The sequence below is a fragment of the Cynocephalus volans genome, chromosome 9 (assembly GCF_027409185.1).
Source record: "Cynocephalus volans isolate mCynVol1 chromosome 9, mCynVol1.pri, whole genome shotgun sequence".
Lineage (NCBI taxonomy): Eukaryota > Metazoa > Chordata > Mammalia > Dermoptera > Cynocephalidae > Cynocephalus > Cynocephalus volans.
Window position 1 is genome coordinate 106775259 of NC_084468.1, and position 144179 is coordinate 106919437.

At 38.0% G+C, this 144179-nt stretch overlaps 1 protein-coding gene and 2 non-coding genes across 4 annotated transcripts; all 3 read right to left on the reverse strand.

Annotated features, from left to right (window-relative positions):
* Positions 1 to 8222: 8222 nt before the first annotated feature.
* On the reverse strand, positions 8223 to 73290 carry TRPC3 (transient receptor potential cation channel subfamily C member 3). 2 transcript variants are annotated; one of them, XM_063108495.1, is made up of 12 exons: positions 73076 to 73290; positions 53821 to 54592; positions 47324 to 47512; positions 39520 to 39684; positions 36621 to 36837; positions 35001 to 35234; positions 32662 to 32926; positions 29450 to 29645; positions 27890 to 28099; positions 24552 to 24635; positions 11399 to 11474; positions 8223 to 8365 (listed from the first exon to the last, which is right to left on the reverse strand). In XM_063108495.1, exons 1-12 carry the CDS (start codon positions 73288 to 73290, stop codon positions 8223 to 8225), a joined length of 2766 nt encoding a protein of 921 aa, XP_062964565.1. The 2 variants fall into 2 exon arrangements, with proteins under 2 accessions (XP_062964565.1, XP_062964566.1); XM_063108496.1 differs by lacking the exon at positions 24552 to 24635.
* On the reverse strand, positions 25610 to 25683 carry TRNAI-GAU (transfer RNA isoleucine (anticodon GAU)). The gene has a single exon. It is a non-coding gene; the product is annotated as a tRNA-Ile (tRNA).
* On the reverse strand, positions 55722 to 55842 carry LOC134386710 (small nucleolar RNA SNORA38). The gene has a single exon (XR_010024534.1). It is a non-coding gene; the product is annotated as a small nucleolar RNA SNORA38 (small nucleolar RNA).
* Positions 73291 to 144179: the final 70889 nt, after the last annotated feature.

Here is a 144179-nt window from a genome sequence, read left to right on the forward strand (position 1 = left end):
TTCCTTTCTTGAATTCATAAGAAAATATATGCAAAATATTCAAGTCTGAATAATCATAATTTGTCTGTCAGTAGTGACTTCAGATAGAAAGTGTTCCATGGAAAAAGCAGTGAGTCCACCGAGCAGCTCAATCACACAACTGCTTTTCCTTGATACAACTAATGTACTTCAAAAGTGTTTTATGCATGCTTCCCATGTCATCACACAGAATTTTTTTTTAAATGTACTCGAAAGTTGAGATTTAAAATTAACATTTTTTGCTGCTTCATAAAGGACATCATTATATGAAATATTTTTTGTTTTTTGCTAGTGTGTGACATGTAGAATATGGTGTCTACTAGTACAGTTTGGAGCCACAGCTTTCATTCATGCTTAAGCACCAACAGTATCAAACACCATTGATTTTGTACCATCAGTGCAAATATCAACACAGTGAAAAAGGCAAATAACATCTTAGTGTTATGAAAATAGTTTCAAAATTGCAGACTGCTTTGAAAAGGCCTCAGGGACCCCAGAGGTCCACAGACTACTGCTGGCCCATAGTGACCCAGGATCTGATATTCCCTGACTCACTTTCATCAGTTCATCCTAGTGCACACAGCAGTCTACCTGTGGAGATACAGATGAGTAAGATATAGCCTCTTTCCTGATTTTTGTTGTCTTCGAATGATTGCGAAACAAGAAGAATTAAACTCCTGAGAAGAGATGGTTTTTAGAAAGAGAAATCATTTCCTGAAAAGGTATCTGAGAAGGTTTTGCCTAGGTCCCAGTATGTTCCAGACAATTCTTTCTCTGGGGTAAAATAACTATATTAAAATAGACAACAATACATAAAGATGGGTTAGCTAATTAGCAATTAGGGGAAAATATATATCAATTTAGACTCAAGAAAATATAGATAAATTTTATAAGTAAAATGAAAAATAAAGCCATACGGGAGACAGGAAAAAATAGAATTGTATAGAATTTTATAGAATTTAGGAAGTTGGAAAGCGTATTATTAGTTTGCTAGGGCTGCCATAACAAAATACCACAAGCTGGGTGACTTAAGCAATAGAAATTTATTTTCTCATAGTCCTGGAGGTTAAAAGTTGGAGATAAAGGTGTTAGCAGGGAATGAAAAAAATCTTCTGAGGTCTCCCTTCTTTTTGTAGATGGCCGTCTTCGTGTGTCTTCACATGTTCTTCCCTCCAAGTCTGTCAATGTCTTATCTTTTCTTCTTTTAAAGACACCAGCCACATTAGATTATGGCCCACACTAATGACCTCATTTTAACTTAATTACCTTTTTTATGACTATCTCCAACTACAGTCACATGCTGAGATACTGGGGGTTAGAACTTCAGTAATATATGAATTTTGAGAGGACACAATTCAGCCCATAACAGAAAGGAACTGTCTGATCTCAAAAGAAACAAAAGCAAAAAGGGGAGGAAAAAATTAAAGACTAAACACTTCAATGTGTCACAAAAATTTTTAAATGTAAGCAAAAATTTGGGAAAATATATGCAAAGTGTTAAATCTTTATAAATAGTTCATAAGCCTGGCTGGGTAGCTCAGCTGGTTAGGGCCTTGTGCTAAGACCACCAAGGCCTGGGGTTCGATCCCTGTACCAGTCAACCACCAAAAAAAAAAAAGAAAAAAAATAGTTCATAATAATGAAAAAAGTAATACTATGACTCCAATAACTAAATGTAAAAAACATAAACACATGAACAGTTCACAAAGAAGGCGACTACTGAACAAATATATGGAAATCTATTACTTTCACTTGTAATCAATAATATAAGGGTAGTTCAAAAAGTTTGTGGAAAAAGAGAATTAAAAATAATATAAATCTTTCCATGAGCTTTTGAAGTACCCTCATATTAAAGCAATATAACTTTTTTTTATCTTGCCTTTTAAATTAGAAAAACAATATTTAAATGATAACACTATATGCTACAGAGGAGGCATATGCTCATCAACTGTGATGTTTTAAAGCAGTAATAAAACCCTTTCCAAAAGCAACTTAGCAATATGTAACAAACGTATAAATGTGTGACTGTATTTTTACTGCACAACCTCAATTCTGGATATTTAGTCTAGAAACACAATACAAAGTAGGTAAGAAGTAATAATTGAGGCATTATTTAAAACAGGGACCTAACGGTCCATTAACAGAGAAATGGTGCATACATCCATTTTGTGAACTATTATGCAGCTATTGAAAGTAAAATAATGAAGACTATAACAATGCAAAAAGCATTCAGGATAATAATAAAAACAGCATATAAAATTGTATGTATATTTCACTAAGAAATACGTCAAATAAATTTAATTGGTGGTAAACAGAAGGATTATGGACTTTCCCCTCCTATTTTTTGTGCTTTTCTATAAAATATTTACATTATTTTAAATAAAATTTTGCATTTAAAAAATAAAATTTTTATAAGATAAAAATTAATAACTATGAGATTATATGAATTCTCTGTTTAACTCTGCATAGTTTTCAGAGTAGGAACCTGGATAAAGAGATATCTAAGGTGGTAGGCACCAAATCTTCCCACTATTTATTTTCTTGTTTCCCTTCTCAGGTCCTGGCAGTGCACATTAACAACTTTTGAGGAAAATGGTACTCGTATCATTATTATTATGTTTTTGATTTATAGCAAGCAAACCAAAATAATGAAAACCTGATGAAGTGGACAGAAATGATCTTTTAAAAAGTGACCTTCGGGGGCCAAGCCCGTGGCGCACTTGGTAGAGTGCTGCGCTGGCAGCGTGGCGACGCTCCCCCCGCGGGTTCGGATCCTGTATAGGACTGACCGGTGCACTCACTGGCTGAGTGCCGGTCACGAAAAAACGACAAAAAAATAAAAATAAAAATAAAAAAATAAAAAATAAAAAATAAAAAGTGACCTTTGGGGGCCGACCCCGTGGCACACTCGGGAGAGTGCGGCGCTGGGAGCACAGCAGTGCTCCCGCTATGGGTTCGGATAAGGATGGCCGGCGCGCTCACTGGCTGAGCGCAGTGCGTCCGGTCACAAAAATGCCAAAAAAAAGACCTTTGGGGAATATGAAGAATATTCCAGGGCTAGATCAAATCTTAGAAGCCATTAATACGTTTTCTCTTTTGGATTCACAAACCTCTTTCATAGTACTGTATAATCTTTCAAAGCCCTTGGGAATTTTAGTAATTATCTCATTTTTTTATTGTGCATGATAGGTAGACAATTTTAAAGATAAGGTATTTTGCATTGCTATATTTAAGGTAGCATTATAACATTCATCTTTATATAATCTTTATAATATTTATAATAAAAAATATACTGGCAATGTTTATTTTCCATTTGACAAGTGATGCCCACTGTTTATTTTGCATTAAATTAATTGTGGGGGAAAAAAGTAATACCTGGGTGATCCTGCCACTAAAAAGAATTTTTAAAGTAAGAGTTTACTTTGAAGATCAAAATTATTTTAAAACATTGAAATTGAGGCCATGATAAAGCATCAAAAATAGATATAATATGATATTTGGAATTCTTTCATTTTGCTTCTAAAAAAGTCAAGTGATCTATTATTTTTAGTATTGTTGGAGTGAGCAGGACTGAAGCCATATTGAGACCTAAAACTGCATGGGATATAGGCAAATTTTTAAAGACACAGGTTTTTTTTGGCATGCATCTCTCTGAATTCCCTCTTTTCCCATGGTTATTTGATATTTTGAGCGTTGGTTATGGGGCAAGATGACATTACTTACACGAATGTAAAGTTGTTTTCCAGCCAGCCTGAAGCTGCAGACTTGCACGTACTACCCAGGCACTGAGATAACAGCAAAGATGGGAGCAGAAACCAGAGAGATTCTTGGCGAGACCTTGCACCTGAGACCTTGCATGAAGCCCTCGCTGCTCATGTCCCCCTCTCTCCTGCTTTTCATTTTCCCGCATTCCATTCCCTCAGCCCCCCTTTTAAAAACCCTTCAGTAAATCTGAGTCTTTGAGATGGCTTTAATCTGGCCATGCTCCTTCAGGTTTACTGGAGAGATGGGTAAGCCCAGCACTTCTCTTCAGGTCACCGGTATTCCTGAATAAAAGCTGACTTCCATTTTGACTTTTGTTTGTTTGTTTCTTGTCTAGGGACAGGCAGCCAGGCCTGTGCCCTGTATCAGTACCATGTTTTGTTTCTAAATGATCAGCAAATGTTTCAAACTACAAATAATTAGAATGGTGGGAGTTTTTATTCACAATAAAGGAAATGCCCAGTCAGATAAAATTGCCACTGTATTTTTTCTTTTTAAATATGTTTAAAGGTACTAGAGACATCTGGGTGGCTCCCCCCAAAAAATCAACAGAAGATGTTTGCTTCTAGATGAGATAAAGATTGTCTTCAGACAAATTTGCAGAATTATCATGCACCTCATTAATTTATAACCTTATCGACATAAAGCAGCCATTATAAATTATATGACTCATGACTAAAAATAAAAGCAATTTAAACTGATTAGAGGTTGAAGGTTAAAACCATCCACACAGTTAGTGGTTGTCGGTTGAGTGTCTGAGTCATGAGTATACACATTAGTTTCCACTCCCATGTGGTACAAATTTGGAAACTCTCAAACTCTTGTTTTAAAAGGAAAAAAATATATAGAAACCCATTTCGGGCTGATTTTTTAAAAAAGGAAAGACACAGAGAGATCATTATTACCTTGGATGATGACATCACCCCTCTGAAACACCTCTATGATTCCCAGGGACCAGGAACCCCAGTGCGGTATAACCAAGTTTGACTGAACTAGTTATGAAGACCAGAGAAGTTAAGTGATTTGTCGTAGTCCACACAATGACATTTACCTTCTCATTTACAAAGCTGCTTACATATGGCTTATGCATTTGAAATACAGACATATTCGACATGACCGGATAAAGTAGTCATCCTAAATTGTACTAAATTTGTTTTTACTAATCACAATGTATGTCATTTCTAAGTTTTTATAGTGCATAGAACCCTTTGAAGACATTGGATACCATTCTTCATAGTTCCCTATTTTATTTCAAGTCTATGAACCCAAGATTCTCAACAGATGTGAATTCCATAAAGTCATGGGTGCTCAGTAAACTTTAGCACAGCAGACACTTAACAAAGTACTAAACATTTAAAATAATAAGCCTAAGATGCAGTTTGAGTGTTGTCTTCTTTCCTTTATCTTATCTGTAACTGAGAAAAGAACTAAGAAGAGCAAAGAGATTTTTTAAAAAGTGAGAGATGTCACAAGGAAAGAAAAATCCTGGGGCTTTGACAATCTTTAATTAATTGTAAGTACCTGAATAGACAAGTTATTTTTGATCCTGTTAAAATGCTCCCACCAACTTCTTAAGTTTTGCTTTTCCAAATGTGCCTGTTAACAGTGAGTAAGGCAAGTACTTGCTGACCCAGAGCTAACTTTAACCTCAAGAGAAGAACTAATTCTGACAGCAATCCCCTTAACTAATCCTCACCTTGCCTGTATGCTACTGCATTAATACCTCATGTCTTAGGATGGGGTTCCTAGAAGCAAAACACAACAAGATTTGGATTCACTGAGGGAATGCTCTCAGGAGAAAGGGACCAAGGGAAATAGGAAAATGCAGAGGAAGAGGCTAAACAAAAATTTGATCTCAGCTTGGGTCTGGCTTCAGCCTAACTCCTGCAGGAGCTCTGGAGCATGAACTGCACCAAAAGTTTAGGCCCACCTTGAAACAAGAGGCCAACCTCTTTGCCTCCACCCCAGTCAGTCATTGGCCATGGAAGGGGGAGGCATAGCATCCAGGGCGAGGCTGCCTCCTTTTGGCTGAGGGCAATTCTCTGGAGAAGTGATTAGCTGGGAACTGTTCAGGAGTATCTGGGAGGTGGGTGCACTGGCCCTGTAGAGGGGATGTGGGCAGGACGTGTATAACATCAACAGCATCCACTACCCCTTGTCTTCACTTGCCTTCTTGACTAACACCTCAAAACTATGAAGAAGGAAAAGGATGACATATTAAAACTATAACAGTTTTACCCAAGTGTAGTAAATAGAGGAAAAACAACCTGTTAAGGATGCTACAGTTGTGAGAGTCATGGACCAAAAATAAAAATTAAAAAATGTATACACATGGTATGGACACCATAGCTTTATTTTCATACCTCTCTGGTCACTGTATTCCAAGGATCCTAGGCTGAATGTTCTTAGCTCGATCTGCCACTTTTTCATTCAGCATTTTTCTAAACCCAATTAGGAAAATGACTAAATATTTTGTTCCCTGGCCACAATCAAAAATTTCCACACTTAGAATGCTGGACAATACTATAAAACTGAAAGTATCATTTATTATAGAAATGCCCTATCTTTATTATATGGAGTATATAAAGTATTTTGTAAAATATAAAGTAACATATAACAATGGAAAAATTCAATATTTTATTCAGTTTTGAGGCATGACATAAAACACATAAAATTTTTTAAATGTTTAAGACAAATACTATTAGCATAGCACAAAAGGTAATTAAATATTCTACAATGGTAGCAAAAAATGTATAAAGATATTTTCTTAATTTAACTCCCAAAAAGTAGAAATTAAGAAGTAATCTTTAAAGAGCTTTATGTAGTTCTATTTAATGTTCATCTTTGTCTTAATGTCTAGAAAGCCTTTCTGTGTGATAGCAATGATTTTAAAGCATCATGTATTTAATTGTTTTTTAAGACTGATAAATCTCTTTGAGCTATGATAACAATGCATATGCTTGTAAGACTTGGTGAGAATGGACTGAAGATGCTCAGGATGCTAAATATAATTCTCTGAGAGATTTAAACCTAACTGGTTAAAAAATACTTTGAGTATTTTAGAATCTATGAAGAGAGCAGGGAACTTACTGGCCTGTATCTCCTTTCCTATTCAAGTCATGAGGTGTTGCATGAGATATCACCAGTATTCAGCTCAGTTGTGTAATAAATCAAATACAGATACATCACAATCTATTTTGTGTAGAAAGAGGAAATGAAATCCGTGATAGGAAAAAAAAAAATGTCAGTCATTATAAGAAATGATGGTAAGAGATTTCTCAAAAGGAAATGAAGGGTTGACCGGTTAGCTCAGTTGGTTAGAGCACGGTATTATAACTCCAAGGTCAAGGGTTTGGATCACTGTACAGACCAGCTGCCAAAAAGGGAAATAAAACACACCAGGTGTTGTTAGCCATGTCTTTTCAGACAGTGATTGCTCTTTCCTGTTTCTCCAGAACTCAGAATGGACCTAATGGGCAAGACATGAAGTCAGTTCTTGATATTTTATTTAGTATTAAAGCATCAAGGCAGAAATTATAAGGTTATAACAAAATAGCAAAACCCCCAACTTTAAAAATACTCACCACACCACTGACTAATTTCACATTACTGAAAAGCAACAAACAAAATTCTAAGACACAAAGCAAACAATATATGTTTTAGAAAAATTTTTAATGTTTTCTTTTGAACAATTCTATGAAACTTAAATATGTAATGCAACTACATTTTCTATTAACCCATTTTGCTGTTTTCTTTTGAACAATTCTATGAAAATTAAATATGTAATGTAATTACATTTTCTATTAACCCATTTTCGTCAATTCTTCACTCAGGGCTCAATGGTTCTAGGATTATCAGTGATGCCTAAAATTCTAAGCAAATATCACTAAGTCATAGCTGGTTGTAAAATTTCTTCATTTCTATTAAAAAAAATCTCTTCAGTGCTTGGACAAGGGAAGGACTTGTATGCTACATCATGATGACCTTTTATTTTTATTCGTATTTTGTTGGCAGTTCAGTTAAGTTGGTTTCAACATTTATTGAGCACCTACTATATGCCAGGCACTGTACTAGATGTTGGAGGCACAAAGATGAGTAATACATGGTTCCTGTCCCCAAAGAGTTTACAATCTCTTGAAGACAAACAGGTAATGCAAAGACATAGAGTTTACTCTAAAACGAACAAAATATGTCAATAATGTAGTAATATTCGGCCTTTAACTACAATGGTATGTCGTTGTTTGTAATGTCAAGGCAGACAATTAAAATGCATGTTCATGTGATAGAACAGTAAAATCATTAAGACCTAACTTTTAAAGATTCACATGATAAAGGTAGTTAATACTAAAAATTTACACCATAGTTTTTCAAGTATTTCATACTTAGAAATATTATTGCCCACATTTGTGCTATAGTCAAAGCCATAATTCCAGGTTGCTGTATCATTCACATCTCAGCACGCTGGGATTCAGCTTCTCACTGAGTTTATGAATTAGAATGGCCAATTCCTCAGTTGCTTGGCTCTTGTCCTCCAAAAGTTCATAACGAAGGCTGGAGATATCTTGCTTGATTTCTTTTAATTCACCTATAATATTTGTATTAGAAATATACAAAATTGGTAATTTGCTCTTTGGATTTAGAAAAGAACAAAGAGTGAAATTCAAACAATAATGAATACATTTTGCTTCATCAAGTCTCCAATGTAGTAGTTCAAATTTTTTTCTTTAAAATATTTTAGAAATATGTTTTTAAAAATATACTGACCTTTGAAAAAAGCTATAAAATAGTCCAGCTATGTTGTTAATAGCAAAACTCAGCTTAAAGGATTGTTCTTTGGCTCACTCAACTTTTAACACAGGGTGATCTCTACAGCCAGGATGTCTACTTTCTGTTTACAGGGAGTCTCTTTGTTTCCCTCAAGCATAGGGTTGACACCTAGATGGAACGTCTCCCATTGCTAGGATCAAAGGAAATCCTAGCAAACCTAAACTTTATTAAAAATGAAGAAATATATTTAATAGGCAAATACATAGAAGAAGTAAATGTTCAAATTTGAAGTAAGGAAAGGAAAGGAAAAAGAGTAGGGGTGTTTATTAGGGAAGACAGTGGTAATGAACATGGAGTCAAAGAACAAACAAATTAGTTTGGCACAGAGAATTGATGCATACGGAAGTAACAAGCAATGTTCAAATTGACATTTAGATGTGATACCATTGGCAATGTGTAAATTCCATACTCTCTAAAAGGAGAGTTTGGGCTCTTAAAACACAACGGCTCTCACAGTTCAGCTTGGTGGTATTTTGAGTGTATGTATGTAGATTGCAATTAAAAACTGGATTCTTGCTGTGGATTGAATGTCCCCCCAAAACTCATTGAAAACAATCTCCATGGTAGCAGTGTTAAAAGGGTGGGAAATCTTCTTATGGCAATTGAAATGTGAGGCCTTTACGAAGTGATTAGATTGTAGGGACTGTACACTTTTGAATGGATTAATCCATTGATGGTTTAATGGGTGGTCACGGGCATCGTTCTGACAGGTTTAAAAGGAGAGCAAGTGAGGAGGTTAGTTAGCTCTCTTGCTCAGCCTATTCGCCATGTGATATACCCTGAGTTGCTGTGGAGAGTTCCCACAGAGAAGAATGCCCTCATCAGATGTGTTTCCTGGACCAAGGACTTCTCAGCCTCTGAAACTGTAAGAAATAAATTCTATTTCTTTATAAATTACTTGGTTTCAGGTATTCTGTTATAAGCAACAGAAATGGTCTAATACAATTCTCTTGCAAGTGGCTGTAATACATAGATAAGCCACTGACCTTGAAAAGTGAACACTGGGGCAGGAATTTACCTTGATTCTAAGAAATGATTTTTCAAATCATTGGTACTTTGACTTAGCTTTTTATAATAGAATGGTGTGTAAAACACACCTTTGATGATATTTTCCTGGTATCTTTATGATGCTTTAAGGTATAATTTCTACATTCTTCTATTATATATATATATATATATAAAAGTCAGAACTTTTTTTTCTGAAGGAATTCTAACTCTTCCTCAAGAATACACACAAATCGGGCCGAGCCCGTGGCGCACTTGGTAGAGTGCGGCGCTGGGAGCGCAGCGACGCTCCCGCCGCGGGTTCGGATCCTATATAGGACTGGCCGGTGCACTCACTCACTGGCTGAGTGCCGGTCACGAAAAAGGACAAAAAAAAAAAAAATACACACAAATCATTTGTGGATTCCTTTTGTGGCAAAAAAAAAAAAAAGTGCTTCCTTTGGCATATGGCACTATAGAGGGAATACATGGATCTAATTTGAAATCACAAGTCCAGTCTTTAGTGGGAGGAATGAATGCTCACTCCATTCAGTCCCGTAATGGACCCACTTTTACCTCCCTCTTGCCATATCCTTCTTTCTTGTTCTTGTGTCATGGTGAGACTATACACTAACTGTGGTATTTAGTCTGCCAATATAGGAAACACAAATTATTCAACCTCTTTGGATGTCAGTTTCCTCATTTGTTAAATGAGGAGGTTATTAAGCTATACGATCTACTTTCTTAGTCAAGAGTTTTGTTCAAAACTCCAAATGCTCATTTTCCTCTTTTGTGCAAAGGCTTGGAAAATACTCATTTTTAACGCTGTTGTGGCTGTCCAATTCCTCCCACTTCACTTTCATTTTCTTTTCTCTGGTACAACGGATCAGATTTCTGCTTTCTAAACTACAACCTCACTCCAATCCTATCTCCCTAAGACTGTTTCTAGGTCACCACAACTGAAGTTTTGCTAGTTCACAATCACATATTCTTAGATTTCTTTACTATATAGGAATACCATTGGATTGACTCAGATTTGCAAGGGATTCCTTTTATTAACCAAGTAATGGCTTCAAAGCCCATCAACAATTTTACAAAGCTTAGCCTTTTCTTCTCTTATCAGTGTAGATAGATCTAGTGGCATCTCACTGGAATTGGAAGATACAGTTTCCATTTTTAGGGCATCTTGTTTCTCTCAGGTTGATTTCTTTCCAACTCTGGGCTTGTGCTTTGGTCTACCCTCAGCTTTTGATGAAAAATTTTTAAAGTCCAGACAGATATTCTGCCTAGGATATGCCTTGAAAAGTTCTGCTTAAGTAAGCACTCGAGGAGAAAAGTAAAATTCAGAAGAGAAACACCAGATGAAAAAAATGGTTTAGAGATTTGTTTCTGGACAACAAAATAGATGTTTTTCTGAAGATGTGGATTCTGTCTGACTCAACTGTTCTTTTACCTGCATCACTGGAAAAACGTTGTTAACATGATGTGAACTCACTAAAAATAGAACTGACAGTACTGTTTACCCTACGTAAGAAGGATTTTAAAACTCCTAGAAAGATGGCAGTCCTTACATCTGAGAATTAGTTAGGGTACTCTGAGTAGAGATAAATTGCCTCTGATCAACCTTTTTAATAACTGTTTCTTTAAAAACATGGAGTTTTAGAAATGTAACACAAGATCTTCCTGTTAGTCATGGAGGAACCCAAACTGTAACCTGGGGTTGAATTTTCAAAGTATGCTTCAATATGAAGTTTTCCAAGTTCATAGTTAGTTAGAAAAGGATATTCCTCAAATTGGAGATGCTTACCTTCATTAACTTCATCATTTTCTTTGTCTACTTGTGCTTTCAAAACATACCGTTTTATAAGTCTTTTCATTATCTGCTGTTGGGCAAAAAGAAATGATTAGATCACCAATAATACACATAAGTACCCTGGATCCTATTCTCCAAAAAGCCATACATACCTGTAAAGCAAACAACTCAGGGAAGAAGAATTTTATATAACTATTTACAGGAGAATTACCAGGTTTCAGAACTTAACATTTTTTCACCTTCCACTGAGATTTATTGCATAATCCACAAATAATGCTTTTCTTTGCCTTTTTTTTTTTTTTTTTTTTTGGCCTCAGGAGTGGAAGAAGCTTTAAAAAAAGGTTAAGATGGAAGATTTCAATTCATGGTTTTTCTTTCAGCTAATGGTTTCTCTGTAAGGTGCCTTGACACTGCATTATCACCGAGAAACAATACCTTATTTCTCACTATTAAAAAAAAAAACAAACCTATGAATATATGCTCAATACAGAGAATTTGGAAAATACAGAGAAGAAAAAATGAAATGAACAAAAACATTGATAACCCCACCATCCAAAGATAATCACTGTTGTTATTTTGGTGTATGTCCTTTAAAATCTTTTCTTTAAATTTTATATTTACACTAATTGCCACATGTATTACATTATATGTTTTCTAAATACTATATATTCTGTTATATTGCATGCTTTCCTCTCATAGCAATATAGATTGTGACTATTTTTTTATTGCACTGATGAAATAATTCAAAAACTTTATTGACCTAATTAGAATATGCCAGATGAGAAACAATATTGCACAGAAAGTTGTACAGAATTTTTTACATAGAAAACTTAACATCTGTACCATATACATTTATCCATTTGAAAAAATTTTCTACATCCACTGTTAGATTGTGACTATTTTTAAATCTAAATAAATGGTGAGGGCTGCTAGTTAGCTCAGTTGGTTAGAGCACAGCGCTGATAAAACCAAGGTCAAGGGTTTGGATCCCCATAATAGCCAGCTAGCCAACACCCCAAAAAATACTGTTACGGGATACTTGTTTATCTATATGAAAAAAATTAAATTGGAGCCTTACTTCATATCGTGAACACAAAAACTAATTCCACATGCATCTCAAATGTGAAAGACAAACATTTTGAATCCTTTAAATGAAAGTATATGAAAATATGTTTATAAATTCAGGGTAGAGCTGAATTTTTAAAAAACAAGGTAAAAATTCTAATTGCAAAAGAAAAGATTGATAAATTCAACTTCATTACAATTTAAAACTTCTGTTTATAAAGATACAATAAGGAAAGTTAAAAGGCAATATACAAACTGGGAGAATATATTGGTAATACTTATAAGTGACAAATAATTTGGATTCAAATATATAAATAACTTTAATTCAATAAGAAAAACTCAACCCAATAAAAAAAATTGGCAAAAGACAAACAGGTATTTCACAGAAAAGGAAATGTGAATGGTCAACAAACCTATAAAACAAGCTCAGACTCCTTTCATGGGGAAATACAAATTATGACTAAAAGGAGGCACAATTTTACATTTTATAAAAGTAAAATTAATAAATCTGATAATGCCAAATGTTTAAAGGTTATGGCTCAGTGGGGACTTTATACTTTACTGGCATGAGCGTAAATAGACAACTTTGAAAACAATTTGGTATTATCTCTTAAGGTTGAACATTTGCATATCCTTTCACCCAGAAAGTCCATTCCTTGGTATACAGCCTAGGGAAACTTTGCACATTTGGACCAAGAGACATGACAACAATGTTTACAGCAACCCTGTCTGAAATAGCAAAAAACTGGAAACAATCTAAACAAACATCAACAGGAGAATAGACAAATAAATTGTGGTATGTTACACTATGTAACGTTACGGTTTTCATTAATGAAATTAATGAACCATAGGCACACATAACAATGTGGATGAATCTTAGAAGCATAATGTTGAATGAAAATTTTCAGCTGCAGAAGACTTCATGAAGTATGAAACTATTCTTATAAAACTTAATAACAAGTAAGTCTATTTAATATATTTTTAGAAATCTCTATATGTAATAAACTTATACGTAAACTTATATGTAATAAACGCTTCATAATAAATTATGTGTTAGACATATTCTTGTGCATGTACCAGATATCACATTTAAAAGTTAATAAAGGAAAGAAAAAAAAAGGCCTGAACTAAAATGCAGACAGAGTGAGAATGGAAAATATATCTCTATTTTAAGGAAGTAGAAATTATGAACCTAAGTGACCCACTAGATGGCAAGGTCAAGTAAAAGGAAGGAATCTAGGATAATTCAAAATGTCTGTTTCAGAGAATAACAACAGATCAAGAGAGAGCCCATGCTATTGAAAAAGAAAAGCCCATTTTACCAGTCACAATAAAATGTAAAACCTGTGGAATAGTGTGGAATCTAGACCCCAGGAGCAACCCATAGCTGGATGAATCTTAAACTGGACTCATTCATTCATTCAGCAAATGTTTATTGAGTACCAGTTCTGTGCCAGGTACTGTAGAAGGTGCTAGGGATACAACAGTGAACACAATCCCTAGTCCACTGAAACTTCACGTCTATATGGAACAATCCACTATGATGGGAAAATACATCAGGGATCTTATTAAGTTTAGGGGACAATGAAGGTAGATTCCTGCAGAAAGAAAATACAAAGTTGCATATCAGTTACATGTAGCCGGAAAATTGGAGGAAAAGAAAAAACAAGTAGTGTTGGAACAATGGACTACCCCTATGGGAAAGTTAAAATTAGATCTCTGCCTTATACCATATACAAAAAAAGAGATAGCCAAATGGATTAGAGATCTAAATATGGGCTGGTTAGCTTAGTTGGTTACAGCATGGCTATAACATCAAGGCCAAGGGTTCAGATCCCAGTGCTGGCCAGCCGCACGCGCACGCGCACGCGCACGCGCACACACACACACAAAGATCTAAATATGGAAAGCAATTTTTTTTAAAGAAAAAGGGAAATATTTTTGGAAAAGATATTTCCATGCCATAAGGAAAACATTTATACAATAAAGAATACCAGTGAAATATAACCTTAAGTCAGATGGAATTTTTCTTGTTGTTCTGGAATTATTTATAAGCCCCAAACTGATGACAAAGCATGCTAAGTACCCTATGGTCTAAGAACAAGTGGCCATTAGCAGTTGGGGCCAGCTACCTCCCCTCACCGCTTACTGAGAATCACCAGACCAGTACCGAATTTACCACCCACTTCCTCTTCACCCTCTTCCCAAGGAAAAGGACTGAGACATGAAAGGGATCATGGGTCTTTTGCAGAGAGAGATTATTCTCTCCCTCCCCTGTGTGAAAGGGAAGAAATGCTTCCCTCTCCCCTGAATTTAAGGGAAGGAGGGAATTCAAGGCAATCACCCATAAAGATTAGGATTGCCTAAAAGAAAAGGAGTTTGACATCTTGTTTCCAACTGAGTGTCTACTCTGGCAGACTTGCTGACCTGCTCCTGGCAGTTAAGTTAGGGAGGAAAAAGAACTCAGAGTTAAGAGAGGAGCCGCCATTGGGTCAATCTGTACTCCCATTATTTGACAACAGATAGGAATTTCCACTGCGTTGGGTGGAAGGCAGTAATACAAATTAGTGGGAAAGAAGTGTCTATTCAGTGAATGGGTCTAGGACAAAGGGTTGTGATAATAGAAAAGTTTAAAATTAGATCCATGCAACAAGTCAGAGCCAGATCTCTACATCAGAAAACTGTGCTTAATTTTTTCCTAAAAATTAAGATGAGGCAGAATGTATTTGTAGTTAAGAATCTCTGAACTCGAATACGGGCTTTTATTTACTGGCTGAGTGAACTTAAGGTACTCAAACTCTCTAAGCTTCCATTTCCTCATCTATATAATGGAGGTAGTAAGATTCAGCCCATAAATTCTTGTGCAGATTAAATAATCAAATGCATGTACTAGCATAGTTCCTGCTTTAAAAGGTTTACTGTTACTATTATTTAATAAAGTTTGGAGATTAAGATATTTCTAACCACACTTCGTTGCATAATACCCCTAAAATATTTATATAATGTTATTTGAAACCATGCTTAGAAAAAGTCTATGTAAACTCACATTTACTGCCAGAAAGGAAAATTATAGGAAAATAGAATATTTTAAAAATTCATATAGAGTTCAGGTTCCCTAGAAACATCCTGAACAAAGCTACTTATATTAAATTCCCTCATTGAAGGGAAAATAAGAAGACATATTCATCAATATTTTATCTTTGATCTGCAGGGAAAATTATGGTTGCAGGCTTAAAATTTTCCCCTTCAAAATCTGATGTGTGTTAAGATTGCCAAATATCCCACAAAAAATTTCTTCTTAATATTTACAGCTTAAATATACTCATTCACCATTACACCAAGCTTAAGCCTCTCTATAAGCAAGATGACACTTGATGTTGGACTGAAGTCAGTTTCCCTACACATGACACTACCTGTTTAATAGTCTATCGCTTTGCTTGTGTTGAAAAGATAATTCACGTGAATTCCAAAATGATCTGCAGCTCTGAGAAGGGGGCAAAGATTAGCCATTTCCTACTATTGGGAAGCTTGTCTGGTGAATCCAAGCCAATATTGTGTAACAATTGACGAAGACTCTCTCTCCTTGAGGTCTCTTTTCTCCTATTGCAATAGTTCCAGAATAAAATCTGTTTTTACCACTAATGTCCAGCTCTGGTTTTCTTTAACACAATTAAGAATGTGAGCTGCAAGGACAAATCATCTGGATTTGAGTTGTGACTCCATCATTTACAAGCTATGGAAACTTGGAGCCTTAATCTGTATAATGGAAATGTTAGAATGTAGCATGTAAGAGAGAGAGTACATGTAAATTACATGTGCTCAATTAATGTAACTATTATTCTCTCATTATCATCTATGCTTCCATAAAGCAAATCCTGATTAATCTATCTTAATAATGGTACCGTAGGCAAGGACCATGAAACTCATGTAACAAGTAGAAGTACCATTTTAAATACTATCTTTAAATTTCCAACTGATTCTTTAATCAAAGCTGGTACTATAAAGTTAAACTAACCAATAACAGATTCATATTTTTTTCCTCTTGGTCAAATTGCTAACTAACACAATAGAACTCTACAGATAACTTCCACATTCCACAAACCTCCAGGGATTATCCAGAATTCTTTTTACGAACCTGTGAGTCACTCTTTAAGAAAGACATTGTGGCTCTGTAGAGCAGCCTATGGATTTTCTCTGTGTAGAGTATGGGAGCCTGGAGAGAGGTTCTAAAACTGGAATTGAGTGGTAGCCAGGTAAAGACCCTAGGTGGTAGCTACCTCAAGCATTTCTTTTTGCAAATAAGCCCAAGCTCATTGTCAACCCTCCATTAAGACTGGGAGAAGGAATAAGGTATGGGTAGTTGCATATCTGGTGGGTGGTTGGATATCTTTCTTTCCAAAAGGAGTCAAGGCTTTTCTTTCATTTGCTTATTTTTTATTGATTCAAATTCAATTAACAATTGATAAGCACTCTATAAGGTATTTTTACATTTATTCTCTCATTTCATTCTACAGAGAGGTCAAATTTTACAGTCATTGGTAGGTTCTGTACTATGAATTTTAGCAATCTAAAAAGTGTGAGTGAAGATAATGAAACTGATTTGGACACATATAAAGAACTCAGAAAGAGAGTAAAATTTTAGAGATAGAAAAGACCTTGGAAGTCATACTACTCATTGTGGGACTCCCTGACAGACTACCACTACACAGCCTCTGTATAAATACATCTGTGATTCAGAGTCTGCTACTTTTTTCAGACAGCTGGTGTAATCCATGTTTGGACAACTTGAGCTGTTAGAAAACTTCTCTGTATTCTAACCACTGGTCAAAGTTCTGCTCTTTGGGGCAACAGAGAATAAATTTACTTCTTCTCCTACTTCATTGACTTTCAAATATCCCCTCTTCTGGGTTCCCCTGGGTTTTATTTATTTATTTATCTTTCATGTTATTTCTATTTATTTCTATTTCATATAGAGGCATGCCTATACCACATAGCATTTTGCAGTGTTGTGTGATGTTTGCCTACTTTTTTACTTTCCTTTCCTTCCTCCTTACCTCAACACTGCCTTCCTACATCAGTGGAGAGATCCTTGAAGTCATGGACTGTACCTTTGTATCCTTATAACCTAAGACCATGCATAATAGGGGTTGTCCTGAATGTGCCAGGAAGCTCATTGTGAATGGAGCTCAATGTGAATGTTTCATTTTGCCCCCTTTAAAGAAAAATTGCCATGTGCTTCTATTAAAACCAAACCTGCAAAGATAGGCTTCATGGACTGGACCAGAGACCAATACATGGGCCAAAGATGTTCCAACACTATCTGAGCCAAAGGTATTCCCAAGCCAAATTCAGCTGTTAAAGCACAGCTGCCACAAGAGACACCAGAGAGAATAAGATACAACCTACAGCCCAGCTTCTGTAGATCTTACAATAAATTCCTATTTCTTAATATACCTTAAGCATATCTGTGTGCTTTTAACTTGACGTAACCAAACCAACACAGATACTCAATAAAATATTGTTAAAATTAGCAGAATTTAATCATAGTCATCCTTCTGAGTCTTTAACATTCTTGAGAAAAATCATCTGCAGTTTTTAAGATAATTCTTCACACACATAAAAAATTACCTCAGCATGCTATTAATAATTAATTTTAATTTTTTAAGTACTGCTATTGATCAAAGCATTTCTGAAACTCTTCCTCTGTTGACCCTTGAGGCATATTTGAATTTCTGTCTTTGAATAAATTGGCTTGGAGAGGATACCCTCATTTGGAAGTAAACCTTATAAGATGATGGCCCTACTAGTGATGGCCAAGTGTTTTTTGAAGGTGAATGACCATTTTTGAAAAAATGTAAAGTCATGGCACTGAGCCTTGTTAATATGAATTCAGTAACTATTTGCTGAGTTCAATAACTAGAAAATAATGAATCATTTTTTGTGTGTGTCTTATAAACCAATTATAAAAGTAATTCTTTAATGATATCCTTAAAATGTTCTGAGTTATGACAGCACATTAGAATTAGTGTATCTCAAGAGTTACCACTTTGAAGGAAAAATCCCCATTTAGCAGACTAAGTGCTGGAATTTTTTGAAGATGGGTCTTATCTATTGTAATCACACTGCATGAGACAAAACCCATAACAACTAAATAACTGCTGTGATCACTTATTTCTATGGACTGAATAGTTTTGTCTACCCCACATTTATGTGTTGAAATCTAACCCCCAATCTAATGGTATTAGGAGGTGATTAGGTCATGAGGGTAGAGCCCTCATAAACGTGATTAGTCCTTTTACAAAAAAGACCCCAGAGAGCTTTTTTTTGCCTCTTTCCCACCATGTGAAGACACAGTGAGAAGACAGCTGTCTATGAACCAGGAAGCAGGCCCCACTAGACACTAAATCTGGCAGTGTCTTGATCCCAGCCTCCAGAACTAGGTGAAATAAACATTTGTTGTATGGCCACCCAGTCTATGGTATTGATGTTATAGCAGCTACTTTAGTCAATTTCATATTGCTATAATACCATACCACAGACTGAGTAACTTATATTTTTATAATTTGTTAGCTTACAGTTCTGGAGACTGGGAAGTCCAACATCAAGGTGCTGCCATCTGGTGAGGGCCTGCATGCTGCATCTTCTCATGGTGGAAGGTGGAAAAAGAAGGGCAGCAAGACAGAGAGAAAATGGGGGCTGGAACTTACCCTTTTATTAGGAGCCCACTCCCTTAATAACTAGCCTACTCCCACAATAACAGCATTAATCCATTCATGAGGGCAGAGCCTTCATGATCTAATCACAGCTTAAAGGTCCCACCTCTTAATGCTGTTAAAAAGTCAATTAAATTTCAGCATGAGTTTTGGAGGGGAATGCAAACTATAGCAGCAGCCAAATGGAGTAAGACTCTCATGGAGTTAATAATAAAGAGATTTTATCTAAGTATAATCAAGGTATTTATATGAAGTTTAATTGATGTGTGTGTATAGCTCATCGATACTTTTTTCTGAGTTTCTCTTTTTCTACTGTCACTATTTGGGAGCCACAGCAGATCCCATCACAGGCAAAGGAATTCTTCTTAGAAAACATAAAATGTGTAGGATTCTGGAGTCTGTAGACATTTAGCAAGGATCATCTCATTCAGAAGCATAACAACTTTCAGCCAATAAGAAGGTTGAATTTGGGCCGAGTCCGTGGCGCACTCGGGAGAGTGCGGCGCTGGGAGTGCAGCGACGCTCCCCCCAAGGGTTCGGATCCTATATAGGACTGGCCGGTGCACTCACTGGCTGAGTGCCGTCAGGAAAAAAGACAAAAAAAAAAAAAAAAAAAAAAGAAGGTTGAATTTGACAGTAAAGTTAGAAATGTCTACATTTCTTCTAAATCACTCAAAAGCAAAAAGGAGAATGAGACAAAAACACAAACTCCTTCTTTATGAAAGTTAGAGGCATCATTAACGCTTTTTTAGAAAGGTTATATGAGAAGATCAAATGACAGTGTGTAGGAAAATGACAAGCGTAGATATTCATGGCTGGAGACATCCCTTACCTGTTTGGTTCAAAGTCTACAGAAGCTTGAAATGCAGGATTGAAGGAGAAAACATAAAGAAAAGCCATATTTTCCTCTGTCAGTGAAGTGGGAGGGAGAGTCTGCCTTGTGAATAGCCCTGCAGTGCTACTCACTCACAAGGAAAAATGAAAAATAAATGAACTCACATACACTATCCTGTGCTTAAAAATTCCTATTAGCCTGGAATGTGGCTCTAGCATCCTCAAACCAAGAAGAACGTTACTTCATTTCAAAACTGAGGGATAATCAATAGGCAATATACACAGGATCTATATTAAGATAGTACCAAAAAAAGGATAAAACAAATATCAAATAAAGCACACTCATCAGAAAAATGTTTTTTAAAAAAACAGATAAAAACATGGGATACCATTATTTAAAGATAATGCCATCTTTAAAAAATTTGAAGCAATCACGTCTTTGAAATAAGAGTACAAAGAGGTCAAGAGAAATATGGTGAGCCAAAAGAAGGAAATGATATATAAGCTGGCAAATCTCAAGAAGAGGAAGGAAAAAATCATCACAGAAATGAAGAATAAATTAGAAACAGCACAAATGAGGATAGACAGGAAAAAAATACAGCATGAGAAAGAAGGAGCCAAATGCAGAAATAAACGAAAAATTCAAAAAAGAAAAAAAGAGAAAAAAGTGGTAGCTATAGAAGATAGCTAAAGAAAATTCAGCAGACAATTTTAAGATAAACTTGAAGGAAATTATTCAGAAATAAAGGAAGACCGATTGTACAGACTGAAAGACCATGGTGTATACTAGGAAAAATCCATCTTATATCCACCTACAGAACAATCAATAGCAAGTTACTGGATTTAAGAAAATCGGATACATTCAAACCCAAACCTCAGGTCAACTATACGAGGCAAACTATTAGGCTGGCCTCAAACTCTTCCAAATCAACATTCCATTCTAGGAGTCAGTAAAGCAATGTCTACAAATACATATTTTTTTAAGAAAGTATCACCTAGTCGATATAAATATATAGAAAACAGAAGCTAGTTTAGAACATAAAACAACTCAGTAACATAGTCCCTATAAGCTCTTCTTGAAGAAACTATGAGAAGATGAACTTAAGCTGAAAAAGAGATTAATGGAAAATTATGGCAAAAAGACTGATGCTGAGTATTGATTCTGTGTAACTGTAGGACTGCAACTAAAGCAAACGTGTGCTATAATCCTGACAAGGTAGTGAAAGGGATCAGAATAAGCCACTCCAAAATATGTCACTTTTACATAAAGATTATTTTGAGCCGAAGGCAATGAAGAAGTAGCAAAGACAGAAAGAGCTCTCTGCTCCGTTCTCTCTTAATAAAAGCAGGACATATTCCCTTTGTGAAGGTCTTACCTCTCCTCTCTCCCATTCCAGGAGGAGGAAGAGAAACCATTATCCCTGGGAACAGAAAGTTGGCACCAAGATGTGTCTGCATAAACAAACCTTACTCAAATAACCCTTATCTTCCGTTAGTTTCTCCCATATATTTATTAACCCTAGGAACCCACACTCTTTGTCTTGTCACTTCTTCACAAATTTATTGCACTTTGTTAAGACAATATATAAATTCCAATCATCCCATTTGAGTTACTCATCACTAAGTTCTCTCACACAGACGTGCATTACCTGTGTAAATAAACTGTTTCTCCTGTTAATCTGTCTTTTGTCAGTTTAGTTCACAGGCCCCAGTACTGAACTAAGAGAGTAAAGGATTTTTCCCTCTCCCCTACAGTTCTAATGATTTACCCGGCAGGAACTAGGAGGGAAAGGGGGAAAATGGTGAAACATAAAATAAGCATGTTGATTTTTTCATAGTTCAGATATGGTGTGTCAAAGTGGAAACATAAAATAAGAAGTTGAAACATAAATCAATTAACAAAGAAGTAAGTATGTTTAAAAGCATAAAGATAAGCACCAAGACAAATAATATAATCTACTTCAGCAGAGCCTGCCAATTCCCTTTCCCAGTTTTTTAGCTTAGCACACAACCACTTGAAAATAGGACTTTATTTGCCAGCCTCCATTGCAGATAGTCAGTTTGTACAACTTTACAGAAGTTCCTTTTAGGAACAACCTTTCTTCCCTATCATTTCTAACTGTATTTTGGAATGCAGACATAACAGCCAGAGCTCCAGCAGCTTTCTTGAACCATGAGATAATGTTCAACTGAAAGACATTCATAACATAGTAATATGATAGAAAAGGCCTGGGTCTCTGACATTGTTAGGTACCATACTAAGAGCTCCTGACTTCTTGAACATGAAGTAGAAATACATTTCTATCTTCTTTTAGCCACTTTCTTTTAACCACTCAGTGACTGGTATTTGACAGTTTTGTGTGAGTTGCGTAAATTAATCCTAGTAAATATGAACAGTATAAAGACTAAAATGACACTGAGTACACAAAAGAAGACCTGAACAAATGGAAAATTATCATGTTCTTAAAAAGAAAAACAGAACATCATAAAGATACCAATTTTCCTTAAGTTAACATGATCACAATAAAAATACTGAAAGGATATTTTGTACACTTAATCCTTGATCTTAGCCAAAAGGCTAAGAAGTGATCAAAAAGGATATTTTGTAAACTAGACAAGCTGATTCTAAAATTCAAATAGAAAATGAAAGAAGAAAGAACAGCTAGTAAAATTCTGTAAAATAAGAAACCTGTAGTAAGGACATGCGTGTGCGTGTGTGTGTGTGCATTTTGTTTCTTTGATTTTGTTTTAAACTACAATAATTAAAATAATGTTGTTCTATAGCATGAATAGACAGATCAATGGAACAGAAGGAAATCCATGAATTAAATCTAAATAGATATAGAAATTTAATAACGATAAAGGTGGTATTTCTAATAAATAGAAAAGATAAATTATTCAACATACCTAGCTGTGTAATCTGGAAAAAAAATAAATTTGGATCTCCAACCCACATATTGCACTAAAATATATTCTTTATAGGTCAAATGCTCTCATATAAAAACTGAAAGTACTAAAGAAATATGGGTAAAAAAAATTATTAAGTAATCTCATATGGGAGAAGATATTTCCAAATAGTACACAAAACCTGAGTCCATAAAAGATCTGTAAAGTTGACTACACAAAAATAAAAAAAGTTCTAGATGGGAAAAAAACACCCGTTAAGTATTAAAAAGACACACAACAAACTGTGAAAAAAAATTCTCAACTCATATTACAGACAAAGGCTGATGTTCTTAAAATGTAAAGAATTCTTCCTAACTGATAACAAAAAGCCCATAAAGAAAAGCAACTATATATTGAGTCATAAATATACAGAACATTGAACATAAAAGGTCAATTTTATTATGATAAAGAAATGCAAAGTAAAACCATTTTCATTTATCTGGTTAAGATAAAAACCTTTGGTGACACACTGTTGGTAAACTAGGGAGAAAATGGGAACTCATACACTTATTTTAAGAACATAAATTGATACAAGTTCCATAGAAATCATTTTGATAATAGCTAAAAGATTTAAATGCACATATACTTTAACCAGACAATTCTATATATTTGCATGTTTGAAATGTCAGGTATACAAGGTTACTTACTGCCATATTTGCTTGTAATAGCTACATATTGGCAAAATCCTCTATTTCCATCAATAGAATATTGATTAAAGTCCAACTATATAGTGGAATATAATGTAACCACTAAAAGTAAGACTGACAATCAGTGTGCCAAACAATTTTGCAGAATTTCCTGCCTCCAAGAAAACTGTATGAAGAGGACTACACCCATTAATTGATATCACCAACACATTATAAATTCCTTGACCCTCAGTCTTGTGACCTTACACACACCAGAAATCTAAGGATTTGATGATCAAAACTATCAGCCAGGGCCGAGCCCGTGGCGCACTTGGTAGAGTGCTGCGCTGGGAGCGCGGCAACGCTCCCGCCGCGGGTTCGGATCCTATATAGGACTGACCAGTGCACTCACTGGCTGAGTGCCGGTCACGAAAAAACGACCAAAAAAAAAAAAAAAAACTATCAGCCAGTTGAAAAATAAAGGACTTTAACCTCTTCTGAGTTGGAGAATAGTGTTCAAATGTGATGTCCAATATCAAAATGCAAAAGATATTTTAAAGTAATACTGATGAAACAGTACAGCCTAACAATCCATTTGGAAAATAGATCCCCTGAAAGAAAAACCTGGAGAAATGTATCAGGTTTCCATACTGTGACAGCATTATTTATTCTAATATGCCATATCTCCCACTGTTTTCTCCAGCTCAAGGTTCTTTGGAAATTGTAGCAACACTGCTTTCAATATTGCTTAAGGAACTCTTCTTCAGCTAAAAAAGAGGACTTGGACTCTGATTCTAAAGTCCCCTCCAATTAACATATAATTTTCTCATTTTTTCTCTTCTGTACTATCCTGATAGTATATCTGAAGAATATCATTCTACTCACTATGCACATCCACACCCCCACACAAAGACATATATGGGATCACATACAGATAAAGAAGTATGTCTGATGAATGCTTACCTGATAACGTGTTGGCTGATTGAGAATGCTGTTAAAACTGTGTGATTCAAAAACTCTTGAGTTAGATTGAGTGAAGAGGTTTAACTAGGAAAAAATACAATTAACCTAGTAAATTAGAATACATTCATTTGGAATAAAAAATATAATCCACTTTATTCTCCTTGATAACATTTCTGGAGTCAACATTCCTGAGGAACATTTTTGTGGAAGCTGAGTTTTATAATTGACTTAATATATTTCCTAATTTCTATTATAATTCTGTATTTCTATTCCCTAGAAATTAACGTGAGCAACATACTCACACTTATCAAAATGTTGGCAAGAGGTCCTGTAATAGAACTGTTTAATTGAAAACATATTTTAAAAAGTTGGCTCATGCCAAACATAATTTTTCCTGGGAAACTTGTATACTTCATCAAGATGTGCTTATGGCATTTATTTAGAAGGCAAAGTTCCATACAGGCAGTTCAGCCTGCTCCTGAACCTAAGTTCCTCTCCTAGACTTGAACAGAAACAAGTTATAGGTTCAGATGGTACCAGGTGATATTTTGTAGCTCTAAAATATTAGTCAAAATAATACATCTCTCTGAGCATCTTGGCCTTGTACTAAGCCAGGTTCACAACTTTGGAGAGCATTTGGCTAAAGAATTTTGGTTTTCTTCTCTTTTCTCTCTTTTTAAGGCTCAGCTTTCGAGTGGGCAGGAACAGAAAGCAAGAGGAGCACACAGGTACTGTCTCCTCTTCCTGTATATGAGCAAGCTGCCACCCATCAAGTGTGATTCAAAGGCAGGGCCCCCTATCCAAAAACATGTATTCCCCCACCACCTGACTGCCCACCATTATAACTGAAGAAGGTGTGGGGTGCTAGGGAAAAAGGCAGTGGCACTGACAAACAAGGACTCTCCTAACTCCGTTCTCTTATAATTGTGCCAGAAGAAAACAAAGTAAATTCTCCTACTTGCCACTGGAGGTCAGTATCTGACTATTGACTGAGATTAGCTGAATTGGTTAGCAGGAAAGATTTCTCTCTTTTTTTATTATTATTTTTTTTGGCTGGCTGGCCGGTGCAGGAATCGAACCCTGGACCTTGGTGTTATCAGCACCACACTCTAACCAACTGAGCTAACTGGCCAGCCAGCAGGAAAAATTCTTGAAGCTCTTTCCTCTCTTCTAAACAAGAAAAACAGAAAAATATAATTTCTCTAGATTTTACTAAATTCTATGTATGGTGGGTAACCATGAATAGGAACAAGATTAAAGAGATTTAAACAGCTCTATGTACAATATTAAAAACAGAATCAAAATGGCAGTTTTAAACCAGATATGGAAGGACTGGGACGCCAAGGAGCATGCCTCCTGAGAGATCAGCACTCGACTTTCCCCTATTTCTAGCATCTTCTCTGAGAAAAAGCTATTCTTTCCTATCAATTGGTGATCAATAGAGGCAGGAGACGACACCCTATATGAAACACTCTAAATGGACACCCTAAGTGGAATGTTCCCTAACATTCCTGCCAGCAAACTGCATTTTCTTTAGAGGGGTCTACAAAGCCACAAGCCACTTGAATGTGCTCTTCTCAACCTAATTTTTAGTATCTCTCTATCTACTTTATGACAATACAAGGAATAAAGTCAGTGAAACCTGTTGCCTACAGAAAGAAAACTTCAAGGTGTGTTCTGTAAAATATGAGAGCTATTAGCTCTCACACTTGAGAGACTTTCTTTTTAATAATAAAGCCTCAGTTAATAAATCCCCAGAAGAACAAAGCTCCTTCAAAACAAAGTCAATTCAGCAATAGAAGGAGCTGCCCAGGATGACAGAGACTGGCCCCTTTATGAGACCAGCTACCCCACAGCTGTAGGTACAGCCGGTGGGGAAGAGGAGGAGCAGTCATAAGAGGCAGCCAGGTGCAGTAGAGCCGGGCATCTGATACTAGAAAACTTAATTCCACTCCTACTCCACACTGGCTAGCTCATTCAAGCTTGCATAAGTGAGTTATCAGAATAGCTTCAGTGGTCTTATCTATAAAATGGGAATAATGATAATACCTACCTCAGAGCGTTGCATGAGGTTCAAATGTACAGCAAAGCACTTTGTAAACTGTGAATGAGGAAGGGCACTGATATTTGTTGAGGCTAGAACTTTGTACATTTCATATAATCCTAACAATAACCCTACAAAGATTTTTCTCTTTCATATGAGACAATTAAGGCTCAGAGTGGAGAAGTTATTCTCCATGTTACTTGCTCATAAGTCTTAAGTGCCAGAATTCAAATCCAGGACTAAGCCCGAGGCTCTCTTCCATGCATTACACTGCTTCTCACTGTATACATATGAGATATTTTTTTTAAATCATGGGATATCACAGCCAACCACTGCTTTGTAACCTAATAACCTTAAAAGCCCACATCCAGGTCAAACAAACAAAAAGATTTCAAAGGCCTCTTTCTTAAAGAATAAAATTCTAAGGTATTGCAAATGTTGGAAACTCACATCTATCTTAAAAAGCAAGAAATTAAATTGCACTAATCCTGTCTTTTTCCCAACTTCAATTGAGAAAAAAATCTACCTCTGCTCAGAAGGCCTATACGTTACGGAAATAACATTGACATCTTGTGGGTTTCTAGAGTAGTACAGCTACAGAGCATTTTCACAATTGTAGGCAAAAATTATATTTTAACCCCACACACTTGCTCCCATCTTCCCTGTTCCCTATTATTTAAGGTTTGCCCATATCCTCTGTCTTCTATACCAATTCCATCTCTGAAATTAAGTTCGTGATAATAAGGTGCCATTGTGAAACTTATCTTCTCTGTTAGCATTAAAGTATGACTCAACTGAGACAGCTCAAGGGAAAACCATTCTTGCATATTTATAAAAGGGATATTTATGGTTATTTGAAGCCTGTATCTATTCTACGATACTTAAGGAAAAAAGATTATTTAGCCCAATAAAGTGTTTCTTCAAAAAAAGAACAATATGGTGGTGTTAATTTAAGGTTAAAACTATTTAATTTCAGAATAACAGTTGAGAAGCATGAAACACACAAAAGGTGTTTTCTAACAATAATGTTTCTGTTTTTATTAATGAGTTAAAAATATTTTATTTGCTTTTGATCTGGTAGTTTACTTGAGGTTCTGATCAAAAGCAGGGCATAGACTAAGTGACTTCTTGAAACATTATGAAGATACTAAGCATTAGTCTATGAAAGAATATGTAATGGACAGTTACTTTCAACATCTTCTAAGTTCACACATAAAAATCACTGAACAAACATCAAAAGACAAGGAGAAAAAAAACATTTATTTAAAAGTCTTGGTGAGTTTTCGATACCTACCCTGGACTTTGAGTTACCCATTCCCATTTCTATATCCTTCTGAAGCCTTCTTCTTCTGCATTTGGAAAAGTTAATGATCCACATGATGAAATAAACAAATGATTTTGGACTAGGAACTAGACTGAAGGGGGGAGGTAATGTTTTTCCATCATCAAAATAAGATAACCAAAGTTTTGAACGAGCAAACTTCCATTCTACATCACTGTCATCCTGTGTCACAAAAATAGAAAAGAAATAACTAATTTTAAAAACTAAATATTTTAGTGACTGATGCCTAGGTTCTTACATAATTAAATTATGTTTACATAATTCAGATTACGTTTTTGAAATAGATAAGTGACTTAAACACATGTATCTGCATAGTATCTCTAGAGGCCTACATAATATTCTGATTATCACTTTTATGATACTCATTTTTTAATTTTTCTCTTCCATATACTTCTGTCTGTACCCATTAAAATTTCACCAGAATTTCCTGTCAAAGAAAAAGACAAGAGAAGCAAAAAGACAAGAAAAATTCAGGGTGAAGGAAGGATGAAAAGATTAGTTCCTCCCTCGATCCCCCACCCCTTGTCAATTCTGCATGTTCAACAATAATTCCCCATTCTCTACCCACCCTCTCTCCTCACCTAGACCCATCCATGCCAGGTTGTAGACACAGCATATGATACTCCAAGGGCAAAGAAAAAAAATGGTACTCAGATGAATTGCTTTTTGGAGTTTATGTGTCTGCCACATGTCCTCAAATGTCACATAAGCCCCTTAGTAGCCTAGACCTGTCTTACATTTCCTTCTGTCTTCAGTGCTGCCCCTGGTGATGGTCATATCCATTCCAACTAATAAATGAAGGGAAGGTTCCATACATGGAGGAAGCTGGCTCACTCTGCACATAGCCTAGACAGCTGGTACCACACCTAAGTTCAATGAACACCTGGTGTTCAATGTACCAGAGTTTTGATTTCTGAAGACCCTAACTTCTGCTTCGAGAATACTAAATTAGAGTTTTTAAAACACACATAGAGAGTTCAACGGAGTTAACAAACAGAGCACTAAAAAGATACTGAACGCTAAACTGGAGGATAGAAGAAAACATATATACAAATGATGAAGAAAGGTACCAAAACAAGCCCAATCCAAAACCAAAAGTAAAGTGATCTCTAGACTACGAAAAATTCTGACTGGATAAGGAACGTCATCAATGTTTGCCAGGCATCTAATATTCTACCAAGAAAAATAGCTGGCTAGCTAATCTAGGCAAGAATAATTTCCCTATGGCCAATATTTCTAGCCCCTACTCACAAAACTTCTGAAATATACCCTGAGAGAAGGCAGAGTCATAGTAAACTCATGGGGATCCCTGCTGTGCTCCTAGAAAACACTGGAAGGTGTGTGACTACCTATCCGGGTGGAAAACAAGGGAAAGGCCCAGACTCCCTGTGCTTGGAGAAAAGCCTCTTTGTTCCAAGAGTTGGAGCTCCACCACAGGACACAGAAGCAGACGTAGCAAGCTGTCAGAATGAGAAGGCGAAGACAGACACCATGGACAGAAAACAGATTTACCTCAATTTCTTGATATGAGCTATTAATCATAGCAATTAGCATGTTGAGTAAAACGACCACCATAGTTACATTGTATATTCCATAAAGAACGTATCCAATATTTTCGATGAATTTGTGATCATATTTGAGCACAACAGAAGTCACTTCAGACAATCCAAATATTGACCAAAATAAAGTCTTGAAGCTTTCTTCTACACTGTTGAAAAAATAAAGGTGCACAGTAAGTCAATTAACACTTTTCAGTGTTAAAAAGCCAAAAGTAAAAACAGGGTCTGTACAGACGTAAAATGCCATCATCAAATGCCATCGTAATAAACTCCAAGAGTGGAATTATTTTGTTATGATATTTAATAGAAATTATTCTCCCAGGTTTTCAGGAACTGGTGATTAAATGGTACCGATGCATAGGTTTTCTGAAGTTGTCATCAAGTGAAAATTCTCTGAACTCAGCAGGAAAAAGCTGAGGTCATGTCACAATACCCTTTCCTTACTCCTAGAAGGATAGAAGTTTGGGGTTTGATTTTACAGGTGGTTTAGAAATTTAAATCAGGCGTTCTGGAGTAGGTTGGGATTAAAATTACATACCCACTTCAGAAAAAAGTATGTACTAACATGTTCTTTGCAGCATCACTTACGGCCATTAGGGAAAAATGAGACATCTATCTTCATGTGTTTATATAAAATGATACTTGAGATATACATGAAAAAGTAAGATGCAGCAAGTATGAAATATTCTATCATTTGAATAAAAAAGAGGGGTATAGAAGTACTTATTTTCTTGTTTACGCAAAAAATATCTCTGAAAGTATCCATTGCCTCTGGGAACTAGGAAGAATAAAAAAGACTGGGGACCAAGGGTGGGAAGGGAGACAGGCTTTTCACCGCAGACTCCTTTCTATTTGCATTTTTGTCATGAGAATATATTACCTACCTACAAATAACACTCAGCTGAAAACGAAGAGAATAAAGGAATAAAAAATTCCTGTTCTTTTCTACTTCCTGATCTTCTGTCACGACAATTAGCACTTAGTCCCTCACCAGACCAACTGCCTACTTTTGTCCCTTAAATGACCGTTGGCAACACACATTTGGCTGTTTTTGTCATATAACCAAGTTGTAATCACTGATCTGTGAATTGAATAAGTAATTTACATCAAACAGTTACACATGTAAAATTCCATTATAAAGAAGGGTTCAAAAATAAGTCCTTTTTCCAGAGAAAGATTTATGGAAACAGTACTTTTTTTATTTGTTGTAAAAAATTCTAAATAACAGTGAATTCTATAGATTTTTAGGTTTAAGTACTAATTTATTTATTCATTAAACAAATATTGATGGAGCACCTAATATGTTCTATAAATTTTGCTAAACCCTGGGGACAGAGGGTTGAATAGCAAGGTTTTTATTCCTATAGTTACTCTCTACTATAAAACATTTGATTGTGTGATGTTATTGTGTAAATGCTGAAAAGAGACTACGAAAAACTGTAACCTCTTTATTCATGCCATTAATTTATCCATATCACAAAATTCTCCCGCTCCTTATTCTTGCTCCTTTGCAAACCTTCACACCTCCAACTTCTCTTCAAATCTATATGGAGTGTATGTGTGGGGAGAGAGACAGTAAAGAACGGAAGGATGCTGGCAGTTCTGGGATCCTACTGTGGGCAAGAGGCTTAATATAACTCACCTTACATAATCTTCACAATGACTTTAAGCTTTATTGTGCTTATTTTAAAAATAAGTAGGAAACTGACACTGAGAAATGTTCAGTAACTTAACTAAAGACCACAGCTAGAAAATAGCAGAGATTGCATTCAAATTCACATCTGCCTGATTTTCCTTCCTTTGTCCTTCCTACTACTTCACGTTGCCAAGTCCCCAAACAAAACAATGAAGAAAATGTGATGTATAAAATGAGTTATCATAAAGGCAAAAGGAGGAAGGGGGCAAGGGTAGCACTGTATGCAGGATCTCTGTACTCTTCCCACTGGGTTGAAACAGATTGTTTTCTTCATTATAAGAAAGTGAATTTCTTTCATCTCTAAGGCCTACCCTACAATAGCTATTTAAAAAATAATTTCAGAACAATTTAGATGTCTGCAAGGGCTTGATAGTCTATTGTAGTCCACGGTGAATTTATTGAATGAATAGTTTGTTTCCAGCTGTGGCATTATTGGGAACAATAAGGACTACAATAAAGAGGGGAGGCCCCACCTCTATGACAACCAAACACCAATGGGTAAGAAACGATCTCACAATTTGGGTGTCTCCATGTTGAGTGCTATGGTTTGAATGTCCCCCGAAGCTCATGTTGGAACATAATCCCTAATGTGGTATTTGAAAGATGGGGCCTTTAAGAGGCGATTGAATCATGAGGACTAGGCCCTCATAAATTAATGTGTTAATGAGTTGTCAGGAAGTAGACTGGGGGTTTTATAAAGAGAGCAAGTGAGCACGTTAGAGTGCTCTTGCTCAGCCTCTTGCCATGTGATTCCCTGAGTTGCCGTGGGACTCCACCAAGAAAAAGGCCCTCACAAGTTGCACCCCCTGGACCTTGGACTTTCTCACCTCCCAAACTGTAAGAAATAAAACTGTTTTCTTTATACGTTACCCAGTTTCAGGTATTCTGTTATCAGTAACAGAAAACTGACTAATACACTGAGGGACCTTAAAGGGACAATGACTAAGGAAGCTCAATCAAGGAAGACTTCATGGAGGAGGTAAGTCTCCAGTGCAGAAACCTTTGGACCAAAGGAAGGAAGGAAGGAAGGAAGGAAGGAAGTAGTATTACCATTATAGCAGACTAAAACATTTAGCTATAACTTCCTCTTACTTACCTCCCTGTACTGATTAATTAGTACATTAAAATAAAAGCTGATGCTTCTTTTTTGGAAGAGTAGTACTGGCTACAAAATGATGAAACTAAATTTAATGTTATTCATAATGTAAGAGATATCCAGTATTAGAAATTTTTTTATCTATCCCATTCTCTAAAATAGCCAGTTTTGTCTAGGATTTTTCCAAATTCTGGTCCATTCTATGGTCAAATGCTCATCACAGCTATATAATAACATACAAGCACTAACTTTTTAATGTACTTTTTCTGTTCTTAAAAGCATCTTTATTACAATCATTGAAATTTTTCTTTGCTCATCTAGACTTTTTAGAATTTCTCTTCATTAGACCTTTTTAATAAGATGTTTTACTTACGTGGTAAAAGCAGCATTTACTTTAGCCCCAAGATAGTAAGAATAAAGTATGAACATGCCAATCATAAAGGCAAGAAACACCATGATAAAGAGGACCATGAACTTGAATATGTCCTTCACAGTCCTTCCAAGAGAGATCTGTAAGGGGCCAAAGCTCTCATTTGCAGGGAGGATATACGCGATCCGAGAGAAGCTGAGCACAACAGCTATGGCGTAAAGGCCTTCAGATATGATCTGAGGGTCAGAAGGGAGCCATTTATCTCTAGCTAGAAAAAAGAAAGAAAGAAATTAAAGACGGGGCTTTCTATTCATTCCCAGCTATGCAAAGTAAATACCTTAAATAGGATCTATCTTGTAGGTGGGTGGTTATCTCAGTTGAAACTACTCTAGATTTAATTAACTGTCCAGGCACTCTTTTTCATGTTAAACCAGAAACATCAATTCTACATTACTTTCAATGGAGGAAACACTATTATAAAGAAACTAAACTGACTTCACACTGAGCAGAAACAGAATAAAATACAAAAGGTGAAGAAAGGTTAAAATACTTCATTAGACACAGACCATACTCAGGATGACAAAACAACTGACTTGACTGACTTGTCCGCTCAATTAGATTTATTGACCAGTTATTTTGTCATCCTACAGACACAGCTGAAATGAAATTTCTTCTCTATACTTTGTGGGGAAAATTAATTCATCTAACATTTTATGCAAGTAAAATGTCATATTGCAAGGAGTGAGAATGTCACTCAATCACAGTGGTGCTGATGATGTGATATCTGAGCAATATGACTATTCCTAGAAAAAAGTAAAATGCCACTGAAGTGTAAAAATTGTGAATATAGATTCTGAGTGAGAACCCCTAATAACTTTTTCAAGGTCACTTGTTAAGTTTACTGCAGACCCATTTCCCTAGCAGGTCAGTAAAACACCATGTGGTTAATTTTGTGCAAACTGGGTCACTAAAAAGAACGGATGCATTGTAGACATTTGCAACAACAAAAAAAATGAACATTTACTGAATGTTTAAAACGTGTCAGACACTGCTTTCAATGACCCTATGGACTCAATGTTATTAATTACCCTCTTTTTTTATGCAGAAACCAAGACTTAGAAAGGTTAAAAACTTATCAAAAACACGAGTAGGAAGTAGGGAAGCCTGAATTCACAATTCCCCACCAGACAACAGTCATTCAATACTCATGAATATATTTAAATTAAATAGGTTATGGAAATACTTGAGATAAATATCACACAAATCCAAACTAAGCTAATTCTTTTTTTGTGTGTGTGTGGCTGGGCAGTAATAGGGATCGAACCCTGGACCTTGGTATTATCAACATCATGCTTTAACCAACTAAGCTAACTGGCCAGCCCATAAGTTAATTCTTTGATTACAAATGGTGATCATTTGCTCATTTGAAAGGGTCTCCTTGGTATATAAAAATCTTTGCTTGCTGACAGTAATTGATGTGAAATTTACATCTTATATTTTGGAGCAGGAACCCAACCTTCTTCAGTAATGTTAACATGCTGCTTGTACTCACAATGTAAGCCCTAACCATACTTATGAAAGAGTTACTCTTCACAACCAGAACACATTTGAACTCTGTGCCTGAGTTTTCTCACCTGCAAAATAAGGGTTAGGCAATAATTTCTAAAGTCTTTTCCAGATTTAAGATTTTACACTATATGAAAGTTTGCTAATTGAGGCACCTCCATTAGGCCTCAAAGGAAAGGAGGCTAACATTACTTAACATTGGTTTGAGCCAGGCAAGGAAAGAATCAGTACGCCAGCTGGGGTCTCCCTGCTCTTCATGATATGGAGAAGTTTGGCATGAACCCCGTTCTAAGCCATGTGAAAAGCACAACCTCCTTCCCAATATTTCTGTCAGTTCTCTAGAGCTTACATTCTCATGGTCACTTTAGTGTCTACTTCCACCTCCGCTGAACTTTTGTTCACTTTGCCTGCAGAGCAGCTTAACACATTTTATTGTCTTACCTCCTCCAACCCATGCTCTCAGGAACTCACCTTCCTCAGTAAGCAGTTTATCAAGCTATTTTTCCTCCTGATTCAGATGGTATCCTGACCTAAGAGTAATTATGCTGTTAGTTATAATGGTAATTTTCTCCCACCTTGCAACATTTTCTTCTTATAGATATGAAAACTGAGGCAAAGAGAAGCAAATTAACCTGAACAAGGTCATACAGCAAGGGAGAGTCTTGATATGAACCCAGTTTTGTAGAGCTCCAAAGCTCACGCTCTCTCCACTGTCCATAAACATTCAACACACCTCTCATACTAAACATCAGAGGACCCTGCAGCTCACAACTTACCATAAGTGAAATACTGTATCTCTGGTGGGAGTGTAACTTCACTGAGGTCGCTCTCTTGGACATAACTGTCCACATACTGTTGTGCTTTTGTCGCCTGAAGGAAAGCTAGGAATCTGGCCGTGAAAGCAGCAATGAAGATAGAGAGCATCCCGAAGTCGAGCACATTCCACAACTGCAAAATGTATTCTCTGGGTCCTTCCAGCCAGAGCTCCTTACACTCAGACCACATCATTCCTGTCACAACAGATATGGACGGTACAGATTAGATTTTACAGCTTAGACTGAGAAGCCATTATTTTATCCACCATCAGGCCACCTCTATAAAATGCCCCATGTGTAAAGCACCGTACTACAAATCACAAAGCACCTACTGGCTGTACAGACACCAGGGCAGAGTTAAATGGAGGAAGACGCTTCCACTAAGGGAATGAGAATTCCCACCAAGTTAGAATTTGGAGCAACACATTCTACATGCGGCACCAGAAATGTCACTACAGGGGGGGTGTGTGTGGCCCAGGCAGGGAGGAGGGAAGAAAATTGCAAGGAAGGCTCTTCAAGTCAGATAATTTTGCCCCATGAGACTTTTGAAGCGGAGAAAATGCATCCTTATAAAATCACAATGATTAATTATCAAACTACAGTGATTTACTGGAGAAATAAGTCCCTATATGAGAAACTTACTGTAGACTTAAACAAGAAGAACAGTTTCCCAATCATCCAGGGAACTCACATCATCTCCCTACTCTCTCTCCTCATTTCCACTTCACGCTGGGAAGATGAGGAATATCATTTGAAAAGATGAAACCCCTAAATAGGAGGCACTGACATTGTGAAGAAACTGAAAGCAGAAAATGCCATTCTGGGATAAGACAAAATATTCCAATTTAACAAATTGACTTATGTAAGGAGAAAATATTGTAGAATTTTTAAAAGAAATGTAATAGTCCAAAATAAAATAATTACTTGACGCAGGTTGAGGCCACAGGAGTGAATGAGGGGAGAACTAACCCGTTAATTCAGGAAATGAGAAGATACCAAGAAACACACTGGATGAAATAGAATATACAAAATCGACTGGGTTAGTAATCAATATGGGTTCCAACCTCCACTTATTAGGACAGAACAATGTAAATTTCTTTTCTCACATTACTTAAAATTTTTAGTTTAACACAGCTATTCAAAATGGATTATTGTGAGAGGAAGTAACAATCTGAAAATGAAAACTATTAAATCTCTGAAACTAAAGCAACATAAAAATTCTTTAGTCATCAGTTAATAGCTCCTCATGTTATTCCATAAATATTTCAATTAAATAACTGACCATCACAGTGAATCACATTTAAGAACTTACATTTTGTTCAATAATTGAAGTTAGATTTCTGAAACATGGTATGTTTGTAACAGGGCTCATATTCCTCATAAAAATTTTATTTCGTTTTAAGGGATACCTTTTAGCATTACCTAGATACCAAATTATTCAATTATTTTGCTATTTAGCATATCTTACAATGGTGAGACTGTCACCATATGAGCTATAATAACGTATTTTAATAGAAAATGACAATCATTTGTATGATTATTTTCTGGTAGAAATTAGGGTACTTAAAATGAAAGGCTTACCAAGAACCCAGACCATAATTAGCATTTCAGTCCATGTGAACTGGGTGGTTTTTACCCTGAAGATCTGCTTGGGATAGTCAATCACAGTGATATTTGGCAGCGTGGTGATGCCTTCGAACCTGTCTGAGGCATTGAACACAAGCAGGCCCAGGAAGATGATGAAAGAAGCTGCATGAGCCACAAACTTCATAAAAGGGCTTCGCAGAATTTTCCCCAGCTGTAATAAGACAAATGAAAAAAGAGAAAAATTTTGCTTTAGAATATCTGGCTTCCACTTATGACAATTACTATACAGGGTAAAACAAACAAACAAAAAAGATGAAATGAGAATACTTTTGAAATTCTGCTTTTGTTTCTAAAGAGCTATACACTGTGAAAACTACTCTTTTTAGGGGGATGCTTCCTCCAAACACAATTTAATGAGTCTCCAAAATTCATTGTTTCTAAGTGTCCAATTTATCTTAGGATACAGTACATTCACAGATGCGCTTCCAAAATCACAGGGCTTATACTGGTTCTTGCTCTTACTTTCACGTAAAAGACTATGAGAAGTCAAGGATTTTAAGGTCTAGAAAGAGAAAGTTCAAATTTGTACTGTGTAATTTTTATTGCTTTGTAATTGAAATGTTATGATGAGTTTATAGACTAATATAGACAATTAAAAACCCTTTGAAGATTAAAAAAAATTATTCCTACAAAGTAAATTTTAGTTCTCATTCCTAAATATTCCCAAATCAATTTATACCTTGTATAATATAAAAAAGGCAGAAAATATTAGAGTTAAGATAAATATTTCATCTGTTGATACCTTAACGAGAAGAGGGAGATACACAATAATTAAAACCTCTAAGTAGGTTAACTTAATTAAAAGTCATCTCTGAGTTTGGAAAATCGTGTAAAATAGTACAAAAGAACTTCTAAAGTTCAGTTTATAATTATTTTAAGGTGACTCTTTAAAAATCCCCCGTGATATGTCCTTAAAAGTTCCCTGCTCTAGTAGAAATGAAAAACAATTCCTCCTGTCCCAAAGGATTCCACAGCCCAAGAATTAGGTACATTTGGTAGATTTATCAAATAAGTGTCCATTCTCCATACTCAGACCCTGCTTTTTAACCCAGTCTGTGACCTTGAAAAGTACTAAGGTTCACTTTTAAAAGACTGTAACTTCAAACAAATGTTTTTGTATGTCCAGAATCTTAATTTGATATCTACAAATGACCAAAAGATGTCAAGTGTTTCTGAGCATGAATGCACACAGACAAATGTCACATTTTTCATATTAGACACAGAAAAATAAACAACGCATTTACACATTACTCTGCTGTTGTACAGCTGCAAAGAGGGCACTATGGGGTAGCTTATGCGTAGCACATAGAAATTTTTTGGAGTTGCCAAGGTTATTTCTCCTAAAGGTTGATATTTTAAAACTTTAAATAACATGAAAAGAAAGTAGCATGCCTATCTTAAAAATGAGATATATGTGGAGAATTCTTGTTATGTTCCCTTTTCGCTATAAGATAGGTCGTATCTGGAAGCTCCAGAAATGGCTCATTTCCCACACTTCCCTTCTCTGCACAGCAGAGTTCACCACACTGTTAGTTGCACTTGTACAAGGGAAGAGAAAAAAGGAGTGCACCCCAAGATTCCTACTTCAAACCAGATGTAATGTTTTAAGTGATTAAGCTACCCTAAGAGACAAACGTTTGTAAACCTGAACTTTCCAATTCATTTCCTCCAGGAAGGGAAATTATTTAGGTGGGATATGATGCTTTGCTTTATTGCATGCTCTCTCACATTATTTATAGTTTTTAGTCTTTAGTGTTTATGTATTTGAAGAATCATAAAGTAGTGTTTCATGATACATAACAAAATAACTTAATTGAGTTATCAAACTTGATCAAAAAGACAAATTTTCTGCTTTAAATTGCATGCGCAACTCAACAATGAAGTAAAATGGATGAATATTCTCACATGTATAGGGTGCTGCAGAGTAAGACTGCTGGGTGAGACTGCTGAACCGGAGTTAACAAATTTCCAGGGTCATTTGCAAGTGGCCTTGACTCATTTTGCCTGAAACTGCCTTGAGCTAAACAAAACCATATTTCAGAATATGAAAACAGGACTAAAGGATCTAAGAACAGCTCTTTCCCTCTGACAGTGCCTTTTATTAACCTAGTACAGGTTCTGTTAGCATGACTTTCCACATCTTGTTTAGGAGATCTCTTAAGCACAACTAAATTTACTCTACACTAGCAAGTTGAGAGGAGAATAAAGGTAGTGAACAAACTGATCCAAGCAAAACTAAATAAACAATCTAAAATATCCAAAACTCCAAACCCCAATTCTACATTTGTTAGAACATTCCAAAAGAACAAATGGCCAGGGAAACCCGACATGCACTTTCTTTGAGATTTTGGATAATATCATTGTTCTCAACTGTGCTGAATACGCCCAGCCTTACATTTCTTCTGACAGGTTCGGGTGAGTCCTAGTTCCCAAGGTAACTGTTTCTTGGTACTACTGCATGCAGTAGGGCTATCTATTCCCCTTTCTTTCCAAAGGCCAGCCAGTCAACGTTCTATTTGCCAAACTGTCGATAGGATCTGAATGAGTGCTAGTTCATTTAAGCAGCTTTTCCTCCTCCGTCTACCATGGGGATTTGATCTTAAACGTCTAACTATTTTATGCCTGTAAATGTGATCTACTCCACTAGCACCAAATCCTTTTTCATCCCTTATTTGAATTGAACCAGTCATTAGAAAGCAGAATCTGTGTTCTTCAGACAATTAACATTCAGGGTAAAACTGATAAAAGCCTTAAGTACAAAGATTTTTCTTCTTTCATCCCAAGGGAAAACGGTACACCAGCCACAAAGGAAATGGGTGTAGAAATCCAGTACCCTGCTGCAAGGTGCGATCCAGTAGCCGATGGCAAGGAATGGAAGGCCCAAGGCCACGACCAGCACAACCAGACACTTGATAGCTATGGTCTGTTCCCGCAGGCCAGAGAGGTTCTCATACCAGATGGTCAAAAGCTGCTGCTGACAGTTGGGGTGAGCCACAAACTGTTGGGAGAAAGAAGAGAGAGAGAGACAGAGAGGGAGAGAGAAAGGAAAGTTACCATGACCACTGTCAACAGTTCAACGACTGAATGCGCGTGCACCCTGAAGATATTAATGCATATTTTTCCAGAATACAGGTACTGCAAAGTTTGGTAATAATCTCCTTTGCCTTCCCTCCATTTTTCAAAGTTGCTTCAGGACTAATGGAAGAACTAACGTGGAAACAAGAGGGTAAAACTGGTGTTGTCCTTAATCAGTTCTTTCTGGAAGAAACCCTCCATAATTCACAAATTCCTCTGTGGAATCTATGTGACATCAGGTTCCTTTTGTGAAAATGTGTCTCATCTTTCTATCTGCCAGCTTACTTGCATTCAGTCTAAAATGGAAAAGAAAAGTTATTTGGTTTATTGTGGACTATAGCTAAAAGAGAAATATGTTATTAAGTTACATGAGCAATCCCTAAAATGCTACATGTATGAAAAATATATACCTGATGTGCCCTATGTGTATGTATGTATTATTACTGCAAATCTGAAAAAGATCTGCAGATAAATCAGTGAACCTGCAGGTATTATGCTGGATGCACACTTGCTCTGCTTCCAAGAACTGGCATCAAATGCCGCTTCCCTGTTATTTCAGGAATCTCTCCTCTTTTCTTATTGCTTCCTCTATCACAGGTCAAAAGAACACAAACATTTATCTCCAGAAGTTCTTTTATAACTGCAATTCTGATCAGGAAAAAAATGAGCAAATTATACTTATTTTTAGCCCTGCCATTTGATTTTTTTGGTTTGTTTTTGTTTTGTCATTTGATTTTACTAAGTCATCTGCCTACATCATTTAGAGGGACTGGGATTTCTTTAAGGCCCTGTCCTTATTTAGGGAGCAGAATATATTTGTAGTCATGACCATGTAAACGGCCCTATGCCAAAAGATGCCCCTGGTAGCTAGATATGCCTTTCTTTGAATGGCCAGGTGGGCTTTGTCCAAGCTTAGTAATTATTAAGAGTCATTCAAAAATCAACTATGAGTGCTAACGTATTTCTAAAAAGGAGTTTTTAGCAACACAAAAATCAAGGTATCACTGTCTTCTAAAAAACAATAAACAATAATAATGAACCTGTTAGGAAGTACCCATGAAATATTTTTGAGGAGTTTGAGAGGCGAAGTGAGCAGCTGTAGTTCCCACTGGTCAAAGGGTTCCACTTTAATTAAGTTCTACTTAATGACTAATAATTCTTAGTAATTCCAGGCAAGTCTTCAAGTTATTTGGCTATTTGCCAACAGCACGCCTGAAAGGAAATGAATGGCTTTCCCCTCATTGGTGCATAGTTTCCCATCAGCAAATTTAATTTTTTTTAAAAAGTCCCATCTCCCAGGGTGGGCAATGGAGGCACAATTTCCCCAAATTCCCACTGCTGCTCCCTGTGTGCAGCCACCCTCAGGGAAGTCCACTGGTGATCACTCTGGCACCCGTTCCTGTGCCACTGTGCAGGACAGAGATGGTAAGAATGCACTTACAAATATTAGATTTAAAATACTTAACTGATTATTGCAATAATACTAACTAGTGGTGTTTGGGGAATTTAAATACTAAAAGAAGATGCTATTTTTTCCTGTTTGATGGCACAATGTGCAACACATATTCTTATGAACTGAACATTTATGTCCCCCTCAAATTCAAATGTTGAAATCCTATCTCCCAGTGTATTAGGAGGTGATGCTTTGGGAAGGTAATTAGGTCATGAAGGTGGAGCCCTCATGAATGGGATTAGTGCCCTTATGAAAGTGACCTCAGTGAGCTCTTTTGCCCTCTTTCCACCAAGTGAGGACACAAAAAGAAGTCAGCAGTCTGCAACCCAAAAGACAGCCCTCACCAGAACCTGACCATGCTGACACGCCAATCTCAGACTTCCAGTCCAGAACTGTGGGAAAATAAATTTCTGTTCTTATAAATTACCCAGTCTCAAGTATTCTGTTATAGCAGCACAAATGGACTAAGACACTTATCTTTCTTAGGTTTTAAACTCTTGAGGACAGGAATATATATATATATATATTATATAGGTGGCTGGCTAATACAAGGATCAGAATTCATGAGCTTGGTGTTATAAGGCTGCGCTCTAACCATCTGAACTCACTGGCCAGCTGAGGATGGGAATATTAATGTTTTATGGGGTTTTTTTGTTTTGTTTTTAGGTTTTTTAAAAAGACGACCGGTAAGGGAATCTTAACCTTTGGTTTGGTGTCGTCAGCACCACGCTCAGCCAGTGAGCGCACCGGCCATCCCTATATAGGATCGGAACCCATGGCCTTGGTGTTATCAGCACCGCACTCTCCCAAGTGAGCCACAGGCCGGCCTGGAAATATTAAAGTTTTAATATGGCTCCCTTTTCCTCCTCTTCCTCCTCCTTGGGTTAATCTTTAAATTTGTAGATGTGCTTTATGGCATTAATTAAATCTGTATAAAAATTGCACAGCTTCAAAGACTTAATGGAAATCAATCCTTTCCATAAAGCATACATGTGATGATCAATCTTTGACTTGTACAGTACAGAGAAAACACTTACTATATGTTAAATAGACAAAATTGTGGTGTTTACATTTTACTTGTCTACACTTTAAAATTCAGCTTAACAGGTATATGTTCTACACTACTACCACATGGCATCTGTTGACTCTTTTTAAGCCACACAAACAGATTTCCATCTAATAATTGAAAATCCTAATACAAGTACACAAGGAACATTTAAAAAAAGAAAATAAAACCAATACAGTAACAGCAAGTGAAGGCAAAAAAGCTAATCCCTCTAGGAGATGAGTTTTGCTCTTTTCAGTGACTTCAGAATAGGGCAGTGACCTTTATCACTGTTTTACCTCCTGAATTATCTCCTTATTCTGCCACACCAGTCCTCCTAGCAAGCTGGATAAAACTATGCTGTTTCCCAACTTCAATAGACCAGCAAATTGAAGTCATTACAAAAATAGTACCTTTACTTGAGGTTTTCTGATTTAAGGGGAGAATGCTTGACACAAGAAAATCTGAATCTTTCAATGGAACAAAACTACCATAGCATTCAGAACAAACTCTTTTTTCCCTGACAAATAACTAATAGATTGTAAACCAAACCACCAATCAGAGCAGGCTATGGAAACAAGTAAATAATTCTAAACTTAAAAAAAATGCATATTACACTGTTTTTTCATCAAATCAGCCTTCACAAAAACTGTCTTCATGAGAATACTGTTGTGTAAAAACATGGAACACTCTGTTTTTGTTTTTAATGATATTTTAGAGCCATAGTTCATACAATCTAAAAGAAAATATTCTTGTGAATAAAAACTAGACAATTCAACTTCTTTTTAAGGTTCATTGAATTGTGAAATAATAAGCCAAAAACCTTGTACAGGTTTTCTGGATTTTTTACTTTACTGAGTACAAAATGCTCTGTTCTCTTGGTGCCTGAGCACAATCCAGGGTAAGAGGCTACATAGTGCAGGACTCAGGACTACACAGGCCAGAACATGCACCCCAAAGTCTCTGTAGTATATTTACCACTCTTTTATTGCATTTGTTAAGTTCTGGGCATTCCCCGCATACTTTCTGCACAGAAAATTGGATACACAATGGATAATTTTCTGCATTTATATTACTGCATGTCTTTTTTCTCAGATGATTGTTCTACAGTTAAACCTAATATCTAATTAAACTATTTTCCTGTGAAGGCAACAGGAGATCTGGGAGGAAGAACTCAGGAAATGTTCTCCTCCTCTTTCTTGAGAGCCCAGTTTTCCAGATTAAATGGTCTACCAAGTTCTAACATCTTTTGTCAAGAACTCTCTCACCATAAGCATGCATCACTATGAAGTAGGCAGAACTCTCATTATTTCTATGGGGGTTAGGAGGTTGACGTTTGGCTTCACATCACGAAGCAGGACAGAGGTACAATGAGAATTAGACCTCAAGATATTTTGGGGGGCAAACTAGTTGATCAAAATTAGTGTTTTTGCCTGAAAGTTAATCTTCTTGTATCCATTTTTAGAAGATCAAATTTCATCTTCGACTCTATTTTAATTCTCTTTTTGAAGAGTAATGTGGCTATATCTACAAATAGTAAAAGTGTTTATCGATCTTCCCACTTTATTAATTACTTAGAAATCCCTCAGAAATGATACTAGGATGAATAATCTTCAAAATCCACACCTTGATAGAAAATATGCAAGCATACAATTGCCCATTTCAGCAGCATTGAGAATTATAATTTTTTATTCTTTGATAATTTGAGAGAGGGCAAATGGTATTTGTACATTGATATACATTTACTGCTCGAGGATTTGAAAAATTTAAATGTGTTTTTTAGCTGTTTGAATTTTCTCTTCTGTGAATTACCTATTCAAAATCTTTGCTAATTTTTAAATAGGGCTCTGGATGTTTTCCTTATAAGTTTTTTTGAGCTCTTTGGATATTAACAATATCAATCCCTTGTAAATTGTAATTGAGAAAAACATTTTTCCAAGTTAACACTTCAATTTTTTTTGTTTGATTTTTTTTTTTTGATCTTTCTGATATACAGAGGTTTCAAGTTGTAAGTGGCCACTTTATTTATATGTTTGTTTTGAGATTTCTTCTACTGCTTTTATATTTGAAAGCCCTTTCCCACAAAACATTAAATTCATGGCCATCTATATCCTACTTTGGTCTTTTGGATTTTTATTTTCTGGATTAAATGCCATTGAGCTCTGTAAGGCCTGGATTGAACTCCTGCTTTGATTCCTAGGGAAGACCTGAGCTCTGGGAACTCCGTGCCCAGATAGAAGCCAACAGACTCAGAACCAGAAGTGGGAGTAGATCTTGGACAGGTAGCAGAAGAAAGACTTCCTGAGTCTCACATGGGCCTAAATGGCTTACCATTACATAAAACTGGTTTCCTTGGTGGAATGATGAGTTAATTGGAATAAATATGAGTTTATTATGTTATTGGGGTGAAAAGTCCTTAGCATATAAAGTTATTTTAAAATCCCAATGGCTTGCATATAGCTGTAAATTACCTCTATGCCACAGTGGATAGAGCTCACACATCTTTATAAGCCAAGAGGTAGTTTTGCTTAGGGACTAGAAATGAGATAGTAGAAGGAGGAAGCAGAAGAAGTGAGTGAGGGTGATATTTTTCCTCCTTGCTAGAGGGGAAATGGTTGAATGTTGAGTGAAAATGAAGGAAGCCTGAGAGAGAGAGAGAAAAAGAGAGAGAGAGAGAGAATTAATTGGGGCTTTTTTAGGTATTCCAGAAAATTATGGACATCTATTCAGTAAAGATTCCAAATCAAAGACTTTATATTCCCCTTTATAGCATAAAACAAACAAAACCAGAAATGCTTGCAAAGTACTAAATCTCCTTTCAGTTCTAAATACTTTTTTTTTTTTTTTTTTTGGTCCTGGTGGTTGACTGACAGCAAATTTATTTTAATGACACCTCATACATTGTAACTTACACAGCAATTTATTTAAAATTAATATGCAGGAAGACATTCACTCGACAAGACAGTTTGGTTAACAGAAGCACATCTGCAGATGAACTGTCTCTGCTAATATGACACTTTCAAAGCACTGATAAAAAACCAGTGACAACTGAAATCAATTCTCTCTTCTCAGGTGCCAGAAAGAAGACATACATACTGCAAGATGTGTGAATATGTCCAGTTTTCTAAAAATGGTTTACTATCAATCTTGTTCAAAATGATCTTTTTCAACAACACGGTCAAGAGTTCGGATCCCCATACTGGCCAGCCTCTACTCCCCCCCCCCCCAAAAAAAAGAACATAAAAAATAAAATTATCTTTCTCTCCCAACATAGCAAAACCTCAACCAGAAAAATGCTCTGAAAGGAGGGCATTCTAGCCAACTTAATTCTCTTGTAACTAATAATTTCCGTGAAAAGTTATTTTATGTAAATCTTTACCGAGAATCTTAACATTTGACTGTCTTGTTAAGTAGAGGGGAGATCTTCATTAATGGCTGACCAAAAGCTTGTGAGCGCTACATGTGGAAGTTCTCTACGTTGTGGCAGAGGGGTGAGTGTGTGTGTGTGTCTCCATTTTCACTAGCAGCTAGGGTGCAATCATTGGCTTAAGTTCCACCAGTCAGAGGCATATGGCAGGCCTCTGATTTGGAAGGGGCATATGACAACAGTCAGGACTCAGGGCATCCTTTCTGCGGTGCAGGAGCCAGCTATCTGCGAAGGCAGAACTGTTCTGTTTAGGCCACAGAAACTCCCTTAGCAGGTCAGTTCTGGGCCTGGCTCTGGGTGCAGTTTCTGGAAGCACAGCTTAGATAAGCTTGTTCCTTCACCACTCCTTAAGATTCCATGAGCTTCTTAACACCTTTTACTAAATTCCTTCCTGCTTAGATTGGCTGTGGTCTGCTACTAAGGACTGGAACCAGTACTATGAACATGAAATCTGTCTTTGATGACTGAGGACTGAACTCATACTGAGTATCTATTTTCATAATGCAGAAATGTTATTAGCTAATACTTATTGAGCAATCATCATGTACTATTCTGTGCTAATTATTTTATCTACACTATCTCATGTAATCCTCAAGCAACTGAATGAGTAGACACTATTATTGTCCCCACTTTACAAACAAGCAGACTGAGGCTTAGATAGTTAGGTGACTTGCCCTCGGTCACACAGGTTAACAGGTGGTAAGGTCAGAATTTAAACGCTTGCAGATTGACCTGAGTGCCTGTCCTCCTAAGCACCATGCCACACTGCAGGAAGGACAAAAGACTCAGTTGCACATAGATTGACCAGTTCATAAAACAAGATCTATTCCTGATAGCTTACTCCTTTGTGATTGATCAGCTTCTCTTAAAGTAGAAAAAAATCTCAGTTTTTACATATCTAACATATATAAACTGTTGGACTTTGGATAACTCAGCTTTTTATCATAGTAAAACATCATAACTACAATTTTCATGAATTATTTTAAAACCCCATACACGTTAACAAATAGATACACATAACAGTTTTTCTGCAGTAATCAGAGTAAAAAAAAATCATAATTTTTATTTCTGCCACATACATGACCAGCTCCTTAGCTGTGACATTTGACATGCCATTTAAGCTAGGTGAACCTCAGTTTCCTTGTAGAATAAAAACTTCATCATCTATCTTACCGATTTTATAAGTAAAATGAATATAACATAGGCTTGCTGCAAGAATTAACATGAAAATATTTGTAACAGTGCCTTACAAAAATGTATACAAGTAACAGATATTATTAATTCTATTGTAAAAAACAGTTTACAGAGTGCTTTTGCATATTTTAATCCGTTTAAATCCCACCAAAACCCTGAGATAAATAAAGGATATTATCCTCCTTTTCTATGAGGAAACTGAAATATAAAGAAGATTTATGACTTATCCAAGGTCCCACAATGGGTAAAAAGTGGAGAGGATCAGAAGCTAAACATTAACTTGCAACTTAGCATGACTCTTAATCTCTTTCACAAAGAAAGATAATTCTTCTATCAATAGCACCTATTCTTCTTGTTTAAAAAAATTTCCTGGGATGATGACATAGCTGATACTATATGTTTACTCTAATATGGTGCTGCTGGATGAGACTGAGCCCACTCACCTTTTTGACTTCGTACTTAATGGCGAGTTTTACACGACTCAGTGACGCTTTATGCCTGTGCACCTCCAGAGGCTCCGCTGATTCCAGGTCTCCATTCAGAATGGCTTCTACCTCTTCTGAGTCTCGGCAGAGATCCAGCACACCCACCACAAAGTCTTTGCATTGCATGGAGAGCTTCCGATAGTCATTCTAAAAACAAGAGAATTTGTGTTTAATACAAAGAATTTGTTCTAATTTAATGGAATGTGTTTAGGATATGTGTGAATTAGAAAAAAGTATCCCTTCCTCTGGGTAGAAAGCTGTACTCCTTCCCTGGATGCAAGACTTGTCGAGTTAGAGACAGGCTGGATTTGCCTCCACCCATCCCCTTAACTAGGTTCCCTTCTGCAACCTGCCCAACCATATGAGACAGCTCTGAAAATGGTATGCACATGATCTCACTAATATGTGGAATCTAAAGAAAGTCAAACTCATACAAGTAGAGAATGGACTGGTGGTTACCAGAGGCTGGGGAGTGGGGGTAGGGAATGCGGAGGTACTGGTCAAAGGGTTCAAATTTTCAGTTAGACAGGAGGAATAGCAAGGTGACTACAGTTATAACAATGTATTGTATATTTCTAATTTGCTAAGAGAGTAAATTTCAAATGTCTCACCACAAAAAATGATAAGTTAGTGAAGTGATGTATATGTTAATTTGCTTGATTTAATCATTCCACACTGTATACATATACCACATTACATGGTACCCGTAAGTATAAACAATTATTATTTATCAATTAAAATTTTTTAAAATTTACTCCAAAAAAAAATATGCACATAAGTCAGTGGTTTGTATTAAGCGATGCTGGCTAAATGATGATACTGAAAGACTAAAGAATGAAAAAGAGTATCTCTTTCATACAAACAACTGTTCTTTTAAAGCCAAAACAAGGACCATTTCTATAATGGAAATTTTTCTAAAATGGCAATTTGACATAGAAGATTGACTATATGTGAAAAGAATTTGTCCAGTTTACTATCCCTTGCCTTGTAGCAGGCATTATTTCTCCAAGTGTAGTCCTCAGACCAGCAGCATCAACACCTTCTGAAAATGTGTTAGAAATACAAATTCTCTGACCTGCCCCAGACATCCTGATTTAGAAACTGAGGAAGGGCCCAGTGATCCGTGTTATAATACACACTTCTGGTGATTCTGATACATGGTAAAGTTTGAGAAAGACTGGTTTATAGTGAATGTAAAGAGGTGAATAGGTACCAACCCTTACAGAGAGGGTTTTTTCCTTGTTTGTCTGAAGGACGTGTTATCATGCCCTGCAGAACTGGAAGGAGAGTAATGTCTGATTATGTGTAATTGAATTCTCAAGGGTGACAGAACATCAATACCTGAGAGAAAATTTTCCAGGCTACTGGAACTAACACCTTGCTAAAAATAATCTGTGAATCTCCCATTTCACTTGCATATTTATATATTGCCATGGACTGGTATAAGAAAGTCAGTTGGTAGCATTCCCTATTACCTTCTGAATGAAGCTCTATTTCTAGCCCATTGGTTCCAGTCCAGGTGTCAATGACTGTCCCTTGGGAAAGGGTTTCACTTTCAGAAACCCCAGTTCTACTTCTATGTCTTTCACTAAAACTCTAGCCCATTATGAAAGTTAATCAGATAATCATTTAATTTAGTACACTTGAGGAAATAGAATTCTTCATTTCAATATGTTCTGAGACACTGCATGTGTCTATGTAACTAAGTATTTCTTGGCATAACCAAGTAACACCTAGCACAGCAAAATTTCTGGGCTTCCAAAAATCATACTTTAAAATACATGAAGAACTCCGATTTTTTTCACTTAAATAATTAGTTTGATTTAATGAGCAAAACCACATCACCAAGTAAAATAAATAAGAAGAGGGAGACTGATTAAATGCTACACAGACTAGAATAGTTTCCATTTCAGATATCAGAAATTCAGGTAAAGAAGAGTTATAGTTAATCCTTTTCCCCTCATAAGGGAACAGATAAAATGAATAAAACTTCAGTCTTTGGTTTCCATTCAAGTTGGTACCCTACAACTGGTAAAATTAATAAAATGTTCAGTCTCTGGTTTCTATGCAGAGCATCAGTTAAATATCCATCTGCCTTCATTCCTAAAAGATTAATGAAATATTTTATTATAGCATCCAGAAGAAGTATTAAATCCACGCCTGTTTCCATATAAAGCTCCCCTTTTAATACAATTTTGTAGATGAAATTTCCTCATGTTATTCTTCAGTTCAGACTGTTCTGTAAGATTTGGTACAACATAGGATGGCCATTTCTCCACTCATCAGAAATAAAAGAGGCTACTTTCCATGCTTTGAAAAAAACTCAGCACCCACTTCTGCAGCAATACCTGAATAATGACTCATTACCTTTAAAAATTAAAATCTGTAAATAATCCAGTTTTAAAGAAAGGTGTGCATTTTTTTTTCACATCTACTGGAAGATCAGTCAAGAAACAAAAAATTCATAATCATACAAGTTGCAAGGATAATACGTTGTTGTCATAACAATTTAAACATTTCCTGCTGGATGCAGACTGTTGTCCAAGTGAAGAAAGTAATCAAAACCAGAGATAATAGCGAGTTCTTTTATTACAGTAATTGGCTACCATTTTTTAAACATATGCAGAGCTGCCAGGGAAAGATGGCATGCTCTAGCTAAAGACAGCCTCTCCTTAGCTGCAAAAGCAACTATCTAAAGCCTGTATTGACTATTAGTTCCACCATGAAGTCCTGCCTCATGTTACCTCACAGCTCAGACCATTTTCTAATAATTTTCTTTCAATTTAGTTTTGATTAATGGTCTTCATTGTACCACTCATCCGTTACCATGGCCCTCCACAAAGTTAGCAGGTGGACCTACTACACATGTTACTCAGCAGGAACTCGAAACCTGCTCAAGCCAGAGGAAGAACAATGAAGTTCCGTCTTCACAACCTGTCTACAGGTTTTGGTACATTCCTTTTAATGTGCATGGTTTAATCTCTATTCCAATCCCTTTTTATCCTTAAGAGGAAAATTGAAATTCAACTCTAAGCAGGCTTGGTTCTGTCAGGTCTTACCCTAATAACAAAAGAGGTAAGATGGTGTAGTGGTTAAAAGCATAGAATCTGAAACTAGACTTCCTGGGCTCAAATACTGCTTCTAGCACTTACTAGCTGTGTGACCTTGTGGAACTTACTTAACCTCTCTGATGAGAATAATCTTACCTAATATTGGTACTCTGAGGATTAAATGCTTAGAGAATGCCTGGTATACATTAAGCACTACAGAAGCGCTTCAATATTACCAAGTACATTATGTTAGATATAATACCTAGGACTGGGATCCAAGACACTCAAATCTAGGCTTAGCAGATGGGAACTTGGCTATAGCTCTTGTTTTCTCATTTGTAAAATGAGAGGTATGTACAACCAGATGATTTCTAGAGTATCTTCCTGCTATAAAATGTTTTCTTCTTTTGAATTATATTCATTTTCTTTTTCCTTACAGCTCTACTGTGATATAAGTTAAAACTGCTTTTCTACTTTAATAGAGAAAAGCAAGGAAGGCAAAAGGCTTTAAAAAAAAAATACATCACTGACTCAGTCAAAATTAGGAAGTTTCAATCTTCATTCTCACAGCATAGTAAATGACCGCTTCGCTGCTTAATAAATGACTGGCTTCCTTGCCACTGACATTTGGAGGAACAGACCTAGAGTCCATCCTCTCCAATATTCTGTTTCTCAGAATAGTTTCAGACAGCATTTGCACATCCAAAATATTTCTTAAACCTGTCACCGAGCTGTCTTCCATTAATTTATCTAAATCTATGTCCTAGAATGTTCAACTTCTTAAGGGTAATGACCTTCACATGTTTCCAGCACCAGGCCTACTATATTCATCAAAGAACTTTGAAAACTGCATGGCTGAGAATCTTCTCCGAAGCACCTAATGATGGCAATTTGAAGGGTGAGACCCTAGATATTACAGGTCATTGATAAGATAAAATAGGCATAGATATCTGAAAAGGAAAAAAAAAACTTTTTTCACTAGGGAACACATTTTTTCATTTCAAGGCTAGTACTTTGAGCTCAAAGTCCCTATGGAAACAATATAGTGAACACCATGGAACAGGGCAAATTAGGTTACCTACCTGCCTCAGAAATGAGCTTTACTTCCACTGCCCTTTCAGACTCAGAGGCTCTGGGTCACTGCCATGAAAGCACTATTTTCTCTGTCTGTCTAAAGCCCTGGCAGATGGACATGAGCAAGGGATGACAGGGCAAAGAGGTAGGCAGATAGGAAAAAATCAAGGACAGGTAAGAATAGGAAGGAAAGGCACATTCAATTAGGAGAGAAAGACTCACACTCCTTAGAGACTATAACTTCTGAAGAGCTGTCCTAATTTTGGCTCAGAGAGGGTTATGCTACCAAGTGCCTGTCATATAATCCCAGAAGAGGAAATTATCACATTTAGATGATTTTGCATATCTTTAGATATTTGACAGCTTCATGGATGTCCTCTTGAATCTAGTTGTATTTTCACCTCTTTCTGCCTCTTTACTTGTGATATGTTCCCACCTTTAAAAGATTATTGGAAGTGACTCTTTAAGTTGGAGTAAAGAAGATTCTAATTATCATCAATATGGATTTAGCCAGCTTCAGGAGAAAATTATGAATAACAAACTTTGTTACCATTGCTTCACTGAGACGACTTCTCTGGGTAGAATTGCAAACATCACCATCTTTTGCAAATTATTAAAACATAATCTTGGAAGATGTTCCCTTTTATAGAATCTCTTTTGCAGACTTTCATTATATTGAAGCAAAATCCGTAAAAACAAGGTTTGTGTGACATAAAAACAAGGTTTGTTGAAATAGTGGCAAATAAATTTAGATTATGTTTTCATTACTGCCTCAAAATAAAGAAGTGATATTTACAAATATTTTGCCTGAATGCTTTTCTACTCTCTCTAAACAGAAGTTGAAGTTTACAACTTGCTCTACCTGAGTGCTGTCAAAAAAAATAATTTCATTTTGGGTCCAAGGAAATAAATCATCCGATGTAATGAATCTCTTCAAAGAGAGTAGAGATAAGGTTATACTTATTTTCTTCTTTGCCTTTTCCCACATTTTGCAAAATTTTTTTACAATAGATATGTGTAGCTTTTATATCAGAAAAAATTTTTTTAATGGATTAACAAATAAAATTGTACTAAAGCCAGATCTTTACCAAGACAAAATGAGGATTGATGAACACCTAGGGAATTTGGTGTGAGGGGGAAACCACTTTCCCACCGTTTTCTTGCAACTCCAGGGTAAAAGTAGATTTTCCTTAGCCTGAATTATATTGCTAGTTGCATTTGTGTAAATCTCATAAGTATGAAAAGCCATATTAAGATGCGAGAGAAAGAATAAACACTCTTTCTGTGATCTGATACCACAACACTAAACTTTTTACATTAACTCAGCATTCAGAAAATAATTCAAGGAACTGGTGTCTACAATCATCTGCGTAGGTGGAAAATGGGAGACAAGAACCTGCTGAAGAGTCTAACTGATTTTTACCAGAACTAGGAAAAACCCTTTTGCCCCAGTTTTAATAGTTAGAACCATTCAGAATGCAAAGGACAATGTAGCAATTGAGTTAAAAGAAAAGTCTATCATTAATATATAATTTCTATAAAAATAATACTGCTTGACTGGAGATGATGTCCAGAAAAAATATTCACTCGTTTTTTAAAAATCCATTAAAGCAAACCATTTTTCAGTCCTTGTATTTCCAGATTGACCTGACATCTATGGCTCACCATTCTGAATATACATATTTGGAATTCAAGGAAAGGCATTTTTGTCATATTAATGAAATGACTTTAATAGTGTTTTATACCGTTCTTTTGACTTCTGATTCTAAAGGGATATACAAATGCTTGGGCCAATGAACAGTGCACTCAAAACTAATACGATTGCAGAAAGAAGGAATTGGAGCTTTCCAGGCTCCTCCACTCCACGCATGAATGTGGTCTGCAGGTGCACCCCTTCGAGGGAATGAACAAAAAAAAAACTAATTTTACTTCTGTATTGTCTACCACCATACAACTAACTACAAAACAGGAGGAAAAAATTGGAAGAAAGGTCACACAAAAACCCTTTTAACAAAAGGGGGAGAAGTCCTGTGTTTTACTTAACGCTTGTCCAGAACACAGATCGGCACCATAATTATAGCTCTCTGATTCAGAATGCACACAGCCCCAACGCGAATTTATCATGGCACCACCAAAAAGAGGGGGAAAACATATATGTATGTGTCAGCTCTGAACGACGCTCCCAATCCCTCCGACTTCAAATCCACTGGGCAAAACTGACTCTGAAGCAAATCACGGAAGAATCTGATTCGGGAGCAAACTACGGCAAGGGCCAGCAGCAGCGGGGAAGTTGGGTGAGCGCAGCGAGCAGCCGTGGAGCGCAGGGCTTACCTTGAACTCTTTCTCGATGTTGGCCAGCTTGGCCAGCTCGTTGCTGAGCTCCAGGGCGGTGAGCACCGGGTCCTCGCTGGACAAGGACAGGTAGGCCGGGCTGGCCAGCCCCTTGTAGGCATTGATCCTCGAGCGCGAGTGGCTGAAGGAGTCGTGCCTCTGCTTCTCGGTGCAGTCCCCGCACTTGCAGAAGTAGTCGTGCGGCCGCTCGATCCTGGCGCCCTTCATCAGCAGCATGTGCACCACTTCGTACTTCTGGCAGTGCGCCGCCAGAATGATGGGGGTGATGTCGGGCGAAAAGCGCGTGCCGTCCTCGTCATAGGCGTAGAAGTCGTCGTCCTGCAGCTCCTGCTCGCAAGGGCTAAGGGTCAGGCGCTTGCTGGCCGCGAAACCGGGGTGGTTGAGGATGGCCTCCACGATGCGCACGTAGCCCTTGCTGATGGCGAGCAGCAGGGCGTCGCCGATGCGGGCCAGGTTCTCCTTCTTGAGCAGCAGCTCGGTCACCTCCAGGTGCTCGTTGCCCACGGCCAGCTGCAGCGCGTTCTGGCCCATGTAGTCCACGCAGTTGACGTTGAGCGTCTTGGACTCCTCCAGCATCTTGCGCACCACGGGGATGTTGCCGTACTCGGCGGCGTCCAGGAAGCGCTCCTCCTCGGCCGTGAGGCTGGTGCCCCGGTCGTTGAACATGAAGGCAGGGCCCCGGACGGCCTGGCGCCGGCCCTTCTCCCGCATCACCGTCATGCGCCTCAGGGATGGGCTTCCCTCTATGGACCTAATCGGCAGCAAAGATAAAACAACTGCAGAGGATTAGGGATAATGCTCCCTCCCACATACCCGGGTCCCTTCTGGAGTACACAGGACCTGCCGCAGACCTATGGCCAGCGGGCGACCGGTCAGTTACCAAGGACCCGCCCGAAACTTACACCTGTACTTGATCCCCGAGAGGAACCGGTAGCCCTTCAGAACAAGAACTCCTGTTATCTAGAAATGGCATGCGGATGGAATAATAATAAAAACAGTTTCCACACACCCATGCCTCCTTTGTGACCCTGGTAAGGATGGAACTCATAGTTCCTTCTGGCAATAACCCTACTCCTGCTCTTGAAGGCTTCGGAAATAAAGGCTAGCAGGTACTTGGCACCAACCCACTGGGCTTGAAGGCTAAAGAAAGTTACGTTTTTCAAGAATTAGGCCAGAACAGTCCTCTCAAGTCATTGCATACTTTTAACTAAATTTTTAACGAATAGAATAATTGACCAAAAAACCAAAACCAAAAACCAAAAACAAACAAACAAAATCCCCAGTATTTAGGCCAGCTACCATCTTGCAGGATCTTAGTTTTATTATCTTTTTCTCTTAAGGGTATTCCACTACCCCCACTTCAAATTTACAGGATTCATCTTTTCCATGACACAAACAAGATTTAGCAATTATAAAATTCAAGTATCAACCTAGATTTATTTTACTGAAAATAACTGTGCCTTTGCAATAAGGATTGTTTAATTACCAATATTATATATTTGCTTCTTTGAACTAAAAGGATATGGTTTGATTTATGATTTAAAAATCACTATATTACTTTGTGAATAAAGAAACTGGGCACTAATTAAATATCCAGATCAATGTGCACTGAAATCCTAACACCAACCACCTTAGTAGAGATTAAGCTGCATTATAAAAGTTATATCATTAATTAATGTGTGCAGTTATTTGAGTTCACATCTTAATTTCTGTGCTGTTGGGTAAATAATTTCATTTCCTTGTACTTCCTTACCCCAGATGTAAAATGGAAATTTATAAAGTTTTCCAGATTTTCCTCATGAGCTCATGAATAAAAAGCATTAGAAATTGAGTCTCTGAAAAATGATGCTAAATAAACAATACAATCTTTTTTTTTTTTTCTATGTGAGATGGTTCATCTTAAGCCTGCAGGGAGTAAGCTGGCTCCAGACTTTCCAAGTCCATCCTTCTTTACCTCCAATTCTTACGTTTCTAAAGACTATATAATCTTAACATTGTGATTATCTGTATGATATTTAAATGTGTACAATATTTTAGTGACTATTAAAATATTGTACAAATATTGTACATAAATCTGTATCTTTACTCAGTTTCAACATTCTTGCTGATTGAAACGCTCAAGTTTTCCTTTTAAAAATCTGTGATTTTTTTTCTTTGTATGAGTTGCACCAAAAGGTACCAGATAAAGTTTTTCACATTACTGACTTTTGAATAAATAAGTGAAAGTTAAATGTGAATGGCTGGAAAAGAAAATGCTTTATTTCCATAATACATATTCTAGAAATACCTCCTACCATTGAGCAAATCGTATTCATAAAGTCAGGGGTTGAAAATTAACTAGAGAGGACACTGGCTTCCTTGGGGGCCTGGAGGTGGACAACTAAATCAGGGAGCTTCTCCAGGAGGAGGGATTGGAGGTGGTTACCAGTCCCCACTCAGTTCTCAGCTCTAAGAGCCCTAAACCAAGATAGGAACACAGAAACCATTGGCAGAAGGTTTCCCAGATGGAAACTAAGGCAAATCTGGCTGGACAAATCTGGGTCTACAGAGTGAGGAAATCAAAGAGGTCCCCAGAGAGCTTGTTAATTTGTCCAAGGGCAGAGAGTGCTGTGACTGGCACCCCATTCTAATTGCTCAACTAGTGTCAGATCAACTTTTTAAAAAATTAGATAAATATGTTTATCTTACACACACACATATTTGTAGCAATTTCTAGAAAGCAACACTAGAAGCTTTTCATTATAGTTATACACGGGGCTTGGGGGAGAGGAACCGAGCAGCCATAGGGGAAGCGAGACTTTTACTTTTCACTTATACCCTCTTGCACATTTTAAGTCATTTTAACCACAGTTTGAATTTTTTTTTTTTGGCAGCTGTCCAGTATGCAGTTTGAATATTTTTATTAAAAATAAAATTAATGTTTTAAATTTTTATTTTTTAATCCTTTAGTTGACAAAAAATTTAAAATACAGGTACTTATTGGCAACCAATACATTATAATCTCTCTGACTAATCTTTCTAATAAATGACATATGTTTGGCTGTTATTAGTAGGGTATGGATGTGTGGTGTGTGGGGTAGTGTGGGCTGTATAGTGTGTGGCATGTGTGGGAAACAAGGAGGTGCAAGACTGGGTGGGGGTGTGTGCATGGTATGTGTATTTGTTGGTATAAGAATGGATATTAGGTAGACAAGAACTGGGAAATAACATTGACTGCACTGCATAGAAAATAATTTTATTTCACGACCAAACTCTACGACAAGGATTTTAAACAAATTTTGTAGATACTATTGTGATAAGTGAAGATTATATATTGATAAGAGAGAATATATATGCACAGTATATATATATATATAAACAGAATTCCAATCTATATTCAGAGGGGCTATCTTTTGTAAAATAAACTCTTATTAAAAGTGTCACATCTTATCAGAAGGGCTTTTTAATTTAATGACTGCTACCTACGTAGAAAACCACTTATAAAAACCCCACAATTCCCCCCAAAAGAGACTGGTTTGAGAATACTAGGAAATAATTCTTTAATGAATTTTTTCTTTGTATTTCTTAGTATTTTTAAGCTTTTTCTTATTTCTTCTTTCAGAAGCTATATTTTATATTGTATATTTGAACTAAAATGTGTGACACAACACAGGTCACATGAGTCATTTTTATTTTGTCTTTAAAAGATTCTAACTGAGATAAGTGTGAAGTCAGATATCTCAATTAGAACACACTATACTGCTATTTCAAAATAAAAGAGCTGGGTTAATGCTATTTATTTTCATGGAGAATCCACAAAAGGAAGTGTCTTTTTTTTTTTTTTAACTTTCCTTACAGTACTAAAATAATTCATTAATGTGGCCTGATGGAATGGTCTGAATCAACATTCATGTCATCCACAAGGCATAAACATGGCCCCAATCTCAGCTGATCTTGACAACACATCTCATCTAGCATGAGAAATAAGGAAGGAATGAGGGCGAATGGGAGAGTGTGCTTACCTCTAGTAATGCTAACACTACAATTATTTTGCCAGTAATTTTCCTACCTTCAGATCTCCATCCAGGGGTTCAACTCATTCAGCACTGTGAGAGTACAGTCTGCAGGGACTCCTTTCTGGTAAAAGCACCGGAGTACCACTGCTTTAAACTCGGATACTCTACAAGAGCCGTGTTTAAGCCCCTTCATAGCTAATATGGAAGGCTAGTAATATCTGGCTGCTATGGACTGAATTGTGTGCCCCTTCAAACTCATACATTGAGGCCCTAACCCTTAATGTGATAGTATTTGGAGATGGGGCCTTTGGAAGTTCATGAGGTTTAAATAAACTCATGAAGGTGGAATCCTCATGATGGGATTAGTGCCCTTATAAGAAGAGACATCAGAGAGCATCCCCTGCCCTCCCGCTCAACTATTCCCCCTCCCATGTGGACACATCAAGGAGGCGACCATCTGCAAGCCAGGAAAAAGCCCTCACCAGAACCTGAGCATGCTGGCACCCTGATCTCAGACTTCTAGCCTCCAAAACTGTGAGAAAATAAATTTCTGGGTTTCACTTTGTTTTTTAACTTATGATTCCATTTAATCAATTTGTTTGCTTATTAGATATATGTCTTTAGGGTTATACCTCTTTATGTTGCCAAATTTCTGTTTTTTAAGTCACCCAATCTATGGCGTTTTGTTATGGCAGCCCAAGGTAAGACACTAATCATACATTTTAAGACAAAAAAACTTTTTTCATGCTTTTTTGGGTCTAAACACTTAAACAAATGAAAAGTTCTTTCTGAGAAATGGGTGTATCCATAGGGAACCCTTTGCTCCACTCTATTTAGAGGTAAAAATACAAGCAACAGTCCTCAGTTTTCATAACTTTGCCATCAACTCATCTGACTCCAAAAGTGTTTCTCTAAGGGTGACCTGAGGACCAACTGCCTCGAGGTCACTTGGAATGCTTGTTAAAATGCGGATTTTGGGGCCCCATGCCAGATTAACTAAATTGGAATCTCTCAGGGTGGGGCCCTGGGATGTGTACTTTTAATGAGTATCCTTTACAGTTCCTATGCACGCTAAGCCTGGGAACCTCTAGTACAAAAACAATGGAGCTATCCTGGACCAGTGACTATAGAGCATAGGCCGTTAAGCAGTTGTCACTATGGCTCTGCCAAAAATGAAGTTGAAATAACATACAGGAGCAGCACAAGCCAAGGGACAAGTAGCCATACATTAATTCAGTTTCTCTGTGCTTTATTACTATTTAAAATTTGATCTCCAGGAAGTTACTTACCTGAACCACAGTAAATAAGCAGCCTACAGAAATGCCCTCACCAGTGACCATTTAATGCCATGTCCTTGCTTTTATGAGGGAATAATTTATTTAAAAGGTTCTTTTATCTTTCCAGAAACTGCAATTAAAGAGTTAAAGAGATTGTCTATTATAGTATTCATTCTACCTTTTAGGAGGATTCAAGTGCTAAAGTAAACCTGGTATGGTATATCAAGAAGCCTCTTTCTAGAGGAGTTTTTGTTCTTTAACCTAGTAATATAAGCTATATATTTGTTCCTTTTTTTTTTTTTTTTTTTTGGCTCAGGGTATCCAGGAATTTAGCTTAGAGCTAAAAGTGTTCAACTACTATCTTATCCTAGATTTACGGCACAGTCTTTTTCCTTTTTCTAAATGATCTCTCATATAGGTTTTTAACCAATTATCCTATACTCCATGTGTTTTAAACCTATTTTAATTTACCTAAACCCTATTTTTAAACAACAGAGTATAATAAATACCTCCTCATATGTGCCACTATTACACACATTCCTGGATAGTAAGGTCATGTTTTATTTATCATTACCTGCAGTGTGTAATCCAGTGCCCCACAGAAAGTAGGTACTCAGTGAGTATCTGTTCAACTAAGTTCCCAAATCTCTTCCCTGGCGCTGTTCTCTCACCTGAACTTAGATCCCACATGTACAATTATCTGTCCCCTGGTCACTACAAAATACCCCAAATCACCTTCTCCCTTAAACCAGCTGCCCCTCTTACTTAACATTTGTATCTCAGGCTAGTTATTCAGGTTCAGAAATTTTATGGTTACCTATTACTCGCTGTCTTGATCTTGTCAGTCATAAAGTTCTGAAGCTTCTCCTTTGGGATGTTTCTTGTACTGGACTCTCCCTTCCAACTCTCATTGCCAGCATTATCCTCCAGATGTGAATCAAGTCATAGCTGTGCTATTACGAGAGCTTTCCAGCAGTGATAGCATGAGGGAAGGCAACTAAATTCTACTGAGTACCTGGTATGTTATGTGGTGTTTTCAGTGCACTATTATGTTTAATTCTCATAACAATGAAGCAAATATTATTTTCTCTGATTCATACAAAGAAAACTGAGTTCAAGGGAAATTGCCTAAGGTAACACCGATAGCAGAATGCAGAACTGGGATTCAACCTGCAGTCTGTCTGACGTCTTTCCAAGTGCCTGATGCTGCTTCTGATTCTCCTTACACTCTACCACCATCCCAGCAACTTGTTCTCCTTAAACTCTGCTTGTACCGTGATACGCTTCTCTTTTAAAAAAATAAAATTAGTAGCCCCCTACTGCTTATTTCAGAGGGGTCCAGACTCCTCTAGATGATTTTCGGGTAGGTTCACAGCCCACCCCACCCCGTCTAACCAACCTTCTTCCCTTGTTCCTCAGTTTCATTCTTCACTGCCATGTAAACATATTCTGCTTGATCCTGTACTATCAAGGAAATTTTTTGAAAATTTAAGGTGTGCTTCTCTTTTGCCTTCCTGAACACAAGATCTTTGCCTTGGTTGACTCAGGACATCTTTCTGCCTGGGGGTGTGGTGGTGCAGTATGGAGCTGCATGGGTGTGTTTAGGGGGAAGTAGAGAAGATAAATTTTTAAGGAGTGCAAAGAAAAAGATCATGGTAATATTCAGATTTTTGCAAGAAAAATGGGATTTTGCAAGCAGTATTTGGGAAAAGGGAAATTGTCTTAACGAAGTATTGACTCAATTCCTTTATTACTCTAATTAATTCTGAAGGAACCTGATCATAAAGTACTCTCGTCATGCAGACAGGCAAAGCCCTGATGCTTACTGTCTTGGGAAAAGAAGGAAATAACAGAGTGGAAGTAAAAGTCAGGATGTGGATTCAACAAGGTGAAGAAACACTGAGGGCAGGGGTTCTTGCCAGCCTCATTTTATTTGGAGATCTGGGACAGCCCAGTCTGGTTGGGTAGCGGAATAGTGCGGGCAAGTAGCTTTCTCAAGCCACCCTCAGCTCTGATGTGGTGTGGATCCTGCGATGAGAGCCAGGGAGCTGGCACCAAGGTTAGGGACAGATGCTGGTGCTGTGAGCTGGACAAAGGACGTTGCAGGGACTGGCTCTGTACCCTGTGGGAGCTGAGCTGAAACCAAGTATGCCAGTGAGCATATCTGGGTCCTAACAAAGGCAAGTCAGCCAAGATCAAGTTACTTCTGCTGACAAGCAGCACCCAAATAGACAAGGAGCATAGCCCAGAGACCAGAAGAGTCAGAGGACACCAACCATTTTCCCTCCAGGGACACATAAGCTCCCCTCCCCCAATGCCCAGATGCTACGGAGAAGCGCAAGGGAAGGGGCTGCTTCCTGAGAGCCTGAGCAATTTTATGCAAACGAGAGAGTATTTCTTTAAAAGAGCATTACTCTATAGTATCAAATTAAAATGAGGTCAGCCCCCCCCAGCATTTTTCCCGAGTGTGCTGAATGGTGGTAGACACAGAGACCATAGAGACTCTGACCCTTTTTGGATATTGTGGGGCAGGAGCGGGTAGAAACAGTGAGCAGAGGCCCCTTACACACCAGCTCAAGGCACAGGAGACACTGCCCTACCTGACTAAGTCCCGGCAATAAAGTAAGGCAAGCCTTCTTTCCTTGATAACTCTCCTAACTGCTTAATTGCTTAATTAATCTAATGCTTTATTTATTGGTTGCTTAATTCATTTGGTGAATGAGTATAAATGTCTGTGTAGTAAGCAAAAACAAAACAAGATTTTAAAAACTTTAAACCACAGATTGGACATTTAGACATTTAGTTAACTTCTCTCCTGGGCAGCAGCTGTGAGGCTCAGGAGAAAGATTTTTATTATAAGCAGATTACAGAAGCTACATGTTGCTGCTCATCCAAGTTGTTGTGAGTGATTTCTTGATTCTGCTACACACCAGCCTGTGGGATGTTCTTCATTTCCATCCCTGAATACTCGTATTTTTGCCCTTCACCAATTCAAATCTTTCTTACCTTCCGTGGTCCAACTTACATTCTACCTCTGTAAACAGCGGGTCAAGTTTCACAGGGTAAAGCTGAGGTGACATGCAAGATTCTGTTCATTCTTCAATGTGAAGTCTTGGGATCCTTTCTGAAACTATTGCTGACCACTTCAGCCTGAGCTTTTGTAATATTGCTAGTCTGCTCATAAATCTAGATAATTTTATTTCATCTCCTTAATTTTTGTCTCCTTGATTATTGTCTCCTGTGACACTCATATCCTCAAGTTTAATTGAGGATAAATGTTTCATGCTTCCTATCTTATGTTTTATAGTACTTCTTATGTCATCTCTACAGTACCTGACACAGAATAGTATATGTTCCAAGATACTTGCTGATTGATACTAATTCTGCAGGTAAAAGGACTTTGTCAGAATGGTAAGTAATTTCCTTAAGGTCACTGAGAGGTAGAGAATTCGAAGACTGGAGCTTGGAAGTCCTCTCCCAAGCTCTATCTACTTTACTATGTTGCGTCCAGGGAATAAGAAAAACGAACAATGGGTTGCAAATCAAAATATCATTATTAAAATATATGCTAAGCTTATGTGTTGGAATATTCTGAATATAAAAAGCAGCTTCTAAAATGGCTGTTTGGATTGAATCACAAGCTCCTTAGCACTCAGCAACCAATGAACATTATTAAAGAAGTCACATCAAATCCTTTATTGAAATAAGGTAAAGAATTAACCAACAACTCGATCCATGTAGCAAGCAAACAAAGTAACAACACTGTAACACCATCAATGTGAACCAAAGCAATTAGAATAACATCCAAAATGTCTTGACTGATCAGTTCGTCACCCTGAAGCAAGTGACTGTGTTAACCAGCCAGGATCCAGTCCATCATTTTGTGAAGGGCAAGGAGAGCAGAAGGAAACCCAGAAGATAAGTAGTGAGAAAAGCACAGAGGAGAAAAAATGTGTTAGACAGCAACCACCATGTTACTTCCAGTACTGGAGATGTGATAATTGGAAGTGGTAATGAGGGTGGAAGCAGCAGGCACTGACAAGGACAAGAAAGTCAGAGATAAAAAGTCAAAAAATAGAAAAACCTGTACTCCCCCTGGCAAGCAGGCACCTGTCAGTCAATGCAGCTGCCCCTGGAGACATCTGACTTCCACGCAGTATGTTTATATGTGTGTGGTAAGGAATGAGGAGGGGGAATCTGATAAACAGCCTCAATGATGTCATCAAAACACGTTCTGAAAATCTGTTCATGTATGTATTTGTGGAGGGGAAGAAATAGAGTGGGGGCCACTCTGAACTTCAGTAGCCCCAGCGTGCAAGGCTAGGAGAAGGCAGCCCAGCATGTCCACTGCCTAGAGTAGAGGTACAGGGCTGCAGGCGGTCCTGTCCCACACCACCTACTGCTGAGCCTGCATCTACCTACACATCGTACAGCTCGATGACACATTGTCACGGTGACAACCAAACCAGTAAGAGAATGTGTTCCACTTAAAAAAGAGGAAAGCACAGCTTTCATTTCTAAAGATGCCCATCTCACAAAAAAATTAAAATGTAGAGATTCCAGCACTTACAGGTCTAGGGAGATATTTGGGTCCCCACACTAATGAATTCCCTGAGTTTCTGTTGGCCTGTGTAATATTCAGAATTCTTAATATAATGTTAATAAAACTATTAGATGTATGCTAATTTTGGTATTTGCCCTAATGACCATCAGAGACAAGAAGCTGTTGTATATTTAAGGAGGGAACTCCGGCCTCCTCTCTTCATTGCTTTCCCTGTCATCCTGATGACAGCATGAGTATCTCTTCCCCAGGCTCCTGAGCAGCTAAAACACCACAGTGAAGACATTTAACAGTGTGTTGCTCCCTCTAAAAGCCCACCTGGAGCAGAAGGAAGGATCCCGAGCCAGTGCTTGCATGATTTCTTGGTAATACTTCTTAAACATAAGTGCCCAAGAAAGTATTCAAGCAAATACCTTCTAGAACTCAGCTGTTTATGCTTCCAGGAACTGTGTTTTGCCGATAACTCCATTAAACTAACTATTGTATTGTTTCGTAATTGTCTGTCTTCAGGCCTGTCTCCCCAACGATACTGTAATTTCCTTAAGAGCAGAGATTGCCTCTTTTTATCTCTACATGCCTGGCTTTTAGCACACGGCTGATGAACATCTGCTGGAGGGACGGATGCACAGAGGCACACATACTTAATTAAACCCTAAGACCGAAGACCCAGAGAACAGCCTATTTTCCCCTCGATCAAAGAATACCTACCCTTGGTCACATATGATAATGTGTAGAAGTAGTGGTGGAGGGGTATTGGAGTAATTCCTCTATAAAAAAAGAATGTCGTGAATACTTTAATGTAAATTAATAATCAGAAATTAAGTTAATGTAAACAACCATTATTCTTTCAAAGCAGATTTCTGCTTAATCATATTTAATTTTTAATTAAACCATAAAAGTACCTGATGAATTTGACATCTCTTGATTTTAATTTTACATAAAGTTATGTTTTGTCAGGATAATCTGGGGGCAAATGGAATAAGTCTTAGAATTAATAACCTTTAATAATTAATTAGGGCTGGCCAGTTAGCTCACTTGGTTACAGCATGATACTGATAACACCAAGGTAAAGGGTTCAGATCCCTGTACTGGCCAGCTGCCAATAAAGAAATAAAGAAATAAAATTAATAATTAAGCTTACTTTCTAAAATAAGCTCATTTTCACACTATTTATAAAGTAAATTTTTATTATTTCAGGAGGATTCATGACTATGAAATTAAAAGTCATATGAATTCAGTCTATAGTTGAATAAGAACAGATGACATAAACTCAATAAAATAAAAAACTTCTATTGACTCAAGAAAAGTTCATATTTGGCTATTTAAATACATTAGTCACTATCAGTTATATGTATTATTAACCTCTAATGCTGTTAGAAGCAAAGGGATCTGGTTTTCTATCATTATCATCCATATCTGAAGTCAAAAGTCTGATGTTTGTAGATGTTCACTCCCACCTCATCCCCCTGCAATCAACTTTTCAACAGAGAATCCATACACATCAGTCCTATTTGACAAAATGTATTTAGAGATGCAAAACTGGTGTATAATATTAGCACTGTCAAGCTCTTTCCTTGACAGGTCACACATTTGTGGACACTTAAATTTCATTTTTTAAAAAAGGTCTAGGACCAAATCCATATCGTCATCTATTATTAGAATAGTACAGAGAAAATAGGAGAGATCTTTTTTAATAGGGGAATTTTTTTGATTAGATAATTATAGACAAATATCCCTGACCTAGATGCTAACTTAAAGACAAAATGCTATAACGATCCTAATTATTCTCATAAAGTTACTGCTGTGCCCCTGATGCAGTAGTGTGAAGCCAGCCACATAGAACACCACTCCTGACCCTCTATCGAGGGCCAGGCTCCTATGTGTTCACCTTGCACAGGCCACTAATTCGGTTCCCCTTCAAGACTGAAGTTGTCCAGTGTTGAGTGTAGTACAGGGAGAAGTTTGAGAAGAAAGACTGCTGGCCAAGCAAAGAGCCAGGAAGTTCAAAGTATGTTTTCCTACCAAGGGCACAGAGGCTTGGTAAAGAGTTTTCTCCCTCCCATTGCATTTCCCCTGGTGTTTTATTGCCTATTGTAAAGGGTCAGGGGGCAGGAGATAAGGGTTTATGGAATATTGTAGGCAAGTGAAAAGCTCAGTGGTTAATAAAAACAGTTGAGAGAGAAGCAGAGAGACATTTGTTACCTCAGTACAGTAATGAAAAATCTCTAAAATTCTAACTCGGTCCTCAGATGATGGTCCAGTCCTGAAATGGAATCCTTTTACCTCTTTGATATCAAGAGAAGGAATCATCAGAAGTAATATTTGGCATGGGGTCCACTGTGCCCTGTGATATCTTTTTCTCCTCTTTCCCCCTATTCTTAGTCCTTCTATTTAGCTTACAAACTTCCTCAGCCATCAGTAGTCAAATTGAAATGAATTAATTGGATCTCATAAATGAAAAAATACTAATTAATAGTTTTCTGTGTTGCTCCTCCCAGGAGTGAATGAATTTTACAATTTCTTTGAGGAAGAGAGAAATGCTTACTCCGAAAAAGGCCGCAGTGTGAAGACCATCTGGAGATTTTGATGGCCTGGGGCTGCTGTGAATTAGATGTCAACCTGCAGCTTCAATTTCTTAATTTGGAAAATAAGAGACTGGACTAGATGAAATCCTTTCCAACTCAAGCCTTCTATTATTCTTCAAAATATTCACTATCGCTTAAATTTAGAAGTGTGGTACTAAGATGAGTTTAGGTGGGGGCTTCAGGTGACCTTCTTATCACACAGTGTAGGTCACTGTCCATTCCATTTGCCCAATAAGATCAGTCATGAGTAAGAATATTCTTCCTTCTGCAATCTTGAATCTGCCAAAGAATATTGTTTAAGAATTTAAGAATTAGGGCTTAAATAGACACTTAAAACACAAATGTAGGATCTTGGATTTCAAGATGGTGGAATAAGGACCTTTCTCAACCCTCTTTTTTCCAAAATTACTCCCTAAACAACAAGGAGAACGAAGAACACCACCACAAATTTTATCTTCCATGAAACCAGGAGATATTTGTAATCCTAAGCCACAATATTTAAAGATAGAAAGGAGATGTGTTAGAAATCATTTAGCAAGTCATTTGGTAGAGAGAAAGAAATTGCACCTAAAGTGCCTGTAACAGGAAGCAAGTTGATCCACCCTTTCCAATGTCAGAGAAGGCCCAGAAATTGAATGCAAAAGAAATTCCAGAAAGTAGAGATGAGGCTACAGCATGAAATGAGGGACCCGGCTGAAAGTCTGTATAAGAAGTAGGCAGAAACCCTCCCCCTAGACCCTTATACCCAACTATATGGTCAAGTGGCAACCCTCACACACCCTTGTAAGAGAGAGAGGATTTGTAGTCTCTGGAGATATAGAAATAGAAATGCTCTAGATGTGGGGATCCCAAGCCCCGGGAGGACAGTAACTAAGAAAAGGGGGACCCTGCCCAGTTCTACAATACCAACAGTCAGGTTTATTATTTCCCAATCCCTTTTCCCCAAGAAATCTTTTTTTAAAATACTGCATCTCTGAAATAAGAAAAAATGTTGTAAAAAATTAATACTCATAAGACAAGAGCTCTAACAGATTAAAAATATAATAGCTAAAATAGAAAAAAAATTCAGTGAGAAAGTTGGGAGATAAAGTCAAGAAAATAAGAAGACAAAAGACAAACATTTGAAAACAGGAAAGAAGAGATACAAAAACTAGGGGATCAGTTCACGAAGTCCAACATCCAAGTAATAGGAAGTACAGAATAAGAAAAGAATGAAAATAGTGGTTAGGAAATGATACAAGAAAACTTCCCTGAACTAAGGCATATAATCTCAGTATTGAAAGGGTTTACTTAGTGTCCAGCTGACGCAATGAAAAAAAGACCCTTACCAAGGCACATCTTCAGAATAGCACTGATGAGGAGAATTCTATAAGCTTTCTGAAGAAAAAAAATTAAAGACCACATACAAAGGAAGTCAGAGGGCTCTAGAAGGGATATCTTCAGGAAAACACACAGAGTTGGAGACTGTAGAAGATTTAACTGAAGCAGCAAGGACAAGATATGACAAATATTTACTCCAAGAAAAACAAGTAATTATAAAAGAAAAGAAATGTAGTCATACAATACTACTTGGTTAACAATAGTTACATGGTCATAATAATGAAGACCTTACATAAGATATTAACCGGAAATTGTGATAAACCATGTTGTGGAGGATATAAGGAGTAAAAGAGGTATATATGAGCAAAAAGTCTCACTGCAGACTATTGATAACACCTAAAATCTATGAATAACAAGATAACAGTATGTGAAGGAGGTGAAAGTGGAGTGAACTGGAGTGGACAGAAAGAAAAGGGAAGAGAACTGAGGAGTTTCTGGGGGCTTGCTGTGGTTCTCGTCTTTTAGTACTACCTAACTTTAAAAACTATATGTATTACTTCGATTTATATACAAATAATTTAAAAGAAACCAACAAAAGTGACAACTCTATATTGTTCATAATGAAATTGCTACTCTAAGATATAAAATATAATATAATGAAAAGTTTGAGATGCTATGCTGTTCTCGAAAATTAAACTATAGCTGTGAAGAAACCTGCCTCTTCCTTAATAATACTAATCTGACTTCAGTCCTCGAAGTCCAGACTTACGTCCCTAGACATTCAACAGTAACCTGGAGATTCCTAATTTCTGCCCCATGGGTGGGAGGGAGTTGCTACTTCCAGTCCGATGTGCAAGCCAACACATACAGCAGTGTTCTTAATCCCACAGCCAAACTAAGCCGAGGTGGGAATATTTATACAAGGGCGGGGCCACAGAGGCTAACATCCAACTAGATAATGTGGGTTGCAAAGCACTGAGTACTCATCTCTGGCTCTCCTATCATACAGAGCTGTGCAGAAGAAGATCTTTTATTGATTTGCCAGGAAACCTCTAGAAAATTACTTTACTTTGTGTACCAAGTTCCTCAATTAACGACTGATGACAATGATAAAACCTGCTTTAAAGAGGTGTGATTCAAGTCAATGAGTATGAATTACATCATTATATAACATATATATATAAAGTATTATATATATGAAGTATCATATAAACACAAATTGCTGCATTTATTAGGACTAATTTTGGACAGCACTTCCTCTCCAGAAAAACTAAACAGAATTCTCTTTTCTAGAAGTCTCCTTCTGTTAAAGACAACATTGCTGAGAAATCTAATGATTTTTTTACAGATACGTTATTACATACAAGGACTGATTCTTCTTCTTTTTTTTTTTTTTTTAAAAGATGACCATTAAGGGGATCTTAACCCTTGACTTGGTGTTGTCAGCACCACGCTCACCCAGTGAGCAACCGGCCCTCCCTACATGGGATCCGAACCCATGGCCTTGGTATTTATAGCACCACACTCTCCCGAGTGAGCCACGGGCCAGCCCAGGACTGATTCTTCTTAAAAGTACATTCTTTTAGATCCCTGTTTCAGCCAGCCAGCCACACACACACACACACACACACACACACACACACACACACAAGTAGACTCAAACTTTTCCCTTGATTTCTTGAGTTTTTGCCAACTGCATGTCAATTCTTCCCTTTTTCTTTCCTTTTCTTTTTTTTTTTTTTTGGTGCTAGTTGGTACAGGGTAGAACTCTAGACCTTGCTGTTATCAGATCACGCTCTAACCAATTTCCCTTTTCTTGAAGCTCTTCTCTCAAGGCAGCCTTATCACCATCATGCTCCTCCTCTCTTTCTGTGTCCTCTGCTTGTTACCCTTTCTCCCTGTCCTCTAAACAAAAAATTTTCCCTCAAAAAACTAGCTTAGGCTCCCTTTATTTCTCTCTTCACACTCTTTCTCTGGGTAATCTCATATACACACACAACTGTAACAATTCCCATTAAACAGCAGACTCTCAAATTCTCCTATGTTCTAAACTTGCATTTCTATCTTCCTGCTTGACACTTGTCAGTTATCTGAAAAACCTAATCCTCCTCTTTTCTCTTTTCTTTTCAACAATGACATCAACAGGCTGGCTGGTTGGCTCAGTTGGTTAGAGCACAGCCTTAGAACACCAAGGTCAAGGGTTCAGATCCCTGTACCTCCAGCCACCGAAAAAAAAAATGACATCAACAATCAAAATTACCAAATCATCTCTGATCCTGCTTTGTCTTTAAACCCCTTATAGGTAGTGAGTTGAAAATCTCATAGATTCATTTGTGTATTCTTTCTTCCACTCTTTCCCCTTTCCATCCCACTGACACTATACTATTAGATCCTAATCTCAGCCTGAAGAGATACAATGGCCTCCTAATTTGTTTCTTCACCTTCTGCCAATTGCCATCCTTTCTCAGAGTGGCTTTGATCAAATTACTGCTACTTTACAACAATCAATGACTCCCTATTGCCTCATCCTGCCATACAAGATTCTCCACATTAATGCGCCAAAGCAGCATGTCCAGCCAAATCTAACTGCTTCCCCACCCATACAGTCAACCCTCAGTACTCATGGGGGATTGGTACCAAGAACTCCCATATACGAAAACCTGTGGATGCTCAAGTCCCTGACATAAAATCGTATCACATTTGCACATAACTCAAAACTTCAACCAAATTCAACTAATATTCCCTAGATATGGCTGGCATTTTGAGGGGAGAGAGGGCTTAATTAATTTCCTACTCTGCCTCTGCCTTTTATCCTATTCATACTTCAAGGCCCATGAAGGTTTCCTTGATTTTTCCACAACCTAATATTGTCCACCTCATCTTTGCATGTGACCCTTCAAAGCTCTTTGTATGCTTTTTTTAAAAAATAGTAATTAGCTTATTCTAACTTACAGCATAATTGCTCATGCCCAGTCTCAATCCTATATCTCCCTCATAAGATTTTAAACTCCCAAGTGCAGGAAAGTTGTCATATTTGGCTTTGTGGCCTGCTGTACCTAGCCTGCACCCTGAACATATACATGCCTGAGAAATATCTTAGAATTAAAACTCATGAGAGCTGCCTTCAAATGCCTTTTTGGAGTTCATCAGATATATTTAATAACTGAAAAATTTCAAGAATGAGGTCATCTCTCTGATGACATATTACTTGGTCCTAGGTTTGCAAACAATTTGGATAAAGAAAGTGTTGATTTGAATCAATGGTTGAATCAAGAGGTCTATAAAAGATAAGATAAAATCTTGTTAGTGATACAGCAGATGACATTCTTCCTCCTAAGTCAGTCTGTTTAAAACTTGCAAACAGAATACTGGAACATGGAGCAGTGAAATGAGCAACAGGATTAGCCTGAGGAATTTTCTTGGTAAAAGTGGGATTCCATCCTCAGCATCCTGCTGAATTTTAAATTCAGCTGTGTTATTCTGCTTACTGAAAATGATCCTGGGCTTTGATATACTGGGTGTCCCTCTCTGAGTCCACCCTAGGGCTGTTGTGTTTACTATTTTGTTTGTTTCTTCGTTGTGTTCACTTTTAAACAGTGATAAGTAAATACTGTTCATTAAACAGTGGCCATATTCTACTCAAAGGGAGAATAACGAGCTAATCGCTGCTACAGATAGCAAGTTAGTCTCTAATGTTACCAAGTGACAGGCCTCAAATAAACATGAAGCGTTTACTGCTCTGTCTCCGGAAGAAATGTTTATTAATGTATAGCTCCTTAAAACGACTGGGTCTTGTTTTTTTTCGAGGGGTGGGGAGGGGAAGGGTCTTCTTAGCCTCCACAAAATAAGTACACGACATTATTCACTTGTTGAAAAATATGTAGGAGAGATGTTTTATTAGCAGTTAGGTAGCCTACATTAGAATTTGCCCCAGGGCTTTGTGTAATTGACCTCAAACTTCTGTAGGCAAAGTGGTTAATCTCTGCTCCGCCCTACTTTCTTAGATGACAGTGTTCAGGTGTCCCATTTAGTGTGGATTTAAAGTAAAAGAAAAAAGAATTTTACAAGAATCAAGAAACTGAGCTAGGTTATAAAAACTAATTTGGCAAAAGGAAAAATGAACAATGTCTGAAGACCTTAGGGAGCGGGGAAGCGAGCTGGCGACGCTTTGATTCCAAACGATACACCTTCCCTCCATTTCCGGGGCCGTTTCCACACCACGTTAATCTTCGGCAATAACTGAACCCCATCTGGATGGGTCGCTCATTGTAAATCACAAACCTCCCTTCGCGATCTACTCCCAGCCATTGATTTCTGTTTTCTGTTTCCTACAGACAAGTCCAGCCCTGCCAGGCGTCGGCTCTGAGCCAAAGGAGCAGACCAGACCAGCTGGGTGGGAGCCGGGGTCGCCCCAGAGGTCTCGGACCCCGCAGTGGGCAGCGTTCTGGCAGCAGGGGGCGCACAGATCCTCGGTCACAACCCGCGGGAACCAACTTCTCCCGGCTCTGCGGGCCAGTGCCGCCTGCCACCGTCTGACCCAAGTTCTCTACCTAGGGCTGTGCTTTCTTCCTAAAAAAGACAGTAAACCCTGCGACACGCCCAAGGTACGTGACAAGAGATATACAGAGCATCTCACCCTGTAAAACTGATCACCTCTTTTTATCTTCTCTGCGTCCCACAGCTGATTAAAGGTTGTCTCCAAGACTGGAAATTAAGAAAAGTTGCTCTTTCTCACACACAAGAGCGCCGACCGCCCCTTCGTTAAAAACTAAACAAAACAAAAAACGAAACAAAACCAAAAAACCCAGCCACTGACCCTGAGCCGCCTGGAACCACAGCCAACGTTACCACCGAAGCAGCTCCCGCGGCTGCCCTGCCCACTCCCTCCCCCGGGGGACCCGCTGGGGCATCGGTAACAGTTTTACCCCAACTGTGAATGGACCATAGGGAAACGAGGCGTCCAGGCAAACCTTCAACCCACACCCTGTCCCTTCCCTACTCCCCACTTCCCTGGCGGGAACGTCGGAGGGGACCCAAGTTCCCAGTGTGGCTTCACGCTGGGACGCCGGGGGAAAGTTCAGAGTTCAAGCGCGCGCCTGGGTCTGGATCCTTTTCTTTGGCGTCCCCGGGTAAGCTAGGGGACCCCAAGGTCAGTTTTCCGAGGGGTCCCCAACCCTTGTGGCAGTCGTGTGAGCGCGCCCTCGGATATAGGAGAGGCAGTGACTGCTTGCTGGGATGCATGTCTGGAGTCAATGGGTCGTCTGCGGGGCTGTCCCTTGCACTTGAGATGGGACAGAACCCCGCCACGCCTTCGACGCCCTTCAAGTCCCTCCTGAGCAGGACTGAGGCGGCGAGGTCTGCCCCCTCGAAGTCACCCGGAATCGATCTACCCGGCTGTGCCTCGGGGGGGTCCTGGGCACGTCGTGTAGCGGCCCGGGGCGCGCTTTCCCGCTTCCCGCCCGGCGCCGCCCTCCCCAGGCGCGGCCCGGTACTCACACGTCCGGCCCGGGGGAGAAGGGCGGCGGGCAGTAGCCGTGCGGCTCCCGCGGCGGGGGCGCCGAGCGCGGCTCGAGTCCCCCGTTGACGCCCCTCCAGCCCCGCCGGCGGCGCTGCGGCTCCGCGCCCTGGTCCTCGCCTTCGTCGTCCTCCTCCTCCGGCGCGGGGAAGGTCACCCTCGCTTGCTCCTTGCACTTCCTGACCTTGGTGGACATCGCTCCGGCTGCGCTCCGAGCGCGAGGACGCCGGACGCCGGCCTCCACCGCCGCCGCTGCCGCGCGGTCTCCCCGCGGCGCCCCTTCCCCACCGCCGGCGGCTCCCGCAGCCCCGGGCGGCCCCGGGCGGGAAGGCAGGGGGAGAGCGCGGCGCAGCCCGCTCCCGAGCAGTTAGAGGCGGGAGCCGAAGCTGCGCCGCCGCCGCCCACCATCAAACCGTGGGAGCAGCCGCCGCGGCTGGGGCTGCCAGGAGGAAGCCCCGGGCCGAGTGCGGCGCTGGTGCTGGGAAAGGCTCTCCCGTCCCGCGGCCGCGGCGATGCCTCCTCGGTGCGCGTCTCCTGTGTCCGACAGCATCACTTGCTAGGACAGCATCGCCACTCGGGGAGGAGACGGAGGGAGGGAGGGAGGGGAGGAGGAGAACCAATTCCTTATCAGACGGAGCTGGCGAGGAAATCAGACCAGCAGGTGGGGAGTAAAGAAATCGGAAAAACTTCCCCTCCCCACGCTCCTCCTTCTCTTCCAGAGGCTCTAGAGCCGTCTTGCACCTACAGATACAAGTTTCCCCATGAAGGGAAAAGAAAATCAACTGGCTTGTTAATTTTCCTGCAGTCCTATTTACCCCACTCCAACTCTCCAAATTTGTTTCAAAAAGCATCACTTTTTCGTTGTGTCACTCACTGTAAGATTTAATTGAACCTACAAAGCTTTAAGTTCATTTCCCTGAGTGCCTTTGTGCCCCCAGAATAGTAATGTTTTAAACGTGCACGATGCTTCACTTCTTTTAATGAATCTCAAAAGCATCTAACAAGATTTATATACTCTCCAAGAAAAAAAGAAGCAGTCATTCTTCTGAGAAGAAAAAGTTACAGAATTTTAGTCAGCAGGAGTCTTAGGGATCAAGGAAATCTATTCCTCCTTTAGAAATAAGAAAGCTGAGGCCTACAGAGACTGAGCAAACTACCCAAAGCAGTTAGGTGTGAGAAAACGCTTATTAGACCCAGGAACTTGCTCCATGGGCCGCAGGTATTGCAGTACCTCCGAGAATGGTGTACCCCTCAGGGGATCAAAAATAAATAAATAAACCTATCCTTAAAATTTTTAAGAGAAAAAAAAATCATTTGTTGTAGATACTAGCTGCTCTCAATTGCTTAGTAATTAATTATGCTGGGCATGTTATTTCTTTCATCGTTACTGCCTTTTCACTACTGTTTATTAGAATGTCACTGAATAATATCTTAAGGAAGAGGAAAACAATAGAAATTTTGACTTAGTGGTTACTTCCTCTACCCCAAATGTTATGTTATAAAAGTACTCTTTTTCTCCCCCTCCCCACACACACACACACACACACACACACACACACACACACACACACACACACACACACACACACACACACACACACAAGATTAGAGCCAGCAAAGCATATTCTCCAATACTTTTTATTGCCTCAAATAGGCAGCTTTCCAGCAAGTCCAACTTGGAAGAATCACAAAAATACCAGACATACTATGATGAGATTAAAAAAATCATTTATTCATTTTTAATTGTATCCAATTATACTGTACTTTTTGGAGAAACAGTTCTTTCCTTTTTTTTTTTTAATTTTTATTTATTTTTTTTAATTTTATTTTGTCAAGTTCTTTCCAAATTTAAACAAGACACAAGAGATGTAGCTCCTTTGAATTTAAGTTTTAAAAAGTAAATAAAATATTATGTATTTTATTAAATTGACAATAAGTCAATATGCTTAAGGAAGCAATGATATTTATTTATACATCTGATACAGGAAAAACAACAAACAAGTAAATATGTCTAGTGTTTTACAATTGAAAGTATCTCTCGCTTGTTAGCATACTGTGAAAGTGTTAAAATCTTCACAGTGTAAGTTACCAGACCCCTCCAATTCTACCTCTGAAATATCTCTAAAGCAGGACTGCTCATCTCTGCTGCCTTAGTTCAGACTCCTGTGGTTCTTGCTATCCAGTCTTTCTGCAACCCACCTACCATTTCATTCTCTGCACCACTAGAGAGACCACACTCAAAGCAAGTCTGATCATGACTTTTCTCTACAGAAATCTCTGGTGGCTTCCCACTACTTTCAGGTTAAAATCCAAATTTGGCATCCCCAGCCTTTAGTGGTCTGACCTGGATTCTTCAGTCTCTCCTCCCATCCTCCTTCCTAGACATCCTGACTCCAGTTACCTTGAACTTCTCACTTACCACCTGACATTCTAGACACTCTCCCATTTTTCTGCCTTTGTCTATGGCATTCCCGTCACCGAAATGTCTCTCTTCCCTCATCTGCCTGGCACACTTCTACTTTTCCTAAAGACCTAGGTTAGATGTAGCCTCCAATCTGACAGCTCTTCTACATCTCTGTGAAGTTCCTACCCACTCTGTGCATACCACAATCTTACCACTGATCACATCATATTGAAATTAAGTCTTTATGATCCTGTCTCCTCTTCAGACTGTGAATTCCTTGACTGTGATGTGGGTTCTTATTTATTTTGAGCTACTTGGTGGCTCATCATTTTGTCCTTGCCATTTAGGTTGGTACCTGATATGCAGGGCAAAACTCAATAAATGTTTGTTGAATGAATGCATGAAGTCTACAGGTTTTTTATAATTATGTTAACAAGTTCATGAACTGCTCTTGTAAGCCTCCGGATAGAAGTTCTACGGGAATGCTGGAGTCACCAGGGTTTACTCTTATACATTGTATTAGTTTGCTAGGGCTGTCATAACAAAGTATCAAAGACTGGGTGCTTAAACAACAGAAATTTATCTTCCCACAACTCTGGAGACTAGAAGTCTGAGCTCTAAGTATCGGCAGGTTGGTTTCCTGTGAGACCTCTCTCCTTGGCTTGTAGATGCATGTCTTCTCCCTGCATCTTCACATGGTTTTGCCTCTGAGCCTGTGTCCGAATCTCTTCTTAATAAGGATACCACTCATATTGGATTAAGGCTCACCCTAATGATCTCATTTTACCTTAGTTATCTCTTTAAAGACCCTGTTTCCAAATATTGTCATCTTCTGAGGTATTGGGGATTAGGACTTCAACATGGAAATTCGGGAAGGAACACAATTCAGCCCATAACATCCACTTCCTCTACTGGACTGAAGTTGCTGCTCCATCCAGAGTCTGCTAACATTTTTGTTATTAAGAAGTGTGGCCCTGGGATTAAAGAAAACCCAGAGGAGAAGAAATCTAAAAGAAGACTTCTTAGAAGAGAGGAAATATGGTGGCTCCCTGGCATAGGCCAGCTTTGTCCTTTTTGTTTTCTCCTTTTGTAAAAGAAGACTGCATATGTGTTAGCTGCCTGTGTACTCACAAAATAAGTGTTTGCCTAACGTACATTCAAAATCCATTACTTCTTTGGGGAACCAAAAAATAATCAATATTCAAAATATCCAATTGTCCAAGCAGGTTATTTTCAAGTAGAGGTAGCCACTGAGGCATAAGTAAAGCATAACTTGCACAAGTTCAAATAAAATAAATGATTTTTAAAAGCCTGGTTGCAGAGGATGGTCTCTTAAATTTCCTCCTAAATCTCTAATAAATTCTGTACCTTCATTAAAATCTGTTTCATACACTGTGGAAGGCTCTGTTCCCCACACCCCCTACCCCCATCCCACCTCTTTCTCTGGTGCTGTCTGTAACGTATCTAATAAGAAGATGTAGAGCAGTAATTCTCACACCACAGCATGAAGGTTAGACTCAGCAATTTTCTCAAGGGAGCAGGAGTGTGGGAATAGGTATAATGTTCCAAACAGTGCACATTTTTGTTTTGTTTTGTTTTTTCTCCTTTAATTTAGAAGTTCTCTTATAAATGGATTTTGCTTTGCTTTTAAAGTAAACTTATGTCATTAATTTTGTTAACAGTAGAAACTAATAAGATACAAAATGCTGCATATCAGAACAACTGAATCCCCAAAAAGTAGGATTCCTGAACTAACAATGTGGTAATTGATATTCTAGTAACTTTTACACAGAATTGTCCTATAAAACTGTATATCACTAATGCTTATAGTTCTCTTACAGGCCAAGGAGGTTCCAGGCAGTTTCCTAATTTAAAATATGTGTTCTGAAAATTTCTTCATGAGTCAGAAGTTTGAAACTCAAAATTTATCTTGACATAGAAATAAATTATATATGATGCTTATGTTTGCTCTACAGTTAGCTTAAACTTGTTTCAGTGACAGTATAGGGAGGTCTCTAAGAACATATGCTCTAGGCCAAATGCCTGGAATCAAATCCCACCTTTGCTGCTCATAGGCTCTGTGACCTTGGCGAATCTACTTAACCTCCCTGAACCTGTTTCTTCCTTTGTGAAATGAAGATAATAATCATAGTACCTATTTCATAGGACTGCTAAAAGGATTCTGTGTTAATAGCACTTAAAACTGTGCCTGGCACATAGTAGGCACTATGTAAGTATTAGCTACTATTAATTCACTACTGTGAACTGTAGAACTAATGATAGAAGTCTGAAGTCTGGGTCCTGGAGCAAGGATCTACCCTGTCTGATTCAGATGCCACTATTATAGCATTTGCTAAGTTGTGTAATTGTTGACTTACCTGTCTGTCTCTCCCACTGGGCTGTAAGTTCTTTTGGAGGCAGGGAAAGCAGCTTATTTGACTTTATCACACCAGTTGAATCATAAAGCTGACAACATAGCCAGTATTCAATAAGTGGTAACTAGCAGTGGCACTCGCAACAGCAGACATTCGATAAATATTTGTGAAATGAGGAGCTCCAGCAGTAAGGAGGAGGAGGAGACTTATCTTTCTCTGCTTTAGACACAGTACCAACTCCAAGGAAAATCTGAAAATGGGCGAAACTTCTCTTTGGCCTCTCCCTACTCTTTCTGTACCTTTTTTCTATCTCATAGTGCCCATCTTCTCTGGCACCAATGGGCTCAGTGTCATCATACTTTTTAACTCTCCCACGATGTTATCTCTCAGGCTTCCTGTACCCGTGCTTCACGCTTTACAATTAGCTTTCTATCCTTGCCAGTCAAAATTGCTAGCCCTTAAGGACTAGCAATTGCCAGTCTCGGCTAGCTGTTAAAGGGAAAGTATCTCACACAAATTCACACTAATGTGTGTGAATACCTAAGAGTCCTTAATGCTCCAAGGGATTTACATTTTTCGAAACCTCAACACATCTCCATTTAGTAGAATTACTAGCTGTGTATTCAATTGAAATGAAAGGAAGATGCTTTCCAGGGGTGGGGAGGGGTGAGGAGCTGCCACGTGGCAAGCCAAACTTGGGGTAACTCCCCCGTAGGTTTTCTGACTTTTGTCTTCCTTGCAAGTACAGCTACAATACCCAACTGATTTATATTTGCCCCCAATCCCCACCCCATCAACATCTGCCAATAGCATTGTCAAGAATGCTCCCAATTTAAGGAGGGACTGGAAAAATGGGCTAAGGGGCAGAGCTAGGGGCTTTACATTTAGTCCCAATCTCGAGCAAATAGAGACAGAAATTTATACTTGTTGGGAGACAATTCTCCCTTGCCACATTTCTATATATCTTGCAAACAGAGGCGGTGGCTATCTTTGTTCTGGAATTCCTTTTCAAGGATGTTTGTATGGCAGATACCCTTGGAAGACAGAGACAGTGTCCAACAAAGACCAAACATGTTTACTGTCCAGTATAATAAAGATAATGCTCTCCATAGGGCAAAGGCCAGGCAGGCTTACTGACCATTCTAAAAGATTCAGGTTATCTAGGCTCAGGGTTCCTCTCTTGTAATGCAACCTACTACATGTGCAGATGTTATCTGGCCCTCTTCATGTAACTCTGTGGGAATAGGGTCACAGAACTGGCATACATGCTGTCCCTCTGGCTACTGCTATTGCTATGAGTAATAAACTGTCCTTTATCTCTGGTCCGGGAGTTTTGTGCCTCCTGCCAACATCCATAAAACTGTAGCTGACTACCTTGTTAGCTCACAAGTAGGATAAATCTCAGACCCTTCATAGTTCTTGACAATTACATTTTTACAGATGAAAAAATTCACAGCTCTCCCAAGAGCAGAAATCTACAAGAGTAAATTAGGTTCTTAAAGGGGTTGTAATAACTTTTCCATGTGACTAAGTGCATTATTAATCAACTTTTCTATGCCCAAGTATTCTTTTGTATACCTGCTAATACTATTTTTTTGTGTGAAATCAGTACCAAAGGGAATCAGTGCTCTCTACTTAGTAAAATATAGACTTGATGAGTGCTTACAGTTTTTTATTGACAATCTGAAGAGCAACTTTACTCCAGGACTACTACTTGAGGCTTAGAATATTACTGAAATGAGCTAATATAGTTTCTTATTTATATTACTCTTTCCCAAACTGAATTCTTAGGACATATTAAAAATGATGATTAAAAACTTAAGTGTAATTCTCTTCACTTTTTCTGTTCACAAAGAAAAAAGTCAAATTTATTAGTATTTTGACCCTTTTATGTCAAATGTATTCTGTGCTACATGTACATCTCTTATAGGTTCCAAATGTAGCCCCGTTCTAAGGTCTGAATTGCTCAGTAATAAAATTAGGATAAGATTGCTGGTCTCCATAATACCAGGCTAGTGACTTACCACTCTACCTTCCTGTGTTTTGTTGCAAAACGTAAGTATCTACTCACTACCAATGGCTGCAGAGAGACCTGACTTGCAGACACCCAAGTCTAATTAGATATGAATTTAGAAAAGGGAAAGTGGAGCTCACTTAAACACTCCGGATACATAAAGGACAATGTTTCCCCACTACTTTAAGCCATGCCCTTCCTACCCCCCATTACCTATATCTAATCTTCAAATGTAACTCCTTTTCCTGTAACTCTTAACTTTAGGCAAAAGTGTTAAAATAAAGCAAAAAAAAAGGGGGGGGCAATAGAAGAGAAGACTACAAAAGTTCTCTGCTTCTCCCTATATTACCTGGAATAAATTATCTTGAAAATGTACAACATACCCATACAGAATGCTCAATGGTCTCATTTTAATGCAAATTTTGATTAAAAATTAAAATTACAATATATTCACACAGCAACATAGAAATATATAACTCAAATGTTAATATGTTTGATATGACATTATAACCATGATAACGTCTTTAAGGATTTTAGGGATAAAGGAAAAAAGAGGAGATTATACTGTTCAGAAAATCATGAACTATTTGGTGTTGAAACATTTTGAGAGACATTTAGTCTAATCACCTTATAATGCTTGAATCTCTCTGCATTGTCCTAGCTACATGTTCATACATATACATTAATATCGTCATTATGTAAAAAGTTTCTAAAAAGATCTTACTTGCCTCTAAAGATTGTTTTTTAATACAATAAATCCTTTCTTAGAAGAGGTTTAGATGCCATAAAGAATATTTCATGATGTAGTTTACATCTTTTTTCTCCCTACACAAATTCCAGGTTTATAAGTGTGATGAGAAAAACCAACATCTATTAAGTCTGAAAAATGACTCATATGATCATTAAGATAAATTATGCTTCCATAATTCCAAGTTTGCGTTCATTATTAGCTTCTTAGACAAACTTTTATGAAGCTTACATCTTAATCATTGAGTCAAGTCTGTGAGTAAATGCCCCTATAAAGAGGTCATTATATCTCTTAATGACGAAATAAGTGCTCAAAGGGGGAGTTTAAGTGATGTCTATGAGGGTTCCTGGAAAGCATTGATGTCTGACACCACCTATTATCTGCAAGGACTGAAAAGTCCAACTGAACATGCTTAGGAAACAACTGAGTCCTTATTGAAAATTTGTCCTTTTTACATTTAAGCTTTGCATATAACCCAGTCAGAACTTCTGTTATAACTATAAGTTGGAGTGTAACACAGACGAAAAAGAGACAGGTTATACATTTTTGCATGCAATAAATTTAGGCTTGACTACAAAACAGGAGAATGGTCTAAAATATAATTGGAAAGTGGAAGCTTTGAAGCTCCACTTTTAAGTGATTTATCCTGGAAAAGGCGCTTTGTCCACTGGACTTTGTTGTCACTTTGTGAAGGTGATACTTTCCAAGCCCAGGAACAATAATCAAAGACTTGGTATCTATATTGAAAACAGTTCCCACACACTAAAGTATTTCTTTCTTTCTTTCTTTTTTTTTTTTTTTTTTTTTGGTGGCTGGCCAGTAAGAGGATCCAAACCCTTGACCTTGGTGTTATCAGCACCACGGTCTCCCAAGTGAGCTAAATGGTCAGCCCTGAAGTATTTCTTATAAAAGTTATATGTTAGTCTTAGCTACTTAACAGCAAAAAGGAGTCATTTCTTTAGAATGTTTGTTTTATGAAGACTTTTTTCCTCACTCAACTGTTTACTAGCAGCTTAAAATTTTGAATCCCAAAGGAGAGAGAGGCTTCTCACACACGAGAAAGGAGATGGCAGTCTCCCAAACAGTATATGGCTCCGATTTTCATGTAAAGTCAGCTTAGTGAATCACAGGTGGATTTTTACCAAAAATGCATTGAAGGGTCTATGCCACCAATAATGCCTTATTTAAAAATAATCAGCTCATCTTTGGCTAGAAATATTATGCACAATGTAGTCAAATACATTAAAATATTAACAAAGACACCTCTGGAAATTCAACAAAAACCCAGAAATGAATTGACTTCAGAAGAATAATATAAGCTTATAATGAGCAGCAAGAGTAGACTAAGAATTTGTGTATTAGAACTGTTAAAGAGAAAAACTGAAATAGTTTAGTTAGAATGACTTTTTGGGAGAACATATAAGAAGCTCATATTCATGACTTTAGACCTGCTTTCAGAACCTACTTTATATAAATGCAACATATAAAATTGAATTGAAAGCAGGAAAAATATCACCAGTACCTAAGGAAATTAAAAACCCTAAGTTAGTAATGAGGTCATGAATGGAATGATCTTAAATACAGAAAATGTAAGACTGGCATATCATTCCAGCATATACACTGAGCATACTTAAAATATACTCAGTGCTCTCTAGCACTTCCAGTGGAGAGTCATTCAAGACCAAACTCCTTTCTACTGAGCTCGACCACTGAAACCGATCAAATTCGCCTCCTGCAGTCTCAATCTCCCTGTGTTCCTGCTGAAAATAGGTGCAACAAGCAACAGTAATCAGAGCCCACAGGAGGGACCTGAGACCTTGGGGAATGGTTTGAGGCTCAGAGGAGTGGCCTGAGACCCTGCCACAGGGAAACTGAGAACCTCCTATCTCAATTATACTCTAGAATTTGTCATAACCACCACCAAAAACTGCCCCCATAATCTCAATTTCATGCATCTCACTCTCTGACTTTATCATCCCCTACAGTTGCAGTTCACTCCCTCTAGTAGCACAACTCTAGCAATCCTTCAGTCTTTCCAGAACCTCCAATCCATTGATCCTATCTTTTTTCTCTATTTTGCATGCCCCTTACCCCACTTAAATTCCGTGATCATCATTATAACCATTCCTTGAATAATGTGCTCAAGTCTGTTGCTCCATTTCCCTTCTTCATATTCACTTGCAAAATGAACCGTGCTCTGCCATAGTCACTTGCAAAACCAAGCGTGCTCTGCCATGGCTGTACTGGTATGGCTAAGTGAGTCTGGAAGAAGACATGCAATGGCACTGCCTGACCTCACATTAAATCAGGAACAAGAATATCGAGTGGACTCTTATGCCACCTGATCATTGTAACACAGAAGGCAGAAGGGGATGGAGGTAAGTAGAAATATGTGAAGAGTTATGTCTTGTTTGGAGAAAAAATAACAATATGGATTGACTGTATAGGGTGACAGAAAAATATATACTTAAATATTTGTTATTTGTGAACAACCACTATTGTTTTCACAAGTCATTTTCCCTTCAGGATGTTACTCTTGAGAAAGGGGATTAGCCCTCAATAAATGCTTGGGGAATTTAATTTCGACCAGAGCATTCTTTTTTTATGAGTTACAGGGTGGGAGTGATGTTGATATGAACCTCACTTCTTAAATGTATTTAATCTAAACATTATCCTCTCTAAACCTTGACAGTCTTTAAGTCCTTGTACAGCAATAACTGAATAAAGGGCTAAATTGAAGTTTTTAATTCTGAGAATACTGTGACTTTTTCAGAGCAGAAGTCTTAGATTCTTTATGAATCTCTCTGTCACATGGCCTAAATCCATTTTGTTTCTTTCCCTCTTGCTACTTTATTTTATTACTAGTATTTGTTGGCCTATGTTTAAGGTATGAAGCTACTTTGGGAACAAGGGATCAAATTGCATATAATCTTAGTAATAATCCTTTCCCCCAAATCTTTTTTTTTTATTAATAATCAGATGTATTACCTTCTATAAAAGCTTTGGATTTAAAAAAAAATAAAGGTCACTAGCTACCAGAGGGCCTAACCAATAAAAAGAAGTAGAAATAACTAGTCCATGAACTGATTCCTTTAAATAGCATATTCTGAGATATTTTTAAGTTTTTTTCATCATTTGTGTTGGTAGCAGAATTACGAAAAAAACTGATGCTGGTATGTGACAGATGATCTCAGCCTTATACTTTGTAATTAAGTAAATAAGTAACCACAATGTAGAATTTTAGAATTTTTTAAAAAGCCACATAGGCTTTTGCATGTGACACAAGTGAAGCTTGAAACTGATCAGTGGTCATATATCAGTGTACTGAGCATTTACATAATTTATCTAGTATGCACTTGTCTTCAAACTTTCCTGAATTAGCAAAAATTCTTCCTCATTTTTCCTTTTAATAACTCATTTCTCCATTTTTCTTTTTTACTGAGATATGGTAAATGAGGCAGAATATAAATGCCAAGCCTTTTATTTACTCTGTTGTTATCTGATTTAAGGCTTTGATTTTTTATAATCGTTTTATACTCTAAGAAATAAGTTTATTAAGGCAGACATTTTTTTCCTGTAAAATCTCAGTATCTTATTTTAGTCACACTTCATAACTCAACAGATTAGTAATTTTTCTATGTGAAAATTAAAATATGCGATATATAGTTGTACAAACCCATTTAATTTCATACTTTGTCTCTTATTAATCAGTCATCCTTTATCAGAGCTCAATCAGTTATTTGACTAATTATCAATTGTTATGTGTATTTCATATGGTATGAACATGAATATTAACAGTAGAGTAATTTATAATAGAAACAATTTCAAACAATAGGATTTTGGTGTACAGGAGGATTCATGGTATTCCTATGCAATGAAATACTGAACTGGCACAAAAGTCCTGTCGTAGAAGAATATTTATTGGCATGGAGAAAAGCTCATGATATCCATTAAGTGGAAATTGTGGGCTACTGAACTTTATGTACAGCTTTATGCCATTTTTTCCCCTACAGACTTACATAGCAAAAGGACTACAAGAATTTACATTTATTTCTCGGGGCAGGAAGGAGAAAAGGTGTTTAGAATCTCTGATTACTTTAATTTTACTTTAGTTTTTCTGTGGTTTTCAAAGTTTCTACACTAACCATCTGTTAACTCTGTAAGTAAGCAAAAAATTTTTAAACTTAATTACCCAAATTAAAATCAGACTAATTTGTTTAATTTCATTATCCAAATCAACTGATATTTATTAATTACTAGCTGAGTGCAAGACTTTGTAGGAAGATATTTTTAAAAGACCATTTTTTCTGCAGTCAAGGATCTTCCAGCTTCCAGTTTGGGAAGAATAGGATGTAAAAATATAAAATGTTAAAAAAATCAGTAGGGTTTAAATAATAAGTTAAGGCAAGAATAGAAAGGTGATAAGCAACATATGATTAATTATAGGGACAGTTATTGCTAGGGGATCACTTCTCTGCTTAACATTCCTGTATTTAATCTGATACAATATGAATCAACCAACTCACTCTTTTTTCTTTCCTCTTTGTACAAAAACCTGGTTGTGTTTCATTGATAACCTCATTATTTGTGAATAATCCTCTTCTTAAGTTCAATTTCAGTGGCATTTAGTAAAGCACAGTTTTAGAATCTCCTAGCTCCTTGACTACAAGCCATGTTAGTAATATGCAAGAACCTTACACTATGTATTTATCATTTCAATCCCTACATTTTGTCTCAGGTTTTTTTTTTTTTTCCACTTATACTTGACACATTTTATTTATTTATTTATTTATTTTTATTTTTATTTTTTAAAAATTTTATTTTGTCGATATACATTGTGGCTGATTATTGCTCCCCATCACCAAAACCTCCCTCCCTTCTCCCTCCCCCCCCCCAGCAATGTCCTTTCTGTTTGCTTGTCATATCAACTTCAAGTAATTGTGGTTGTTATATCTTCTTCCCCCCCCCCGTTTTCTTGTGTGTGTGTGTATGTGTGTGTGAATTTATATATTAATTTTTAGCTCCCACCAATAAGTGAGAACATGTGGTATTTCTCTTTCTGTGCCTGACTTGTTTCACTTAATATAATTCTCTCAAGGTCCATCCATGTTGTTGCAAATGGCAGTATTTCATTCGTTTTTATAGCTGAGTAGTATTCCATTGTGTAGATGTACCACATTTTCCATATCCACTCATCTGATGTTGGGCATTTGGGCTGGTTCCAACTCTTGGCTATTGTAAAGAGTGCTGCGATAAACATTGGGGAACAGGTATACCTTCGACTTGATGATTTCCATTCCTCTGGGTATATTCCCAGCAGTGGGATAGCTGGGTCGTTTGTCTCAGGTTTTAATTTAGATGTAGGCTGTAAAACTTTCTTCCTTTGCTAATTCCTGATGTGGATTAAAAGATGGAGGAGAGAAAAAAAAAGACATATCTTTTTATTCTGGAGCTCTTGATATGTTTTCTCAGCTGTAGAAGGGACAAGAGAGCAACCTAAGCAGTCATTTAGTCAATGGGCATTTCTTGAGAGATATAGAGCAATGTAATAGCACCAAAGCACAACGCCGCATGTCAGTGGCAAAATAAAGAAGGTTGAACTGAGGGTCCCTATATGTATTTCAAACAAGGACTGTAACTTTGGTTATTTTTCCCCCTCAGTATTTAACCACATTTGTAATCCTTCTCATGGGGAAAACTGGGAATAAACTATTATCATTCAATAAAGCGAATACCACTGTAAAGCAATACATTACTTAGCACCAATAAGAAAAATAGTATTTTTATCTACAATAACAGAGACTGATGGTTTAAATTTCCCTGAATGTTATCTGTGGGATAGATAACACAAATAATTGTTGAATCATGTTCTTCTGTTACACTCTACAGATTTTCATAGATTTCCTTCCAGAGTGATTTTTCCAGCCATGTATGAGAATATATAATTCCCCCCAGATAGGACTTAAGTACAGGATAAATTGTAAAAATGTGACAATAAAAGTGATAACAGGGTCTTAGTGACATTTTAAAAATAACTAATAGTGAGAATAATGCAGAGATAAATATTTTCCCATTGCTCTTGTGAATTATATTGATCTAATGAAAATTTTAATTTTTTTCTTCCTTTTTATTGAATCTTTCCTTCCTTCCATTTTTTTCTAACAAATTGCACACACATGTTTGAAATTAGATTTCTACAGCTGCTGCTGAAGAGTGAGTGTGCCTTTTCTCATTGATTTGACAAATAAAGTTTATAAATCATGTTCTCTGGGGGTGAAACAAATATGGCTGCTCAAAGAAAAACAACAGTAGCTTCCTTATTGAAACAGAACTCTTCAACAGATCCTTTAAAAACTAAAAATAATTTATTTGAAACAAAATAGGTATATTCTGAATATACCTATTCAATTACTTGAAAGCTTTATTCAAGTAATATATTTTGTGTAAAAAAATTTAGATCACTATTTTCTCATACTATTGGAAACTTGTTTTTCTGAAATAAAAATCTTTATTTAAAAGATGACCTTGTAAGATCACACTCACTCTCATATAATTATAAACCTGTTAAAACATATAAATTTCTTGTTTAAATGAGTACATTATCTTTTACATAAAATAATATTTATTGAGCACCTGTTTATACCTGAAGCTGGAAATTCTGCTAATCAAATTATTGGTGAAATAAAGGTAAACATTCTCCTGAGTAATCCTTCCCCTCCCCACCACAGGAGTCACTGGTCACTGTTTATATTATCATACTTTATATTCAGCAAATTCTGAAGTATGTCTCTTGTCCTCCCCAACTCCCACTTCATGGCATCTTCTGGTACCAGAACCATCTTTGCATCCAGGCCAGATGCTGTCATTCTCTTACAACGCCTTAATGACTTCTTGTTGCCCACTGCATACAACCCAAGTTATTTTTCTTTTCTCTTTCATTTTTAACTTTTCCATTCAAATAAGGATGTAATTCAATATGTATCCTAAGTAATAAAAAATATATAAACAGTCTCTTTCTCAAAGAGCTTATGGTTTTATTAAGAAAAATATGCATATATTAAAAAAGAATAATAATCCTTATGGCATTTGAAACAATTTCACATTTATCATCTCATTTGAGCTTTATATGTGCTTTTTTCATACCCAATACTTAAAAAAATTAAGGCCAGGGAGTTTTTCTTTTCTTTTCTGTAATATTTGATATAAAAAATGGATGCATGTAGTGTATATGTACTGTATGAAGCATCATAAAAACTGAACCTTCATTTACCCACTTATATTAGTCAGGATCCTCCAGAGGAACAGATATGTATGTGTATTTACTACTGGTTCTGTTTATATATATGTTATGTATATCTCTCGTATATAGAGAGAGATCTATTATGAAGAGATCTGTTATCAGAAATTGGCCTTTGTGATTATGGAGGCTGAGAATCCCACTATTTGCTGTCTGCAAACTGGAGACCTTGGAACCTGGTGGTGTAATTCAGTCTGAGTCTGAAGGCCTGACAATCAGAGGAGCTGATGGTGTAAATCCCAGTCTGAGGGCCAGAGAAAATGAGATGAGAAAGAATGTCCCAGCTCAAGCCTGGTAGGCAGGAAGCAAAAAGGGGTGAATTCCTCCTTCCACCCTTTCTGTTCCATTCTGGCCCTCAGTGGAGTGGATGGTGCCCCCCCACATTGGGGAGGGCCATCTGCTTTACTCAGGTCACCAATTCCAATGTTAATCTCTTCCATGAACACTCTGACAGACACACCCAGAAGTCACATCTACCTGGGCATCCTGTGACCCAGTCAAGTGGACACACAAAGCCAACCATCACAGCCCTCAAGTTAAATACTAGATTGTTACCAACACTGTTGAAACCAAGTGGGGTGCTCCTCCCCATCTGAGCCCCCAGTGTTCTCCCTCCACCCCAGGGTAACCACTGCCTTAAAAACCATAGTTGTCCTTTCCTTGCTGCTTGACAAAGGGGTGTGATAGCATATGTATATTTCCTTAAATTATATATTTACTTTCGCTTATTCTTAAGCTTTGTAAAAATGGCATCAAGGCTTCTGTAACTTGCTTTTTTTTACTCAGCATTATGTTTCTAAGATCCGTCCATGTTGTTGTACATATCAGTAGACCATTTTCTTCACTGCTGTATAATATCTAATTCTGTGAATATTCTACTATAGTTTTATTTCTTATTTTCTTTTTGATGAAATCTGCTTTTTTTCCCCCTAGTATAAATATTGCTGTTTCAAAGATTTTTGTACAACCCACATAATGCACATATGCATGAGTAGGTCTAAGGTAGCAGCCTTCAGACTGGCCAAAGTGTACCTCTAGGGGACCAAGGGGCTGAGTTTTAAGGAAATCAATCATTACATCCTCAACTTCCTTGTGTACTTTTTCTCAAAACTGATCTCCTTAAGAGGGTGCCTGCTGTCCAGGCATTATATTAGTTGTCCTTTCCCATCTCTCCTTTCACAACTGTGCTTTTCCTACTTTACAAAAGTAACTTAAGTTTGGTTGCCCAACTCCCAACTCACTCCTCTTAGGCATTCACTGCTCTTGGGCATTGCTATTACTCCCTATAGAAGATTTTCTTGGCTTTAGATGTGGGAGTTTTATGTATATTATTTGTCCTTCACATGTAAGGAGAATATTCTGATAAAGTTGTTTTCTTTGTCGCACTCCCTTCTGTCAATAGTACTTAAACTCTTTTAAAAAAAAAAGATTCTCAGCATAAACATTATTATAGTAAAGAATGGCAGTAAACATGTAATTATTTTTATTTAATTACAAGATTTCGTTAGATATGGTCGTTGTTGTTGGGCTGCACAAATTTTTAGAATGATTTAATTCTGAAGAATATTGAAAGCTAGGAAAGTGGGGTTTTTTTATTTTTAAAAATTATACATCTAATGTATGAAGACATTTTAATTGTAAAAAGAATTACTCTAACTATACCAAAGTATTCTGAGTAAAAGTGAAAGTCTCTTTTCATATCCCTTTCCCCATAGTTCTGCTTCCTCCTCATAGGTATCACTATTAACAATTTAGTATGTTTCATTCAAACATGGATATAGACATTGTATAGACAGAGCCATTAGATTGCAATGTTACTTTCTTTACTACAGAGAAAAAAGTCAGATTACAAGCCCTTGGTTTTTCTGTCATTGAGTATTCATTTGAAGTCAGCAACATCAAAACAAACATATGTAACAAGCCCAAGTACATTGGGTTCTAGTATACTAGCAATGATATTTTTATTTTGCATTAGGATGGATCATGATGAAATGACTTTGTAAGGTTCATAGGAATTAGGAAAGTGAGTAATTAATAGTCACTCCAATGACAGAAAAATGGCAATACATCATGCTTAAGTATTTATATAAAGTCATTATTCTGTCAAGTGTGGGGGTGATTTTTTCCATTGATTTTTTTGGAAATTAGTTATATATTTTGTTTTTTAACGTATAGAGGCTGGCTTTAAAAAGCCTCTAGATCTCTAATTACTATTAAAGTAATATTTTATTTCCTGTAAAATTTAGAAAGAAATCTCTGAAAGACTATTTACATTTTATTTAGAAAAAAAAAATTAAGGCAGAACACAATTTATGACCAAGAACTTGCAAATGATGTGTTAAAAACATACTTTTTCACTGAATCTTTGTGTGAAAGATTTGTATCCTAATTATAGCATAGAATCTTGGAAGGAACTAGACAGGACCTTGGAAGTAACCAAGGGCAAATCCTTTATCTTACAGACAAGGGAAATCAGGAACCCAAAATGTGGGACTTTTAACCCTCCAGGTCATAACACAGGAAGAGTCTGCACCAGGACCCCAAAAGTCCTGGGTTTGAATCTCCAATTTGCCATTCTGAGGCTCAGTTTCCTCTTAAACTGGGGTAAGAACAGCTATGTCATGGGAATGTATTCAATGAGACTAATAAATGACATAAAACAGATATGCCTGTCCTACCCTCATGTCTAAGTAGAGAAAATAGTCATTAAGCATCCTTTCTCTTCCCCATTCCACTATATCTAAGGGTACAGATCAAGGCTATAGGAAAAGGGGGCAGGAATCTAGATCATCTGACTTGCAGGCCAGTTAGCCTCCCACTAATTTCTTTCAGTCAAGCCCTTATGCCTGCCAACCTCTTCGTAGATGTTATTTCCAATATCTTAGACACACAGAAGTCCCTTCACTATGGGTGCTAAGTGTGTCCTTGGTTCATGGCAGATCATGGCAGTCTCTTCTATGGCTTCCCTTTGCCCTCAGGACAAAGTCCAACATAACCTAAAAGGCCCATGTTGATCTCTGTACTCTCCGTGTTTGCTCTTCTTAAACACTCAGGCGCTCTGTGCATTTGCAGCAAACCCTTCACCCCTCGCCAGGCAAACTCATACCCATACATTCTGTTTGTTCTAACTTAGCCTTACCTGGCCTTGAATTTGATGTTCCACACCATAGAATATGTGTTAACACAGTATAGTAATGAATTATTGACTGATGTGACTCATATGTTCAGCTATAAAGTCCTTAAATCTTTTTTCTTTTATTTGGTGGCGGCCAGTACAAGGATCTGAACCCTTGACCTTGCTGTTATCAACACCACACTCTAACCAACAGAGCTAACCAGCCAGCCCCAAAGTCCTTAAATCTTGGAGATACTGTTTGTTATTTTTCTTGGTATCTATAATTTTATTTTTTATTTTTAACTTTTTAGTTGAAGTAGAACATACATTCCAAAAAGTACATAAATCATATATGTACAGCTCAATGCGTTTTCATAAATGTAACTCATGCTGTAACTGACATCAACCAAGGAACAGAACATTACCCCAGAATCCCTCTTCATGCCCCTTTCCAGTCATTACTCTTCTTATTTCTAATACAATAGAGTGTTTTTGAACTTTATATAAATGGAATCATACAGTAAATATCATCTTTTGTGTCTGTCTTCTTTCGCTCAATATTATTTTTGTAAGATTCTGAAAGCTTTAAAAAAAAAACTGAGTAATGTTGCAGTATCTAAGATTTTAATCGGTGTATATGAGATGTTTTCCATATCACCAGTTTAGAAAGAAGGAAGCTGTTATAAGGCATGAGTGAAATTCCTCTCTAGTAGACATAGGGATTACCTGCTCAGCATTCTTTCCTGTCATTCCTAGCAACCCAGTTTTGTTCAGGTGTCCACCCCTCCTCCACGCAGCCCATGTGACTCAGAGTGTGTGGGCCTGATTGGTAATCGTGCTCCCTCTTGCTGGTGATTGGCTTGGGAAGGAGAGCCTTCATTTCAGCCGGTAAGACTGAAATGGGGTTTCTGGGAAACTTTCTGCTCACTACTCCAGGAATGCGTGTAGAAGCGACCCTCCCACTCTTCTTCCAGATGTCTCATGTGTGGACATGAGGCTTAGCCCTCTAACACTACCCTGTCACTAGCCTTGAGGATGAAATTAATACAAAGAGGAAGTCAGAGCCAAGAATCACAAGGAAATAGGGCTATCTACTGGATTAAGTCATTATTGAGCCTGTCTTACCTCTAAATTTCTAGGTAAGTCATCCAGTAATTTTCATTATTGTTTAATCCAGTTTGTTTGTTTTTAACACTTACAACAAAAGGCACTTTAGCTGATACTTCTCTTAAGGACATAGATGATTACCTGGAAGGCACATATAACTGAATGGAGGGTGATGTGAAGCTTTGATCATGGGAATGGCATGCAAGTCAGGCAGCTGGGGGTGGCATGGCATGCGATGGAGGGCTCCATCTACAACATGTGCTGAGATGGAAAGCCCTCAAAAGTGAGCTGTTCTGGCCCTGCTTACAGTACCTTGGGTTGCAAAGGCTCTGTGGATACATTGTTGTAGACTTGAGAAACCAAATAACTGAAGAACGGCAACACTGGGAGTGGTGGGGGATGAAGGCAGCTGCATCAGCCAGCCGGTGGGGAGGCTTTTCTTTCTGCCCACCCATTGAGAAGAGGATGGTCAGTACAACAATGGAAAGGGCATTTCTGAGCACCTGCTGGAAGGTTGACAGATTTTATGGCAGTACATGTGCAGGGTGATGAAGGTTCTCAAGTAATGGACATGAAATGAGGGGCACAGGGATAACCAGACTCAAGATGTTTCCCAACACTATAGTGTGATAATGAGAGCCATGAGAGTGACCTGACCCCTTGGCTGAAGGTCAGGTTTTCTGGGGGTTTTTTCCTCCTGGAGATAAGAGTAATTATATTGGCCACCAGGACTGAGAAAGCATGCCTGAGGGTACTGGAGTTACCATGGAGAGAGCATTCTCCAGGGGGAAGGACATTCTGCACTTTCATGAGGTAGAACTCAGAGTGATTTCAGTGGAATCTACAGGAAAAATAGTTCTTTCTGCGCCCCAAGCTGGGGAAACGGGATAGATCAGTTACATTTACGTGGGGATATCAGAGAGACTTTGTGAATAAGGTGGCATCTGATTTGACCTGTGAGGGAAAGAGAATTTATACTTGAAGTGGTGGTAAGGCTATTTCCATTAAAGGGAACTGAAGGTACAGAGGTGCAAGGGCAGGAAAGTGCACAGTAGATATAGGAAAAAGTGAGTTGATAACAATGTGAGTTTGCCACAGGATGTGTGACGATGGGAAGGGTGAGTAAAGGTGGAAAGAGAAATTGCATCAGATGGAGGAAAGTTCCGAATGCCTTGGAAGAGGTTTGAACCTTATCCTGTAGCCTGTAGATAAAGGAGAGCAATTAAAGGATTTAAATATGTTAGTGATAAGATTGAAGTTGGCCTCAAGATGACCAGCATCAGGAAGGACTGGAACAGGGAAAGACGAGAGCCTGAATCAGGGTTGTGGTGACAGACTGTAGAGAACTAGAGAATCTCTGGAGATGAGCTTGACGGGAGTTGATATATGATTGAGTGTGGGTAGGGCATGATGAAGGGGAACTGCATAATTGTCACAAAATCTGGTCCCAGAGGTTGGTAATTTTTTCACACCATGTTACATTTTTCACATAACCATCTTGCTAGTGAAATGATTTCCACTTTGCAGGCTATTTTGGAGTATATTTGTAGCAAAATGAAACAAACAAAAGTCAGAATGATGGAGTGCTACATGTAAATAGAATCTGCCCGAAACAGACTCCTTTCTCTCATAGGGTTAACACTAATACTGCTTTTGACAGAGATAAATTGTGCATGCCAGCGGTGGTAATGGAAAGAGAGGTGTATTTGCAGCTCCTTGCACCTTCCCTGCCTCCCCACTCACTATTAGAACCTGCCAGAACTGAGTCAGAGCCAAGCAATCGAAGATATATTTTTTACTGTTTTGCGGATTTGGTTTATTAGCTAGAGCACATTCATTTTCTAAGCAAGAAAAGTGATCTTGGGACTTCAATCCAAAACATAATTCTCTTTATTACTAAAGAGAAGAAATTGTGAATGTGCTCCCATCTGTTACTGTTGCTTATAAAAGAATACCTGAAACTGGATAATTTTTTTTCTTTGGTGGCTAACCAGTACAGGGATCAAATGAAACTGCATAATTTATAGAGAAGTAGAATTTATTTCTTACAGCTCAGAAGCTGGGAAGTCCAAATTCCAGAGGGAGCACCTGGTGAGGGCATTCTTGGTCATGGCCGTACAGTGACACAGGTTATCACATGGTGAATGGGCTGAGCAAGAGAGAGCTAACCTCCTCAATTGCTCTCCTTTTAAAGCCATTACAACCACAGCCATTACCACCCATTAAACCATTAATGGATTAATCCATTAAAGAGGGTATAGCCCTCACAGTCTAATCACCTCTTAAAGGCCCACGTTTTAATTACCACAACAGGAATTCCCACACTCTTAACACTGCTGTAATGGAGATTACATTGCCAATATATGCACCTTTGGGGAATACATTTAGCCCATACCAAGGTACAAATACCTTTTTTTTTAATTTTAAAAAATTGTTTTCAATTGAAGCATAATTGATCGTACATATCTGTGGGGTACCACATTGAATATCAATACCTGTGTGCAATATGTAATGCTCAAAGCAGGATAATTAGTATATTCAACATTACACAATCTCATCACTTTTTGTGGTCCTTTACCAATTTTCAAGCTAACCACTTCCCCCTCCCCCTTTCCCACCTCTGATAACTTCATTTATATACTCTCCTTTTGAAAGTTCAACAAATTATTATGGTTATTGTTTCTTCCTTCCTTCCTTCCATCCTTCCTTCCTTCCTTCCTTGTTATTGTTTCTTTCTGTCTTCCTTCCTTCCTTCCATTTTTTAGCTCCTACTTATGAGTGAGGATGTGCAGTATTTTTCTTTCTGTGCTTGCCTTATTCCACTCAACATAATTGTCTTGAAGTTCATCCATGTTGCTGTGAATGGCAGAATTTCATCATTTTATGAAAATTATAAATGATTTTACAGAGTAGTATTCCATTGTGCATGTATATCACATTTTCCTTATCCAGTCATCCATCAATGGACATTTAGGTTGGTTCCAATTCTTGGCTGTTGTAAATAGAGCTGCAATAAAAATGGGAGTGCAGGTCTCCCTTCGACAGGATGATTTCCATTCCTCTGGGTACATGCCCAGTAGTGGAATTGCTGGATCATATGACAGTTCTATCTATAGTTGTTTGAATAATCTCCACACCATTTTCCATAATTGCTGCACTAATTTACAGTCCCACCAACAGTGTAGGAGTGTTCCCCTTTCTCCCCATCCTTGTCAGCATTTGTTATTCTCTGTCTTTTTGATAATAGCCAGTCTAACTGGAGTGAGATGCTATCTCAATGCAGTTTTAATTTGTATTTCCCCGATGCTGAGTGATGTTGATCATTTATTCATGTGTCTTTTGGACATTTGTATATCTTCCTTTCAGACATTTATTCAACTCCTTTGCCCATATTTTAATCAGGTTACTTGTTCTTTTACTGTTAAATTGTGTTCCTTGTATATTTTTGATATTAATCCCTTGTTGGATGCATGGTTTGCAAATATTTTCTCCCATTCTGTAGGTTGTCTTTTCACTCTGTTAATTCTTTCTTTTGCTGTGGAGAATATTTTTAGCTTGATATAACCCATTTGTTTATTTTGTTGTTGTTGTTGCCTGCATTTTCGGGGTATTTGCACAGTCCTACTTGCCGAAATGTTTCCCCTGTGTTTTCTTTTGTGAGGTTTATAGTTTCAGGTCCTATATTTAAGTCTTTAATCCATTTTGAGTTGATTTTGGTACATGGAAAGAGGTACAGGTCTAGTTTCATTTTTCCACATACGGATGTTCAGTTTTCCCAGCACTATTCATTGAAGAGGCAGTCTTTTCCCCATTGTATGTTCTCGGTGACTTTGTCAAAGACCAGTTCTCTGTAAGTATGTGGGTTGATTTCTCAGTTCTTTATTCTGTTCCATGGGTCTGAGTGTCTCTTTTTATGCCATATCATGCTGTTTTGGTTACTATCACTTTGTAGTATAATTTGAGGTCAGGTAATGTAACACCTCTGGCTTTATTTATTTATTATTTTTTTTTTTTTGCTTAAGATTGCTTTTGCTATTCAGGGTCTTTTGTTGTTCCATATGAATGTTAGAATTGTTTTTTCTATTTCTGTGAAGAATGTCATTGGTATTTTGAAGGGGATTGCATTGAATCTGTAGATCACTTTGTGTAGGATGGACATTTTCACAATGTTGATTCTTCCAATCCAAGAACATGGAATGTCTTTCCATCTTTTTGTGTCCTCTTTAATTTCCTTCAGCAGTGATTTGTATTTCTCACTGTATATGTCTTTCACTTCCCTTGTTGATTTATTCTGAGGAATTTAATTTTTTGGATGACTACTGAAAAAGGGCTTGCTTTCTTGATTTCTTTTCCTGCTAGTTGATTGCTGGAGTATAAAAATGCTACTGATTTTCACACATTGATTTTGTATCCTGCAACTTTACTGAAATCATTTACCAGCTCTAAGAGTTTTTGGTACAGTCTTTAGGTTTTTCTATATATAGGATCATGTCATCTGCAAATGGGGACAGTTCGACTTCATCTTTTCCAATCCAGATGTATTTATTTCTTTCTCTTGCCTGATTGCTCTGGCTAGTACTTCAAATACTATGTTAAATAGGAGTGCTGAGAGTGGGCATCCTTGTCCTGTTCCTGTTCTTAAGGGAAAGGCTTTCAGCTTTTCCCCATTCAGGATGATATTGGCAGTGGGTTTGTCATATATGGTTTTTATTGTGTTGAAATATTTTCCTTCTGTACCTAATTTGCTGAGAGTCTTTATCATGAAGCCATGTTGAATTTTGTCAAATGCCTTTTCTGCATCCATTGAGATAATCATATGGTTTTTGTCCTAGATTTTGTTGATGTGATGTATCACACTTATTGACTTGCCTATGTTGAACTATCCTCTCATCCTTGTGATGAATCCCACTTGATCGTGGTGTATAATTTGTTTGATATGTTGCTGTGTTCTTTTTGCTAATATTTTGTTGAGGATTTTTGTGTCTATGTTCATCAGAGATATTGGCCTTCAGTTTTTGTGTTTGTTGTATCTTTGGTTTTGATATCAGGGTGATGCTGGTATCATGGAATGAATTTGGGAAAATGGCCTCTGTTTCAGTTTTTTAGAACAGTTTGAAGAGAATTGGTGTTAATTCCTCTTTAAAGATTTGGTAGAGTTCAGCAGTAAAGCCATCCAGTCCTGGGCTTTTCTTTGTTGGGAGACTGCTTCAATTTCATTGCTTGTTATTGGTCTGTTCATGTTTTCTATGTCTTCTTGGTTCAGTCATTGTAGTTTGTATGTGCCCAGAAATTTATCCATTTCCTCTAGGTTTTTGATTTTGTTGGCATATGGTTGTATTATGTTATATGTATAATGATTCTTTGTATTTCTGTGTTATTGGTTGTAACGCTTCCTCTTTCAATTCTGATTTTTATTATTTGGGTCTTTTTTTTTTTTTTTTTGGTTAGCCTGGCTAATATCTATTTTGTTTAACTTCTCAAAAAACCAACATTTTGTTTCATTGATCTTCTGTATCATTTGTGGGGTCTTTATTTCATTTAGTTCTGCTCTGATCTTAATTATTTATTGCTATCTACTAATTTGGGGATCAGATCATTCTTATTTTTCTAGTTCTTTGAGGTGTGGTGTTAGGTTGTTTATTTGAAATCTTTTTTTTTTTTTTGATTAAGCATTTATTGCAATAAGCTTCCCTCTTACTACTGCTTTTGCTGTATCACACAAGTTTTGGTAGGTGTGTCTTGATTTTCATTAGTTTCAAGAAATATTTTGATTTCCTATTTAATTTCTTCTTTGACCCATAGGTTGTTTAAGAGAATGTTGTTTAATTTCCATATAATTGTATAGTTTCCAGAATTTCTCTTGTTATCGATCTCTAGTTTCAATCCATTGTGGTCTGAAAAGATACTTGAAATTATTTCAGTTTTTTTTCAATTATTTGAGACTTGATTTGTGACCTAACATGTTGTTTATTCTGGAGAATATTCAATGTGCTGATGAGAGGAATGTATATTCTGAGATTGTTGGGTAGAAAGATCTGTAGATATCTGGCAAGTCCAATTGGTCTAAAGTGTGGTTTAAATCTTGTGTTTCCCTGTTGATTTGTTGCCTACATGTTGACAGAGGTGTGTTCAGGTCCCCAACTATTATTGTATTAGGATCTATATGTTTCTTTAGGCCTGATATTGTTTGCTTTATATATATGGGTGCTCCAGTGTTGGGTGCACATATATTTATGAATGTTATGTTTTCTTGCTGGATAGATCCCTTTATCATTATATAATGGATATCTATGTCTCTTTTTATGGTTTTTGGTTTAAAGTGTATTTTGTCCAATATAAGAATAGCTACTCCTGCTCATTTTTATTTCCATTTGTGTGGTATATCTTTTTCCATCCCTTCACTTTTAGTCTGTGTGTATCTTTACAGGTGAGGTGAGTTTCTTGTAGACAGCGTATAGTTGGGCCTAATTTTTTAATCCAATCAGTCAATCTGTGTCTTTTGAATGCAGAACTTAATCCATTTACATTTATGGTTGTTATTGAAAGGTATTGTCTTATTTCTGACATTTAGTTGTTTTTCTTATGATTGATTCAAATATCTTGTTCTTTTCTTTTCTTTTCCCCCCTTTTTTTTGTCTTTGATGTTCATTGGTTTTTGGTGTGGTATGGTATAGTTTCTTTCTCTTTCTCATTTGTATATCTGCTCTACCAGTGGTGTTCTTGCTCATGTATTTATTTTGGTGATTATCATTTTGGGGGGTTCCAGGTGCAGGACTCCCTTAAGGATTTCTTGTAGAGCTGGTTGTGTGGTGGTGAACTCCTGCAGCTATTGTTTGTCTAGGAATGCACTATTTCCCTTTCATTCCTGAAAGATAGGCTTGCTGGGTATATTATTCTCAGCTGGCAGTTCTTTTCTTTTAGTACATTGAGTACATTATCCCATTCTCTTCTGGTCTGTAGGGTTTTTGCTGAAAAGTCTACTGTTAGTCTGATGGGGGTTCTCTTATAGGTGACTCGACACTTTTCTCTTACTATTTTTAGGATACTCTCTTTGTCTTTGGCTTTTAATAATTTGACTACAGTGTGTCTCAGAATGGACCTTTGGGGGTTGAATCTGTCAGGGATCTTTGAGCCTCTTGGATCTGAAAGTCCCTATCTCTACCAATGCGTGGGATGTTTTCTGCTATTATTTCATTGAAGATGTTTTCAGTGACTTTTCCTTTCTCCTCCTCTTCTGGAATGCCCATGACTCAGATATTTGTTCACTTAATGTCATCTGCTAGCTCTCTTAGATTTTCTTCATTTTTTAAATTCTTTTTTCTTCTTTTTTTTTTTTGCTTGCTTATGTTATTTCAAAAAGACTGTTTTCAAGATCAGAAATTCTTTCTTCCACTTGCTCTACCCTGCTGCTTAAACTGTCAATTGTAGTTTTTATTTTGTTAAATGAATCTTTCAGTTCCAGGAGTTCTACTAAATTCTTTTTTATGGTATCTATCTCTTTGTAATTTCTTCCATCATGTCCTGGATTGGTGTTCTCATTTTGTCGTGCTGTGTAGCTGAACCTTCTTGTATCTCACTGAGTTTCTTTAAGATTGTTACTTGGAATTTACTTTCAGACATATCAAAGGTTTCCTGTTGTATGGGGTCTGGTATTTGAGAATTACAGTGTTCCTTTGGTGGTGTCATATTTTATTGTTTTCTCATATTTCTAGTATCTCTATGTTGATGCCTACTCACCTGGCAGTTGCTTTTCTACTACCCTGGGGTGGCTTTTGAGAAGAAAGACTCCCTCTTATAGATTCATTGTACATTGCCTGTTTGGGGGGTGTTTTTGTTTTGCTTCTGGGTAGACTCAGTATTTCTGGGAGATGCTGGCAGCTGGGGCTGGTGCCTGGTGGTGCAGGGGCAACATGGGCCACACAGTGGGGTGCATTGCACAGAATGAACTCCTGTGTGGGGAGATGGACTTGGCTCTGGGACTAGGCAATGACACAGGCAACCATAGCAGTGGTGGGGGTAGGCTGGGGCAAGAGCAGAAGGAGGATTACCACTGGATAGTGCTCACAACCAAGCAGATTCTTTCCACTGCAAGGGAGAATTCCTCCTGGCTGATCCTGGTTTGGGGAGCATGGCAGCAGCTGAAGCCATGTGCCTCTCTCTCCTCTATATTACCCTGCTTGTGTTTTGTGCTCCACAGGGTCCTCACCAGGCTCTTGCTACCCTCCCGTGCTCTCCCCTGAACTTAGCTGTCATTTCCTTGCTCTGGTCCCTTTCTGTGGGAGGATCATTTTTTGGGTGGCTCTAGTCCAGCATCTTGCCCCACTTCTCAACAATACCTTTTAAAGTAGTGTTTTTAAAGGAATAACTTCAATATCTTTTCTTCCTGAGGGAAGACAACAGACTCTTTATCATAGGGCCCAGTGTCACAATCATACTAGTTGCTCCATAAATATCTATGAGATAAATATCAGGAAAAGATTCTAACATAAACAAAAGACCTAAGATAGGAAAAATCCCAAGCAGTGATATAATTTTAAAACATTTGTGCCAGTGGAACCCATCTTACTCTCACTAATTGGATAATAAATAGATCCTCGAGAAAAAAAAAATAAAGAGGGAAGGGTGTCTACTCCTGAGGTCTATTTGGTTCACTCACTGAAGACTAGACTAAAGAGTTGGGAAGAAGGTTAGAGGAAAATCTCAGTTCTGGAGATTCTAAATAGGCTTTCAATGATTCATCCCCTTCAGTGATGTTGAATTGAAGGACACCATTGGGGATTTATGTAGGGTCCCCAAGCCATATAACTTCTTTCTCAGGAAGAAACTAGAGCTCACAATGATTTCTTAATTGTGATTTTGCATACTGTTTATTTTCCCAGATTTACATTGCTTTCTGTAATCTAAACTAGAGGTCTAGTTTTTTGGCACATAGTAATCAGAATGACTAGTTAATCCTCAAAGAATAATCAGGAATATCTGAGTTATATATTACTCTAGCAAAATCCTGCATAGCACCAGAAAAGGAAAAATGGTACTTAATGCAGAGCAATTAATAACAAGTAATAAAAATGAAAAGCATTAAGTAATGATGAGACAGCATGCCCCAAATCAGCCTTCCAACACCATCATCTGATTGTATAGGAAATGCTGGTAATTTTCCACAAGAAAATAGAAATACAAGAATCCTATTTTTATTGCATAACAAGGGGGAATGCACTTAAATGTTGCAAGAACATGTTGGAAGCAGATGGATTTTGAACCAAAAGATGAAGGTAATATTATGCCTCTGGAAATTCAAAGTCTCCACAGTGATTTAAAGTGTTGTAGCCTGTAGTAAGCATCTTGGCAAAAGCAAAAAAATTGAATAAGAAACCTAAGTTATTATCATGAATCTATATTTCAAGATGTGAGTAAGGGGAAAAAAAGGCATAAATTAGCTAAAATTCCCATTCGGGCCAATTGTCTTTTAAATACATCAAGTCATTCTTAGAAATAACTTCATCATGAGAAGAGTAGCTAAGCATCACTGTCAATAGTAATAAGAGCTCTATCTATATAGTATAATCATTTCATTACTTGCTTCCCTTTGTTATCATTCAGAAATTTAATTGTAAGTAATCTGAACCAGAAACTATCATTTCCAAAACCAAGGAAATTGATTGAGAATTTTCATGGACTTGCTGGCTGTATCAATTATTTATTGTTGCATATTAAACAACCTTAAAATGCAATGGTTTAAAACAACCATCATTTAGCTCATGATACTGCAATTAAAGTTGGTAATTTAGGCTGGGCTGACCTGGGTTCATGTGACTGCATGCAGTCAAGTGGTGTCCAGGTAACTTTGCTTCCAAGGCTTGGCTGGTTGTCAGCTGGACCTCTTGGCTCTCCTCTGTGTGATTTCTCATTCTTTGGCAGGCTAGCCAGAGCTTGTGCTTATGGTGAAGGCAGGGGACCAAGAAAGACGTGGAAGTGTGCAAGGGTTCTTAAGGCCTAGAATTAAAAGTGGCACAAGTTCACTTCTGCTGCATTCGATTAACCAAAGCAGATAACAAGGCAGCTCAGATTCAAGAGTGGGAAATAGACTGCCTCTTGATGGGAGGAAACACGAAGTCACATTAAAAAGGCGTGGATACAGGGAGGTTGTTAATTGGAACCATCAAGTGATCAATCCACCATACTAAAAGCTCTTCTTCTAGCACTTTAAAATGTTTATTAAGGAAGCATGTTTTTTATTCATATTTTGCCAAGATTTTAATCAGGAATGTTGCATTTTATTAAATGCCTTTTTTTTTTTTTTTTTTTGCATGTGTTGAGATGCTCATGGGTTAGGGTTTTTCTCCCAAACCATATGGTAGATTATCTGAATAGATTTTCTAATATTGAACCTTTCTTGTATGCCTGGACAGAACCATACCTGATTGTGGTTGTTGTTCTTTTATTATACTGATTAATCTCTTTACTATAATTAATATTTTATCTCTTTATGAATGGTCTATAATTTTTTTGTGTGTTACACTTGTTAGATCTTGGTATTAGAGTTATAACTCTCTGTCAAAGTGAAATTTTGGTTTAAATAGTACAGAAAAGTGTGGTACTATCACTTAGAGTAATTAATGAGCCCAAGATTGAAGTCACTGTTCACTCATCTTGGGCTCACTGTCAAAGAAAACCTTCTTGTTTTCTTATATGAGATGTACTAAGTCCTGTCACTCCTGTATTACATTTACTCTGCTTGGTTTCATTTTTTTTCTATTTGTGCCACCACACCAAGAAGATGAAATCTTCTTGGACACTAATTTTATCACCTAATGTAGCCTCCCTTGATACTAACTGTGCATTATCTACAGATATTATGGACTTATTTTTATAATTTTACCTATATCTTTAACAACAGTGTTATAATATGGCCAAGACCAATCCATTTTTCTGGTTGATATCCATTTATATATTAGAAACTTTTAAGTAGTATCCCTTGTGTAGCTATGGCAATGGCTATTTAATTGTTGTCTCTATCATTTTCCCCCTTAAGTTCTTCTTTTACAAAGCAGCCAGAGTGACCTTTGTACAACTTAAATCAGATTATGTCATCTCCCTCTTCACAACCTTTTCGTGGCTTTGAGTTTATTACAATACACATTTTTTACCATGGTCTACCGGCCCTTATCCAGCAGGCCTCTGCACACCTCTCAGCACATTGAAGACAGTCATTTCACTGACTGCCATGGAGTCAGCTGACAGGTTGTTTTTCTTTTGAAGGTAATCTGTCTTTTTGGCTTGGAAGCTTTTTAAGATTTCTTTTTGTTTTTGATTTTCTGATGTTTCACTCTGAGTTGTCTAGGGGTGGATTTCTTGGTATTCACATTGTTTGGGATTCACTGGGTTTCTAGACTCTGTAACTTGAGGTCTTTCATTAGTTCTAAAAACCCTCAGCCTTTATGTCTTCAAATATTGTCTCTGTGCTTCCTTCTAGAGTACCAATTAAATTTATGCCAGGTTAGACCTTCTCACACTGTCTTCTAATTCTCTTTATTTTCCTCTGTATTTTCTAGCCCTATGTCTCCCCATACAGTACTCTGAATAATTTCTCCTAACAGATATTCCAGTTCATTAATTCTCTCTTCAGCTTAATCTGGTATGAAACTCATTCACTAATTTTTTTTTCAAGTTTGGTTATCATATTTTTATTTCTAGAAAATCTATTTTTTTTATCTACTCTGCCACATTTTATAGTTTTCTGTTTCCTACAGATGTCTTCAAGCTTATCTTTCATTTACCTCAACAAAGTTGGCATAGTTCTTTTATTGTCTACCTTTGAAGTCTCTGTGGGTCTGTTTATTTTTTATGCTGGGTCTCACTCAAGTCTAGTTTCCTTGTGTTTTTGGCTTTCTTTGTGTACAGGATGTTGTATTTTGAAAAATTATTTGTGGAAACAATTTGAGGTCCACAACAAAGGCTCACTTAACTCCAGAGAGAATTTTTATTTGCTTTTGCTAGGCTTCTAGAGGCACTTCCATCTTAAAAAAAGTTTAAGTCTTGAAACAGCAAGTATATCAGGTGCTTTAATTATCTTCTGGGATATTTCATTTCTGGCTCATGCCTCTTCTGAGTTTGCAGCCTTGTGGAAGGGAGCTTCCAGTTTATCGAGGGGAAAATCTACTAGATCTTCCACTTGGTGTTATCTCCTTTTCCCAGGAAGGCCATCAAAACAAAGCTTCTAATTTACTCAGATTGGCAAATGCCTTCAGAGAAAAAGCAGTTTCTGTGCCCACCCCCCCTCTGTATACATCTATCTTCCAGAGTTCTCATTTTTTCCTTCACCTTTGGCCTTTTAAAAAACTATCTTGTTATCTTTTTGATGATTCTAAGAAGATGCTTCTTTTAAGAGTTTTGGTTGTTTTCAGCAAGAAGATTGATTCCATACACAGGAAATTGCTTCACTTCAAATTCTCACTTTGTTACTTTGTAGCTGTGTGACTTTGGACAAGTTATTTAACCTCCATGTGCCTCAGTTTCCTCATCCATAAGATGGGGATAATAATAGTACCTGCATTACAGGATCACATGTAAAGAACAGTGCCAGCACACAATAAATATTTAGTAAATGTTAACTATTATTAGCATTGTTGTACCATCTTATTTATTTCCCTTATGCCACTTAAACTTTCAAAAATTGTCTTGTTTATTTTTTATTGTCATTTTTTTCTTTTCCAGTAGAACATAAGTTCCATATTTTCTTATTTACCACTGTAAATTGAATAATATCATTTTAAATGAATTAAGGAACATATTCAAGTTTTTCACTGTAAAAACATCAGCTTTGACTCAATCCCAATAACTCACAAATTGAAAATCGACCAGTTTATGTGAAAAAATAAACAAAGCCTATTCCACAGCATATTCTTTTTTAAAAGAGTAAATTAAAAATCCATCTTAATCCAAGAAAAGCGAAAGATTAGACCAGATTTTACAATTTAATTGCCAAAATCACTTGGATACACAGCACATTATTTCTGTGCTTGAACAAACATGTCCCTCTTTACATTTTAAAAAGCAAGGTACCTTAGTTGAAGTATCTTTTAAAATTTAAATATGTACTAATTTTTCAAATGCCTCAATCTTTCATCATTTATCGTAATTCTAGAGACTCTTTCTTCCACGGAACCATTACTTTATTTGGGTTCAGAGATGTTCAGCATGTAATTTCTTACATTACAACCTTCTGATGAAATGACTGCATTATGCATTCTATTCGATGCCAGTGAAAGGAATAAACTGTAAACATGTCTGATTGCAAATGCCTCATTGGGGATGGAGATATCATTTGGTTTATCATTTGGTAGCTGAAATTTATCTATCATCTCTATCCTCTCTCAACTCAGAGTCTCAGAAGAATATTATCTTAGTCCGTTTTATGCTGCTATAACTGTTACAGAACAGACTGCCGAGAAACCTAGCGTCACTCAGAGGGTTGAAGAACTCAAAGATTTATTACACCGGCGGGCCCAGTTCACGCTCCAAATCTGAGCCCCAACTCCAGGCTTGCAAGGGGTTACATTCTTCTGGGATTGTAGGGTTTGTTTTCTCAAAATCCATGCAGCAGGGGCTAAGCTGATACAAAAAGTGGTCAGTGATTCAAAAGCAAAACAAAAACAAAAAGCAGAAGTACAAGTGCAGGTTTAAGTTTTTCTGGGCTTGTCTATATCATAACAGAATACCTGAGACTGGGTAATTTATAAAGAAAAGATATTTATTTCTTATAGTTCTGGAGGCTGGAAAGTCCAATATCAAGGTGCCAGCATCTGGTAGGGCTTTATTGCTGGATCATCCCATGGCAGAAGGTGAGAGAGAGAAAGTCAAACTCACAGCTTCAAGCCCTTTTACAATCGGCATTAATCCACTCATGAGGGTGGAACTCTCACGATCTATCAGCTATTAGGCCCCACCTCCCAACACTTATACATTGGGGATTAAGTCTCCAACACGGGCTTTTTGGGGTACACATTCAAATCATAGCAAATATGGATCATATTAGACATGATATTGGGCTTGTCCTAAGAAATGCTTCTCACTCTCTGTGGGGAGATAAGGCAGTGATTTCCACTGCAAAGAGAACTCAGGAAACTGCTTCCTCCAGGAAACTCACCTCAAGCTCTCTTTGTTGCTTTCCAATAAGTGAACACTTCACTGCCTTTAAAAATTTTTTTAGTTAGTATATTGAGTTAATCTTAATATAAAACTTTTATATTTTTCTGCTCATAGAACATATAGGCCTTTGCAAGAAAAACTTAAGTGTTAATACATATTTGTGTAGTATACCCTGCTTTATGCAATATATTTCTCCTCCAAAGTTTTATGCATATTTGGTTTTTGTAAATTAAGTCATAATAAGTACATTAAGGGGTCTTTGTATTAAAACAAACAAACAGAAAAACTCCTATGGTGAATTATTCGAAAGCATAGAGTGAAGAGGAGTAGTAAGAGGAAATGAAGTTCCATAGGTAGAAAGAGCCAAATTGTGAAGAGAATTGTATGAAATCATAAGTTACATACTAACCATTGCCTTCCCAGTGCTATTATATTACAGGGTCCTGCCAAGGGTATTCTGTAGTTTATCTTTGCATCTCTCATGCCATCAGTATATGGTGATGTATGCATTAGCCCATAGAGATTAAATGAAATTGCAATATTAAGAAATCAAACATGAATCTCAATTTCTCTTAGGGCAGTGATAAACAAATAAATAAATAAAATAGGGAATGCAGGAGGGAGCATAGCTTGGCGGCAAAGGACGTGTAACTGATATAGGGGGTGAAGATGTTGAGTTTCATCTGGGACATCTTGGAGGAAGAACCTGTGCTTATCTAGGTGGAGTTGTTCAGTATAGGTGTCGGATACGTAGGACTTGAACTCAGGAGAAAGAACAGGGCAAAAATAAGGTTTGAATGTCATTGGGCACGGAGGTATGGGTCAAAGCCATTGGAAGGATGAGATAATTCAGGAAGATCAGTGAAGTGTAGTGAATGAAAGTAGAAGCATGGGAGGCTGAAGGAATGGTTGCAGGGAAGGAAAGATTAGCTGGAGAAGTTATGTTCTCAGAGGCCTAAGGGGGAAAAGTGCCAAAGGAGAAGAATGTTTCAGGAAAGACAGATTGTCAACAATATCAGATGGCCCAGGATAGTCAATGCGATTAAGTTCTGACAGGTTTTCACCGGACCTGACAAAGAGAAGACCGCTGTTGACTTTGCCAGAGTGCAGCGGATGTGAATTCAAGGTGAGATTCAAATGCCCTCTCCCTCCCCTCCCCCTGCCCCCACCTCCCTGGTCCTCTAAACACACCCTAACTCACCCCACCCTACTTTTTGTGTTGTCTGAGGCAAGTTACTTAGCACTGAAGTTCAGGGCAGAATTTCCTCCTCAAAGCAGGAAAAGAGCTGTGTGTTTAGGGAAGGAGGAAAGAGGAAGGGAATCAGATGATAGTCATTTCAGTAAAGCCAAATTTCAGGCCCTGGGGAAGCCAAGTTTGCTGGTGCTGCAGACAAGGGTGTGGGTGGGGAAAGCAGGCCACAACACCAGGAGGGAAGCTGGCGAATTTCAGGGAGCTCCAGTGGGGTAGTCTGATGGGTGGTCAGGCTGGCCCAAAGCCAGGCAGTAAAGTGAAGAAACAGTGACTGCATATGCAGGGCAATGTTGGAGAAGTGTGTCTATGAAAGAAAGAATAAAGAATTAGGATTTGTACACACTGGATTGTAAAATAAAGCATGCACAAAGATGATTTTCTTCTTAAAATTGACTCATTACACATTCGAAATCTGGGATTTTGGCCATGTTAATATAATGGACATAGTTATAAATACATTTGTTCTTCAAAAAGTCTCTGTAGGTAATGGGGCTAATTGCCACAAAACAGACTTTAGCCTCAATGATGATGAGCAAAAACAAGAATTTTTTATGTCTGTCTTATCTTCATTTTTATTTCTACAGGGAAGAAAGCTAATGAACTCAAGAGCAGGTAAAATGGAGGGTTATGTGCAAGTCGTACCGGGAGAAAGTTTGTTTTCTAAAGTTGCCTCCTTGTCCAGATATCTTTTCATAACCTGCTTAAAAATCTCTGTCCTTTTCTCCACTGCTTGAAGTCATTTCTGCCATACATATAAACTAATGATTTTGGGCGCAGTCACCTTTTCAATTGATCAGTGTTGTCACATCAATTTCAGCGGCAGTGTCTCCATGAGTTCTGCTAACTCATGCAGACCAGCGGTCCTTTCCTCCCTCCCAGGAGCTGAAGACCAGCCCTGCTCAGCTCTGACTGCCTGAGTCCAGTGGTCTGATTAGTCCTGGACAGTCAGAAGGCATGTTCCCAAGGCTAGGTCACGTTTATTGTTCCTTATTTTTTTTAAGTTTTAAATAGTTGGAAAGATAACAAATAAGATTTCCTTGAAAATGTATTTTTTCCTAAAAAGTGGCTGAAAATACTTACATAATTACATTGTCTAGTGGTGGTAATGATATGTATCAGTGAGATCCATTTAAATAAAAAGTGACTGGATTAAACTGGATTAAATCAATAACGGAATTTGTCGGTCCTCATTAACTGAACATCTGAGTGACAGCTCAGGCTCACCTGAACTCGAGTGCTCACATACTGTCATTAAAATCTGTCTCCCTCCACCTCTCAGCTCTGCTTTCTTCTATGCTGCCTTCATTCTTAGGCTCTGATGAAGTCGTGAGAAGAGTGCCAGCCAGCAACTCCAGGCTTCCATCTATCAGTTTTTGAACTCCAGAAAGTAGTGAGCACCTCTTTCCCAATTGTTCTGACAAATATCTTCGAGCTAAATTTTGTTTAAGAGATGGCTGAGGAAGGTGTCTATTCCCAAAATAACCACTGATTCCAGGGGACTGTACTGCACTGATGGCCCAGGCTTACCTGTGGACGCACTCCTGGGAGTGGGGTTGACTGTGGGGGTCCAGAAGTGTGATGCATTCCTGCATTAGATCCCGTGTCTCACCAGGCCTTTGCACATGTGGGTGAGGTGGGCTGCTTTTTACCTAACAGTAGAATCTGTTCTTGAAAAGGGGAGAGAGACAATAACTGATGTGAGGAAAGCAGAAAAACAGGAGAAACAGTAGAAAAAATGATAGCATGAGAAAGGAAGAAAACAGTTAAAGAAAGAGAGAGAAAGATTAAAAACAATCAAAAAATAAGCAAACATAAGGATTGTTAAATGGCTATAAAGTTAATCACAACATTTGCCTCAACCAATTCCTATAGCATGCAATATCTTTTGGTGATAAGCCCCCTAAGAATGAGCTGTTTTGTTTTGGTTCATCCCCAGGGTACACCTCTTTCTTGTCTTTTCCTGCTTTCTACTTTGTCTTCCATTCCTTCTCTTCTCTTTTTGACTGCTCATATCTGTACTGACAGCTTCCTCTTTATATCAATAGCTACTGTCTTCCACCTTCTCTTGGTTCCTTTTGTTTCACCTCTGCATAGCAAACTTATTTCACATTCCTTCAAGCAGAGATGGAAAAGGAAAAGATGAAGACACTCTACCAAGCCTCTGGCGTAGTTACCTGATGTGCCAGAACTGGGACAGGTTACATAAATTTCAGAGTTCTTTGTTCAACATTTATTAAGAATTTCATGATAGCAGAGTATTAAACTAAGAACAGGGCCCTTCTGGGGCTGGTGTGCAACTGCACAAGACATACACCCATGAAGCCAACCCTGGGCAGAACTCTTGGTTACATTCCCAGCTGCTCTCCTCAGATATGCCTTCTCCTTCATGTGGCCATCCTTTTAGAGGAGGCCAGTCCCATCCCCAATCCCAGGAGGGTGGATTAAGTCAATAGCATATTCCCATTCCCTTTGTCAGCGATGAGTTTAGTCATGATCACGTGGTACAGTTCTGGTCAATGGAACTTGATTTCATCTTTGATGAAAAGAGACACATAGGAAGAAAGAGCTCTTTTCCCCCAGACATTATCATCTGTGCAATAATTCCTGGCATTGCTGCAGTCATCTTGCTAAATGGAGGACACTTTTCTGGAGATGGCAAAGTAAAAAGAGAGAAGGAGCCCAGCAATTAGGTGTTGAATTAACTAGCCATGAAGGTACTCCCACTTAGACTTCTTGGTATGTGACATAATAAAGTTTTCTTATTGTTTAAACCAATTGAGTCGGTGTTCTCTGTGTATAGCCAAAAGCAGCTCAATTAACATATCTTAATATCAAAGAAATTCTTACAAAAGTAAATTCTTACATAAAAACAAGAACAGGGGGAAAAAGAGACAGTAATGTAAACTGTGGTGCAGCACAGGAGGACAAGGCTTCTTGAAGGTATTTTCCCCCACTTCCGAGGCCCATCTCATACTGTCCACTTGCCCTCTCCCTCTTTGAGGTGTTACAGCAGATGCACGGAAAGTTTAGAAACAGCAAGCAAAGTAACAAAGCATATTAAATGAAATACAAACCCAGGTTTCAGAAACAGTTCTGATAATAGAAACTTTGATGGTAATGTGTGAGTAAGAACTACCAACCCAGAAGCAGAAACAATAAATTCTTGAATGTGCTTTTTTTGGGTCACCTCTGAGATTACCACCATAAGTGATTTATATCTAACTTCAAGAATTTAGTACCAAAATAGAGATAAACTCTATTTTATCTTTTAATTATATTTTAAGAGGGAAATTTTTCTTGAGAGACTGCCAAATAAATATATTCTGAAGCTATGTGTTACAGCCAGTACTCTGTCTATTGTAAATAATTGGAAAACTAACTCAAGCTGATTTAAGTTTACATAATCTGGGACTCCAAGGTGGACTGGATTCTGGGCCAGCTGGATCCAGGCTCACAGTAATTATGGCTTTTTCTTTCTCCATCTCTTGGCTCTGCACATCTTTGAGAGATACAATGCTCTGATTCGGCAGGGCTCCTCACACGCCCTGCCCTGGCACCAGGAGGAGGAGTTCACCTACCCCAGCCACCTAGACTGAGAATGAAGGAGGGGTGATTTCCCAAGGAGAATGCGGGTTTTGTCTCAAGAAGGCAGAAAAGATTTTGAGCAGGGACAAACATCAACAACTGACGACACTGCATTACAATTATTGTGCAATGAATTACTGTTGAAATTTTAGCTTATTAATAGCAAGTGTTTCAGGGAAAGGCAAATATTATTGAGAAGTCAAAGAATTCTGAATCCAATGCTAATTTATTTTGAAGTTAAGATTTTTTTCTTAATATACCAGTTAAGATTTGAGAATTGGGTTAAAATTTTAGTCTTTTGTGTAATGATTCCAAAAGCTAATTCTACTTCTAAATTGAAGGGGAATTGTGAATTCACACATGTCTAAATCTCAAAAGTAAATTGAAAAAGGAATGAAATTGAAACTAGAGACATTATGTATATTATCAAATCAAAATGATGACAAACTGAAGATAACAAAGCAAGATTCCTGAGTGAAACTATCTATTATGCTTCATCAAAGTGGCAATTAAAAAGCCTGGATGTAAAATCATATAACTTTGATTAGGCTCATGCCAACATTTTTGACTGCTTGTCAGAAAAGACAATTTAGTTAGGGAGTTTACATCATATGTTAGAAAGCAATAGCAGTCTTATCCTTTCTCTTAAACAGCTTGTATTAAAATTTTCAGTCACGAGATACTGAACATGCTGAGTTACTGGCCAAATTCCACAAAAAGAGTTTCTGTGAAATGGAAGGCATACTTCAAACTTCTAACTACACCTTTTATTTAATGTAAGCTCAGGGATGCACCTTTTTAAGAACCAGATCTCCAGATCTGCATGAATTCAAGATTGTCTCATTTTCATTGGCACAAAGACAAAGACATTAATTTCTTGTCCCAAAATAACAAGACATCTTTTATTTCGAATACAGGTAACTTGAAAACATTGCAGTAATTTATGGATACTAGATAATTCTAAGACACTATGTTATTCCAAAGGCTGAAGAAAAATTAGCTATTTAAGAGGTGGTTTATCTGAGTCAAAATTATGGCATTGCTTTGCAAGGAGTTTTCTTGTACTTCAGGCAAACCAAACTCCTTTTTAAGTTATCACCTGATGAATTGTGCAATGTTGCGGTCAGTGCAATGGCAAGTCCTGGAATGGGAGTGAAGGTCTTGACCAAATGAAATGAAGAGAAATCTTAAAATAACCCAATTCACTCACTATCATCTTTTTACATCTTATTAAGCAGGCAGAATCCATCATCACAGTGTACAATAATAACATGTTACTAAGAGAAAAAAAAGTATCTGAAACTAAAATTAACTGTAGATGGTTTTCTCTTATAAGGAAGAGGTGGCATAGTTCATTTCAATGGAGAAATTCATCTCTATACTGTTCCTTTCTCCTCACAGAGACTGTGGACAAGGAGAGAGGCAAGTACAGGGACCCATTGTTCATAGTCTTTGGCCATTCAAGAGCGGGCTTGGTACTGAATTGTGAGATAAAGGTTAGGGAGAGCAGCACGTTCTCTCCAATCCTATCGACAGAAGGAAGGGCCATTGTTATTGTTGTTTTAGTTGTTGTTGCAGCAAAAGAGGGAGCAACAGCTGGCACAATATTCAAGGGTCTTCAGAAGAAGAAAATTTATTATTATATTGTAAGTTGTCTTCCCTAGAAATCTGTGATGTAACCTTCTTGCCATTCCTCTGAACCATTAGTAAAATTTTGCTATACACTGATAAGAATTGTGTAATTTTTTTAGGGGCAGGGTATGGTTGGAATTCAAGGAAAGACAGCTTGAATTCCAAATATGAGGGTACTTCAAAAAGTTCATGGAAAGATTTGCATTATCTTTTAATTCCATTTTTCCATGAACTTTTTGAAGTACCCTCATATAAGGCCATGTGAATCAGAGAAATGGAGATTAGACAAGAGCGCTGTAGAGCAGGAGCTCAGAGTCGCAAGTAGAGCCCAAGGTTGGCACAGAAATTCTAGAAGATGGGATGGGGGCTTGAGTTGATATTTGCATTACTAACATACTAATAATTACTAATATATATAGAAAGATTTACTATGTACCAAGCCCTGGACTAAGAGTTTACATGCACTCCCCTGTTCATTCCTGACAGTAATTCCATACAGTTGTATTACTTTCTCCCTTTGAAATGAAGAAATTGAGACATAGAGACATTAAATAACTTACCTAAGGTCATAAATGCTGAAGCTAAATGGAGAACAGAGATCAGCATGACACAAAAGCCCGTGTTCTTAACCATTAGCTTACACTACCTTTCCAGGGCCCCCATTGGCTCTACAATGCTGAATGAACCCTTCAATCCACACTGCTTTCCTTCAGTATATATACTTGAGTGCCCACTTTAAATGCTGTCCCAAATTCCCAGATCTTTTTAGTTTTAAAAGAAATCACTATTATACACAACATTATTGAATACCTAGTTAGTATGTGTGGAAGGAAAAAAAGGTACAGTATAATACCCAATTCCTAGCCTTATAAGAATTATAATCAAGTTGGGCAGAAATGATAAGCATTAAAATAGATATAAAAAGTAGTGTATGACACTCCAAACTAAAAAGCACAACGCTCAGCTAATGTGGTGTACTGTTAAGTGACAGAATGAGGATGGTATTATGAGGGTCCTGGGTCAGCTCCTCATAAACTATGTAGGTTTGAGCAAGTGACAACCTCTCTCAGTCTCAGTTGTCTTGCTGGCAATATGGGGATGGTGAGATTACATTGCTGTGAGTTTTAAGTGACAAATGGATAACAAATGGAAAATTGCTCTGTAAACTGCAAAGAGTTATATAAACTTCATTTATGTAGTGTAGAATTCTACTGCAAACAGTTCTTTAGATACTTAAAAATGGCCCATCCTATATCAAAGGTCAATTGCCAGAAGTAAGACTATAAAGAGTATGTTCAAACAAAGCACCTGTTGTTCTGAAGCACCACTTTTACTCTGTCACTTATCTGCTCATGTTGGGAGAATTATTGGCAGGAGAGCAGGAGTATTGGTTGCCAGCAAGAAAAAAGAGGGCAAACACAGTCATCCAAAATCCTATCCTCTCCCTCACACTGTCCCCTTCTCTATTGGTTACAAAACCCATCAGTTTTGCACCTGGCAATTTCTCAAGTCCACCCTTCTCATCGCTCCAGCACCACTGTCTTATATCAGGCCTTAGTGGCTTCCTGACTGGCCACTGCCACAGCCCATCATTCCATTTCCTACACCACCACCAAGGTTGCTTTCTAAAATGCAAATGTGATCATGTTACTCTCCAGCTTAAATCCCAGACTGTCTTCCCAAGGCCCAGAGAGGGCAAAGTTTAAGTTCTCAAGAACGTTTTCTAATTAGCTTTCACCTCTTTGCGAATCTCCAGTTGGACCCTTCAGTCCAGCTTGACTCTGTCTTGCAGCTCTTCAAGTAAGCCATGACCAGTTACACCAGCATGCCCTTGCACTTGACCTTCCCCTCCTTGTTCTTCTGATGATTGTTCATACATCCTTCAAGATTCAGCCCCAGAGCAGCCCCTCTTCACAACCTCCTTCCCCATCTGCTCCCATCCCACACCCAGAGGTAGAGTTAGGGGTTCTCTCTGACCCATTAACACATTATACCTGCTCCTCTTACAGCATTTTCCATAAGTAGTGCAATTATTTTTTGTTCTGTCTTCCCCACTAGACTGTAAACTTCCTGAGGGTGGGACCTCCTCAAATTTGAATCCCTAGCACCTAATACATGACAACTCCTCAATAAAGGTAAATAAAAAAAAGGATGTATTAACATTGACTTAAAAGTTTCTCATATTAGTGCAGTCATTTTAAAAACTAACAATACAGTATAGAAGCACAGCTTGCTTGTAATTTTCTGTATTATGTACTCAGCATGGAAATTTTTAAAATCAGAATAACAGAAGTTGTAATCATTTAAAAGAAGTGTCACTAGCTAAATGGATTCTTGTACTTAGAAAAATGTGAGAGTGCAGTGATTAACAGAAAAATCCCACCAAGACATTTCTTTGTCCTCATTTTCAGGTCAAATTCCCTTCTCTTGGATCCTGCAGTATGTTGTAACTATTAGTTATCACATTACTGGCTGTTACCATCAGCATAACGACAATGTCAAAAGTACATAACTGTGAAAACCAGCAGGGATAAAAGAAGCACGGAAAATGGAATGTTTCTGAATGAGAAACTCTCCAAATGAAGAAATCCAGTGCCCAGAGTCCATTATCTGGTAAAAACATTTGTCTGACTGTGGGTATAAGCCAAAACATTTCATTTACAGTGGGCAGAGTATTAGGAGGTCAGTGTGGGACATAACTATTCTAGCTACTTCTGTGTAATGTCAAATATCACAGGGTTCTATAGAAAAAGTAAATGAAATGCATTAATCAGAGACTAACCCTTTGAGGAACCATAATTTGCACCAGACTAAGTGAGAACACTGAGAGGGTGTGATGCTCAAATTGATCTGGCTCTCTTTATCAGGAAGATTTTTTAAGGGCAATTGGTAGCCTTTCCCTGCTTCTATTTTTTTTAAAGAGGTTTTCTTAGTAGCAAGTATCTATTAATTTCCATGAGTAAAATCTTGCTTTTTATGAAGACTGGGATTATTGCTCTTTTTAAAAGGACAGAGGAGACCTACAGATGAAAGGTCAGGGCATCATGACGTCTTTTCCTTTTCATCAACTCTTTCAGTGTTCTAGCCTACACCCTCATCATCCTATGATCGGATCATTGCAACTGCCTTGGTCACTTCCCATCATCTCAGCCCAGCGTTTGCTCCAGCTTTTGCTAGGTCACCCAGCTCTGCACAGGGTAACCTTGCAGGACCTGGCACATGGTGCACTGAACATCTCTTACATAATGCTGTGGGACTTGCAGCCTGAAAGTGTATATGCATGGGGGCAGAGAGACAAAACGTTCCTCTTTTCCATCCCTTGGGTGGGTAGATCTGAGGCTCATTCTACATGGTCTGTAGACGGTGCCATCAGCATCAAGCCTCAGTTGCACACAATGATGACCAACCAGTTGTAACACCCCATTGTATTGGCTCCCCTCCCTCCTTGTTTCACTCTGCTCAGTTCCCCACTCTTGTTCATGGAGGTCACTCCTCAAGATGAATGAACTACCTGCATGCAAACCTTGTCTCGGGGCTCTGCTCTCTGGGGACACCCAGCCTAAGACACTCTCTTAACTGATCTGTAACAGACACATTTTTTTCATTACTAAATGCAAAGGGGTAGAAATATATATTTTTTTGTATTTGCAGGAATGCAGTTCAAGTTTCCACTCCTACTTTGTACTGAGGGGTGGGGGAAAACACTTTTCTAGTCCATTCAATGTAACTCAGTGCTATGGGTTAAATGTGTCCCCTAAAAGGTCATGTATTGGAAACTTGACCTCCACTGTAAGAGCGTTAAGAGGGTAGGAAATCTAATTATGGTATTTGAAAGGTGGGGCCTTTAAGAGGTGATTAGATATAAGGAGACTGTGCCCTTGTGAATGGGTTGATCCATTCATGGAGTAAAGGGTGTGGTTCTGATGGCTTTATAAGGAGAGTGAGTGAGAAAGTTCACTCTTAATCAGCCCATTCACACCATGTGACAACCTGCATCATTGCAGAGAGTCACCACCAAGAAAAAGGCCCTCACCAGATGTGTTTCCTGGACCTTTGATTTCCCAGCCTCCAAAACTACAAGAAATAAATTTCCTTCCTTAATAAATTACCCAGTTTCAAATATTCTGTTATAAGCAACAGAAACAGACTAATACACTCACCTTCTTTGGGTTGATAAGAGTCTCTAAATTATAATACACTAGTGTCAGTTCCTTTAGCATTTAAGCTTGGCTATTCTGGATCCTCGCTCTCCACTTCTCTTCATAGACCATTTATTTAAGTTTTCAGATACTTAAATATCATCCTGGCATTTTTCTTCTTTCCTAGGTGGTATCTGACTTCCTGTTTCCTAGGGCAATAATCCAGAATCTCATGGTCTAGTAATAGTAATAGATTTTAGGGGGGGAAATTACCAAAAAGAAAAATATGGCTAAAAATATGACAAAGATATTATTTTTTTTCAGGTCTCTCTCCTCTTTCCACCCAGTCTTCCCACTATCATTGACTAGCACCATTTTTTGCCATGTCAGTTATCTACAAAGGAACCAACAATGGTTTCCAGCTTACCACCTATGACAACTAGTCTGAACTGATCTTCTCTTCTTTCAGCTATACTTAAAGGCAGTGTCAATATCCCTTGAAATGAAAATGGAGTAAAAAAAAATTGAGGTGATGTTAGGAAGGGAAAATGAGTACCAGGGGCATGACCAGCAATAGCCACTAGTTTGCCATGGTGATAGCCTCTTCTTACTGTCCCTCATATGACCTCCTGCAACAGAAACAACGCCTGTTTCAACATTGTAAGTTTGCTCTCAGGCACTACATTTGCCAGGTTCCTTGCAGTTAAGACAGGACCAGCTGATTGCTTTGGACAGAGGAATGTGAGCAGATGCCATTTACACTATGGTGAGGCTTGGCCCATAAGAACCTCCCATGCACAATTCTCCACTCACTCATCTCCATCTGTGGTTCCCTTGGAAGCCACACATGGAAGACAACCACTTTAAAAGATGGAAGGAGCCTAGGGTGCTGAATGATTGGTTGGAGGTGAACCCTTTATTCTCCCCCAACTCTCACTCTCATCACATGGGATTGGGATGTGAGTGAATAATAAAGGTTTATTGTGTTAAGCCACTGAGCTTTGGAAATTGTTAGAGCACTTAGTGTTATTTACCTTAATACGTCTCTCAGTGTTGTGCATGAAAGTCCTCTTGTCTAAAATAGATATTCTCTCCCCTCTATTTTTTTATCCTAATCAAAATCCTACCAATGTTTAAAGACCCAGCTAAAGTCCTACTTGATCCACAAACTTTTCAGTGACCATTACAGCTCATGGTGACCTCTCTTCTCCAAACTCCTCAGGTACTTGCTGTATGTCCTATTCAGACCTTAAATATATACTGCTTTGCTTTGTTATTTGACTTCTAATGTATATGTGTTTACTTGCCCAAATAGATTATAAATTGTCAACTGGAAAGACTATTATTATTATTATTATTATTATTATTATTATTATTATTATTAAGCCCCCAAAGCAATTATCACCAGTCTGTGTATGTGGCACACCAGGAATGAAGTCAGAAGTCATAGAAGGCTTACAAATGTCCTGTAAACATCATAATAGGATTCTAGCATGGGCTAAATATAAGAATTCAATCCCAGTAATTCTGGTTCACAGGTTCAAAAATGGATTCTCTGAGGGTAAAATTAGTTCCTATTTATAAATGAGTTGTTCAGAAATACATTCAATTTGCTTTTTTCCTCAAAGGCTAATTGATGTTAACATTTTCTGTGTCTCTCCCCTAAGTACCTGTTGAACAATATCCCGAATTGTGAAAGGAAGGATTAGAATGTGAGAGCTCTTACAAATTCCCTATACTACTGATTTTCTCTCACCTATATTTAGCTCCTCGTTTGAAATGAAAGTCAGCAGGTTTAACACAATCTTTACTGGATCTTATGAGTCTGTTTTTTCAATAATAACAATAATAAAAATTACTTTCTTGCATTCCTGAATCTCCTCTTTCTGAACTTGGAATTAAACAGTAATATTTATCTTTGATTGTGATGGAAGAACAAGCTACCAATGTTTATCATTCAAGGTACCTCTAGGTAGCCATGATTTATTTTGCAGTTAAGCAAAAGGGTTTGCGAAGATCTGGTTTAAATGTAACAGTTAAGAACTATGAGATCTTGAAACAAGCACATTTTCTATTATTTTCATACAAGTTGCTGTTTGAAGGTATTGGAAATCATTTTAAACTGAAAAAAAAATGTTGACTATAAATTTTGATGATGCTGTTGCAATGTGCCAGCTTTAATAGTGCAGATATCTCTGAACTCCCCCGTTCATTCAGGGGAGCTTAATGCTAGCAATTTGCTTTTCTGTCCAGTCAATGCACTTTCATTTTGAACTGAAGAAAATACCTCTGTAATTGTAGAGTTCATGCCCTCCGGTCTTTAGTTTCTTCTCCATTGAAGCTAGTTGAATAGCTGTTGTAATAGTGGTTCTAACAATCACAAGGTATTCAAGCTCATCCTTTTCAAGTTCCAAGTACAACATATTAATGATGAAGAGTAAATTTTCTGGCCTTTCAAGAATAACTTGGTATAACATAGCACTGTGGGACAAATATCAGAAAAGCAAAGAAACATTTTATGGACAGCTTATCATTCTTGCATTTTTATTTCTTAGCAGCCATAATTTAACCTCTGATTGACAGGAAGGAAGGCTAAGAACTAAAATATAAATCCACTGGTTCATATATTTTCCCTCCTACAAACTCTAATGTGAGAATTGCCTTTAATATGTGGTTGAAATTTATAAAAAATAGCCTCCATTATGGACTTCCAGCAGAGGTTTTCAAACTGTTTTCCAAAGCCACAGGTGTTCCATGGTGGTTCCTCAAGACTGCCCAAAGTGGCCCAAGTATGGCAGTTTTGCTTTTTATCTGTTTTACATTTGGGTTTCTACAGGATTTTTATTATTATTATCATTATTAGTGTCTTTTTTTTTTTTTTTTTTTTTTTTTGCTGCTGGCCAATACATGGATCCGAACCCTTGGTCTTGGTGTTGTAACACCATACTCTAACCAACTGAGCTAACCGACCAGCCCTTCTACATAAATTTTATAATTAAAAAATGATTCTATAAAAAAAAATCTAAAGTCCCTGAATGACGGAATCAATCTATGGAGACATTTATTTTCCTGCAATCATTTTTCTGTATAGTAATAATCAAAATGTCATGTTGTAGGAACAGTGTAGAGGACATGTGCTATTCCGTTGGCTGCTTGGGATCTACTCTCTTTCCTCACAGCACCCTGATTTTTTGTGTGGGAAATACCTCTCTCCCACTGAGTGTGATGCTGGTGGATGGTGAGTCCAGGGACTTCCCTCCATAGGACCTGAAGTGACCTGATCCTTCCTCTCAAAGCCCCAGGACAGCAAGGGGCTGAGCCAGTAATCTGTGCTCCATCAGTCAAGCATTCTCTTAGGTCTTTGAATCTGCAGTGGGTGACACAACGATAACAAAAAACCCCACAGGGGCTTTACAAATTTTATCAGTGGTTCCCTGACCTGTCAAAGACCATGCTGGGGTTCCTCCTTCTTGGCCTTCCAGAGCCACCTGAGTGCTTGTCCATTTCCAAGTCTTATTCTCAAGGCTTCCAGCAATTCAGTGAGTCCCTTCCCTAATAATCCTTTCACCTGCATTTTTTGTTGTTGTTGTTGTTGTTTTCAATATATGTCTTCATTTTTCTTGCCTTTGCCCTTCTGCCTTCTGGAGCAGACCATAGAATGCCTTCTGGCAGCCCTTCACTAAAGTTGAGCTACTCACTGTCCCTTGGGATGTACGTCTTCTTGTAAGGGCTTGGGTGGCTCACTTACACTCTATCCCTTTCTCCTCCAGCACCTGCACTCACCCCTCCCTGTTTCTGCTTTCGCTCTCCTGTGTAAGTGCCGAGATCCCAATGTGTTCCCGACTCTCTACAAGGTGAGTTACCACATCAATGGCATGAAAGCATGGAGGCTTCAATTGTCTGGAGAGCCAGGAACATTTGCCAGAAAGGTGAAGGTAGAGGAGGCTGGAATCCACAAGGGTATCAGGAACGTAGTGTGTCTTAACAGACTGAGAGGCAGGCAAGCATTGGACAAGGAGCAGGAACAGGCACAAAATCCAGATACACAGAAATTTAGGTAAAAGTGCCACTATAAGGAGAAAATTATTCTGATGTAAGGTCTGGTTTGTGCAGGGGCTTCTTGTGTACTCTCTGCAGAACGGGGGCTGCTCTGGTGAGAGTGCCTATGTCCGCCCCCCGCATAAAACATTATGGATTTTTATTGAAATTCTATTTGGTCTTCATCAAGATATTCCACCATCTTATTAGCACAATAGGGACAATAAGACCTTCTCGACATGTTCTTGAATAATAATAATAGCTATTATTAATGGAGTGCTTACTATATGTCAGGCTTTTTGGTAAAGTGCTTTGATTATAAGGAGAACTGAGCCTGAGGGAGGTTAAATAACCTGCTCAGGATCACTCACCAAGTAAATGGCAAACACAAGATCTGCACTTACTTATTTCTGTTGACTTAGAGCACAGGTTCTTAGTCACTCAGCATCTTGCCCCTAAATGCCATTAAATTGGACTGTGCTCTGGAATACACAGACAACTATGTCTTCCAACACCAACCTTCCTACCTGGCATAAAGAAGAGTCCAATAAACAGATGTGAATAAATAAGTACAAAGGAGCCTGTTAGCTCCACCCTCGCCTGGTGTAAGAACGGGCACAGTGGGCCATTGTTTGCCCACAACTGTACAGCTTGCTTCTGGGAAATGCTCCTTGCCCCCTTCTAATCACATGCAAACAGGAGTTGCCATTCACTTACAGATCTCATTCTCGTGCGTCCTCTGATTGGCACAGGTGGTGGTTAATAAACCATGCCCTGCTTAGAGCTGATTGGAACAGGTTTGGGCCCCGCCGGGATGAACACAAGCTAAGCCAATCAGAGAGTCCTCCCCACTGCTTTACCTGGGGAACGGAGTCTAGTCTCAGTCTCCTATCTGGTGGTGAAGCTTGGAGATGTTCGAGCGGCTGGTGGTCATAGTCCCACGAGGAGATAGGTCTGAGAATGTAAACCTGACCTGTGAACAGAAACCAAGAGACTGACAGAGAGAAACCAGGAGGAAATATTGAGAGAAAGTGCGAGTGGCAGGCTGGTGTCACACTGTTCTCAAGTCTCAGCTCCACCTTTGCCTCTGTGTCACCCTAACCAGTGTAAATTGGGTTTAGTCACTGCCAATCAAAATGGTTCTGACCAAGAATTTATAAAAATTCTCACTAGAACATTAAGTTTGTGTTTATCCTGAGAGGAAGGAGAAAATACTTTCAGATCTCTGCATATGGCATACGCTTCTCCATCTAAACTCAGACCATGTAGTCCTAGAAGGTAAGATAGTGGTAAGGACTGACATAGCAGAGGGACCAATTTTTTTAATACTTCGCCAATCACAGTCCTGTTTTCTTGTCTCCCTTGCCAACCGTCAAGACTTATATTGCACGGAGGCTCTTCTCACCACTAGGTAGAAGAAAAAAATTTGTTATGGGACCACATATTTCTGCAGAATAGCTGATGATAAAGTTTTTATTCTGAAGAATGCTGGGGCACATAGAGGTTCTTTGCCACCTGGACATGAAGAAGCAAACTGAGCTTAATTAAATGCACCACTAAATCATACTATAATAATTAAATAATCATTATAATATTACTATTAATTATTGATTTGTAGAACAGATCAGTTAGGAGATAATTCTTCCCCTTACAAAAAAATACATCATGGAATTGCTGCAAGTATTTGGTTTCAGAGTATAAGACACTGCTCTAATGATTTACAAAACCACCCTTTATGGGAAAACAAAGGTCATAGTGAGTCCACATATACTTAATTTACATACAACTTATTCAGAAACATATTTATTACATGAAGCCAAACTACTAAGTACAGGTGTGCAGTTTGCTCACTGACTAGTGACACCTGGGTTGGGGCACAAGGAGGAACCAAAATCCAGCCTTCATTTGACACTCTAAGCCAGAGCCCGTGAGACTGTCTCCACCCACACAAAGGCACCATGAAGGCCAGTGGTGGTCCTACTGTAAGCAAAGCAGACCTACTTGGAACCTAAAACTCTTTTGAAAGAGTTTCCGAAATACAAAACAGAAAAATAACAGAACCAACATTTTTCCTACAAAATTAAGTGCATAAATGCTTACTGAAAAATTAAGTGCATAAGAGCTTATTGAACTGAATGAATGCATTATTGAAAGATAATGATTTTCTTCATAACCTGCCAAAAAGAAAGTGGTAGCAAATGGTTTAAGTTGTACGCTCCTATTTCCTCTTATGGTGTATTTCTCCCTGCTCTTTGCTTTTGCCCACTCCTCCCAACAGGATTAGAATTGATGGCATCCTTATTGCATCTCTTCTCTTTTCACATAGGGACACCAGAAGAGAGAGGCACTTCTTGTAACTTTTAAATAATTTCTTATTTACTACCAATACTTCCCTCCTCCGTCTCTATCCTCATAACTGCCCTGAGCTACCTCATGACACCCAAGACCGATGGGGAAATAGCCCCAGTGAGTCACATAATAATAACATCTCCATCACTGGGGTTTCAGTTTATCAACATTGACAAAAAATTCCTCCCCACGGTTCACCACAGTTTGCTTTTTTAATACCACAGAAAGGTTCTGGACAAGTGTACAGTGCTTTCCATAAATAACAGCTACACATTCCAGCTTTCGAAGGAGCACATTCTGCTAAACATAGACTGTGGAGACCAGTAATCCCTGTTTTTCTTGCTGTATATCATGGGTGCTAATTCAGGCTGAGTTTTCCTTATTCCATCTCAGCTTGGCCTTGGTTATTTTGGGTCTCTCCACAAAGGTCACCATATTGCTCTAGTGCTTCACAGTTAATTCCCAGGCCAGCATGATTTGTAGTCCTGGGATTCTGGAGCCACAGCTGCCATCACCATTAACTAGATGGACCACAGTGTTGTTAAATAGTCTCACAGATATTCTAATCCAAAAACCAGAGTTTTGGGAGTCTCTTGGTAATTGCAAGAGTCATAAGCCCTCTGAAAGTTGAGGTCTGGATGTCAGTGACCTAGAACTTCCCCAAATGAGGCAGGAAGACAGACAACTTGGCGTGGACAGCTAGAGCCAGCCCAAGAGCTCTGTGGAATATATGCCTAATACAAAAGGCTTAAAGTGTGACTGCTTCGTCCTCCCAGCCAAAGCCAAACTAAGGGATAATATGGATATTATGGGACTTGATTTGGTCAAATCTTTTCTTGATTTTTGCTTATTTTCATTTCCCCTTTTCTTCAAACTGCAATACAAATTTGGTCTTATATGTAATTTTAATGCCAGCATATGCCATTTAGCAACAGAAATATGAAATGGAAGTCTTTTGGAGTTACTTGGTTTTTTGGTTTGGGGTTTTTTTGTTTGTTTGTTTTGTTTTGTTTTTGAGTTACTTTTTATTGGCTCTTTATTTTGGATAAATTATTTCTTTAAGACCCTTGTTTCTTCCTGTCTACAACCTCCCATTTAGTTCTAAAATGTCAACTGGCCCGTCAGTCATGCCAGATCTACCACTGGAGTATTTGTGCTCCTTGTAGTGCTTTTCAGTTTGCAAAATGTGACATCACATCCCTCCTATCATCAATCCTCAGAAAAGCATACATGGTAAGAATTGTTATTCCTATTTTAGAACTGAGGAAACTGAAATCAGACCGATTATGTGACTGGGGAAATCCAGACCCAAACTTCACCTGAGTACTCTTTCCATTTTAACCAGAGTATCTTTTATCTTTAGAACTGTCATAACTTGGTGTGGTGGAGAGGGTACCGCATCAGACCACCAGGACTTCCAGTAAATCACTCCTTGCCAACCAGAGCAACTTGCAATGGATGCTTCCTGAGCCTGTAAAATGAAATCCCTTTTAGCTCTCATACTCTAAGATTCAATGATAAGCAAACAGAGCAATCAGGGAATCTTTTTTTTTTCCAAGTGCAATACAAGTGATATTGCATTTTACATGCAGAGAAAAATAGAAAAGCTGAATAACTGTTCTTTTTCTTTCTCTTCCTTCCTCTCTGTCTTCAGTTCTTTCTTTTATGATTCCCTTAGTCAGCTGCCTGAGGTGAATTATTTACTGCTATTCAAGTCCTCGTTTTTGTCAGCTGCTAAGTGAAGAAAAATAGTGTTGAGATGTACAGCTTCTGTCTTCATCAAGTAAGTGTTAAAACAGCAAGTCCAGGTAGGTAGCACACCAAAGTCTTATGCAAAGTTGGATTGGCATTTTCTGTTTTTGTTTTTTTGTTTTTGTTTGGGGGTTCTGTTTTGTTTTGTTTCATTTTTTGCTTTGATGTTACGTTCTTCTTAGAGCATTTTGTTGGCTTCTATGTTCATGTTGAGAATAGAGATGCCAAGATTTTTTTAATTTTTAAACTCTAACCTTGTCATGCATGTGAAACTGGTACCTGCTGAAAGCACAAATGGTCCTAAAAGAGGACTTTCTCAGGTCCCAGGTGATTCTCACCTAAGGCAACAATCTGCCCACACAGTTAGATCAGAGGTTCTCACATGTTGTCCCAGGACCAACAGTATCATCATTAACTGGAAGGAAATATGTTAGAGATGCAAATTTTCAGGCCCCACCCAAGATCTGCTGAGTCAAAAACTCTGGGGTTAGGAACCTACAATCTATATTTTAACAAGCCTTCCAGATGATTCTGATGCACACTAAAGTTGAGAACTGCTGAGTTAGATTATTGTCATATTAAGACTTTTTAAAAAAATTCCTAAGCTCCTCAGTGTGGCTCTGGGAGTGAAATCACTGAGAATACCAGTTATTGGAATGAAAGAAACTTTACATGGAGCCAGTAAGTCATAGCTGTAACTTAGAGAATATTACAAGGTATTGCTACCTTGGACATATACATTTAATGTCTTTCATATATTTTGAAGATGTGTTAAATCTTAGTCTTTCAATACATCATATAAAGTTTATAAACATAGATCTTAAGACACTCATGATAACACACTATGTTTAAATCGTAGTTCAGTTCTACTGGGTCTGGTCACTTTTCTATAATGATCTCATTGGGCTGCTGCTACATAGTAAATCCAGTCTTGTCTCTTAGTTCTTGAGTAGTCCCAGGCCTATAGGATCTATCCTGTTAAATATTTCTTCACATTGCCAACTCCTATTCCACAAAATTTCATAAGAGGCTAAACTTGATTACTTGATTACTAAAAAGTACCCTTCCTGAGGCACTAAATCCAGTTTAATTAGTTAATGGCAGAGTCCTTTTCTGGAGAAGACACTTCTTGTTTTGATCAGCACTTTGACTTCCAAGGTTAATACAAGCTTCCCAAATATGGAGGACCAGTCTTAACTTGTTAGACATATTTTCATTTTAGTATGGCAAGACTTTGAGCTGTGCTACTTCATAGCTGTGTGATTTTTAGCAAATTACTTAACCTCCGAGTATATTGGCTTCTTCATCCATAAAATATGGATATTACTTCTGCCCTGGGACTCAGGGTCAGTATTCAGAATCTGGAGGGGAAATTCCATGTTTTTAATGCAACTCAGTTCTTCCCCACACCCATTTATCAGCCTTTGGGAGGTGACACAAGACTTTCCTTTCCCATTTGTCATGGGAAGCAATGGTCCTTCAATGTCTGTATTACAGACTTGGGTGTGAATCTTAAACTTTAACATTTACTAGCCATGTGACTTTGAGTAATTTATTTAACCTTTTTAAGGTTTATTTCCCTCATCTATAAAATGGGGTAACAATAGTACCTATGTAGTAGGGTTGGAGAGATAAACGTATAAAGTGCTTAGAAGAGCACAGACTACAAACTATTACTGCAGTTACTTTTACTACCTCCCTTTCCTAGCATATCTCAAGCTTGGTGCTGCCCCTCTGTTCAGACCACAATAGTCATTGATTTTTTTTTTTTATCCTAATGAGACAGAAATTACAAGACACAATTTCTTTCTTTATTAAATTCAGTACAAAGCTATATCTGACTATCACCCACATTGTTTGAAGCACACTTTTTGATGGTGAAGATGGGACTTCTTAATTGATGACTGATTCTGAGCTCTGAAGCTGGATGGTTCATTTATGGGCAAAAGATCAAGGGCTTTTTCTTATGGCTTGTAGCTTGCAGCCAAGCCCTTTCAGACAATTGAGTGGCTTTTCCCAGAACAGAAATTATGAGCCATGGTACAGTCAATCACAAAATTCTTTTGCCTTCCATTGCCTTGCTTTGGGAGGTAAATTCCCCTCCCATCTACTTTTTGTGGAAATAAAAGAAAGCAAGCATAATTTCTAAACCAAGCGGTTTTAAGGAGGGGCTTTACTGAAGGTACACGTTCTTGCGTGTTGCTGATATGCAGTCTGGCTCTGGAAGATGGCACAATACCTGTGATGGCTTTAGAACAACAGGCAATACCTGTGATGTGTTAGTCCCATCTCTTATCACTAAAGGGAAAAATCTTTACATGTCAGTATTGGAGGGCCTTAAATCCTTTGTAGGAGATTTTCCTGAGGGCTTCTCCCAATAATTCTCACAACCTTGTTCTGAAAATAATAATGTATGTGTGTATATATGTAACACTTAGGAAGTGCTAGTTTCCTTCTTTATATAATTGAGCATCCTCGAATAGGGCAATTGAAGGGAGTTTAATAGAAGGACTACTTAACAAAAGTATAAGCTGGGTGAAACGAGAGCTACAGGGAATGGGGGCGTACCCTGGATTTGGCAACAACAGGGCCATTATCACCCTGGGCCTAACAGGCAGGAGGAGGGATGCATTAAAAGCCTAGAGAGAGTTACAGCCTTGGTAGAGAAATGCAGCAGCTGCCTGCATAGACATCATCGCTCTGTCACCCTCGGCTCTGTGGTGACTCCTACTGCTACCTCCTATTTTCCCTTTGATGCTATCTATAAAAGTTCGATTCCTTGGGCTGCTGTAACAAAGTACCGCAAACCCAATATGGCTTAACACAACAGAAATTTATTGTCTCACAATTCTGGAGGCTAGATAGTTTCAGAAAGGCCATTCTCTCTTTCTCAAAACTGTAGGGGAATCCTTCTTTTCCTCTTCCTAGGTTCTGGTGTTTTGCCGAAAATCTTTGGCATTCCTTGACTTGTAGATGCATCACTCCAGTCCTTCAGAATCACATGGTGCCCATTCTCCCTGTGTCTGTCTTCACATCACCGTCTTCTTATGAGGACACCAGTCATATTGGATAAGGGTCCCACCCTACTCCACTGTGACCTTGCCTTAACTAGTTACATCTGCAATGACCCTATTTCCAAATAAGGTCATATTCTGAGGTCCGGAGGATTAGGACTTTGACAAATCTTCTTGTAGGAACATAATTGAACCCCTAAGAGTCATCCTTCCTGAGCATGGGCAGGTGGAGAAGGGTGAATAGCAGATGGTGAGGAACCAGCAGAGAAGAATCAGTGCACTCTCCTTCCACCATGTCCTTTGTTTGCCCTCCACAGGGTCCCAAACTTTGACCTCTCTTCTTAAGCTTTATTTCACTTTTTATTGAAGTATAAGATATATACAGAATAGTGCACAAACAGTAAGTGCATAGCTTGAGGACTTTCTACAAATTCAACTTACCCATGTAAACAGCATCAGGATCAAGTAACAATATCAGTAACACCACAGAAGCTTCCCCATACTCCCCTCCAGTCACTAACTCCCCCGCAGGAAACCATCACTGTGTCTTCTAACACCATGGATCCATGTTGCCTGTTTTTCAGTTTCACACAAGTGGAATCATATGGTATGTACTCCTTTATGTCTGGCTTTTTCTATACAATGTTATGTTTCTAAGAGTCATCTATGTTGTCACGTGTAGTTGTAGTTCATTCATTCTCATTCCATTATGTGAATATACCACAATTTATTTATCCATTCTACAGTAGATAGATACTTGGATAGATTCCAGTCGGGAGATTTGATGAATTATGTTGCTGTGAACATGCTTGTACATAACTTTTGGTGAAAAGCATTTGGTGGTAAGTATTTATGCTTATGACTTTTTGACAAATATCCTCTGGGAAGTATTGCTCTCTCCCTAGTCAGAATTATTGTGCCCTCCTTGGTGTTCTCAAAGTGAGCACTTACCTCAGTGTATATAGCATGAGTTGTGGACATGTTTGTCTCCACCCTACCCAATAATGCGTCCGTGAGTCTATGAGCTTTTCAGAAGCAAAGATTCTGCCTCATGTAAGTTTGAATCCTAGCACATGCCTGCTACATATTAGGTACCTCGTCAGTCTTTAAGTGATTGAATGGCGAATGAACAAAGGGGAAAGGTAGAGGCACCATGAATCAGATCACAGGATGGAATGGGGTATGGTGACAGTCAGCTCACCTTTAAAAGTCTGATGTCCTGGCATCATTTTGTGTTGTCATCTTCTGGCTTCCACCTGCTTTCCTTCAACATCCTCTCACCTCCTGCCCCCACCTCCTGCCCCTGATTCACTTTAGGATTAGGTGTCTCTGCAGATCTCACTTTCTTCTTTTCCTAAGTGTCCTCACTGTATGGATTTTCCTGACCATGTCCTTCATATACATTGGGAATCCCTGTTCTCTAATACTTTAAATCTCTTTTGTCCCACTTTTCCCTTTGATATTTAGACATGACTCGATTTTTCTTTACCATGAAATATAGTCTTATTTTCTGAGCCAATGATTTACATCTTTCACTCACTCTCCTTCCATGTTCTCTCCAAATCTGCAGCTCTTTCAAAATGAATGTCAAGGCCTCCACATCTTCCTGGGATGCCAGGCTCCCAACCTTGGAGTTTACCTCAGTTACCTCTATATCCTTTTCACATCTTTCCTCCCTACTCAACCAACTGCCTCAACTCATTCAATACTTCCCTTTCTATGTCCTTCTTACTAATTCCACCACATCAATCAATGTATTACCTCACACTTATGTTCAGAACAGATTCTTGGCTGTTCTGCTAAGGTTTCCAATTGCCAATTAGATCCAACTCAATTCTGTCCAATCATGTTTCTCCTTACTTAGCGTCATAACAACACCCACCTGCCAGAACTAGCTTCACACATCTTGCCAGCCGTCATCATCATGTCTTTGAGCATTCCTCATTGACAAGAGCTCTGAACTTCCAGTGTGATATGAAACTGAATTCTGAACTGGCTTTCCAGTGACAAGGTAGAGACAACCTCAAAACACAAGACAGGAAGGATGTTTTGAGAGCATTTTCTATTTTGATAGCATTATTATCCTTCATTTGCAAAACTAAAATTTAAGATTCAGATGGTCAAGCTGATATTTTGCAACTCTAAAAAACATGTCCTAACACTGCAGCTTCTGCTTCACATATAGGCATATTCCCATAATTAGATCACAAGTTAAGTTTTAATCACATAGATCACTTATAAATTATATGCGCTAAAGTGTGTCTGCTAGCCTTTATTACTAAGTAAAGACACATTTAACGGTGCTCAAGCAGGTAATCATTTGCTAGTAAACTCATAGCTAGCTTAACAACTATGGAAAATAAAACATCATTTATATTTTTGCAAAATGACTTCAGCATTAAAAATCAAAGGTCAGAACTCAGATCTTCTCTTTTGTCATGATTACATTTTAATTTTTATAACAGACACAAGAGACTTTTATTATACTATTTATGGTAGCCAATTATCTCTTTGTAAAAAGAGGTTCCATATAACCTATTTTAGGAAAAACAGTTAAGAAGCTATTTTGGTTTTCAGTGTCCAGAGATTTTGCTCCTTCATTTTATGTCACAGTTATATATTACAATCAGAGTGGGGGTTTTGTGCATGGTTTGATTCAGAAGGAGTTACTGTAATTCAGAAAGGATATTAATCTCTGCCATTCACCAGCATGAATATGGCTCAAGATTGGGCAACGATTCCTTGTACTGTTTCCAGGAATAGATTAGAATAGAGCCCAGTGGGGGCAGGGCTGGCTGGGGCATCTCGGGGACAGTAGCTTTATTTCATGAAAACTAGAAGAAAAATTCAGTATGTGCACATTTGCAATTACTTGGCTTTGTAGCTAAACATTGCTTTTTGGGTTTCTCGTCTTACCAATGAAGTCAGAGATGGTCCAGTTTTTGCTGGTGGTGTCAGTGTAATTCTTGACTTTATCAAATGTCATTCTAATAGTCCCCACCCTAGCTTTAGTCTCAGCTAAGTAAATTCCTTCTGAAATGCTGTCCTCTGTCATAGGAGAGACAACATTAGAGTTGCAGAATGGCAGTGATGAAGGCTTAGGTACCTGCTGAACCAGCTTTGGAGAAAGGGAGCTTGGCTTTCTGAGTATCAGATTGATTTTTCATAGGTTCTTGACTCAACCAAAATTTGTACATGTGAATGTGTAATAAGTTGAAATTTTAGCTGAAGAATTAAAGTATCTTTCTACACTACTGTACAAAATTCTCCTTTCTCATAAAAAAAAAAAATCCCCTGCAGTGTAGTTGGCTCATTGCTTTATTAATAGAGATAATGTTATGCAATATTTTAATAAGCAATATATTACTATATAAATAATAATAATTATTATAACTCTTAACAAGTGGGATGAGACAGTGAGATGAAATTTCCTGTAAGGTGTCATGGGTAAGAAAGCACACAAAAAGCCCAGCAGTGTACAGTGATATTCCTAGATGAAAGATACAACGTCATATCTATAAACAGAATCCTGGGCCCTCTCGGTTATTTATAAACTCTGTACAGTATTGTGTTAAAGACACTTCACTGCTTGAGTCTAAATCCCTCAAGGGCTTGTCCATTTATTAATCGTTGACATCACAGATGGTGTGTTCTAATGTGTATGCTTTCCATCGGTGGTACTCTTACAGCCAAAATACTTCAAAAATGTCAAGTATATTTATATTATGTAGAAGTTGTTTAATGTAAGCATGGACCTAGTTTAAAGCCTCCATTTTTTGTAGATCAATTCACCCAAAATTAATACTTTGAAAGACAAAATTTAATTCATTGCATGGCCAATTTGCCAAGATTTACTGATATAGCGAAAATGGTTTTAATATTTGAATGGGAATATTCAATTTTAGTTACTGATGATAAAACATGCAAAATTAGTGTTTTATGCCATTTGAAGAATTGGCCAAAAAAACAATCTAGAAGTGCTTAAAGTTTGAAGAAATAAAAAACGTTACCAAAGTAGTAGTCAAAATAGTCCTAGCACATATGAAATGCTAAAAGTTTGGTTTCAAACAAGGGGCAATTGGAATATGTAGACTTGATGGCAATTTGTTGAAAGACCTTATGTGAAAATCTTACAAAGCATCAGAAGAGACAGGAGGATTTCCAGAGAGAAACATCTATGTTGTGAGCTGCTGTGCTCTATAAATAATGGAATTTATATTTGTGTTTCAATGTGCATACTTCTCAGCAGTGGTGGCTGTCAGAGAACCTCGATTGTCCAGTTCTAGCTTCTTGGTGCTGTCAATAAATTCCCATAGGCCTGGATGACTTGATGACACCAGCTACCAGAATCGCCAATGTCACTTTTCTTAGTTATTATTATTAGTATATATTATTGTTTAGTGAGTATTGTTGGTAGCAGTTCCTCATGTGTTGGGCAAAAAATGACAGAAACATATTGTCAGCAATCTGGAAGTCAAATCCACTTAATCTAGAAATAGTTTGGGCTAATTGGGCTTCCTCTAGCATGATGTGACTGTCCCAAAGAGCTGTGAAAGCTGATACCACCAAAGCAACTGGAACAAACTCCAATGCTAGAGGCATGTCTGGCAGCCTCAAGACATAGGCTTGGAAGTACTTTCAGATGCAGGGCAGCGGGAAGTGGAGAGTAATTCTGAAGTTTCTTTCCTCACACTGGCACCCCAGAATCTAAGTTACTGTGATACATTGACCTACGTCTATGGAGATAATCTCATCTTTATGCTCCGAATCTTATAAAGAGAAATTCTTCTTCTGCAAGTTTATTTGTTTTGTCAGGAATTCTGACATTATGGCAAATAATGAGGCTCAGTATGTGCAGGGTATTTATATCTAATTCTTATGTGGTTCTTTGCATATGTGCCATACTAGAAAATTTTTCAGCAACAAATAGATTTGATCCCAATGCCACAGAGAAGAAGGAATGTCAAGCTTTTTAGGAAAGGTTACTGAAATTCTTCATAAATTGCATTTATTCCTTCATTTAACACGAGCAGTATAGCTTGGTTGTACCTCTTTTCCACCATGCACTTGTTCCTGTGGTTAAATGTCCCATGAGCAGAGGTAGATACAGACAAATTCCAGTGACATTGCTGTAACAATATCACCAGCAGCATAGTGACTATCACATCATTTCAGTGTTTATCCTGAGAATAAAAAATAGGAGGGTCAAATTTTGAGTAGGATAAAAGCCCAAAATTTATGAGTTTCCACTTAATTCATACCCACTAATGTTATCATTACATGTTCTGGTTGGTTGGTGCCTTTGTTGAGGACAGAAAGACAAGATAGAAGTAGCAGCAGCTATATACAACACATGAATGTGGTATTATACAGAACATTGTAATCTGGTTAATGCATTCTGGGATTAAGACACTTCCCATCTGATCAGAAGGAATGGAAAATTAATACTGTCATGTAACCATATAAAATGGAATGCCAAAATTTTTGTTAAAATAATAGCATTTCATATGAAAATTATTGTATTACATTGATAATTTCCCTTTTGGAGATGTTTAACACTTTTAGGAATCTAATTCCAATATCTCAGATAGCATTAGTTAATATTAAAAAAGTAACCCAAATTGAATATCATCAGTTACCAAAATTAATCATTCTTCTAAAGATACTAAGGCTACTAACACCATAATTGTAAAATTGTCTTGCTTTCAAATGTGTCAGTATTCTTATTTTCTGTATTCACAGATGATAAAACATGGAAAATTAGGGCTGATAATGAGTGCGGGGTCTGGCACATAGTAGACATCTAATAAGCATTTATTGAGTTAACTATAGAAATAAGTGTTGCTTGGGTGCTACTGACGGGTCTGCATTATCGTGTGTGCCTCCTTTTTACCTTATTGGAAGTTTTCTCTCAGGAGCTCCCGTCATTCTCAGAACTACTAATCTGATTTCCATTGCCCTTCATCTGCCATACAAGTCTGAATCCAAACTCGGAATGTTCCATTGTGTTTTTTTGTTTGTTTGTTTTGTTTTGTTTTGTTGTTTTTTCTAAGAGGCTCCTCAGCCCCTGTGTAAATCAATGATTCAAAAAGATGGATATCATCTGCTTCCTCTGTTTCAGCCCAACCAAGATAACTTGTTGCAGATGGATCAGTGGGGTGGATAAAATTCAGTTACTACATGATGGACAAGAAAATTTAAGGCCTGCTAAGGACTGTGATTTGTGGTGTCAGGAAATGAGTATAGAAGTGTGGTTCCCGTAATGCCTAATGTCAGCTGTTTGCTGTCACCATAGAGGCTGGGATGAGAAAACAGTGGCTACCTCGGGCACACCAATGGCTACACTAGGCACGGTGGTTTAAGGGGCACATCTTCCTTACATGTCATTAACACAACAGAAAGAAGTCACCTCTGTAAAGCCTTTTTTTTTCAAGGTGAGAATTTTGAAACTATTTGACAAGCAAAATGGGAAAATGATTTGATTGTCTTTACTTCTTCCCCTAGGATTTAGTGTTTATTAAAGGCCACTGGAAAGGGGCAGAGAGCAGGAGAATGAATTTGAGGGAACATCTTCAGACTGAAAGTGAGCCAAATGGTCTGAATGCTGGGAATTCTGGCAAGATGGGAAAAGGAAGTGGATGCTGTTTTACTTACTAATGTGACATAACCCAAAGTAAACAGTCATATCACAAAGCGTAAAGCACCCTCTACTCCCTATCCTCTCCGCTCCCCCAATTAGGATTGACAGAAAGAAAGCTAGTGAAAAACTTTTTTAAAAAAATCCCCAGATACAGCATATAATCATAATCTACCCTCTATTTTCATTTTGCTAGGATAAAGGAGATAAAGAACATTTTTTAAAGCTTAAAAATGGACAAAGTGACTGAACACTAAAGTGGATTACTGAAAAAAGAGGCCAAACAGGAGAAAAAAATCAGTTACCTTTGGTTTCTTAATGGACCCCTGAGGCAGGACAGACTGTAGCCTCTCTGCAGACATACCCCAGATCTGTAAGAATCTCTGCCCTTGCATAAGAACTGTAAGGAGTACTGATCATGGCCCACAAATATGAGAATTGCAGAGTATCGGTTTCTCCAGTGAACTTTGCTGTCCAACTAGAGGAATGAGAACATGAAGACAAAAAAAGGCCAGGACTCTCAGAAATTTGCACATGACTGTTCTTGATAGCATCTGGCTCTATTTCACTATGCTAGATCCTGGGGTCCCTGCTATGGACCCTTTGCTGATCTGAAGTGCATGCCTCCCACCTAAGCTTCCCTTTCTCAAGATTCTCAGTAACTGAACAGCAACAAGGTAGGCCTGCAAAAGAGACCTGCTGGGTGATGCAGAGTGTATAGAGAGAGTGCATCTGAAAAATAAACTGAGCAGGTGCCTTGCATCATAGAGCTGGGACATGCGTAAGACCAGAGAGACTACCATTTACTGGAATATATCTTTCTGGGCTGCAAGTACTTGAAGTTTATGAAATTACTTCACAGGGAGAGGGCAAGCAATTATCTATCAGAGTAATTTCAAATAACAGCATTTTAAAATTCAGGATAACAAAAACACAGAGCAAAGTGGATGTCATTAGTGAACCACTATGGCAAGAGGAGAGATGAACATGCTTTTTAAAAGTGATCAGAAAGTATTTATGAAATGCATTCTATATGCCCAACACTTTGGGGATTAAGAAAGTCATATAAAACAGGATTCCATCCCTAAAAGAGATTATAGGACTTATATTCAAGACTTGTTTATAAAAGCATTCGTAAGTATACATGATAGGTATGTTTGAGTGAGTGTGTTAGCAGTGGTGTGCTGGTAAATCAGCTCTCCTAAAAAAACAAAACCAAACAAATCCTGATTTGTAGTGTTGGCCAATTTCTGTGATGTAACTACTCCCACCATGACCATCACTGAATTCAGAGTTGAAAAGAGATGTGCACAGTTGTTTCTCACAAGCCAGTACAACCCAACTTCAGCACACAGAGTATAGGCGTCTGAGATATCTGGAGAAGAGAGGCCAGCCAGAAAGACTACTGTTAGGAAGACCTTAATGGTGGAAAGTAGGACTTAAACAGGGAAAGATCATCGTGTAATGAATTCTTAAAAGAAAAGGCTGGTTGGTTTATTCACTCCACCTCTTCACAATTAGTACAGCCTTTGGATATAGAGATACTCAGTTAAGAAATGTTTGTTGAATAACAAAAATAAATGGTTAGGCTGAAAGGAACGGAAAGGCTTTTCTGAGCAAAACTTTTTTTTTTTTTTTTTTTTGTCGTTTTTTCGTGACCAGCACTCAGCCAGTGAGTGCACCGGTCAGTCCTATATAGGATCCGAACCCGCGGCGGGAGCGTCGCCGCGCTGCCAGCGCAGCACTCTACCAAGTGCGCCACAGGCTCGGCCCAAAACTTTTTTTTTCTTAAAAAAACAAAAACAAAGGTGGAAAGATCAAAGCAAGTATGACCAAATGTTAATGTCTATTAAAGCTGGTGGCAGATGCATACATACAGTTATAACGTATTTCATTTTCTGCTTTCTTCTGTATATTGGAAATATGTCGTAATAAAAGTTATTTAAATTTTTTTAAAAACTGAGAGAAAAAGGGAATTATATGAACAAAGGCACAGAAGTAGGAAAGAACACAATGTTGGCTTTGAGCTGACTGGATCTGATCAAGGTGAGTACGGTAGGAAACAGGAAATCATTAGGTTGTGTGTAAGAACATGGATAAATGGGACTCTCACCCCAGTTAACTGGGGTGCTAAGCAGCGTTAAAGAACTCAATCCATTCTCTCTCTTTGGAATTATAATTCATTTGTTAGATTTTGAATATCTTTATTTGTGGAGAAAAATTAACAATTAAATCAGAATCAGGTGGAGGAGAGAAATATTTAATCTTATTTCACAAGGAAATGGGCAGCCTACGTAAAAACACTTATTTGTGAAATGAAATCAATCATATCAAGTAGTATTTATTAATGCAGCTGTATGAGTATACTCCAAGTTAGTCAGCCCTCTTTCCCTGCCCTAAAGGCACACATATTCTGAAGCAGCCTAAAATAGTATCCAGTCGGACAAATGTATAGAATGGCATGGTGTTCTATTCATTGCATAAAACAATAAATGACACGTAAATTTACACCGTGTTGGCAGGCTATTGGTGGTAAAAGGAAAGAGGACAAAATGTAATCATCACAGCAAGCTGGCATTCAAGGCACTGGAAAGAATATAGAACAGGGCATTCTCTGGTCTGCTTTGTATATTTCATGTCATTGTATTAGCATCCTGTAGTATTAAATAACACCTTAGAAAATAACTCGTAGCACAAAAGCACTCAGAAAACATACACTGCATCTTCAGTGCATTCTACATAATGAATTCAGCACCCAACAGCCATGCCACCAAATCACAGTACAATAACAGAACAACAGATGCTTGCCTGAAACACAGGATTTCTGGAACTTAGAGTGCAGCTTACTTTATTCTTTCAGGCCCTTATATGGATTTGTGACATTAGAACCAGTGTTAAAAATAGAGGCTACAATGGTGACTATCCATTGAACAAATGGTGTCGATCATCGGAAACAATTTTCAAAAAGGGAAATTGATAAAAAGTATACCAACTGACACAATCGGTATGCATCTAGTACACATTTTACTGACAAATAGTCATTTGGGACACATTCTCCTGCATTTTCCTCATAGACATCTAAGTCTGAGCTAATACGACGACATGAAATATGCCCATTAAATGCTGTAATTTTCATCAGTATTTTCATATACAGCCATTGCCCCCTCTGTTAGAGTTTCTGAGTTTGCCTTTAGGAAATTTTTGGAATACCTCAAGGAATAAAATTTCTACCAGTTATCATGGCATTTCCCCATTGGGGAAATGGTTTTCGTCTTACCAAAAACTAAATAATAAGAATAAAAAAGAATCTTTTCCTTCTTATTCTATTCTATCTTGCTTACTAAGTTCCGGTGTGTTCCGGCCATTTATTTTTCCTCTACCTTGCATTTACAACCTTCAGAGATACATATGAATGAGTCCCTAATTAGATTCTCTAAGCTGATGTGTTTAGCTCTTTTCATTTCATCATGTTACTTAAACTTAACATCCTTTAAATGATTACTGTGTTTTCCTCTAAATATTTTTCTTTCTCTTCAACTTTCTAGCATCTGTTTTTAATACTATAACAGAAAAATAATAAAATATATTTTTAGGAACAACTTTGGATTTCATGTTTAAATGTAGATTAAGGGGCTGGCTGGTTAGTACAGTCGGTTAGAGCGTAGTATTGTAACACCAAGATCAGGGGTTCGGATCTCTATATGGGCCAGCTGCCAAAAAAATAAATTAAATAAACATAGTTTCAGAAATGTAGATTTAAATGCAGTATTCCAGATGTGGTCTGACAGGTCATGTGACATGAGTGTTTTTCCGATTGCTGCAACGGATGTTGTCTACTCAGCACAACAGGGTAACCAAGTTTTCCCAGTTATCTCTCCTTCAGTCCCAGGTTCTCTTCAACCTGTTCTATGGCTATGTATCTTTATTTCAAATGATAATTCCTTAAACATATAAACTACATTTTCAATGCTTGTCTTTTGCTTATAATTTTCTTGTATTTATGCATATTTTCTCCTTATCTCTTTATTAGGTCCCTAAGCCCCCTCCCTTTTTTTTTTTTTAGTAACTCTATATTTGTTAAGATAAGGTTTAGTCACACATTTTACTAATACTGGCATTGCTAAGATTCAGATTTTGGTGCATTCTCTGAGGCCTGGGTGGCTTTCATCTAGAAATTACATTTACATGAAAATAAGATACCTAAATTTAGATGTAGAACTTGGAAGTTCATACTAGGACATATTTTCCATTTCTTTGTGTCTTTCTTTCTTGATAAATCCAGCTTTCTTTCTAGAAGGGACAGTTTTTTTATTGAAACATAATTGATTATACATATTTGTGGGGTACAGATTTGACTATCAAGCCTGTGTACAATATATGGTGATCAAATCCGGATGATTAGTATACTCATATTTACAAAATGTAATCAATCTTTGTGACCCTTAACCAATTTCCTCCAAACCTCCTCCCTCTCCCCCTTTCCCACCTCTTTCTTTCTGAAAGTTCAACATATTATTGTGACTGTTGTTTCTTTCATTTATTTATTTATCTATTTATTTACTTGTTTATTTTTTAGCTCCCACTTAGGGGTGAAGACATGTGGTATTTCTCCTTTTGTGCCTGGCTCATTTCACTTAACATAATTTTCTCCAAGTTTGTACATGTTGCTGTGAATGGCAGAATTTCATTCTTTTTTATAGCTGAGTAGTATTCCATTGTGTATATATACCACATTTTCCTTATCCAGTCATCTGTAGATGGACATTTAGGTTGGTTCCAACTCTTGGCTACTGTAAATAGAGCTACAATAAACATGGGAGTACAGGTGTCCCTTCAACATGATGATTTTCATTCCTTTGGGTTAATATATCCATCTTTTAAGCAAAGGGATATCTGAGCTTTGAGATTTTTATATTTTTAATTATTTTTAGGGGTTTTTTTTGGCAGCTGGCTGGTATAGGGAACCGAACCCTTGACCTTGGTATTACAAGGCAGCACTCTAACCAACTGAGCTAACCAGCCAGCCCTGAGTTTTGAGATTTTTAGATGTGGAAATAGTTAAGCAATATTTTTTCAAACAGCCAGAAGACCTTTAAATTCAGCTTCCTCAGAAATTTACATTAAAAAATTTTTTAATGTTTTAATTTTTATTTTTAATTGACACATAACAATTGTACATATTTATAGGTGTGGAGTACACTAACATTAATAAAGCAAATATATTTCACAGGGCCTAGCTTCTGAGGCCCTGTAGTTTCAGGTATGACCTAACTTTTTTTTTTTTTTTTTTTTTTGTCGTTTTTTCGTGACCGGCACTCAGCCAGTGAGTGCACCGGTCATTCCTATATAGGATCCGAACCCGCAGCGGGAGCGTCGCTGCGCTCCTAGCGCAGCACTCTACCGAGTGCACCACGGGCTCGGCCCATAACCTAACTTTTTAAAATTACACATAGAAATGTTAAGCTTGCGAAAGACAGGAAACTTTCCCTGGGCTAAAGTCTCTGTTGTAGACAAAGAATTGTAAAACAGCAAGATTGCTGGTTCTAAGGGCACCAATCCTTGGTGCAGCTAAACCTAATGATGGTTGCCATGACAATTATCTTACTGTTCTTTTGTAACCACCTATGTTCCTTTTCTGTAACTTTCTGGCCTGGAGAATAAATACTGAGAGAAGTCCCTAGTTCGGTGTTATTTTCCAAGGAATGCCTCTCTCTTGAGGGTTCCTGGAAAATTAACCCTTTCAGGGCTTCTCACTGCTCAGAAGAAATGGGCTTTGAGTAATCCTTTGCATCTCCGTCACCCTGGGGGAGAGGTGACATATAGGGTGCAATGTGATATTTGGATACATGTATACAATGTGTAATAATCAAATCAGAATAATTAGTATATCCATCATTTCAAACATTTGTCAATTCTTTGTGTTGGGAACATTCGGAATCCTCTCTTTTAGTGGTTTGAAATTATACAATAAATTACTGTTAATTATGTTAATAGGCCTGAGTCCAGCTGCCTGCCCCAAACAAAAAGTCTGCTGGGCTTGCTGAAATCTGTTACCCCAGGGCATTCAGCTCCTGGCTTAGACATGTCAAAATCTTGTTACCGAACCCAAGTACAGCTGCCTGCCCCAAACAAAAATGAACAAGTCAAAAGCCAAATGTTGATAAAATGGAGGTTAGCTTTATTTAGGAATACCTGTGACCTCTGGAGAGATGGTAGGCTAACTCATCTCTCCAGTAAACCTGGAGGAGAATGGCTAGGTTAAAGCCATCTCTCTTCAGGTCATTAGTATAACTGAATTAAAGCTGTAATTTTGTATCCATTGGCCAATCTCTCCCTATCCACCTCTACACTCTCTACTTCTATAAACTCTACTTTTTTAGTTCCACATGTGAGTGAGAACATGTGGTATGTATCTTTCTGTGCCTGGCTTATTTCACTTAACATAATGTTTTTCAGGCTTATTTATGTTGCCACGAATGGCAGGATTTCCATTGTGTATATCATCCACATTTTTTTAATCCAGTTGTCTGTTGATGGACACTTGGGTTGATTCCATATCTTGGCTACTATGAATACTGTTGCAATAAACATGGGAGTGCAGGCATTCCTTCACATACTGATTTCCTTTCCTTTGGATTTATATCCAGTGATAGGATTGCTGGACCATAGGGTAGTTCTAATTCTAGCTTTTTGAGAAACCCCTTGTAGAGCTAGTGCTAGGTCTCACAGACCCCTAGGATTTCTTCACATACAGATCTACAAGCTAGGTAACAGGAAAGGGTCCTTGGAGCTGTGGATGAAGCAATAATAGGCTTTATTTCTAGACATGAGCTCTGCCAACCAGCAGTTCAGAGCCACTGCCTCAAATACTGAAGAGCACACAAAAATAGCAATAAGCAAAAGTATACGCAGGTGCACATGCACACTAACTCTACTCCCACACAATTTGTTTACAAAGGATGTACTGCACCACACCCAGCCGGACCTGAGGTGAGGGGGCCTGACTAAACTACTACTATTTTCCTCACACCTCTACAATGTTTTCCACAATGGCTGTACTAATGTACATTCCCCACAACAGTGTATAAGAATTCCCTTTTCTCCACATCCTTGCCAGCATTTGTTGTTTTTTTGTCTCTTTGATAATAACCACTCTAACTGGGGTGAGGTGATATCTCACTGTAGTTTTGATTTTCATTTCTCTGATGATTAGTGATGTTGAACAGTTTTTCATATACTTGTTGTCCACTTGTATGTCTTTTTTGGAGAACTGTCTATTCATTTAATTTGCCCATACTTTATTTTTTGTTTTTTGGGTTTTTTTATACCTTCCATATGATTTATTTTTTTTATTTCTTATTATTTTTTAATTTTATTAATATTATGTTTTTACACTCTAGGATGTTGTTGTGGAGCAGTTGTGGGGGGGAGAGGGGAAAGAGGAAGGAAATGAGATGGAAGAAGGAGGAAGGAGGAGGGGCAGGATTGAGGCCTGTGGCACCCCCCTCATTCCCACAGGGTAGACCGGGGGACTTCCAGTGGTGGCTTGGTCATTGCTGGGCTGGTTGCACGTGTTGGGGGGACATGGCCAAGGCCTTCAGCCCCCCACTGCCCCAGCTCAGGAGAGCCTGGAGGACTTCCTGCAGCAGCTCAGTTGTCATCGTTGGGGTGGTTAAGTGTGTCAGGGGGGTGTGGCTGAGGCCCTCAGCCCCCACACGGGACTGGTTGCAGGTGCCTGGGTGATGGCTAAGGCCCCCGGCCCTCCCCACTTCCTGGCTTGGTAGCCAGGGGGACTTTTGGTCCTTCTAGGTGTTATAGGTGTTCTTTGGTGAAATGAGACCTTTACTAGTTAATTTCAAAGTTTGTCTCTGGTTATAGGTACTTTTTTTCTTTCAGTTCTGTGTTGGATTATTTGCCGTTCCCACCACTTAAACTCTGAATTTGTTGTCCTTTGCTTAAAGTGGGGAAACTTCCTGTGGGGACCAGCACTTGAGCTGTGTGGTTGGGCTAAATTGCTGATTTGCTGCTTATTCCCTGGGGAAGGCTTTTTGTGCAGCTCAGATTTTAATGGTTGACTTCATAGGTACTTCCAGGTCTAGTGAAATCCAGTGCACCTGGGTTGTGTAGTAACTCTGGTCTGGGCCTGAGTCTTTTCATCAAACTACACCCCATGCAATTCTATATTCTTGGCCAGTCTCCTCTGAGTGCTCCTATGCTGGTTGGGGACAGACCAGCTGTCCTTGCTGTGCCCCAGTGTTCCCCCCGTGTGCCCGTCTCTCCCACCACCCATGCTCTGAACACTTCCCTTGGGATGGGCCATGCTCTGGTCCCTTGTGATGATTCACCGGCCTCTGAGTGGCTCCATTTTTTCAGTTGTTCTGGCTCCTCGCTCCTATGTGGGTCCATGGGAACCCTGTTAGTGGGCTTGCTGTCCTGGGGGCCACCAAGGCCCTCTTCTCCCCTGCCACCTCTAAGCAACTCCATCCGAAGGGCACAGCTGTGGCTTCTGCCGGCTCCTGCTCCATGTGCTCAGCAGTTCCAGCCTTGAAGCAGCTGGGGCACGAAATGGTCGGAGCAGTTTTTTCTTTCTCTTATTGAGAGTTCTGTCTTCATTGACTCCATAGGTTTCTCCTCCTCTTCCCCTGAGCTCTAGTGGCCCCAGCTTGGCTGTCGTTGCTTTTTAATAGTTGTAAATTGGTTGATCTGTGGGAGAGAGTGATGCTGGAATATAAAACCATGAGAGCTTTTTGGTGGTTTCTTTCAAAGTTAAACATACACTTACCATCCTTTGTTATTTTTATCTAAGAAAACATATGACCACAAAAACAAGTATTCAAAGTAGCTTTATTTATGATAGCTTCAAAGTGGAAACAACACAAATGTCCATCAACAGATTAATGGATAAGCAAACTGAGACATATCTATAGAATGGAATACTACTTAGTAAAAGAAGGAAAGCATGATTGATACATGTGACAAAATGAATAAAACTCAAAAGCATGCTGACTGAAAGAAGCCAGACATAAAAGAGCACATATTGCAAGATTCCATTTACATGAAATTGTAGAATAGGCAAAATTACTATAAAGAGAGACAGAAAACAGATCAGTGGCTTCCTGAGGCTAAGGAGGTGTCACAGACTGGAAAGAGGCATGAGAGAACTTTCTGGGGTGAAAGAAATATTTATATCTTGATTTTCATGATGGTTACAAGTGCACATTCATTTGTCAAAGCTCATCAAACTATATACTTAAGGTGGATTCATTTTATTGTACATAAATTATACTTTGGGATTTAAAAAAATAAAAGTAATTAAAAAACCCGAAAACTAAAGAACAAAATCCGCAAAACTGATCACGTCTCCCTCCTATTTAAAATACTTCAAAGACTTCCCATTACTTTCAGGATAAATACCAATATCTTAACCTCTGGCCCTGCCTGCCTCTCATATACTTCCCTCACACTTTCTGTGATCCAAA

Coding starts and splice junctions, on each gene's coding strand:
- TRPC3 (XM_063108495.1), bottom strand. CDS start 73,290: ATGTCCACCAAGGTCAGGAAGTGCAAGGAGCAAGCGAGGGTGACCTTC. Junction 24,636..27,889: donor TGGGTAACTCAAAGTCCAGG/GTAGGTATCGAA, acceptor ATTTTTTCCTAG/TTAAACCTCTTCACTCAATC. Junction 8,366..11,398: donor AAATGATGAAGTTAATGAAG/GTAAGCATCTCC, acceptor CAAATATTATAG/GTGAATTAAAAGAAATCAAG.